At 39.6% G+C, this 121,887-nt stretch overlaps 1 protein-coding gene across 2 annotated transcripts; it reads left to right on the top strand.

Moving 5' to 3' along the window:
* The first annotated feature begins 23,568 nt into the window (after nucleotides 1-23,568).
* CEMIP2 (cell migration inducing hyaluronidase 2) lies at nucleotides 23,569-75,954 on the top strand. Of its 2 annotated transcripts, XM_074931909.1 has the most exons (24): nucleotides 23,569-23,705; nucleotides 35,735-36,071; nucleotides 40,768-40,908; nucleotides 41,438-41,999; nucleotides 47,705-47,874; nucleotides 49,175-49,363; nucleotides 52,282-52,451; nucleotides 54,945-55,154; nucleotides 55,534-55,739; nucleotides 56,333-56,402; nucleotides 58,814-58,942; nucleotides 60,574-60,662; nucleotides 62,603-62,734; nucleotides 63,227-63,262; nucleotides 63,953-64,108; nucleotides 66,201-66,378; nucleotides 66,854-67,069; nucleotides 67,762-67,970; nucleotides 68,501-68,686; nucleotides 69,840-70,059; nucleotides 70,672-70,770; nucleotides 71,932-72,080; nucleotides 72,829-72,935; nucleotides 73,686-75,954. In XM_074931909.1, exons 2-24 carry the CDS (start codon nucleotides 35,747-35,749, stop codon nucleotides 73,880-73,882), a joined length of 4,146 nt encoding a protein of 1,381 aa, XP_074788010.1. In that variant the 5' UTR covers nucleotides 23,569-23,705; nucleotides 35,735-35,746; the 3' UTR covers nucleotides 73,883-75,954. The 2 variants fall into 2 exon arrangements, with proteins under 2 accessions (XP_074788010.1, XP_074788012.1); XM_074931911.1 differs by lacking the exons at nucleotides 23,569-23,705; nucleotides 35,735-36,071 and adding an exon at nucleotides 40,261-40,341.
* Nucleotides 75,955-121,887: the final 45,933 nt, after the last annotated feature.

Here is a 121,887-nt window from a genome sequence, read left to right as displayed (position 1 = left end):
CTTTGCAATTGGAAATATGCTTAAATAGGTGTCTAACTCAGCTTTATTATGTCATACAGTATACACACAGAGTTTGATTTCATTTTCTTACTACCTCTAGCCACTATGTCTGATTTAGATGGAAATAGCTGTCATTGTTTAACTGCTTTTTTGGTGATGAATGAAGTGTGTTTTGAGAGTCCTGTTCAGAAATTCTCAAAAAAAAAAATGTGGAACTGCAAGGATAAGTGATACAGATTGGCTGGTAGTACTGCAAATTGCAAGCAAAGGATCAAGTGTCATCACAAGAACTATCTGATTGTGCTAGGGAATATTATGGCACCCTGTAACTGAAAAGACAAAAAAGGTATCATAGCAGTTTTGCTGCTTTTGTTTCTGTGTTTTGTTGAAGCAGAACAAAAGGCTTGACTAATATTGTTTTGCCTTCACTAGATGCAGCTGTGCTAGATTATACTGGTGAGTAAAGGTTCTGGTCTCTTTGGGACCACTTAATGTGTGGTTGATTATTGCCAGTTTGTTCTGATTTGTGTTTTACACCTAGATTTTTCAGAGAACTTGTTTACTGAAGGAATTTAAAATTGGTTTTAGGTTCAGCCTAGCTTGTATTGAGAACTGTATTATGTCAACAAACTTGTTACTAACATAAAGCAAAAGAGCTATTGCAGCTGGGAGGAAAACATCTGACATGGTGGTTGTCTTGTCCTTAAACCACAGTTTTGGTGAAACTGACAATGGGGTGTTGTTTTATGTTATAAATTCAATTGTATCAGGATAAATAAGCGTTGATTCAGCATTCATTAACAAGACAATGTCTGTATTTTAAGGAAAAAAGAGCACTCTGTGAACCAGTGGTCTCATTCCTATTTTTTTTCTTTGAGACAAATACTTGACAGTAAACTGTCAGTTCTGGAAACCTTGGCAAATCAACATTAAAACCAATTTCATTTATATAAAATGAGATTACTTTCTAAAGGTGAGGTCTTTTGGGACGTATTTTGCTGTCTTGCATTCCCAGCTACACATTGAAAAAATAAAAAAATCTCCCCTCTTTTTACTCTCTGTTTGTGGCAGCAAAGAATTCTAGTGTATGTTCACTTAACTGCTCTTATTGACTGATTTCAAACTTGCTTTCCTTTTCCAGGTTTTTTTAGCGAAAAAAAGTTTACTTTTGGGCTTTTTTTAATTGGACGATATTGTGCAGCAGGGCTAGCTACTTGATACTTATTATGAAACATTCCAGGTCTTACAGGTACAGGGTTTTTTTCTCACTAGATGGAAGGCATTGTTAATATCTTAAAGACAAAAATAAGGAAAACAGTGTTTGAAAACCAGAGGAAAAATCATGCTGTGTAAGTAAGGGGCTGATGCCTTGAAAGCATCTTTTCAGAAAATGAGTCAGGGACCCTGATGGACAACAAGCTGACTGTGAGCCAGCAGTGCACCCTTACAGCAAAGACCACCAGCAGCATCCTGGGCCACATTAGGTGGGGACTTGCCAGCAGGTCAAGGGAGGTGATTCTTCCTGTCCGCTCAGCACTGAGCAGAGACACCTCTGGAGTGCACGGTCCAGTTCTGGGCACTCCTGTATAAGAAAGACACAGATGTTCTGGAGCAAGCCCAGATCAGGGCCACAGCTACGATTGAAGGACTGGAGCATCAGTCATAGGAAGAGAGGCTGAGAGAGATGGGGCTGCACAGCCTGGAGAAGAAAAGATTCAGGAGGACCTTGCATGAGAGAGAGGGGAGGGAGCTAGACTTTCCTTAGTACTGGCCACTGAGAGATCAAGAGGCAATGAGCACACACTGAAAAACAGGAAAACCAATCTGAATACTAGAAAACAACTCTTTTGGAGAAGGTGGTCAAACACTGAAACTGAGTGTGAAGGTCCTGTCTTTCCAGATATTCAGAACTCAAGTGAGCACAGCCCTGGGGAGCCCATTGTAGCTCACCCTGCTCAGAGCACAAGAGGTGGACTAGATGATCTCAAGGGGTCCCTTTCAACCTCAGCCGTTCTCTGGTTTTGTGAAGTATGGCATGCAAATCCTTTAGATGGTTGGCACTTCGCATACTTGTGTGCTGTCATTGTACACCAGCTCAGAAAGTGAAGACTTGAGTTACAAGAATTATCTTCATTTTAGTGCTCCTGACTTTTGATGGTTTATTTTTCAGCAACAGAAAGCAACAAAGACTGCTACAGAAAAAGCCCTTTATCTCTTCATCTTGAGACCATCACTGTTTGATGTGCTGCTGCTGAGACTTAATACCAAAATTTATACCACAGACAGTATCATCAGAGATCACATTATTACACTACTACAAAAGGAAGATTGAAAAGCTAGATGTAAATTATATGCATGGTATCCTGAAAAGGGAAAAAGTGATTGAAAGATGTCTTAAACATTCTCAAAAGTGGGAATATTGCATTGACAACTGCTATTATCCTGTGTGCTTGGCAAGCAGCAGAGGAGACTGAACAGAGGCAGGGTTGGTTTGGGTTGTTTTAGTAAAATTAGTTAATAAAGCTTGTTCTACTTCACTTGAATACTGTTTGAAAACAAAAAGAAAAGTTGTTTATGTTCTGAGGGAAAAAAAAAATTAGTGAGCTACAAACTGTGCAGCAGGCTTGCTCCCCATTACTTAAACATTTCAGATAACATTTGACTCTTTCCGATAGTTAAAAGTTAGTGTGAAAACCCACTGATCTTAAGAACAACCAGATTGAAATTTCATCATTAAATAGCCTTAGGATTCTTAACAAATGGAACTTAACCAATTTGTGTTGAGAGAATGTTAATTGTAAAACAGCCATAGAAAGAAATATTTCCCTGCGAAGAAATTTCATTGTATGATTATAAAAAAACCTACACTATACCACCTTCTTCCTCTTTTTTTAACAATTTTTTTTTTTATGTCAGATAAGACCTCTTGCTTGCTCCTTCTGTGAAAGGAAGTAAAATTCTAGCATATTTTTGTAATATGGCAAGGAAAATGCTTTATTAAAGAAGATAGTGTGAAAGCAATGTTTTTGTAAGCTCATTACTCTGCCAGTGAGGAAAGGGACAACCTTAAAGTATTTCAGCATCAACTTTTCTCTAGAGGTATTAGTAAGGTATCTTATTCTAATAATCTATTTCAAAATAGTTAGAAAACCTGGAAAGGGTTTTGTTGCCTAGAAGAGGTTTTGTGGTTGGTAAATGAGGCACTGTACAATTGGTTGTAATTTTGACATTTTCAAATTTTTTTGCTTACAGAGGGCAAATAGTTTTCTAACCCTCAGCACTGAAGAGAACGTGAGAGATTATTGAAGATGAGTCAATTTACCTTCCTATTATGCTAGAAGATAATGTGCATCTCAAATAGCTGTGTTCTGCCTCTTCCTAGAGCATAGCATATATCCATGTGAATGGAATCAAGCTGTCCTATAGGGACATTGTTTTCTTCGAAAACCACAAAGCCAGAAACGTTTTTGCCCAAAGTTTTCTTCTGGAGTCAGGTAAATAGCAGGTTTACCATATTATTTTAGAACAGAATTATACCAAAGATCCAAATACGTCTTAAGCTAGAACAGCATTTTGTATCTTTTGATCAGTACCTCATTGAGTACCTTGAAGACATATAATGGCAGTGGAAGTCCTTCTCAAGCATTGCAAAGATCCTTGGTTGGGCAAGTCAGCTGCTTTTAAAGATAATACAGTCCATGTACACTTTAAATGTAAAAGGGGTGTAAGCCATTCTAAGGAGAGTGTGGACGCAAAATCACCATCAGCTTTGTCAAAGCATTACTGATTTGGAGTCACATATGATGCATTGTAGTTTTGCCCCAGATCTTGATTAAAGTGAGTTTGCTAGGTCCATTTGGTAGATGCTGAACACTGTTCAGAACAGGAACTGAACTGTGCTGGTCACTGAATTGAAATGGCTTCCCAGGGTGGTGCTAATTGTTATGCTAATGGCGATGTTTTAATTTATTAAAAGTGCCTTCAGAAAAGGTTTGGGTAATAAAACCTAAGTACTGACAAGAGGCTGTGGTTTTCAGACCTTTCTGCTACCTAGGATGAAGTGATGTTGCTAAATACATTGTTTTGCCAATTATCAGGCCTAGCATAAAGGACACAGCCAGCATAAAGATGAGCCAATAACCAAATTGTATTTGATACAAAAGTGTCAGTACATGGGTGAGCGCTGGGGGTACAAATAAGTCAGTCAGATTATACATAATCGACATCAATCCCACTGACCCCAACGACACCGCACAGCCAACAATGTATGGAATAAATGGTGAAATGCAGTCTCTCATAGAAGGGACAGGAGACAACCGAGTCAACAAGCCAAACACATAAGACCAAGGAAGCCACATACTGAATCTCTACACAGGCTGTGTTTATAAAAGCCAGACCTGACTGGAGCCCAGTCTCGGGGAGGTGGGAGGTCCTGCCCCAACAGGAAACTCTGCAAAGTGCATCCACCTCACAGACAAACACTGCCCTTCCTGCAAGGGGTCCCAGCTTTTATCCCCAAGTGGGACACCTGACCCTTGTTTCCTTAATGTGGGACACCTGGGGCTCCTTTACCCTATGGCTCTCCCCACCCTGGAGGGAAGCCGAAAGGCAAACTCAACCCCCTTTGTGAAGGGCTGTGGGAATCACCCACATGTCAACCTTAATTTGGGGCTTGGGGTTGAAACCCCAGCATTTCATACATTTGTTTCTTTATTTAGTATTTGGCCAACTCCTGTAGAATACCATACAGAGAAGGGCAAAGTATTGCATGGTTTACTTACCAGAATTCTGTTTGTGTTGTAGTATCATTTCTAGTTACAAGCTTGAATAAAAGTCACTATCTGTCAGAGGTTTTGTGGCTACTCAAGGGGTGTAACACAGACCATATGCTTGGAGCCAGAATAGGAGGATAGACAACAAATGCAGTCTTTAAAAAGTGTATGAGTTCCTGTTCTGCTGTAGTTGTAGAACACAGCACTCTCTCAGTTTGCCCATCGTAGCAATTATGTAATAGGTAAGTTGTCATTCTGTCATTTATGATTCCTAAACAAAAACATATTGGAGTAATTCTAAAAGGGTGATATGTAGGCTGTATTTTATGCATCTTCCTGTAGTCACAAAGGCTAGAGGCTTCTGCTTTAAGGAAAAATTGAGATTCAGTTGTCAGTAGCTACAGCTCTTCAGAGACATGGGATATCATAAGGCATGAGGGCTGGCAAATCTGAATATGCATTCCTGGAGGTGCCTCCAGAATAATGCAGGTAAGATAAATGTTAAAACTAAACCATGATCATTTCAGACTGCGCTGTTACAGTGCATTATTGTCATGCTAGATTTTCACTTTGTAACTGTAAGGAGATGCATTTTATATAAGGCATTGTTCATGAATAACAAAATCACATTGTATTTGCCCATGACTCTCTTCTCTGTGACATTTGTGATTGCTTTCTACAGAAATTTGCATGAACAGCTTTGTTTACATGACTTTTGGAAATAGTTACTCTAAAAAACAGTCATATATTAACAAGAGTGTTCATGTGTGAACAAACTGTTATGACTGATTTCTGATTATGGCTTCGTAAGTGTTCTACAGCTCTTCTGGGCCAAATTGTCTCCTTTTTCTGTGTATATGAGGGCTCGGCCACCCGTGAGAATATGTGTTTCATAGTAATTTTATTGTTCTTTTATTTAAACTTTATCACTTATTCTGAATTGTAATTAGTACTGTATGACTTTGGTGAATAACTGGATTTTGTAAGTAACCAGGAATTACTAAGGTATAGGTGTGTGTTTAAGTATTTGATGAATATTTTTAAATATACACATTCCCATATATCACTGTCAGTGAATGGAAGACTCTGTTAGATATATAGCTGCTGTATAATTGTATAGTTTTATTGGAGTCAGTCGTGTGATCATATATGATAGCCAAGGATTTGACTGGCTGCAGTGCTTTTTTGGGCTTCCCTTTTATGGTTCATAGGGGTTTTTTTCCTGTTACTTATGTCAAATCAAAGAAGTAATTTGGTCATTGTGATAGGAGCTGATCCATTCTGTTAGGCTTCCATGAAACATACGGACATCTGTTTCCACGTCTAAATTTTATATTATTTCAGCTTTCTGCGCTATGTGGACTGCATTTGGAGCAACAGGATATGGGTGCACAATGATGTTTTTAGTTAAGCAAACGTATAAATTTCTTGTGTCAGGTTTTCTGCAATAACCCTGTGACCTTACGCTTCTTTCCTTTCATTGTATCACACTTACACATGGATTAGAACATGCAAACAGATTAACAACTAATGTACAGTAAATGCTTTCCTTGTAGTAAATACTCTTCAAAAAAGTACCCTAGTGTTTCAGGTAAGTCCCAGTATTATGTCTGCAACTGTGATAGTTGGGAGATGCTATTTAGGAAGAATTTGCAGATCTGGGTACTCTGTTGTCAGATCTTCTCACACTCCACTGGCATCCTAAATTACAGAACTAGAAATGTTAAAGGGTACATCCAAAATTATGCCCTTTAATATCTGTTTATCTTTTATATGCAATATGCCCTTTAATATCTGTTTATCTTTTATATGCAAAGTTGTTTATCTATCCCCTTTTTTAACTTCTTGATACTGTTGTTCCATGGCAACAAATCCAAGAATTTAATTATTCACTCTAAATGCAGTACTTTCTTTTCTCTGTTTTAAATCCATTTCCTAAAAATTTCACTCCTAAATGAGTGTCCTCTATTTCATGTTTGCAGGACTTGGTGAACAGTTCAGCCATCACCTTACTCATTTTACCCCTAGCAGATCTCACTCCACTTTAATTTGTAGATCAAGTTCTCCCTCTCCTTATAGTTGTCCTCTGTTATGTCCTGTTTGAAAAGCAATAATTAGGGTGCAAAAAGAAACTGCGTTACTGAAAATGTATACATACTTTCAAATAACCTGATAAAGATAAAAGACCCAAAGTGTATAAATACAGAATTTATCACTTGTTATACATTATGGATCAATGCTTATATGGATATATTTTTATTAACTTTTGAGACCATTAGTGTAGAAAAGGAGATTACATTTATGGAATATGGGTACTGATATTGTTTCTGCAATAGAATCATTCAGAAAAAAAACGTTTATATGGAAAACATTCTTTCCAAACACTTAGACTTTTTTAACACAGTTAAAGTGGTAAAACTATGTATCGGCATATATTTTAAGGACTAATTTAAATATTCATCTTTAACTTGTTAGTAAAGTTATGTGATCTCTACTATAATTATTTGATCTGAGATTTTGGACCAGAAGTATGCATATACATTGATAATTCCTGGAGTGACCCTTTCTTTTAACCCTAGGAATTTTTCTAAAGAAAATAAATAAAATATTAAGTAGTCTAGTATCTATGTTAATATTTTTTGGCTTACACTTCACTGTAACTAATAATTTCTTATACCATTGTGCATGTTGAAACACCTAGGGTCATGACTTTTTGAAAATGGCAGCAGCAGGTAGAAAAATAAATAAATAATCTCAGATTTAAAAGTCTTTTGACCACTAAATCGCATGCTGCCAGACTGCTTACTGTAATGACTGCTGCTGTAATAATACTCGAATTAAAGTAATGTGCCCTGGCATGTAATTGCCACCTGCAAATACAGGAACTCTTTCCTTGAGTTTAGATTATAGTCTTGCTCTTTAGCTACTACTCTCAGAGAGACTCGTGCCCATTTCTTGCTGCAGGTTCTTACCTGCTCCCTTTTTTTTTTCATCATTGCACTCTGTCTAGCTGTCCCTGTGCTAGTTTCAGTGCTTTCCAAGCCATTTTCCAGCCTGCTGCCAGAAGTGGATGAGGCTCCACTGGCTGCGTGCCGCATTCCACATTTCAGTGGCGTAGAGGACCTCAGACAGGAAGAGGCTTGTTGCAGCAAATGGTCAGCTATTCCTGCTTTTGTAATGGAAGATTTGTTGCCAAGGGAAAGGGTAGCCGGAAGGCTAGAGGAAACAGAACACTACAGAGGCATGCCGCTACTCCCAAGTATTTCTATTTCATCTTGTTGTGGGAAAAGAAAATAACAGGAAAGAGAGGATGTGGAAAATATAAAGTCCCACTGGGAAAAAAGAAAAAAGTTAAGGTTGGGGAGGTGGGTGGGAGGAAAGAGGCAATGGGAAGGCCCAAAGATGGGTTTGCAAATCTGATAAAAGGGACTTGCGGTTAGGTAGAGGAGGGCAAAAAAGTAGAATGAGGCAGAGAAAGAGGAGATGCTGGGAGAATGGAGAGATTATGACAGAACAAGACAAAATGAGAACAAGGAAAACGAAAAAGACAAAAGGAGTTAAGAGCTTTTGGCTTTATAAAATTAAACATTATTGTGAAAGAAAAATGTAACTAATCCAAGTGGGAGTAGAGAAGTTAATAGATGGAGAAGTGCCAAATATAATGAAAAACAGAGGGGAAGAAGGAAAATGGAAAAATAAAAGGAAGTGGAAAGGAGAGGAGGGGAGGAAAACGCCCTACAAATTTACTTCCTTTTTTCCAATTCTTGTGTTTTGTCATATCTCCTTGGAGAAACAGTTTATTCTGATAAGAGAATTTAAGTGTAATGATGGCACATCCTCTATTTTTATTCATTGATACAATTACTGTACTAGGGCTAGACCAGTTGTCTCCAAACGTTTTTGATTATGCACCTCTATCAGAAAAACAATTCTGAGCATGCACCCCTGATAGAGTGTATATTTATTTACGAATTATATGCATGAACTATTGTACTATTATGTACATTATAAAACATACACAAAAATATGAATTTTAAAAAAGGATGCGATAAAGATGAGGCAAACATTATTTTTTAAATGTTTTTATTGATGATAAAAAACATATTCCTGCACCCCAGTGGACTGTCTTGCCTGAAGCCTGGGGTGTACTCACTCCCCTGCCACACAGACACACTGGAGGCATCTGGGCTAGACCTTAATGCAATGTATAAAAGCTTCACGATTAGCTCCCACCAAAGCTATTGCTGACATTTCTGATGGCCTTGATGATATTACAAGGTGCAGAGCTGTCTTGGCTCTTTGCGGCAGTGGAATCAAAGAGTTTCCAGTACTATGCAGGAACAGATCCTGATATAGCTCCTTAGGACACTCAAAATCAAATACATGTCCATTCAGTCAGAACACACACTTGGATTTCCTATGTTCTTGTCTTATTTTTACCAGCTATAAGGAGAACTACAGTTTTCAAAAAATACTGAAGGCAGTGGCCATCACTTTAGAAGTTTTTAGTCCTGCTACAACCAAATTAGACCTAAAAGTGTTTGCTGAAGACACTGAGAATTTTATTCTGTTAAAAGTCTTTTATATTCTAAGATTCTTCTCCAAGTAGGATCAGTAAATTTAAGTGAGTTGTGTAAGATCTTTGAATTAGACCTGAATCTTGCTTTCAGTTGCACAGATACAATTAGACTAACTGCTTCAGGGATAACTTTATTTATATGCGTTGACTCTTTATTTTTAAAATGTATTTAATGTACCACATTAATGTGACATTCAAAATTTCAGTAATAAATCATTCTGAGCTTTCTAGAGAAAGGTAAGTCTGCAAACATCTGCCTTCATTTTGTCATCTTCCCGTGTACTTTCCTGTGGAAATTCGTATAACAAGTTATGGGAAGGTAATAGCTATAAGAATATAAGCATAGATTTCTATTTAAAGAACGTTTCTGTATTTCTGTTTAACAACATTTACATTTAATGTTTATAAAACTCATTATGCCTAGCAGCAGCAATTTCAAGGAGTAACAAAAGGCAAATGTCAGTAGTGAAACAAAAGTATGCTAAAACAATGATTATTTAAAGGTATTTTTAGATTAGATGACAGCTGAAAGCTTTCTACTTTCTTTATGCCCTCTGCTGACATATAGCTGAATTACCAAACGTTAATACATGTAACATGCTACGCTGAAAAATCTTTATTACAAGCAGATTAGGTAATACAGTCTTCAGTTCAATGGAAAGACTGAGTCTGAGTGCTGTGAAATGTAGGAATTTATGCCAGCATGAAAATTGACAAATGATATTACCCTCTTTAGATGAATTTCCACACATCTTTCAAATACGTACTTGCAGTTTAGTGGCTTTTTCAGACTTCCTTGTCATTTTACATGTTTTCTTGAAAGAGTCCATCAATGGTATTGACTGTCCTTGTTAATGACTTAAGAACCAGAGTGGGTGGATCCCAAAAAGATGTGTTTAATCTTCCTGGACTTGACCTTTCTGCTGAGAATACCAAATAAGACAGTAATTGTTACAAAACAGACAGTTTGCATGGAGTTGGATTGAGAAGATTGTTCTTCAGTGTGCTTCCCCACAGTGCCATCAGGCAATTCCTCTGTGCTTTGTTTTTAACTCACTTTATAAACATAAACCCATCAGTTTTTTCATCTACTGGACTACTGGTTGAAGTAGACTCCAAGATAAGATGGTCTGTATCCTGTTAGCTGTCTGTTGCCCTTTAAGTAGTATTTAATGACCGTACTGTTTGTAAGACAATATTAGCAGAACAATAGGAAGACAATACTGCATTGTGAAATAGGAACGATATTATCAATGAGATAACTTAAAAAAAAAATGTTCCTATAGAGCTGTGTGTAGATAGTGTGTCTGGAATTTAGTTCCAAATAGAATGTGTTCTGTGAAGTTTTGTAAGAGATCTGTTTCCCTGAGGATGTTTATGAGTCTTTGCAACAAGGAAGAATTAGTGAACTCAAGCCCAGCCCAATCCAGTATATTAAAAACATATGCCAGACCACAAGTCCTGAGTTTATTCCTTTCCCTCAAGACAAACTAACTCAAGCCTGGTCCTTTTGATTTATCTGCTGCATTTTTACCTTGCAAAGGACACACAAGTTTTATTGACAAGCTCCAGCTTCAAAATGGAAGCCAAAAATCCTTAATTTTTGAAAGAAATCTTAGATTATGATGTAACCGTAGCATTCCAGAGAATAGAGAGTCTAGAGACATTAAGGCAAACATCTAATTAAACTTCAAGGTAATGAAGGAGGTATGGGAGCTGGCAACACCAAATGTGCTTGAGTTTGCATTTTTTCTTATGTGCAGCTACTTGCAGGACCAATTCTGAGATTCTGCATGCTGAGGCTTGAGGGGTCAAGGCCAGGTGCCAGAGGTCATAACTGATGGGTATCTTGGGTTATGTAATGGGTGAGACCACAGCTTTGGCCTCTGTAATTCCACTTCTCTGAGTTTCGGCTGTTTGTAGTCCAGAGGATATTTTAGTGCTTCAACTGAAAGCTTAAATGTTGGTAAGTGTCATCCAGACTTCAAATGTAGTGGTCTCATGCTCTAGATTTGCCTGGTCCATAGTAAGATGCAGCTTTTCTCTTGCTAGCATTATCTGAATGTTTAGAAGAGCCTTAAGCCACAAGGAACTTCATCCTAAGCTTCTGTTCCTTCCAGTTCCTGTGCAAAGTCTGGGAGTTATCATCTTTTTCAGGACTCTCTTATTCCTTGGCAATATTTAAGTCCAAGGGAAACAAAAATGTCTTTCACCAGACATTTCTGTTCAGATCTTAAATCTCTTAAATTTTAGCACAAAAGTAGTCCAAAGAAAGGAACAGGCTTCCTGTGAAGTTTCAGGTGTTGTCAAATGCATATGAAAAAGTCAGCATTGTATTGACACAATAAGGAAGAGGAGGCTTGTAGCTGTCTGCCTTCCTCATTGAGGAAACATTTGAAAATTTAGCTAGTGAGAGAGACACCATGTATACGAGAAGGGAAGGGAAATTAATGTTTTAAAGGGAGGAAGAAACCTCATTCTCCAAGCAAGCAATTCCAGATAGCAAGTATCTGTTCTACTCCAGGTTCGGATTGGAATACATCACTAACCAACAGTGATGGGGAGTTGTCAGCCATACTAACTTACTTTTTTCCAATCAGGAGTATAGTAATTACTAATATTTGCATTTAAAATCTGATTACTGAGCTTCAGGATTAGCACCCATGAGACATACAGAAGCCATCCATTCACATCTCATGCCTTTTGTTGTACCAGTCAGCAATCTCTGTCATTAAGTTGTTTTCAGTCTGTAGTTTGAAACGTAAGTGTAGAGCTGCAGGCTTTCCTAGGCAGATAATAACACTTCCTGAATATATTTGTAAAGTATCTCACAAGAAACTTAGACACTGAATTGTAAATACAGCAAATAAAATAGGATCCCTTTTTGAGGGACCGAGAGAGGTGTGGTAAGCCGAAGCTTAAATTTTGGAGAACAAATAAAGCCATACATTTCAAAACCGGTCATTACTAGTGAATAATCCTTTAGACCTGTATCTAGCAACATGTCACTGAGTATTTGCTATATAGGGCAGATGGATCAGGTAGTACTACTTCAAATTTAACGATACTCTATGAGAAGAGATCTGAAATAACACTATGCAAAGACATTTGCGTCCATGATCTCATTTTAATTATTTCTGTATCAAGTCAATATTTTACATTGAGGAGGGTGTTTTAAAAGTGAAAGTTATTAATGTACTGTCTGGCTTTCAGACAATTTGTGAATTATTGTCACATTTCTTTGATTCTTTGATTCTGCAAAAATGTTTTCTTTCCCTGGTTATTTGTGAGAGACAGTCCTAATTGTGAAGCTGACTAGAGGTAAGCTGTTATCAAAAATCCAAAATAAACAGGGAGAAGCCGTTTTCAATTCCTTCAATTAAACTGACACGAAGATGAAGCTGCTATATAATTGTGGTGGGTTGACCTCGGCTGGCCACCAGGTGTCCACCCAGACACTCTCTCTCTCCCCCTTAACAAGACAGGGGGAGAAAATACAATTTAAGATTTGTGGGGTCGAGAGAAGGACAGGGACATCACTTGGCAATTACCATCATGGGCCAAACAGACAGCTTGGGGAAATTAATTTCATTTATTACCCATCAAATCAGTGTAGGATAATGAGAAATAAAACCAAATCTTAAACAACCTTCCCCTCACCCCTCCATTCTTCCCAGGCTCAACTTCACTCCTGATTTTCTCTACCTACTCCCTGCAAGCAGCACAGAGGGGTGGTGATTGGGGGTTGCAGTCAGTTCATCACACACTGTTTCTTCTGCTCCTTCCTCCTCCTTCCCCTACGCCACAGGGTGCAGTCCGTCAGGAACAGACTGCTCCAGCGTGTGTCCCCCAGGGTCAGAGCCTCCTTTGGGCACATCCACCTGCTCTGGCGCGGGGTCCCCCCCGGCTGCAGGCTGCTCTCTGCTCCGCCGTGGACCTCCAAGGGCTGCAGGGGCACAGCTGCCTCTCCATGGGCTGCACCGCGGGCTGCACGGGAATCTGCTCCAGTGCCTACAGCACCTCCCCGCTCCTTCTCCGCTGACCTTGGTGTCTTCAGGGCTGTTTCTCTCACATATTGGCACTTCTCTCTTCAGCTGCAGTTGTACAGCAGTTTTTTCCTCTTCCTAATAAGTTTTTACAGAGGCACTTCCACTGTCACTGATGGGTTCAGCTTTAGCCAGCAGTGGGTCTGTCTTGGAGCCAGCTGGCACTGGCTCTGTTGGACATGGGGGAATCTTCTGGTATCTTCTCACAGATATTAGACACCCTGTTTCCAAAACCTTGTCATGCAAACCCTGTACAATAATTTACATGTACGATTTGGGTTTTTTTCATGAGTTGAAACAGTAATGCCAAAAGTGTTAGACATTAGATAACTCAATAAAATAACAATTGTCCTGATAATCTCTACAACTGTGTAATAATCCTTTGTTCATAGCAAGAGATTAGACTTAAAAACATCCACAGTTTGGGGAAAAAACAGTATCCCACTCTTTGCCTTCTTTGGTTAGCAGGACTGTGGATGTCTAAAGGTTTGTGTTCCAATTAATGAGCATTTCAAGCAGAGGACACACATTTTCCCAGTCTCAGACAGCTTCTTGTTCTGACCAGTCCTGCTCAAGAACACCTCGTTTTCTGAAATTCTAAGTAGCTCTTATCATATTCATTTAATTATTTGTTTACCAAGTTCGACTCTTGACTCCTTTGTTCTTAATTTAGAATTAGAGCATGAATCTGGTTTATGTACAGGTGGAGGTTTAATCCAAAACCTGCATGAAGCTTATCCTTTTCACAGAGGCCAGTGAGAAGCTGCTGCATTGCTTAGGCCTCACCTGAGTTTTAGTCTGAACCCAGATAAAGGTCTAATCATCGTATTAGCTCAGCACCATTGGTGATTTGTTATGCTTGTAAACAGTGTAAATCTGTGGTAGGAAACACCATGCTCAGTGGAAAACATTGGCCAAATGAGTCTTGTAGACAAGCTGTGTGATACATAAAGCCAGCAGGACCTTTTCTGTTCAACGTCTGTTCCTGTGCAGTCATTGCCTCTGATTCTCTAAAGGCTTGGTTGTAAGGGGTGTTTTGTAGACCCCCCAACTGTAGCATTGTTTTTCCACGGGCTTTGGTATAAATTACAGCTAAATTTTTAATCTAATCTCCATAAAGTCTGTGCTCTGTCCAATTCAGACATGGAGAAAATTGCTTTGACAGATTCTGTGCCATCTGTATGTTCAGCTTGAAGTTTCAGCTGAGAAATCATTGTCTAAGAAATCTTTGCTGTCTGAGTTTTGAATGAATTGTCTACAAACTTGAAATATGTTCCCAGCTGTAGTCTTTTTTTTTTCCATCCTCTTGTTCCACGGAATTTTGTGGACGCATGACTTAACTGTAAAATGTTGGTGTCAGTCCAACATGTACATCTGGCTTTCTTAGAAAATGTGCTTCTATTGCAATAAAATAGCCAATAGGGGAAGGGACTGGAACCAAAAAGTAAGAGAGAAACAATAGGTTGGTAGCAAGAGAACTTGTAGAAAAATTAAGGGCTCAGCAGAAAAGAACTTTCCTGATCTAATGTTGTCTAGCATTAAGTGTATAGAAAATGGCAAACTTGCACTGGGAACACTATCTTGCCTTGAACATGTTATATACTGTATTAGGCATTTTTCCTGGTTTTTCTTGCCTTCATTGTTTATCTACAATTAAATGACAATGTTTGAGGAGACAAAAGGAAAGTGATGTTCTATTGTCTTAAAAGAGCTGGTGCATTGCAAAGGTTATCATTTTTGCATTTTTCCCTTTTTTTTTTTGACTGACAAAGAACCAGAACATGCAATTAGTCTGAAGGGCAGTTTCTCCTTAAAAATTTACTGATCTGATTTTTGTAGCATGTGGTACTTACAAGTTGTTGGGAAATCTTAATTAAAGTTTATGTACACAATTACTGGGTCTCAACAGTTACTGTTCAGAATAGTTCTGAACAGTTACTATTCAGAAATAAAGTCTTGACATTACCATGAATACTACTAAGCAAATATCAGCTCAGTATGCAGTGGTGGCCAACAAAAAAGAAGGCTTTAGAGGTGGTGTAGGGAGAGAAGAGAATATGAGAAAAGAAGGTTTTTTGATCCAAGATGCCCATATTATGGAACCTACTGCAATTCTGATTCTGTCATCTTATGAAGGTGCAGCAAAATTGGCAAAAGAACAATAAGGATGGCAAGATATGAAACAACTTCCATGTAAAGGACAAAGAAATATATTTTGTTAATATGTTTAGATTGGAAAAGAGATGAGAATGGAAGAATGTGATGGAGTGGCATGGAGAAGGTGAATAAGGAATGACTGTTTCTTTCAGCGTAAGAACTATGGGGTATCATATGAAACAAGTGGCATCATATGAAACTGATGAAGCAGCTCATCCTGAGTACCATCACACAACACATGTGGGACAACCAGATGCTCAGGCCCAGTCAGCATGGGTTGATTCAGATATTAAGTTTTACAAGATGCAGGCCACTGCACAGAAATTTAAAGTAAAACTTTAGTCAGAGAGGGACCTGGGGGTGTTGATTGACAGCCGGCTGAACAGGAGCCAGCAGTGTGCCCAGGTGGCCAAGAAGGCCAATGGCATCCTGGCTTGTGTCAGCAATAGCGTGGCCAGCAGGGACAGGGAAGGGATCTTACCCCTGTACTCGGCACTGGGGAGGCCGCCCCTCGATTCCTGTGTTCAGTTTTGGGCCCCTCACTACAAAAAGGACATTGAATGACTCGAGCGTGTCCAGAGAAGGGCAACGAAGCTGGTGCAGGGTCTGGAGCACAGGTCCTACGAGGAGCGGCTGAGGGAACTGGGGGTGTTTAGTCTGGAGAAGAGGAGGCTGAGGGGAGACCTCATCGCCCTCTACAGCTCCCTGAAAGGAGGGTGCAGAGAGCTGGGGATGAGTCTCTTTAACCAAGTAGTAAGTGACAGGACAAGGGGTAATGGCCTTGAGTTGCACCAGGACTGGCAGCTCTCCAGCCACTCCTCCCCAAGCCTGTAGCGCTGCTGGGGGTTGTTGTGGCCCAAGGGCAGCCCCCGGCATTTGCCCTTATTGAAACTCCTCCAGTTGGCCAGGGAAAGTTTAGACTAGATGTCAGAAGGGGTTGTTAGGTGTTGGAATGGGCTGCCCAGGGGGGTGGTGGAGTCCCCATCCCTGAAGGTGTTTAAGCATCAACATAGTGCTGAGGGATATGGTGTAGTTGAGAACTGTCAGTGAGAGGTTAATGGTTGGACGGGATGATTGATCTTCAACCTAGATGATTCTGTGAAGTGGAAGCTCCAAACCCAACAGAAAAAGGTTTGGGGTTTTTTTTTTTTACAAGAAGCATTTAAGCTGCAGAACTCCTTGTTGCAGGATGTCACAGATGCTAGGAATTTATGTGAGTTCAAAAAGCAACAGAGTACTTTAACAGAAGCTGGTAAAAAGAAGTATAGCAATGATGACACAGAGCTGCAAATCACTGGAAGATGGGTAAGTAGTTCACAAAGTGTTAATGCATGTTTACTTAACTTTTTTTTTATGTATACTCTTGTCATCTCTTGTCATACGCTACCATTGGAAACAGGCTACTTTGCTAGATGAACCTCTGCTCTGGTATAGGGAGTCCTATTTTAATATCACTTTATGTTTTTTTTAAAGAAAGAGATCTGCAAAGCCAGTAATGGTCATTGTGCTTTCACTTCAAACTCTTGTTTTAGGAGCTGACTTTGAAAGTGGCATGATTTTTAGGGTTATTGAATATCTCAATCTGAACTTCTTATTTAAGGTTGTACATGTTCTCCAGCACTACAAATGCTGAGAATCAAATGATTCATTTCTAATGGGCAAACAGATACTTCTTTTTACATTTGGCTGTCGTTCATATGAGACACTTCAATTCCTGTTTTTTGTAAAAAAAAAAAAAAAAGGTCAGGATGATATCCTATGCAGGGAACGTAACAGATAACTTTTCCTGTAAAAGTGATTAGCCTTTATATTTGTTCTTTCCCAAAAGGAAGAAGGTGACACACTGTGTTGACAGGAAACTGAAAATTTACTGGAAACAAACCCCTTCAGTTTTACATATGCATATGATTGCTTTGGTACAAAACAAGGTAAGCTACGTAACTGCCTTACTCTACAATGTGTGTCAAATGTGTTTTCACTAATTTTAGAGTAGTTTTTATAAAAGTATAATATTGAGGACTATGATCTGAATGTGTATCAGAGTTAAGAGCTCAAAGCTTTGTACAAAGGTTTGCATAAAAAAAATCATCTTGTGCAAGAAATGTGTCTTGCAGTGTTTTATGGAAATTTCTGTTTTGAACTTGAATTTAATGCCGTGGAAATTAAAGTTACCTTGGAGTCCTAAGGCTGCAATTTATCTGTTACATTTTCAAAGACACAAAAAGTATTCCTACCTGTGTATATTTCTTCTTGGGGGAAGTGAGTTACCAGGAAATAACGATTTTTCAGCACTTTTCACATCTGTTTTTGTCAAAGATCCAAAAGCATTATAGTTTTGTTCTTTTTTCCGAACATATTTATTAATGATTTTTAATTATGTAATATTCCTGAGCATTTCTACTTGTGAAGACATTTTTATTGTCTCTTCAATCAGATGTGTAATAAATAACCATAAAACAAAAGCACTTAAAATGCATTTCTTTACAGTGGAAGTCAGACTCTCCATCTTTCTCCAGGATTAAAACAACACAATTTTGTCATGTATTTGGCTTACTTGTATATATCTGTTAATGTGAATGCAGATCAGATATCTGTGGTTTAAGTTCTGCTCTTCTTGTAAATTTCACAGACTCTTAACCAAAATCAATCTCTGTTAAGGTAAAAATAAAGAATAAAAAAATCAGGACATAAATTTATTGCATAGAACTATTATGTGCATAATTTTAAAGGGATTACACCAAGCACATGAGATGAAACACAAATAATAGATATTCCACCTAGTGTCGACTAAAGTCTGGCAAGAAATTTTGTAGGAAATTATGTATTTAACAATTTTTAGTCTGCCTTATGGATTTTGAAATGTCTCATAATCTGTTGTATATCAACAATTTCTGACAGATATGCAAGGATCTGTAGACTGTGGCTTTTGACTTACGAGCACAGCACTCTAAACTCTAATGGGATTGGCTAGTCTAACAGATTATGTGGTTACATATTGTTGGTTGGTTGGTTGTTTTTTTTTTTTCTTGACAAAACAAGTAAATAGGACCAGTAGTCCTTATGGTTATGTTTCTTGTAACTCATTTAGCAACCAGTTACCGTCAATATTTCCATGAAATGCAAGCCATATTCCCTATTACAGTTTGCTGGCAAAATTGGCATAAATGTCAACCCAATTCACATGAAGATAAATACTAAAGTGACTTGGAAAGTGGAAACCTTTCAAAGGAAGCCTTCCCAAGGAAAAAGTGTTTAAATACAGAAGACAGTCACAATCACATGTTTTTACTAACAGTGAATTAAAATGTAAATACAATGAGAAAATATTATCTGTGTTTCTTTATATGAGTGGAGATAGTTTGGATTGGCTTGGTAAGGAATTGTGATTTTTGTAGAGATTATATTAAAAATTAACGTAATATGAGTTTGTTGCATTTTGTCTTTCATCAAACTGCACTTTAGGAGAAGTGTAAAAGGCAGAATATGGCTCCCTTATGCCCATATTTGCATTGCCAGGTTTTTCTTTTTCCCTTTGTCTCAGTTATGTGCTTCCCTTCATATATTCCATCTATGTGTATCTGGTCCTCACAGTTACCCCATTCTCATTTGCTTTTTATACTTATTTTCAACTATTCTTTTAAAAACCTAATTTATGAATCTTCCTTCAACCTTCAGTGCAGCCTGTATTCTGTTCATTAACAGGAATTTTGAAATTATTTTGTTGATTGTCAGTGTCTGATTACAGAGGAGAACATCTAAAAGGCTCTAAAAATTTGTCAGTTTTTATTGTTGGGTTTCAACAGTTTCTCATCTTTATATGATCCAGAATTTTGAAATTCTGACGTTTCTCCACAGTAAAAACAGCCAAAATGAGGAGGGAGAATGAAAAGTAGGTTTTAGGCAGAAATCAGTAATGGGACATTAGGGGAACCTTCAGAGAAGTTGGTGAAATTCTGGAAGCACCCAGTGCCACAGATACCACAGTCTTGAGGCCACATGTCTCCTGTCAGCATCACTACTCTGAGGGAGAGTCATTATCACTGATTTTAAAAACTTTTTGTGTAAGATAGGTAAGGACTGAACCTAGGCTTCCAAACTCCTGAGTGAATGTTTGCCACATAACACAGGTTTTTGTTGTTTGCTTTTAATGTTACTAATTTCAGTAGTAATAAATGAATTCTCTAATAACTTTCTTCAGATTTTTTTGTAGACATGCAAAAAGCAAATGAGTTGTACATGGGTTTGTTCTGACGAACACAAAGAAAAAGGCATGATCCTTCAATGGGCAATGGAAGATGGTACATCAGAACAGTTTCCTACTAAAATTTGGTTAAAAATTATCTCTACAGTCCCCCAGTATGCATTTTAAATTCTTCTCCTATTAATTGATGCTACATTTTGTTAACTGCTGTTAACTTTGATTGAAGCACAGTATGTCAAAGTAGGAACAAGCTATTACAAAGAGCAAACCTCCCCTCAGACTAGTCAGTCTTTGTATTATTTCAGGAATTTAACTTCTTTTTTATTTAACTTTTTTTTTTTTTTTTGGTCACACAATGTGTTAGACTTTCAGAGAGGTAATTAAAAATCCATGTGTTTAGTATAATTGAAAACACAGCTACTATATGGAAAAGGTATTACCACAGAGTACCTGGGACATATGCCAGAAATGCTTAAATAAGGAAAGAAATATGTATGTTTGCACTCTTATCTCAATAGACAAACAGTTAGTTTTTCTAAATCGCAAGGATCTGGATGGGAATTCAGAGAATAGGACATAATTTTAACTAGTAACTGAATATACTCACCACTGTCCCCCCCATCTAGTACCTCTTTGTTCAGAGGGACAAATGTTGGCTTCCTTCTTGCTTAATTTGAAATCATCAGACCACAGTGACTGCATCAATGACCTTTTTCAGGTCTATCTTTTGCTATTTTTAAGCTTTGGGTCATACACTTCACCAAGATTTTATCTGCTTAAACCCAAAGCAGTATGACAAAAGAAGTCATACCAAATGGCTATATAATGCTTTAGTGTGCCATTTGGATTTTACAGAGATTTAGGATACTCAGGTAATCTTAAAGTCCAATCTTTTTCATATTTATAGGTTTTAAGGATTGCTTTATTCAAATGTATCTATCACTTTAAAAAAATTATAGCATTTTATGAGACCTAGCATTTTTACTTTAACAGGTATTTGTGATTTGCCTAAGACTGACAAGTATGTGTTATGTGTGTTGTCTAAAATATACACACACATGCATACATATATGATGCAATATATGTAATGTCAGACTACTTAACGTATGTAGAAGGGTTTCTACTTTATGTCCCCACAGAGTAGTACTAGCAAACATCTACCCAGATGTCACTGAAATGAGCTTTTTGCAGGCTCATGACTGGCAATGTTGATCAGCAGTCTGTGTGTCTTCATTTGGTATCCAAGTATATAAAAAGTAAATACTTTCTGTTCCCGGACTCCTATCTTTCCTGTGGATAAGCAGTGCTTTGTGTTAATGAAAAACAAAAGCATTTGAAGAATAACACTTTTGAAGAGCTTAGTTCTATTATTTGATGAGAACAGATAACACATCCATCTGGCAAAATCACTTTTACAGATATTTTGTGTGGAAGTGCTTCATTAAGTGAAAATAATTTGTCAAAGGAGAATAAAGGCTTAACCCTAAATAATTTATGGAATACAGGGATTTCCACAAATTAAATTACACATGAACATTTTGTTAAATTTAGCATTCCCAATGAATAATTCAGCATTATTTTTTATACAGGATTGTATGATGAAAGGTAATTGAAAGTTTTTTGATATTGAAAAAACAACTTTCAAAAGGTCAAACACTTGCTAAAAACAATGCACAAAGTAAAAACACACCTAATTTGCTTTAGTTTCACTGTACATGAGCACAATTTGCCCATCCACATAGACAATGGAATTAATAATTGGACACGTGCATTTTATGGACAAACACAATATCACACATGTAAAATGGATGTTCAGTGCCATCTTGATTTTTTTTTTTAATTTAAACTGGGCATTCTTTTTCAGCTGAAATGTTTGAATTTCATGTTATAAACAGAGAGAAACTTATCTTCAATTTCACTTCAGCCAAAGTCATTGCAAATGTAAGTATTCAGTTTGCATATGCATTTGTTGAAATGAGGCAAAGATTTACAATCACATGTGTTAGAAGGATTGTGCTCCTGGGAATTCAAAAGAAAGTTAAGCTAAAGAGGAAAGAATAGAAACAGGGAGATATGATCAAAGTGAAAATGAAACCACCTTATTCATACACCTAAGAGCTTACTTCGCTGTGGTTTAGCGGGAAGGGCAAGTTAGGAACTGTCCCAAACACTTTCGTGTCTATACAGGCAAAGGTGTCTTAAGTATTGTTCTAAATCTCAGTCCTGAAAACTATGGCCTGGAGCTCAGGCTGTGCGCTGGAGCTGTAGCCACAGTCACCGCTTCAGTCAGCGCAGCTGCTCATTCCACCACGGTCCCTGCATACAGCAACTGCTGTTTTGCGGTGCGGTGGTTTGCACTTGTACCACCCTGAGTGCTGCAGTCCTAGTGAAATACTGCAAGCAAAGGATCCTGGTATAATCTCTAAAATTTCAGACTAATTGGAGTTGATTTGCAGTTTATTATTTAGTCACTAGATGTCTCCATATGCTGTAAGCAAACACAGGCTATGCTTACTGGTAAACAAAGGAGAAATCGCCAGAACTAAAGTTACGTGGGGCAGTGTTTATGGGAATATAAATGAGATATCACTTCGTTTCCGGCTGTCTGGAATTTTCCCAAGGAAATAATTACGTTAGAAAACGCTGACTATATTTCCCGAACCATTTCATTTAAATCATCTTGAATCAGATCAGGGCGCCCCCTTTTTTAAAAAAAAAAAAAAAAAAATAAAAAAAATTACTGAGTTTAGCCCAGCCTCGGTGCACTGGAAACGGTGGGAGGTCCCAAACTTAAGAGAAGCCCGTATTCAGATTCACATCAAAGCTGACAGCCTGGGAGGCTGAGGTGCCCTGGAGCTCTGTGTCCCGAGCAAAGGTAAGTCTTGGAGCTTCACAGTCCCTCCGAGTTTCTAGACCAGATTGATGTTCTTTGCTGTGGAACACCTGAAGGCAGTGGTTCCCTGAAATTCAGAACATTTGGAGGCTTAGTTTGATTCTACTCCATATCGGACTTTAAAAAAGAAATAAAAAATTACCGGAAAGCAGAATCAGATTTTCGAGCCAGCTCTTTTCCCAGGTTAGAGACTGCCCTTAGACTCTCCTAAGAAACTTTATTGTCTCTTCCCCTTCAGCCCAGTAAGCCTACATGTAATGATAACCGACTTGCCCTTCCCTGCTTTCCCCTGCTGCTGCCCCCGTCCCGCCCCGCGTGTCCCTGCCTGCCGCGGCAGCACGCGGCCTCTCCCCGCGCCGTTACCTGCTCTCGTACCACGCGGACCCCTTACACCCCCCGGCAGCACCTGCGCCCTTACACCGTGGACTTTTCTGTTTAATCGCACGTGGGCATCTAACGCTGCGTTTGGTATTTCAGCTGTAACTTAGCTTGTTTTCCACGCCGCCCGGAGGAGAGCCGTGGGTCGGGGCAGGGGTGCGAAGTGCCCCGTGCCTGCCCCCACCGCCCTCCCCCGGGGGCGGGGGGAGGCGCGACCCAGCCTCTTCCCCGAGGGTGGGCGGGCTGGCGCTGCTGCGGTCCCGCCGGGCCCCGGGTGGCGGCCGGGCCCCGGGTGGCGGCCGGGCCCCGGGTGGCGGCCGGGCCCCGGGTGGCGGCCGGGCCCCGGGTGGCGGCCGGGCCCCGGGTGGCGGCCGGGCCCCGGGTGGCGGCCGGGCCGGGCGGTCCCGGCACAGAGCGAGGGGCGGTCGGAGCGGCCCTGCTCCTCCCCCGGCGCGGGGGCGGGGGGCACCGGGAGGCGGGGCCGCGGCGGCGGGGCGCAGCCGCCTCCTTTTGGGGCCGAGGATCGTCGCCCCGGGGGGGCTGCGGCCGCTGCCAATTGCGTAAGGGCGGCAGCCGGGGCGGGGAGCGGCGAGTAGCCGGGCGGCCTCCCGCCGTGTCGGGGCAGGGAGCGCCATGCCGCCGCCCTGAGCGCGCCGCCGCCGCGCCGGGCCGGGCCCAGGTGAGTGCGCGCCCGGCCGGGGCCGGGGAACGTCGGGGCCGGGGCTGGCGACGCAGGCGAGCTGCCGGGCGCGGGCCGGCCTGACGCGCTGCCCGGCCGGCCGCTGCGGAACCGGCCTCTTTTGTTCCCGGGGCCGGCGGGAGGGGAAAGAAGAGAAGAGGGGCGGGGAGGGGAGGGAGCGGGGGTGGCGGGGCGGGCAGGGCTGGCGACGGGCGCAGCCGCAGCTCCCCGGAGGATCCGCCTGCTCCGCCCGGGCCGTGCGAGCGCGTCCGGGGCGCCGTGTGCCGTGTGTCCCCCCGCCGTGTGCCGTGTGTCCCCCCGCCGTGTGCCGTGTGTCCCCCCGCCGTGTGCCGTGTGTCCCCCCGCCGTGTGTGTCGGCAGGTGTGGGCTCCGCGCCCGTGCGCGGGGCCTGCTGGCAGGTGCCCCGGTGGGGGATGCGCGCTGGCAGAGGTTTCGTCGCTGCTGTGAGCGCTCCTGGTCAGATGCTCCCGGAACCACGCCGGGAAGCACGGCTAGGCTCGGACCGCGCCCACGGCAGTAACCCCGCAGGGACCTGTGCCGGTAGGCAGCCCCGAGTGCCTGGGTTACTGCGGGTTGCTTTTCCTGCGCCGGCTACTTCACTTGCCCAGAGGCACGGGAAAAAAAAGAAAGTGGGAGTTGTGTATCTCAACCCTTCTAATAAAAAAGGGTGTGTGGTGATGAATGCACTGCATTTGTGCTACATCACAGTTTAGATGAGGGATGTGTGCTGAAGATGCTATACTTGTTTGTATTTTAAATGTGAATTAGTGACACGGATTCTTTAAAAGGAAGAGATTTTATATTCGCGAGTAGTCATAAAAAAGAAACAGTGCCTGGGGCTTCACAAAGACAATGCAATAAAGAAGATAAAGCAGTACTTAACATTTTTGTGTGGCATCAATGCAAGTTTTGCTGAATCACAGAAGATTTGTAACATTTTATCTACATTCTTAATATGAAATGACCCACGCAGCAGTAGGGAGGAGGGGAGGTTCATCTTTGTTCTTGGGAGTCTGTAGCTCTCAGAGGTGCTTTGTCTACACAGATCCTGCGCACTGCTTGCACGAATGTGAAATCTGCCAGATCAAGCTTGTTGGGCCTGCTCCTCTTGATCTCTCCCTACTAACGCATCCAGCAGAGTGTACGCCAGGGATTCAAGCTAGGTGAAGTGTCCAGAAGAATAACATTTTTATGTAAAGCATAAGTAATGCCCCCAGCTACAAAAAGATTCAGGAAGAAAAAGAAGAAACTGGAGGAGGAAAGGACAGGGGGATGAAGATAAGAAGACTGTTGTGGGGTTCCTGCTAAAGTGAGATTGCTGAAGTGTCTTCTGAAATTTAGCATCTGACCTGAACAGTAGCTGTGGAATGTGCTGGTTTGAGAAGTGGATGGATGTTTTTTCAGTGGCAGACTGTATGTTTTTTTCTAATTACGAACATCAGCGCTTTAGCCCCACAATATTTTGTGGGCAAAGCGGTGGTGAGAGTTGGCTGGAAGCTTTTAACCTGTTCAACAGACATTGCTAATTGGTGAAGACACTAAAACAATAGAGAATGGTGATCCCTGTGTGGAAAAAACGTTGTTTTCGTCAGGCCCTGTAAAATCCACTAAAGATTTCCCAGCTGTAACTGGTCCCATGACTGGAAGAGTTACCATTTGGTGACATGGTTCACATTTCTTTCCAGTTGACAAACCAGGGGATGGGGCAGGGGACCAAAAACGCTGGTTTTCCTCTAAGGCGTGAATATAAGAAAAAGCACGGCACAAGGAGATCTACTTCTCCTAGAAGCTTGAAGAAAAAACTGTGGGACTTCCTCAGTTATTTTACAGCTTGGCTTCATTTTTTTTCTTTTTTAAATCTCAGCTGATACATATTTGAATAGTTTGAACTTGAAATGAGGTTAGAAGGTTTTATTTCCTTGAGTAAATGATAGGGTGCAAAGGGACAGGTGCTTTTCAATCTGATTTAAATACTTGAAAATATTCTTATCACCAAAGGTGCAAATAGATGCCTACATACCTTAGACAATCTGGACTAGAAACGTTCTTTAATTACAGGTAATTTATTAATTTGTTTTTAATACCAAGGCCAGTCATTAACTTCCTTTATCAGGTGTCCAGTGTGTTGACAAAACATCTTTAATAGTTTTAGCATACTATTTTTGTGCATTTTTAAATAAGTCAGTTCACTTTCTGGGTGTGGAAGTCTTGTTTGCGGAAAGTGAACAGTGTTCTGCGGGCCATTATTTTTCCTCCAGGTGAGCAAGTAAAGATGGCTATTAGAAATGTCAAGGATGTTATTCAGTGACTGAATTATGTCTATCTTACTTGTCGAGTATGAGGTAACCTTTTGTTTCTTAACTCATGTGAAGCACTGACCACCATCTATGCTGGCAGCAGAGCACCACCTCCTCTTTGTTCTGCCTTGCACAGGGGAGAGGGGGAGCTGGGGAGGAGGGGGAACCTGTTCCCCAGTGTTTGCTGGGGGCTGATGCTACAGCCCCCACAGCTGTAGAATTACACCCCTGCTACTGCTGCCCCACAGCTAAAGGAACTCCTCTGCTGATGGGGCCACATCATGCATCTCTGCAAGGAAGCTTGTCCCACAGTACTTGGCGACAACTCCATTCCTCACCTTCTGTGTGCTTGCACCAATGATTTAAAAACTGCTGACAGAAATCAGTGGGAAAATAATCATCCAGTAAATGTAACTTTTTATATATTAAAAAATTATATGGTAGGAGCATAGTCTGAAGTATATTTTGTAAAGTACCTTCTCTTCATTAGCAAACCAGTTCTATAAAATCACCTAAAGGATACATCAAAACATGATTAAAGTCTGTACTGTAATTTACAGTTTCTTGTTTGAGACTAAATCATAATTAGACTTGATCCATTCTCAGCTTATTTTTACTAAAAGGGATTTCACTACTGATTTAATAGATATGTTTTTGGCAAGACAAATGGGAATGACTTGTTTGTAGATGTGGGTGTAGAAATCCACAGAAATAGTTTCTTGGAATAGTAATACTGAGAAAGGAAATGGAGGAGTGGAAAACTATATACCTTGAAGAAAGATGTGAGGGAGTTAAGTGATGTATTTGCCAATATGGAAAGGAAATACTGAAGACATTAAAGAATGCATACTTCAGAACTTGTAACTGATTTATTCCTATGTTGTGAAGTAGGTTAACAAAAGGGAATATATGAACAGCTCTTCTATCTTTTTGGTGCATGGAATTAAGAAGGAGAAAAAAAAAAAAAAAGAGTACTTCAGTCCTGCAAAATGACTAGCTATACCTGGCAGGATATTGCAGGGCTTGGCTGTTGGGTGCAAAGTTCTTGGAGTTTCCTGGAAAGGAATTTACCACAGTAATCCAAAATATGAATGCAGCCACCAGCTCAGCAGAATACATACTTAATGGTAGATTAGAAGGCTTTGTTTTGCTTTTTGAAGACTTGCTTCTGTTTTAAGGTATCCCAGATATGCTGTTTGTGATTTTTATAAACAGGAAATGATGGGAAATTATTTTCTTGTCTAAAATTATAAAAGAGTTTTGTGTTGTGTAAGTTATATCACTGTATCTTATTCACCAAGCTCTCAACTCACGTAGTTCTTTCTGCGACTCCTGTGATACTGTAGAGCCATAGATGATGTTTACATTCAGACATACAGTCAAGTTATCCTGCATTACCTTAGCTGTAAAAACTCTTTTCACAAGACTGTTACTTTTAAGGCTTTGTGCTCTCGCAGATTTAGCTGGTATGTGCTCTACCATTCTGTGGGAGGCCACCATTCCTACAGCAAAATGAAAACTGTTCCCGTGTTTCAGCTACAGTATGTCAGTGTGGCACCTTAATTTAAGCCATCAGGTAAAGGTGCCTTTTGTGCTGATAATGTCAAGAGACAATTGTAGTGGCTGAGCTGAGGGGGGATTTGACCCTTATAGGAGGAGGTGATTTTGGGAAAGTGGGGGCAGAAGATGACAGTTAAATGTGATCTTAAATCCTAGTAGAAGAATGGCCACATCATATCAGACAAAGTGTCCATCCACACAATTACCCAATGTCTGACAGTGATGAGTAACAGATGTCTGGTAAAAATACAACATAATGATACTACTGCTTCCAGCCTCCAGAAGCTTATGGTTCAAGGACTTCTTAAGCTTGAGGCAGTGTTATTTATGCAACAATTCTCAAATTACTTACCTTTTGTGACCTCATTGCTGTTTGAACCTACATAAATTCCTGAAGTTCATAGCATCCAGTACTGAGTCAGGTTCAGAAACATCTGTTGTTTTTTTTTTTTCTTGGAAGACACATGAATAGTCTTTTACATTCTCATCAGTACTTCTGACTGTATGGACCTGTGTCATATATCCTCTATCTTAGTCATCCTTCTCCAGGACTAAGAATCCTTTGGGGGTTCACATAGCTAAGAGGTGCTGATGTCACAGCTGTTTGCTCAGCGGATGTGATTTGGAGCTCTTAGCTTAATTATCTTTTAATGCAAACTCATTTGACTTGGCTCATACGAGTGCAAGACAACTCTAAAAGAATGTGGGTGTGCAGCTACAGCTATTCAGCTTCTCAAGCAGCATTCTTTTCTTTGTGGCTGTTGCACAGTTTAAAAACTGCAGAGGTAATCCTTCAAGTAAGCAGAATAAGGACTGGCATATAATTTACTAAAATTTGAGTTGGACTGAAAAAAAATTACAAGAACATGAGAGCTTGACCTGAGAAGAAAATGAGGGTAAGTAGGAAGAACCAGGATGAAGAAGAAAGAAATGCATATACTGATATGGAAGAGAGCATGCTATGCTACTGATGCATGTTTGAAATATAATTAAACGTGACAACCCACTGATTATTACATGATTCTCTCTGAATGCTCAGGAGTTTCTTGAAGTATTAATGCTAATGTCTGTTGACCGAAGCTAAATACGGGATCTTCTCCCCGCAGCCGGTTACATTCTGTACTGTCGTATATACTTATAATGTATTTATGAAAGCTTTTCTAATTTAATAAGAAGAAAATAGATACCTAATCTCACCTTCCTTCTCTTGAATGGATTGCAGGCCAGAACTCTCTTTTATCAGTGACTACAGATAGTACCAGAACAGGACTTCACCTCTCTGAAATGTATTGCCATTACATAGAAAATTCTTCTGCAGTGAAGTCCTAAGCTGTAGCTGTTTTGGATGGGATTTGTGTTCTTCTAGAGACTGTAGATAACTGTAGATACCACTTCTTATCATCAATATGAGAAGCAGTTTAAAAACATTTTTTCCCCTGTTTTTATTTTTTTTTCCCTACCATCTTCCTTAGGTTCTCTAAGATAAGTGCTGCAAATCTGTTATTTTCACATGGAAGCTGTGGACTTAAACAGAGCTATTTATTTGCTTAAAAGTAGGCTTGTACTCACATGCATTGCTGAGCTGAAGGAGACCGAAGTATTCTGTAAACTAACCCTCACAATGTCCCTGTGAGTCTAGTGACTGGTTTTTTTCTCATGTTACAGGCTTGAGGCCCAAATAAGCTGTGGCTCACGCAGCAAGCTAATGGCAAATGCGTGATTAAAATGCAAGTTTCCACTCTTGATCTCTTAGGCAAGTTATCGAATCTTTCATTTCTGAAAATTAGAGAAACAGTAAAAATTATTCCATTCACTATTGGCTATTCACTATTGCCTATTTCAGCAGATGTGCTGTATTTTCTAGTGTGTTTTCAGGGATCCTCTGTATTTAAGTCATTGGTAGATTCACTTGTATGCAAAGAAACAAATGGTTTCTGAATTATTTCTTCCAGCAGAACATGCTATAGTTTTTAGAGTGAATGAAAAACAGAGTACCGTTCCCTAATTTGTAAGTGATTTATAAAGAAAAACTGCGGCAAAAAGAAATAAACAGGAAAAAAATTTAAGTCACTGAAGTGTCAGGCATCATTTTAGATACACAGACCACAGTTCAGTGCTGTGGCTTCTGGCTTATATTTCTTTGTTTCAGTGGGCAAGGTCTGAAGATGTTATAAATGTATAAGAGCAGACTGAAAATAGCAGTGTTTTGAGATCAGTTAAGAACACCTTAATGCTTGCAGGATAATATTTGGTGTCCAGGATCTGGAAAAACTCCAACACATTCCATCAGTCTCTGCAGAAGACCTATGAAAATCCCCAAATTTTGTACATGAACTTTTGAAAAGTTTGATAATTCATCTGCTGCATTAAATGTTTTCCTGACAATTATATAAAATGAAACCACGAGACTGCTACAGAGCTCATTCACACAAACTGTGGATGAAGGATAAAAGGCCAGTTTTCATCGGAGAGGGAAGCCGTTTTCCTTCTACAAAACCCCACTTTGCCTCTGATCTTTCATCCTTAATGAAAATCTACCAGATGCCTTCAGAAGAGGCTAGGAACTAGATTCTTCTGTATGCTGTAAGCCATGAACCCGATAGTGGTTTTGCTTGACATGCTGTAATGTCATACTAGTTCCCACAGACAAACTCATATTCCATGGGCTATAAATTACCTGTGCCCTTCCCTTAGGAAGCAGTCTTATCATCATCCTCTCCCCTCCGCCCCAGCATCCTTTCTAATCTGTAGCTAATAATTCAATTGTTTTGCATACCACTTAAACATGTGTAATTAAATTTTCCCTACTTGTATATAGGTTTGAAATTTGCTTCTGACCTGTGGAGATACTTGTGTGGTCAGATTTCTTTAGACCAGTTGATGAACATTACTTGTACAGACCTTCTCTGACACTGTAAATATTATGCATGCTTGCACTTCTGTCTCTTGATCTGTGGTACTTTGGAAAGACTTGTTTTAGGAAATGTGGTCCTCAGCTAAAATAGTTTCTAGTGGTTGTGTATCATACAATTTTGTGCGTTTTCTGTGTACCAAAAAATTCAGTAAAAATTAATAGTTGCTGCACAGAAAATTCAGAAAATCTGGTGCAATATAATTTATGTTGGACAAAGCTTTATAATTCTTACCATGTTTGTAACTGTCACTGACTTGCTGTTTTCTTCTGATCTACTTCTGAAACTGCTGGGGAAGGGAGAAGCCTCAGGTGGCATACAGCAAATGGTGTATGTGATGGAAGATGTCTAGAGTTCTTACACTTTTTTAAGTCAGCTGGAATTTTTCAGGCTGTTATAAATATTGTGATTTCCAAGTTATTTAAATGTGTTTTACTGTGCACATATTCTTTCCAGCTTTTGCACCCGCAGATGGAAAAGTAGATTCCTACAAACATGCTGTCTGTTATCATAGTGAATTGGTGTAATTTCAAAGCAAGGCAGCGGAAGAAAATGTAGAACCAGATAGGAGACCCGGTGGGCACCCCATGTGTCTGCTGGAACCATTAAACTTCTTAATGGTGAGGTTAAAATTTGTGGAACTGGGAACTTCTAAGGTGCTTGAAACATTCTGAAATTGGTATCTTTGTTGTAGTTGACCATCTTGGAGGTTTGTAAATGTGTTCATGTCATACTTTGGGAGTTTGCTTTACACCACTTTCTGTTCAGTAATTGTATCTACTTAAGAGCTTTTTAATACTGACTTCTTGTCCCTTTGCCTTCTCTTGGGTTTCTCACTGCTCTTTGATCTCATACCAGACAAGCACCTGTGCCAGGAAAGCAGCAGTAACCAGTGTGGTGCTGCATGGGGAAATACTTTTCTTGATGAGTGTGGTTTTCCCCCACCCCTCCTCAGTCTTTCCTTAATGGTGATTATACACTCTGAGATTAAACAGTGTGGTAATAGGTAGCAGTACAGCTGGTGGTGTTTGATAGCCCAGAGCAACAGAAATGGGGTTTCTTCTAGTTTCTCTTATGGTTTATTTTTGGGACCTGTGAATTATGCATCCTTAAAATATGCTTTAAGGGAAGCATTAATTTCTTTGCACTGTATGGAAGTAAGCATACTTTGTTTACAAAGTTTTGTGAAGGTGCAAGGGTGTGGAAGTTTTCTAGCATGTTTGACATGCTCTGTTACACTAAGCATTTGACAGTAGAAGAGTGTGAAATGTCTTAGGATGTTTCTCATGTTTTGGGTGGTGTCAGGTGATGTTTTGAATTACCTCCTGAAAGAATCTGATTCCTTTCCAGGAAACCACCCCCAAACCGAGTAACAGATAAGCATGCCACTCATTTCTGAGCACACACTCATGTCTCGGGAGGTTCAGATGTTATCCCTTGGTTGTACAGTGCATATGTTTCTACTTTTTTCCAGCGTGGAACAATGTGGTTTGTATGAGTGTGTAGTAGTGGCACAAGCTAAAAGTGGTGAAGGAATACATGAGGCGGAGACTGGAGATGTTGCAGCCTGTTTAGTGGCTCGTTGCTGTCTGCCTGCTGGGGTTTCCTGTCCACACAGCTCAGATACTGTGTTGGCAGAGCCAGACTTGGGCGTAATCACTGTTTTTACTTAGACACTGTGCAAAGCACACTTTTTTTTTTTCTTTTAAGGTAGTTTAAACTGAATTGGCTGATGTGATGAGTAGAAGTACTTGGTTGCAGAAATCTGGATTGTGTGGAGTAGTACTATTCTTGCAGAAGAGTGAAATGCAGATAGTGTAGCCTTCCAGCAGATGGGTGGTAACAAGTACAGAGTGGGCTGATGCATCTGAGATGCTCTAGCCAAATCCATGCATTGGAAGCTTCCCTGGTGCTGGTGAGCTGGAAGCACACATTTTCATGTGGCCCTGACAAAAAGCTGTGGTGAATAATGGGTTTGAAAATACTGCATAATACCCTGTTGAAGGCTAAAGGGTGAGAAGTTTGGGAATACTGAGGTAGCAACCTGCCTAAATGGCATGGCAAATAACGGATTTGTACAGACTGAATTATGTGTAACTCTGTTACATAAGGTAATCGGTTGTATGTTGTGCAAAAACTTGACTTTTCCTGAAATCACTCTGAAGCAAGCTGCAAAGTAAAATACTGCATCACTCTGTATACTACAGTACAGTTGTAAAAGTGGTGAAGTTCTTGTCTAGGACTGCACTACTGGGAGGAGATGCCCAGACAATGAGCTCCTGTAGGAGACCTTCTACTTCTGTGGGTTTAGGACTAAGAGCCTGATGACCAGAGCCAGTCCTCTCTGGTCTTTTTAATTGCTAATCGTCTCCTGGGGCCTTTTTATTTTATTTTTTTTTTAAAAAAGAAGGAATACATCATAGGCACAGGTCAAAGGGAAATGGCAAACCTTGGGTGGAGAAAGGAAAAAGCATAACATGGAAAAATTCAGGTGCATAGGAACTTCCAAGGAATTGCGGTATTTAAATAGTTCAAATATATTTTTTTTTCTTTTTTCCCCCCTCGCATTTTACTCAAACTGTATTTGTGTAACCACATAACCACAGTCTCTAGGGCATAAGTGGCCATATAGCCAATGACTACACTTGTATTTGGGTGGTGCTATGTAAAGACTTCCACAGGGTGGGAATAAGCAAGTCATTAATTTCAATTATATTATCAATGTGTCTTCATTTTAAAGAAAAAACACTATCTGCTCTACAGAATAGAAAAATCCTTCAGCTAGAGATTTTCAAGTAACACAGGAAGGGGGAAGGAAGTGTTGAAATGGTTACTGCTGTTGTAATGGAAAAACTTTATAGTAAATCATTTGGTTGTGCTATCTCCTTATGGCTTTGTTTAATTATTTTTATTTTGTAATGGGTAAGACAGTGATTCTGCAGCCTTTTTTCCACCTGTCCTTGGGGTGACCTGTGTTTGCACATGAGTAGGATAGTTGGAATACTTTTACAGTTTGTTAAATGAGGCTTGCAAACAAGGTGGAATGCCTTGTACAAAGCAAAATATGCTTGAAATATGACACAAGTGTTTTTGATGTCTGTTGTAATGAATGACCTCTCTTTAAAGGGCTAGCAGTACTTAAAGAGCCTTAGTAGGCAAAATTGTGGTAAAATTATTTTGTGAAAGTAAGTTAAGTTTTGCATAACTTAGTGGCTTTAGTTGATATAGCCAAGCAATTAACAAACTTGTTAATACTTTGTATCATGTTATAATGAACACTCTGTAGTCATTTTGTCAGTGTGAAAGATAAATGCCATATTTGAAAACTTTTAAACCAAGTTTAAGGAGTTGGGGGGCCAAACCATAAAAAAATTCAATGCTGGATCAGTTTTCTTTAAATTTTTAATTAAAAAAATACTTCAGTATTTGTTTCAGCTAGACATGAATACTGCTTTTGATTTAGTTGAAAAGCTCCTCCTCTACTCAGCTTTTAACACCACTTCTAAAACATAGAAATCATTGAGTTTTCACTGCTGAAAGATGATTAGTTGAATATAAAAGCACATGTGGTGAAAGCAAGCTGTTCCACAGTGCTCATAGTGTATTGTGCAGTTAAGTTTGAGAGCAGAGGATTTGGTTTGGGAAACTAAGTTTCTTAAAGAACAGAAGGGAGAACGGTGAAAATTGATTTGCTACAATGAACAGGTGCAAGAAACACTGCTGGAGGACTTGCTGTAATTTTGCACTCTGGTATAGCTACTCCAGTTAATGTTTTCATTAATGTTTCAGTGCCTTTATTGTCATTGTGTGTGCATCTGGAGATACATTGGCTCTCGTGAAAGGGTAATCCAGTCTGTTTAATAACAACTCTTTTGCCTTGAAAGAGTGAAATATCAGACTGTGCAGCATGTGAGACAAAAGATTCCTTTGGTACTTCTCAGAATAAGATTAGTTATCATGTTTCTCCTTCACCAGCGTGCCTGGCACTTCAGAGTATAGCTCAGACTTCCCTTTGTTAATGGAAGAGAAAGAGGATCTTTATGCTCTTCTGATATTGGTAGTTTTTATTTTCATAATTCATTTTGCTATTAATACACATGATTTATGCCTAAATCCCCTTCAGGATTTGGTTTAGAAAGTTAGGTTTCAGTTAACTGAAACATGAGCAGTCTTCTCAAAAAATCCCATCCTTAAGAAATGTTAATTTCAAAAAAACTCCCCAAACATGCCAACTTTGTGGATACTCCATACAATACAACACAGTTGACCAGAAAGCCTGAGAAAACAGTCAGATGCGGTTTTGCGTCTCTTAAAACAAACCAGAAAACTGTGGTTGGTTACAACTGCTGGTGAGGGTGGGCCAGGCAGCGATGGTTTTGGTAGGCTTTCCTCATTGGCTGCTTCAGAAAAAGATGGAAACAACACTAGTAACCTACATAAAAGTAGCATCCGCTTTTGGGTGATAGGTGCAGAGAACTGGAACAGTCATGTTTTGTGTTCAAACCCAGGCATCTCAGCAACAAGAAAAACCATGAGGTTTGCTGAACAAGGTGCAGATGACTTTCCTACAGGATCATTCCTGATGCACCTTTACTAGCAAGTGAATCCTGCTGTGAGAAAATTTGTGGGCTCTATATGCCTCAGCTAATTAAAAGTGTTGACTAAGTTTCATCAGAGTGAATATAAAGAAATTTGTGTTTGATATTTTACAAATTAAATTTAAATTATTTTTGTTACTTACAGTGTGGGAGGAAGGCTTGTCTCTTTCAGCTTCTTTTCCATAAAGGAAAACAGTGAGGAGTTTGTTCAGCTTCTGAGTGCAGAAGAAATATATTTAGACATTCTTTGCATAACTGTGGGGAGGAAGGGGTTGCCTGCTTTCTCATTGTTCAGTTTGTTTCTTAATCACATTATACAAGTTTACTGTGAAAACACTGAAAAAAATACCTAGTGGAACTACAAAGAAATGGTCTGTGCTGTACTGTGTTCCCATAACAAATGCTTTTGAGTTAATTTTGTTGAAGATATATGTACTGTTGTTTCAAGCTGTTACACCATGGCAAATGACAGGTAGCAACTGAGTGACTGATACATTGTAAATAGCCACAGTTTCCGTGATTGTTCTTAAGAAGGCATGTGGCTTAAAACTGCTCTTTGTTTCTTTTTTTTCTTTTATGTATCATACCTGTATTCTGAAAGTCTGTCTCTTATTTTTTCCCTGTGTGTGTGCGTGTTCCAGTGACTTTATAACATGCAAGACACTGATGCGAGGGGGAGTTCCCCTGCTTTCCTCCGGCCTCAGAACGGGAGCAGTCACAGGTCTTCGGGGTACATCCCGGGGAGAATTGCCCCTCTCCGTCCCCCACCACCTTCGCAGAGCCATGCTGCAGCCGAATTTACCTCTGCAAGACAGGAAGCCCGGACAAGACTCCCGTCCTTACCAGTGGATCAGCACCGCCGCCAGGCAGAAGCCAACAGGCATAAAAATACTCTCATTTGCTTTTCCATTTCTAGCCTTTCACTTTTTATTGCACTGGGGATTTTTTTGGGAATAGCTTCAAAATATGCTCCAGATGGTAAGTTCTTTTGCAAACAAAATTATCCTAGAAGTTATGGTCCCTGTGAACATAATTCAATAATTCATCATTGGGAGTAGTGTTAGAAGTGCAAAAATAGGACACTTACTGCAATTTTAACATGGAATAAAGCAGTTTTGGGGGCTAAATTTAGCTTCTTTTTCTGTTATCAGTGTCATTTTTATATATTTTTACTGTGAATAATTTGATTTACTTACATGAAACAAAAAGGCATAGCAGTAAATAAAGACTGCTAGTGAAGGGGAAAGAACCATGAGTGTCGTAGAAGTGTGATTATTTTTGTCTGCAGAAGAAGCTGTCCGATATGTTCACAAATCACAGTCAGAATGAAATCCTGACTGTTTAAGCAGTATCTGCGGGAGGTAGTAAAAGAGTGTTCAAGTGAAAATGTTTAAAAATCCACCAGATTTTATATCAGCAGTATAAACAGTTTGCTTTGATTATAGACAAATTGGGCAGAGATCTTTTTGATCTATTAGCCCTGACTTTTTCCAGATAATCTTAGAAAACTAGGCAACTTTCATGGAATTTGGAAAACTTCCGAACTGTGTTAGAAGGTTATAAAGCATGAAAGGTGATGTGATTAACCACTGATCACTAAGTATACATTCCTCTGGTCAAGTACTTCTAGGAGTTGCTAAAGTTTGGTAGTATAGTTTGGAGCATGGGTTGTTTTGTTGAATTTGTTTTGAGGCAGAAGTCAGGTTTCTAAAAGCTAAACAGGGTTTTGAATTGAAACTGTTGGCTATTGTAAGACTTAGACTCCTCAGTGGCTTTTGGCACAGTAACTCAAAAGTTTCAGTTTCCAAAGTCAATGCAACACAGGCTGAACAAATTAGATAATCAATGAAAGATTTCAGATGAAAGTACAGAATGAGTGCACACATCTAACTGGAGTGTTCTTGGTGGTGGCTTGCCAAGATCTCTTCTTGGGTGAAGTTACTGAGTTATCTTCATAATTATGAAGGAAAACAAAAAAAAAAAACCCGAGGGAGTAGTAAATGGAAGGTTACGGCTATGTTGTGATCCAGATCACTGGTAACAGGGCATATCTGCAGTAAGTAAGTACTTCAGCCAAATTCAAGAGGAAGCTGAAGGGTGACTTAGCCAGTTGACTCTGAGAAGTACTTTAGGGGGGGGAAAAACCTTCCTGCTTTGATACCAAGAATTTAACTTAATTAACTAAAAGTTTTGGATTTTGATGATGGTTTTAGTAGAAGTGGGGTGTTATTGTGTGCTGTGGAATACATAAAATAATAGTCCCTTTATGCTTTGAAAGCTGATACTGTTAAGGAGGTGGCTTTGACTTTTTAAAAAATGTAGGCGGTTTTGGAATGGTTTTGCTTCATCTGCACTAGCTTATTCCAGAGGCATTGAGTTGTGTGGGTTTTTTGCACTTAATACGTGGTCAGCACATGGTTGATGGATCACCAGGAGTACTGAGTATGTTGCAGGAAGAGTTGCTGTGATTTAGTGGATGGGCTTTTTTTTTTTCCTACAGTAATGACTTACATAAGGGCTAAGGATTAAGCCAAGGTTGTGACCACTTTCCTTCAATGTCCCACTGCTTCCTGATGGAAGTTCAGGCCAGTTTTCAGCATTAATTGTTGCATTTTGTCTTTCTGCAGTTTCCCTGCATTATCTTTTAAAAAAACCCAAACACACACCTGTAGAATCCTTTGAGAACACTGGCACAAGAGAAACTCCTAGAGACACCGAGGGAAGGCTGAAATTTTAATCTTGTGGTATAGTTTTTGCAGCAACTCCACAAAAGTTTCCCAACAGGTTGAAATGTTAATATGCCTAGCTCCAACCTAGCACATGTGGTACTGCAGCCAATGACATTAGTTCCAGCTAGGTGTGTTCTTATGGGCTAATTGGAATTCCATATTGTCAGTACTTTTAATGGCTGTTTAAAAGGCAGTGGAGCGAATGTGACACTTAGTAGTAATTGTGTGTAAATCCTAAACCTCCGGCATATCTTCCCCAAAGGGAAAATGATACTTATCTGCATTTCTGTTCCTGCCTGTCAGCTAGTTTCTTTTTTTCATCCTTGCTTTTATCTTCCTGTCATCATCTTTTTTTCCTAAGGACTTCTGAACACTGAAGATCAGGGAGAGAGCACTGGAAATGCAATTTCCTTCCTGGTTTCCAGGGGCTTGTGCTGCAGGGTCAGGATGACAAGCTGGGAAGATTTTCAGGGAAAGGTTCTGCTTGGCCTTTGCAGCTCTTTACTGGAGTTTGCCCAGGGTAAACAGGATCCTCAGAAAATTTAGCTGCCAGACAGTGACAAACTTCTGCTAAGCATAATATAACACTGATAACTTTTTCCCAGAGGCCTTAAAAACTCCAGACTTGGTAGCTAAGCAGGTAGAAAGTAGCTCTTTAACTCCATCTTGAGAACCGTTTTCTGCTTTTTCTCCTGCCAAATTTCATATCCTTGTTCCAGCACATGGAAGGTTCTAAAATACTTTTTTTTTTTCAGGGTATTTTTTGGTTGTGGTTTTTTTTTCTTCACTTCATTTGCAAAAATATTACGTCCATCCTTCCCTGTCCCCAACTCTATTAGAAGCAACTAAACCTTAAGGAAAGCTGACCCATTTTTGCAAAAATTGCTCCGAAGCAGAGGCTTGACTTCAAAAGTTTTCAACATGAGTGGTTAAACTTGGCAAGGTCATACTACCTAACATTTTCTGGTCTATGCTTCTGTTTTCATTTAACCTTAACAGTAGAGGCAATGACTGTGGCCTGTAAAATCTAATCAGTAATTTTTGAGGTAGTATATGGTGAAGTACTAAATATTTCATGTTTCCCTGCAACCCACTGCAATTGCTAAGGGAGAATTTCAGAATACTCTTCGTGAGTACCTCTGATCTGCTTGTCAAAAAGTTGATCCACCATGCTTCAGAAGCATGCTTGCATTACAGGACTGTGTATTTCTGATGCTGATGCTTCCTTGCTGGATTGCAATGTACAATAGAGTTAATTTTTTTTTGTTACCGTGCTATACCTCTTCTTTCTGACTCAACAGAAGAGTTTAGGTTACTAGCTCTTCTCTGTGAATCATGCTAAGCAGAAATCATCAGGTTGCTGACTCATGATTTCCTCACATTGCCCTTTGCTACCAGCCAGGAAATACGTGTTTCTTCACTGTGCTTGTCCGCGGGGTGTGTGGGGGAAGGGGTTTAGTGGTTCTGCCTGAGTCAGGAAACAGACTTGCATTTATCTGATGAGTGCTCAGCAGTCCTGCTGATCGCAGTGCTTCTTGCTTTTTGGCTTTCCCTTATGTGCTGAATTTCATTTTCTAAATGCTGTCATCTTAGGATCCTCCCAAAAGGTGTTTTTTTATCTTTATATTACTACTTGGATGTCTTTTGCCTGTATGCAGTGCTGCTAATTTTTTCCCATTGGTAGTCAAATCTTGGTTTATGTGGGTTTCCTGAGCTGGAAAGGATTGAAATGTGGAGATTAATACCAAAGGAAAAACATTTCTGTCAGCAAAACTAAGGTTGGCTTGTGTTAAACTTGTGTATAGGTTTCACTTTCTTTAGATTTTGCAAGAATGGACTTTTGCCAATAGCTTTTTGCCCCCAAAGTTGCATTGCAGATGTGTGGGTGTGTTTCTCCAGAAGATAAGATGTGAAAAGGCTATTTTGACTTAGTCTCAGTCGGACTGCTAACCTGTTTGTTTTGGCATATTTTGGTTGTCGTTTGCTTAAGAAAAATATTTTCAGTCTGACTTTTCCTTGGGTTTTCTTACCAAAAGAATATCCTTCCCATTTCTGTACATACATTGTATGTCTATGCTGCTGCATTACTCAGCGGCTTAATATGCTAAACATATGTGTGCTGTAAATACTACATAGCTGTAACTTCATCTGAAATCACACAACCCTGTCACTTCTTGCTGCTGCTTCTCTTTTTGTGGCCTCCTAGGATGGTATTACTGCCAGTGTAGTGCCAGACAGACCTTCATCAGGGTTTCAGCAAGGGTTGCATCTGTTGCTTCTCTCTTGTGGTTTGTAGCCTGACATTTAAGCTGACTTCTCAAGGAGTACAAACTGTGAGTTTAGACCTAAATGTCTTGTCTCCCAGGAAACTGCTCTAACCAGTAAGGTATTTATACTAAATATACTAAGGATGTCTTGTCCTTCTTTATTCCTTATTTGCCAACCTACACTGAGTGATTTGGATGATTAAAAGCAAGAAGGGATCACTCGTTCTCACACAGGGAGAGACCTTGAGGGAGGTGAGGTATTTCGATACTTTACAATCATGTTAGCTGGCGTAGGTAACTGGTCTAGGACATCCAGTGCTCAGTGTGACTGCTGTGGATCTGAGTGCTTCCCCCTTACCTCTCCTCATTTACTGCAGGTGATGTAGAAAATCTTTAAAAAAAAATCAGGTGGCATTGTCAGTATATGTTGACAGTTCAGTCTGTGGTCATCAGCAGTTTAATTCAGTATAAGAATGCCTTCCAACCCTTGAGAGTTTAGCCACCTTTCAGGTATCTTTTTGGCTGCTCTAATACAAACAGTAACATCAGTGGCTGCACTATTGTAACCACAGAAGAAGGTGGGAATCCTTTGTGGGTGACTTCCTCGCTCGTGTTCATTTTAATGCTGCCTTGATTGATGTGATGATGCTTGTTTATAAAAGCTGAATTGTATTGCAGAGAATTGTCCCGATCAGAACCCTCGTCTTAAAAACTGGAGCCCTGGAAAAGATCCTGAAAAGAGAGTTTTTATCAAAAAGGGGGATTTGTTTCGTCTGAACTCGGATGCTACAGTACACTCCATAGTTATACAAGATGGAGGTATGAAGTGACAAGATGAACATGCTTCAGTTTACTGCATAGTTTTTAGTTCTGTGATTACATGAAAAACATATTGAAATATTATATTGCAGCTATTGACCAGTTCCCCTACTTCTACTTTTCAGCCTGCTACCAGGCCAGGGATATCATTAAAAAGATGAATGAACACTATGGAGTCTTTTCAGTGGAGCACTGACATGGTTTGCTGTAGGATATAGTAAAACAAGACTCATGTAGTAGCCTTCCTTGTACAAAATCTCTTCTGTTGTTGACTGTGGTATGATAGTAATTGTACCAAAATGATGGAAAAAATTGGGAATTAACTGACCAAATTCTTAGAAAGATAAATCACAATTGGTAGGAGTTACTTTCCCAAATATTCTTAAACATATACAAGAGTGTAAAGCTTAATTCATGGGTGTGGAAAAGAAATCTGTAATTTTTCTGTTGTTCTTAATGCAGAACTTGGTTCTTTGACCCTATCTGAATTTTGCTTTGACCTTACAGATTTTTTTTTTCTTTCTTTTAGGGCTACTTGTTTTTGGTGATGATAAAGAAGGTTCTAAAAACATTACCTTGAGAACTCGATTTATCCTGATAAAGGATGGTGGAATGCTTCATGTTGGAGCAGAGAAATGCCGCTATAAATCCAAAGCAACTATTGTTTTGTATGGGAAGTCAAACGAAGGTGCTGATGTGCCAGAATTTGGCAAAAAATTTATTGGTGTGGGCCCTGAAGGAACGCTGGAGTTGCATGGGCACCAGAAGTTATCATGGACTCTTCTATCAAAGACTGTGTATTTCTCAGGGCTGGCCTATGGTCATTATACATTTAAAAAGAATTTTTCTCGAGGACTAAATGTGAGAGTGATCGATCAGGATACAGCAGAGATTTTGGAAGTGCTGAAGTTTGATACTCATGAATTTTCAGAAGAAAGCTTGAAGCTCCAGAACTTATTGAAAACTGGAAGTCCTGGTCGCATTGTTGCTATTGCTGTAGGAGATTCAGCTGCTAAAAATCTATTGGAGGAAACCAGAGTGACTATTCAAAATCTTCTGGGAAGTAAGTTTGTCAGAGGATTGAGTTACAGGTAAATAAATTTATTTTCCCTTTTATGCTGAATAAAGATTAGATACATATTCTGCCACTTCTGGGGGATTTGTTAAACTTTGAATGTCCTTAAAGTCTTCAAAGGATTCTCTGTGTTGTGCATAGTACTGCAGTAGTAGTATTCAGTATTTTGATAGTGTAGAGACTGAGAGTTATAGGTATCTGTGTGATAGACTATTACTCATAATTGCTCTCTTTCACCGTTCTTTACAGAAATTAAAACTGGGTGCAGCAAGAAATTTTTCTTTGTTCAAACACATAGATAGGAAACAGTTGCTAGCTGAATTTTTAGTGTATGTTTGGAGGAGCAAGGAATGCCACTGTAGAAACAATACAGGGAAGGGGTGCTAATCCTGTATATCAAACAGCGTCTTATTCATACCTGTGCACTGTTGAAATAAAAGAACATTACCTTTCCACTGATTCTGCAAGGGAACTGATCTCTAAAAGTGTTATATCTGCTGGAAATACAACACAGTAGAACGAGACCAGTCCCGGAGATGAGACACCTGGAATGTGTGGGAGACAACTTTCTGACGCAGCTGGTGAGTGAACGGACCAGAGAAGGTGCCCTGCTGGATCTCTTCTTTGTGAACAGAGAAGGGCTGGTGGACGACGTGGAGGTTGGAGGTCGACTAGGGCACAGCAGTCATGAAATAATAGAGTTCTCTATTCCTAGAGAGGTCAGGAGAGAGCTAAGCAGGACTGACATCCTGGACTTCAGAAGGGCTGACTTTGTCTTGTTTAGGCACCTGCTTGAAAGGATCCCCTGGGAGACTCTCCTGAAGGGTATAGGGGCCCAGGAAGGCTGGGCACTCTTTAAGAAGAAAGTGTTAATGGCTCAGGAGCAGGCGGTCCCCAGGTGCTCTAAGAGAAGCGGAAGCCAGAGAAAACCACCCTGGCTGAACAGGGAGCTTTGGCTGCAACTCAGGGAGAAAAGGAGAGTTTACAGCCTTTGGAAGAAGGGGTTAGCCACTCACAGTGATTACAGAGAGGCTGTGAGGCTATGCAGGGTGGAAATCAGAAGGGCTAAAGCCCAACTGGAAATTAATTTGGCCTCTGCAATCAAGGATAACAAGAAGAGTTTCTATAAGTATGTCAGTAGCAAAAGAAAGTCCAGGGAGAGTCTCCATCCCCTGCTAGATGCAGGAGGAAAGATGGTAACAAGTGATGAGGAAAAGGCTGAGGTGCTTAATGCCTTCTTTGCCTCTGTCTTTAATAATAAGACTAGTTGTATTGAGGGAATCCAGCCTCCTCAGCCAGGAGACATAGACATAGACTGGGTGAAGGACTTCCCTGTAATCCAGGAGACATTCAGTGACCTGCTGCGTCACACAGACACGCACAAGTCTATGGGACCGGATGGGATACACCCGAGGGTGCTGAAGGAGCTGGCTGGGGTGCTCGCCAAGCCACTTTCTATCATTTACCAGCAGTCCTGGCTGACCGGGGAGGTCCCAACAGATTGGAAATTGGCCAGTGTGATGCCCATATATAAGAAGGGTTGGAAGAATGATCCAGAAAATTACAGGCCTGTCAGCTTGACTTTGGTGCCCAGGAAGCTGATGGAGCAGCTCATCCTGAGTAACATCACACAACACGTGCAGGACAACCAGATGCTCAGGCCCAGTCAGCATGGGGTTATGAAAGGCAGGTCCTGCCTGACAAACCTGATCTCCTTCTATGACAAGGCGACCTGCTTATGGGATGAGGGAAAGGCTGTGGATGTGGTTTGCCTTGACTTCAGTAAGGCCTTTGACACCGTTTCCCACAGCGTTCTCCTGGCAAAACTGGCTGCTCGAGGCTTGGATGGGCACACACTTTGCTGGGTAAAAAACTGTCTGGATGGCCGGGCCCAAAGAGTTGTGGTGAACGGAGTTAAATCCAGTTGGTAGCTGGTCACAAGTGGTGTCCCCCAGGGCTTGGTTTTGGGGCCACTTGACTGTAACATCGACTGTAATATCTAGACGAGCGGATCGAGTGCACCCTCAGTGAGTTTGCAGATGACACTAAGTTGGGTGGGAGTGTTGATGTGCTCGAGGGTAGGGAGGCTCTGCAGAGAGACCTGGACAGGCTGGAGCCATGGGCTGAGGCCAACTGGAGGAGTTTCCATAAGGCCAAATGCCGGGGGCTGCCCTTGGGCCACAACAACCCCCAGCAGCGCTACAGGCTTGGGCAGGAGTGGCTGGAGAGCTGCCAGTCAAAGAGGGACCTGGGGGTGTTGATTGACAGCCTGCTGAACAGGAGCCAGCAGTGTGCCCAGGGGGCCAAGAAGGCCAATGTCATCCTGGCTTGTGTCAGCAATAGCGTGGCCAGCAGGGACAGGGAAGGGATCTGACCCCTGTACTCGGCACTGGTGAGGCCGCCCCTCGATTCCTGTGTTCAGTTTTGGGCCCCTCACTACGAAAAGGACATTGAATGACTCGAGCATGTCCAGAGAAGGGCAACGAAGCTGGTGCAGGGTCTGGAGCACAGGTCGTACGAGGAGCGGCTGAGGGAACTGGGAGTGTTTAGTCTGGAGAAGAGGAGGCTGAGGGGAGACCTCATCGCCCTCTACAGCTCCCTGAGAGGAGGGTGCAGAGAGCTGGGGATGAGTCTCTTTAACCAAGAAGTAAGCAACAGGACAGGGGGTAATGGCCTCAAGTTGTGCCAGGGAAAGATTAGACTGGATATTAGGAAGCATTTCTTTCCAGAAGGGGTTGTTAGGCATTGGCATGGGCTGCCCAGGGAGGTGGTGGAGTCCCCATCCCTGGAGGTATTTAAGAGTCAGGTTGTGTTTTGCCAATTATCAGGCCTAGCATGAAGGACACAGCCATCATAAAGATGAACCAATAACCAAATTGTATTTGATACAAAAGTGTCAGTACATGGGTGAGCGCTGGGGGTACAAAAAAGTCAGTCAGATTATACATAAACGACATCAATCCCACTGACCCCAACAACAACACCGCATGACCAACAATAGTTGGAATAAATGGTGAAATGCAGTCTCCCATAGAAGGGACAGGAGACAACCGAGTCAACAAGCCAAACACGTAAGACCAAGGAAGCCACATACTGAATCTCTACACAGCCCACGTTTACAAAGGCCAGACCTGACTGGAGCCCAGTTCCAGGGAGGCAGGAGCTCCTTCCCAAACAGGAAACTCTGCAAAGTGCATCCACCTCACAGACAAACACTGCCTCTTCCTGCACGGGGTCCCAGCTTTTATCCCCAAGTGGGACACCTGACCCTTGTTTCCTTAATGTGGGGCACCTGGGGCTCATTTACCCAATGTCTTTCCTCTGCAAGGCTGGCCGCACCGTGGAGGGAGGCCTAAAGGCAAACTCACCCCCCTTTGTGAAGGGCTGTGGGAATCACCCATATGTCAACCTTAATTTGGGGCTTGGGGTTGAAACCCCAGCATTTCAGGTTGACATAGTGCTGAGGGATATGATGTAGTTGGGAACTGTCAGTGCTAGGTTAATGGTTGGACTGGATGACATTCAAGGATCTTTCCAACCTTGTTGATTCTGTGAAGTACACTTGTGAGATGTTTTTGTACCCTTTGACCATTCTTTTCAGTTGGTGAGGGTTTGGATGGTAGGGCAACAGAAGACATGTAATAGGAATTATTAAAGCACAAATCTTAAACTGCTCTGCCATTCATTTAGTTGTTGCAGAAGACTTTTTGCACTGTGTGTTCTGAATGTGGATTTGTGCTGCACAGAGTTAGGAATACAAATAAAAAGGACACCAGGTATCCTAACTTGTCAGTCTGTTCTTCAGTTTCCATTAAGATCGTGTTGTATAACCTGTTTCTATTTTCCAGGAAATCTGTCGCTTAGTTTTTCCGTTCTATTCTTATTCCTCGCTATCCCACAACATCTGGGTTCCAGTTAGTTTCCTCCCTCAGCTTTGGCAGAGGCAGGCTGGGGCGTCAGTCAGGATGGCATGTTCTGACCCCGGTTCCTGTCAGGAGTACATCTGTGTCAGTAGCTGTGTAAGCATGTGGTCATGGAATGGAAAGTGCTTGCAGCTCTGCCTCTGAAGCAGTTTGGTCAGAGGTGCTGATGTAATATGTACCACCTCATGAAAGCAGTGAAGCCTGTGTGGCGGTTGTTCAGGTCGCTGTTCAGTCAGCCGCAACCTGGTGTAGAGGCCCAGGTTTCTGGTGTTTATCCTTGCCTGTGACCTCCATGCTGGTTTGTCTGAAATGAGGAGTTTCTTCAGCCTTCAGTGGGGAAGAAGCAGCCTTTCTTCTCTACTGAACTGTTTCTTTTCTATTTTTGTTAGTTGATAGAGTCTTCATAAACACACAGAATTGTCTTGTTCTGTTGTGGAAGACAGGTGAGAAGCGCTCACCAAGCGCTCAGTGAGGAAAAGCAGGGTTGTTTTTTTTAAACCTGTAAAGCTAGTGAAGACTTCCACATGGAGGTGAACACTTTGTTACATCCCTCTTCCCTTTGGACTCTTCCTGCAAAATAGTATGCATTAGAATATCTTGATACTTTAAATATTGGTATGTGAAACATTCAGCTTGTTCACTGCCACTATTGAAAAGCTGGCCCACTATGTACTATTCTTGTAAACAGGTTAACAGTTTAATTTGTTTTTTTAATCCCAATCAGTAAGAACATCATGTGGGGACTGAAATCAAGGCAACTGAATTGAAAGTGGCTTTAATATCTGCCTTTGAATCAACCATTAGCAACAGATTACATTTCATCTAGCTGACACTGTTTTCATTTGGGGTAAATGATTCAACTTTAATGATGCAAAATTGTTCAGCTTTTTAATAGATGATCTCGACTTCTTCCTCTGCACACATAATTATGACATTACAGAGCAGTAAAGGACAGCAAAATAGACTTGTTTTTTGAACTTGGTGGCAGCATTCTGTGTCATGAGTTGTTTGTTTTTAATTTTCAAAAACATGGGTGCACTCAGCGGAGCTGTAGGAAAGGGAAGTACATCAAGGATAGTTCCCTGCTCCATACCAGTGCTCAGTCCAGTAGATGACCAGCTGTTGGAAGGGACAGTGAGGGGGAAAAAGCAAAAACCTTTGGTCTTGGCCTTCAGAAACATCAGTCATCCTTCATGCAAAGGTTGTGTAACAGCATGTGATTCGTTTTCTGAGCCTGAGCACCCTGAAAGATTGAAAACGTATTGCTCATCCAGTGCAGTGATACCCAGAGGCTGCTGCTGCCTGTGTCCGTCCCTCCCAGCCTGATGCACGCGTGGTCTCCTGGGACTCCTGGGCACCACTCTGGGATGCCACTTGCTGCAGGGCTGTGACGGTAGAGGGCTGTGGCAGGAATGTTGCCACTGGCTCCTAGTCTTCCTGTGGCCCCATAGAGCTGTTTGGGTGTAGAATCCTGTATCGCTTTTGTCGCTCATGTCTTGCGATTTGCTTTTGGAAAATAGTATCTTGGATGTTGTACTAAAAATGTATCCGAAGGGCTTCCCCATTAAGAGTTCTTGTATTTGCCAATTTGTATATAGGACATCCAATTATTTTAAATTGTTTCTTTTCAGTGAGATCTACCCATGTTTCTTCTGCATTTTGAAGTTGCATTTTAACATTAATTTCAAAGAGCAGGCAGAAGGATTATCTGTGACTTCTGTGCTCTTTGTCTTGTACCTGTTTGTGAAGAAATTGTTAAGGACCGTTATACTTAAACATTTACTTTTGTTTTTTACAGGCAAGCCTGGGCTTTCGTTGGTGTCATAGGTGGTGGAAATTCTTCCTGTAATGAATCAGTGAGAAACTATGAAAATCACAGCACTGGTGGGAAGGCTCTTGCTCAAAAAGAGTTTTTCACAGTGGATGGTCAGAAGTTTGTTGTGAGAGCTTACAGTGAATGGAATGATGGTAGGAAAGCATTTTGTTAAATCCTGCAGTTGGGGAAGAAGTAAAAAAAGTCTATTATTTTTCACTGTTGGCTGTACTGTTGGTTGTAATTTAAATTTCTGAGTGCTGCTGTAAGGGGGGGGTGTTGGTTTTTTTTTTTCTTGTTATGGATGAAGTATGAGGACACAGTTCTTCAGTGCAATCTATTTTCTCAACCTATTTGTATACTGTATGTGAACAACGTAACATTAATAGTCTTCATTTTTAATATATTTAGATACAGATAAGGGGTCTTTATAAAAGGCTGAAACATACTTTTTTTTTCCTTTTGGTATTTAGTCATATATATTTAAATCTCAGCTTCTGATTATCATTCTGATTATCATTGTAAAAATAAAACTTGGTAGAAGCAATGAGCAATTAAATTTTTTATTCTTGTTTTATAATTGGTACAATCTTCTGTTGCTGTTTGATGCTGAACTTTAGTCAGCTTTTCTCATAACAAGTTGAATCGGGGGTATGAAAAGCCTGGAAGGCCTACCACTCATTTGCTTTTATCCTTTAGTAATTTTTTTGTTTAAAATATCTTCGATCTGAGTTTCACTTTTCATGGGCAGTCATCTTTTTCTTTTTGTAGAATTGCTAAGCAATATTGTAATTGCCTCAGAAGATTTTTTTTTTATGGTAGTTGGCTATTTATTTGTTAAGTAATTGAGCTATTTGATACTACTCTGTTACTGTTCGTTACAGGCCTATGAAAATATATAGACTTATATTTTTAAAATTAATAAAATCCACAAAAATGTATCTTTTACTTGCCAGTAGATTTAGGGTCAAGAGTAAGCAAGAGTTGCTGAACTTAAGCAAAGCTATCACAATGCAGAGAAATAGCATGTGTGTGTAATTTAGCCTGCCAAACTGTTTTATTAGTTGTGAATAAAAAGGAAAGTCCCTCTACTTTGTTTTGCCAGTCCTTTATTCCATCTGTAGAGTTTTAAATTGCAGAAAAATGTCACTTGAAACAAGTAAAGGTAGCTGGACCTACAAATTGTTGCCATATTATATTAGGTCTTTTTTAAAAAAAATATATAAATTTTTTTCTTGTCACTGTTAGTTCCATCTTCTCCATTTGTTTTATTTGAGATCCACCAAGTAAGCAGGCTGGAATGGTATCTCACACTGGCACATTTCAGAGCAGAATTGTACTTTACAGGGCTTTGGAGCTTGTGAAATCTTACAAATTTATTAGTATCTCTTGGAGATGGTTTCATATAAAGGTGAATATAATCTTATATTTACTTTTTTTTTTTTTTTTAATTAGGTGTCCCAATTTCCGGCTTCCAGGTAGAAGCTGTAGGTGGAGTGATACTGAACCTTCTGGATGATGTTAGTAGTTGGGAGCCTGGAGACCGGATTGTGGTCGCAAGCACAGACTATTCAATGTATCAGACAGAGGAATTCACTCTCCTTCCCTGCCCAGAGTGTACAAAGCATCAGGTCAAAGTCAAAGGTATGAGAGCAGTCACGAGTTGAAGATTCATGTGAAATACATACTCACCGTAGTATGCCCTGGACAGTCCCTTTCAGTGTGAGCGGTTAAGAACAGCCTATTCACCTATGTCTGTATTGCTTTTTTGTCTGTATACAGGAACGTGTACTTCGCCTTGCTGTAAAATTGTTCTGTATAATGCCAGGTCTGCCTCACAGCTTACCATGCTAACTTTTCTTCTCCTTTTTTCACGGGCTTATTGAACGCTTTAGTTTTCTTCCAAGAGGATTACAATTGTTTTCCTTTCTTGGCTCCTTTCTGTCTTTTCACTAGTTCTCTTTATGCTTGAATGGCTGTTGTGGTCATTACCATTCCCTTTGCCTTTAGTGCCCTTCTCATCTTTTGAAGTGTTATCATTATAATTTTTTCTGTTGTTGTTAAAAAAGGAGAAAAGGAAAACAAAAAAAGGGAAGAAAATAGAAAATGTAAATCTTTGAACCACTCTTTTTTTCTTCTTCCTTGTGGTCTCTCTTCTCCCTCTTTCTCTTTCCTCAGTTGCGCCTCCACCTCTTGCCAACAAAACAGTTATGAATAAGTGGCACTTCCAAGCCCCTGCTCATAAAGGATATCCCTGAGTAGTTGCAATCTGTTTTTCCTTTGGATGTGATGTGTGCAAAATAATCACGCATGTTGCTGACAGTTTCCTTTTTTATTATCTGAGTCATTCTGCTTGACTTCATAAAAGCCTCCCATGGGACTGGCTCCCTGACTGTGCTGGTGTTCGTGTTTTCCTCTGCCGCTCTGTGCCAGTGCCCTCCTTCCTGGTGGTCGACCAGCCTCAGGTCTTGAGTGTGCCCTCTTGCTCCCTTTTGGTGGGCTGCAGCATTAGTTTGCAGCACAAACTAACTAGTGTTAGTCTGCAGTGTTAGTCTGCAGCAGCCAATTGGTGCTCTTCAGGATCTGGTTTTGTCCCATTCACCTCTGTACAGTGCAACTTCCTCTTCTTCCAACTGTTCTTCCTCGAAGTTTGATGTGAATGCCCTCAAACTTTTCTGTTCCCCTTATGTCTTAAGGGACTGCCCATTTGTGTGTTCACTTTCCAGTGCAGTTTGCATCCCGTGGCATTCGTTACCGTGGGTAAGACATGCTTTACAGCATTGTGAGGTCCCAGATACGGAAAAAGCATACCTAAGTTCACCTAATTGTATATCAGAGAGTACCAGGGTGCATGAAGCTGCAGAGTTGACGTAGTGCCATAGAGCATGACACTTCCTGGGCTTTGTTCTTAAGTGTCTGTCTTAAGAGAAAACTTGACTTGAATGTTGCAGTATGAAGTTTAAGAAGGTTTTTATCACTACTGAATAGTGTATGTGCAAACTCAATTTCATCTTGGAAATCATGTACTGTGAAAAAATAGCTGCTTTTTTAATTTTTAAAATTTAATTTTTCTTTTACAAGACTTTACGGCATAAAATATAAAATCTTGGTATTTTTTAAAAAATAAATGCTATTTGAACTCTCTCTATATATCTTTAATATATATATATTAAAGATAAATATATCGTTAAAGGAGATGAACTGGTCCATCTTGGGTTTTTTACCCCCAATATCAGATTTCCTTTTTCATGGTAACAGTGCTTAAAAACACCCCCCAAACACCTTATATTTTTTTTTCTTTCACAAAGAATGACTTTTCTGTGGAGTGGTAAACTTCACATGTTGAAGAATTCACCATCTTTTGAAATGATTTCTTGTATTTTTTGCTAAGCTTTTAGCTATTTTGGCCCCTTTGTAGTAGGAAAACTAAAAAGAAAAAACAACCAGTTTTGTAGGAGGCCTAGTTGCTCTTTCTTCACTTGATTTATCTATGCTAGTCAAATGCAGGGATAAACAATAAGCAAGCCTTCAAGGAGGGGAGTGCAGTCCTATCTGCAGACATCTATTCTCTTTATAAATCCTCAACAGTAGGTACAGAGTTAATACCACTCTTGGTTCTGCTTCATATTGTGGTAATGACCAGTTTAGGCTTGTATCCTATTGTAAGCTTTGAAGGGATAATGACAGTCTGTATGCAGAGAATCAATAAATAGGGGGAAAAAACACAAAACAAATCAAGGGGGGGAAATATTTAAAAAAACCAAACACATAAATACATTTTTTAAGCTTTACAGTACCAGCTAATTTTCTCAGTTTGCACAGACAAATAAAAAATTGATTGTTTCTTTCGAAGAACAGTGTACCTGAGTATCTTGTTTTCCCTAATTTTAGTTTATGCATCCTCAGAAAAGCTATCCAGGAAAGAGCAAATTTAGTTAGGAAAGTAAATACATTTTTCTTTCAGAGGGGGATAAATACAGTATTTTTTTAAAGGTGCTTTAGCCTCATTTTCCATTCTTAACTTTTCTTTGGAATAGATTATGCAGCCAGTGTCTTTTTTTCTTTTAAAGCCAGTCTGCATCTGCATTTCATTAAAAGTTTTCTAGATACATTGGATTCATTTAAAAGTTTGGTTTTTACCCATTCTGTTCACAAACTACTGGACTGAAGTTAAGATGCACTTGCAAGTACAATGTTGGAATTTGTTAGGATTTGTTGTCTCACTAAAATGAAAAGTATGTAGATAGCACTTGTAAGGAAACATGAAGTAACATACTTGATTCTGTGATTCATCATCCTGCAAGATGCTTAACTATCACTGAGTCAGCTGCAGTCTGGAGGGGGGGGAAATTTGCTTGGTGTTAGCTGGGTTAATGTTTATCATCTAGCAACTGTGTGCTTTTTGTGTGCCTTAGCATAGAAGAGCCAAGAGAGAACAGCATGTTAAGGTATCAGAATGCATGGATTTTGTTGCTAAAATTAGCTTGCTTCTATAAAAGCAGTTGGTTTTGGCTTTAATCAATGACAACTATTTTTTTTTCTTCAAAACTGTTTTTGGACAGAAAATCCTCAGTTTCCTCATGTAGGAGAAGTTACCGATGGAGTGGACATGAGGGCAGAAGTTGGAGTTCTTACGAGGAACATCTTAATCAAGGGGGAGACAGAAAATACATGCTATCGTGAAAAGGAATGTCAGTTCTTCAGTTTTGATACATTTGGTGGACATATCAAGGTCAGAAAAACATTTTAAAGTAGCTTTCTGTCATGTAAAGGCATATGGAGGACAAAAAGATTAATGCTAAACTTGGAAGGATTTGAAAATTTAAAGAACATCTGCTTTACATAGAAAGGACTAGATCAATTAGATTTTAAGTCATCAAAAGTTAGCCTACAGAATTAGGGGAAGGGATATCAATGTCTAAAATGTTGTAGAAGTATTCAGCATATATTGCAGTGTTGTGTGGTAGGGATCAAACCTTGCAAGTGACATCCATGAATGTGCATCCTGTAATATTGTAGAATAAAGTCTGATCTCCCTTTTTTCTGTCTTCCCTCCTTTCACTGCCTTTCTCCCTCCCCAGGTGATAAGCATTGAATCCTAGAGATCTGCTTTATCTGAAACTGGGCACTAGAGAGGCATGGAGAGAAAAGAAACTGGGTTGGACTGTGGTGGTTTTTTTAATTTAATTTTTTTTAAATTGAAGGTTCTAAGGTTATGTGAAAGAAACTGCTTCTAATTTCTTGTATTACCATAAAGAAAGCTGAGAGAAAGTACTATTAAATAAACTAATATGTAAATTTGTACTCAAGTTTTTAGATTAAAGGGTTGAACAGCAGTGTATCAAGACTTCACTAATGCTGGAGAAGTTTGAGGCCTTGTATTTTAAATGCAAATGTATTTGCACTCATTATGTGTTGGTCACAGTTTAAATCTCCCTTTCTAATGTATTTGGATGCAGATTTTAGTTTTATAGTGGTGAACATAATGGTGGGAAAGAAAATACGCCCTTTTCCTACTGTGTGTCAGCTTTTGTTTGGTGAAGGAGTAGTAGGTGGACTCAAGGCACTCTTTTGTGTTTAAGATAATGTAATGAAAGAAGATAATGACAAGCTGTGAATCTTGCAAAGTATGACCTTGATTGTCACAGCAGTGCAAATACAGCAGACCCCTCAGATGTCTGGAAGATAGATCAGAAAACAAACATTTTGAGTCATCAGAGTTGTTAAACTGTTCCCAGGAGACTGTTCAGAGTAGCTGAGTGTCTGCTGCCAAACTTAAGACTTCAGCACTAAAAGCATTTTCGGTTTATGTTAATCTTGTGTGCTCAAGCAGAGGGAGCCTAGGCACTAGCAAACGTTAATGGCCTCAGGGGTTTTGATCATCCTGCATTTTCTACTGGTCGCTGGAACAGTAGCATAAAGGAGGCTTAGTGGCCGTGAGGAGAGGTGTTGGATTGTAGTTTTTACGATTGCGTTAGTGCTTTTAAATGTTAAGAGTCGGAGATCTCAGGGATGCCTGGTATTGACCATCCCTTTGTATTTTAGACATAGAAAATTTAGGAATGCAACTAGAGGAGGGGAAAAAGAAAGTCCATATTACTAATTTCTCTAGAGGACAAAGTGCATAGGACAATGGTTATTTTTGATTAAAAAGAGTATGTTAATGAAATAACAATTTTTTTTTCAACTTCGCTCCTTGCAGTTTAGCTTCTGCACTTGGTTACTGTTTTCATAGCAAGTTAGGTGGAAGAAAATAGTTTTGCTTTCCTGTCTTACTGGTACAGCCCTATTATGTTTTTACTCTGTCTTGGGTGGTGTTACTGTGAACTTGTTTGATTCTGAAGGCAATTTCATATCTTCCTTAATAAAGAAACTCATTTGGAATGATGTGCCCGGTTTTGGGTTCCCATTGCAAAGAAGATGCATTTGCCCTGGACTGTATCCCATGAGGGTGGGAGTACGTGATGATGATGAGCAGGAGCTGAGAGATCAAGGCTTCTTTGGTGTGGGGAAGGTGGAGAAGAGTGATCTTGCTGCTGTCTTCAGGCACTGTGGAGGGTGCAGACAGGCCAGAGCAATTCTTGGAGGAGCATGGTGATAGGGCAAGAGGCAATAGGACTGAGCTACAACAAGGCAAATTCTGCTTAGATACCAGGAAAGCGGAAGGGAAGAAAGAAACAGTTGATGTCACGTGAGCATCTCTGTGGCTGGAGATATTCCTTGGGCAATGTGCTGAGCAGCTGCCTTTAAGGTGACCCTGTGCTGAGCTGGCGGTTGGACCAGGTATCTCAACAGGTTCCTCTGAATCTGTATTCTGTGATTTTATTCAACTAAGTCTGTCCCAGATGGGCTACACTGCTACAGCTTCAGTATACACAGGCCTTGATGTCGATGACTTCTGTTTATTCGGACAATAAGTGGTTATATGTAAAGAATATTTAGCATGGCAGGTGGTAAAAGACCAAACAGTGAAGTGTGGCAACGTGTCTGGTTAAATTTTCTCTTGTTTTAGCCACATGGAGATTAAGCTTTCATGCTCATTTATGAAGGACAGTGTTTTGTAAGGCAGGATATAAAGCAAGACAGTAACAATTGTTCCAACTTTTATTGTGTTGGTCTGTGGTAACTGTGTACATCTGATATAGATGATGTATTAACTTAAATTTCCATTAGTTAAAAGGTAAATAGTTAATTATTTATTCTGGACATCTCACTACGTTTTTAGATTTTGAAGAATTTTTCATCTGTTCATCTGTCCTATGTGGAATTGAAGCAAATGGGCCAGCAGCAGATTGGAAGCTACCCTGTTCACTTTCACCTTTGTGGGGATGTGGATGAAAGAGGAGGTTACAGTTTTAAGACTTACCTGGAAGGTCTTTCCATACATCACTGTTTTTCCAGATGTGTGACTATTCATGCAACTAATGGCTTGCTGGTGGGTGCAAGGAGAGTAAAACATATTGTGTTGAAAGAAATGTTTTTAAAAGCATTTAGAGTGAAAATAGCTCTCTCCCTTCTTCAAGTTTAATGAGCAGCACTTTTTTTGTATGAATACATGAACAAGTGAAAACAGTAACTTATTTTTAACAGATTTCACCATTCTGCTTTTTCACATTATTCCAGGCAGCTAAGCTGTCCAGACATATTAGTATGTCTGTAAGGGATAAATAAAACTGTGCACTTGGGCCATCTGAACTGCTGATACTGAAGCCTCACTCTGCATCTGTGCCAAGATAGTTTAACTAGATGGTACTTGTCAAATAAATCTCAATAAATACAATTGCTACTGACCTAATGAACTTGTATTTCTGCAGATAAAGGACACCATTGGCTACGACACACTAGGTCACTGTTTCTTCACAGAAGATGGCATTGAGCAGAGGAACACTTTGTTCCACAACCTTGGGCTAGTCACAAAACCAGGCACTCTTCTTCCTACAGATAGAAACAGCAGCATGTGTATTGGTATTAGGGATAAAGTGTATGGAAGTTATGTCCCAGTGCCAGCTACAGACTGCATGTGAGTCTTTCATGGTGAAAAAGTAAAACCAAACCAGCTGCAGCAGTTAAATTGCTGATGATGTCTTGACAATATATGGATGGGAACATTTTTGTGTATAATTTAATGGATGCAGACGCTTTAAATGTAGTTCACACAGTAGTGGTATTTAAAAAAAAAAAAAAAAATTAGCATTTGGTCTTTTCTTAAAGAGAAAGAAAAAGTTGTTTTGTAGGAAGATTGTTGTTTCTTGTGTTACTTGTTCAATGGACTTTTCAGGCCACATGTTTACTTCGGTGTAAAGGCAGGCACATTCTCAAGTTGTCACTGCTAGTTTTTCTGCAAACTACTAATCTCTTGTAGAAGCTTATTAAAACAGTTTATCATTGTACAGAGTATCTGAACAAGTATTAAATAAAATACCATGCACTGGACTAAAAAAAGACACATTTTTGTCTTTTAAATGTGGGGGGCGTTGTGATTTTTATTTCATATGTGAAGTAGTGACTTCACATGTCAGTTTAACTTTTTCTAATGTGCTTGTTATGAAGGGGAGATATTTCTGTAGGGACTAGAGCTTTTCCGTAATAACTTTCTTCTGAATAATATTTCAGGGCAGTTTCAACATTCTGGATTTCTCATCCCAACAATCATCTTATAAATAATGCAGCAGCTGGTTCACAGGTAAGGCGTATGGATTTAATTCAACATAAACTACTTATGCTACTGCTATTTGTAAAACCTGTAACATTTGCACTGCCAAAAGTACATACACTTTTCTTTTTTATGTATGAATATGTTTGACAGCATATTACCATTACAAGTGCAGGGTTTGCTAGGTGTGCATTTAAGAGATGCCAAAGATCTTTGTTCTGGCTGCAACAAAGATGATCTCTTTGTCTTTGGAATTAATAGGCCTGACAATAGTGTCAATGTGTGTATGTAGGAATAAATCCTTTTATTTGAAAAGAACTAGCGCATTTCATATTAAGATTTCTGTATTTTCTGTAGGCTGTCATGAATTTGCTGTGTGACTGCTCCACAAGTTTTGCCTTCAGAGCTGTAGTCATTGGAATGAAAAATGACTGAGGGAAAAAAAAAGTTCATTGTGTAAGAAGCAGCTAAAACACTTTTATTGTCAGTCATTAGTAATTTGTTTCTCACCAATGATGGCTCATACGTTTTTGTGAACCTTATATTAGTGCGAATCTCTTGTCACAGCTGCTTCTGAAGTAAAGCTGAACTACTCAGTACATGTTGTGGAGGAGGGCTCTGGAGTCTGTTCTGTGCTGGATGAGAGGATGAGATATGCATGGTTTTGATTGGATTTTTCTGAAGAGATCAGTGGGAATTGAAAACAAGAAAGACTGCTGTTGTTGCAAAGGCTCCAGTGCTGAAAGTAGAATATGAGTGTGTCTCCATGTATTCTTAGGCATAGAATATGTAATAAACTGTTATTAATAGAACAGGATTCAAAATATTTAGATGAGTTGATATATTTCAAGTATAAAACATTTAGAAAATTTTCTGCTTTTTGTGTAGTCTGGCTTTTTTTTTTTTTTTACAAACTTTTCTAGTTTACTGTCTACCACTTGAAAGGTTCTAGACACACTTACGGAATCAAACCAATTCTTCTCTTCCTAATGCAGTGTCTTTCCAGTTCTTCTGCTTTATGTAATACCCCTTTACCTTGTTTTAGCATTGCAGACTGAGATAAAGGAAATGGCTTCCTTGATATGGTGCTTAAAACATGCAAGGTCTTCTAACTCTGTAGCATATCCCAGTAAATGTAACTTCCCTTTGCTACCAGTATGTGCATGGTCAGAGTGAGCATTTATGTGTGTTACGAAGATTTGCCGCTCTGATATATCTCCCTTGCACTGGATGAAAAAAGGGACTACAACTTACTGTTTCGGAAACAGAATACTTCAACTGTGTTGGTACAAACTCTGCACTGTAGAGCTTTAGCTGGTATAAACTATAACAGTTCACAAGCAAATAAAATAATCCCATTCCCCACCCCACCCCCAAAGCTCCTTCATTACACAATGAAGCCTATTGTAAGGGTGTATCAGCAATAGATGTTTCTTTTGTTTGAGCTCTATATGAGAGAGGGCGAGGAAAAAAATGCTTTTTCATTATTTCTGAATGCTTGCAAGTGCTTAAGGAGATTTTAAGTTCATTAAACGTTTTTTCAAGCATCGGGATATGTTTTGGATAAAAATTACTTGAGTTTGCCAAGCACAGAGCTGTATTCAATTATATGTGAAGTAAGATTTCGGTATTTTTATTAATGGAACATCCACATTTGCTTTGGAACTGTTAATCACCAGAAATGTCAAAGTGTGTCATCATTACGGATGGAAATATGTTACTGAGAAGCAGAATTTCCAGGACTGTTTGGAAGATTAGTATATTCTCAGAGTGAAATGAGTGAACTGTATGACAGTTTTTCATGGGATGGAGCACTCAGTAGACAGTGTTTCTTTAGCTACTGTTTAACCCTTTAATGTGTTTTGTGCAGCGATTTTTTTTTTTTTTTTTTTTTTAAATTTTACTTTATATGAGCACAGAGCATGTGAGCAGGCAAAATTTTTCATATTCATAGGTATCTGCTATGCAGGTGCTGTTGTGTTGACACCTCTTGTGAACCCAGGTGTGTTTGAAAGGAAAACTTTTATGGGTCTCATTTAGCAGATAAATCTAGTTTCTTTAAAAGCAGGATGTTGAAGAAGTGGAGAAAATGAACAGATGCTGAAATTATTACTGCATGTTATTGGCATAGTGCTCTGAACTGGCCAGGCTTCTTGATGTGCTTTTTTCCCTTCTTCTGAAAGCCCTTGTGGGTTTTTTGGCTGTGTCATTAAATTCTGATGTGAGCAGAAATGAACAAATCTTAGTCAGACTGTAACAGTAAGGAGGAGAGGAAAGGTTTTGAGTATTTGGCTGTAAATGGTATTATTTACTAGTAAACAAAGGAAAATCAAGTGTGTGATGAAATATAACTGACATGCAAAAATTACATTAACTCTGACACTTTGCCATAGTAGTATCAGACTCATTTATAAGTAATGGTATTCTCTCCTTACTTGCAGGATGCTGGAATATGGTATTTGTTCCACAAGGTTGCTACAGGAGATTCTCATAGTTTAGCCATTGAAACCAAGTCAGAGCTTACACCCCTTGGAATCTTCTACAACAACAGAGTTCACTCTAATTTTAAGGTAATTTATTATCTCATTTTAAAAAACTGAAGTTCTTTTGTTTATAACTATTCTATATTAAGACTCTATATTAAAACTTACATTTTAAGCTGGTTAGGTGGTGGATTCATGCTGTGTTTGAACTGCATGATTCTATCTAGGTACTGTGGAACAGTGGATAATCAGCATGTGTATAGTTTCTTACCACATTTTGAGTATTCACTGTGTTTAATATCCTCATAAAGCACAAAATACTAAGATGATTTAATACTTCTACGGAAATAATTTTCTCAGAAGTAGCATTTCAGATGCTACTCTCTTACTGATGGTGTTACTCTGAAGAAAGCTGGCCCTTGAAGCATCAAAATTTGTGCAGTTGTTATTAATCTAATAGCTTCCTGTAATAGCTGAGACTGTTTTTCTGAATCTCTAATGTACAGTAGCTCAGGTGTTTTCACACGGTGGCACAGTCTCTGACTAGAGATTAAGCTTCCAGGTTGCCTTCAGGAGCCCAGTCATTGGCAACAGTTTTTTGTTAGAGCGTCCTCAGCCTAGATACAGGCACTCAGTATTGTTTTATTAATGTGACTTTAGTATCTTTTACATATTCAGGTAAGTGAAGTTGAAATCCTTAAATTAATGTTTTCATTTGGAATCTAGCTGCTCTGTGCATGTGTGAACATATCTATATGGATATATAAAAAGACACTTACAAAGCCACCTAACTTGAAATATTTGTGTTAGAAGCTTACCTAATAAAGTTCAGGATCACTGTTGGTTTGTTGTTGTTTTTTTTTTTTTTATCAAGTGAAACTGGTTTTACTTGGCAGTTGGGCAGTCTGGGCTATCAAGAAACGATGCACTGTTTTCTAGAAGTTGTGTTAACAGTCTGTTTGTGACAGACATTTGTTCCGACTGGAATTAAAACATAGTGAGTAAAGAAGTGTTTCAGCTGTATAACTTGTATTATCTTTAAACGAGGGTAGCAGTTTGTGCACTAAAATTCCATGTTAAAAGAGTGAACTCCACTAGCAGGTAGGAGGATCTACTTGTGTAGGAGCACTCAACTGTAATCAAGATTTGGATCAGAGGTGAGAGTAGCTGCAGGTATTTGTGTATGTAATTCAGGTTGAATAACACAAATGCTTCCTTCTGCTTCTGTTTTCTCCAATTATTTCACACTGATTTACTGAGTTTCAAGTTGATGGGGCAAAAATCAGCTTCAGTGGTGAAGGTAGTTTAGTTTTAAAGTGAAATGTAAAGCATTTTTTTACAGCAGAATTTTTTTTTCCCCATTTTTGAGAGTATTTTAAATTTACCACAAGGTTGGCTTCCAGGTTTTCCAGAGCAGCATCTGGAAATAAGTGTAAAACGTCAAATAATTAGATGTTGTAAAAGAAATCTGAAGTGAACTTTAATGATTTTTCCATCACCTTTTTTTTTAATCCCAGGCAATTCTTTTCCTCTGCCCAAATTAGCATAGACAGATGCTGTTTTTCCCTTGTATATTATTTCAGTTAAGGCCAAACTGAAAGATCTGAGAGTTTCTAATACATGTATTAAATGCAATGTAAAGCTTAAATTTTAGATTTTTTTAGAAATGTTTACTCTAGTTTTGTATAATATGAATTTTCTTTCCTTACTTGTTTCAGGCTGGTTTGTTCATTGATAAGGGTGTTAAAACAACTAATGCTAGTGTTGATGATCCCAGAGAATATCTTTGTTTGGACAACAATGCAAGGTAAATGATATTGTCTTTAAAGTGTGTGAAAAATGGCAAAGTTTTGAGATTGGTCTCACATTCATGTGAGGAAAAAGATTTTTAAAACAATGTAATTATTAATAAATAATAAACAACAAGTTTATATATAGATGTATTTCCCTCATTTGTTTATTTGGTTTGGGGACAACAAAGCATGGTGTGCCTTAAAAGAATTGGCTGTTTCTTCTGAGTCCTTGCTCAAGATAGTTTTCAGCCTCTTAGAGGACATCATTTTAAACGTTCTTTACTGTCATGCTTAAAATATTTTCTAGAATTGCTTCTAAAAGTAAAGTCTTACTTTAAAATCTGCTCTCTGATTTATGACTCAGTTTTAAATAATTGGTAGGAAAAGGCTTAATAGGGCCAAGTAATAAATCCTCTTGCCTTTCCTGCTGCTGAATGCTTTCTGCCATACCTTCTAGACTTGGAGATCATAGCTCAGTGGTACAGTTTTACTGAAGGCTATTTGCAGAGATAGTACAATCAACCACAGTTTCTTTAGTTTACTAAGTGAGAAAAAATAATTATGCGTCTAGGAAGGTTTCAGGTTATAGTGTGCCTGGTTAGTCTTGTCCTGAACTTCAAACAAAATAGCCTGGGATAGTGGTCACATGACGATATTGGATAACTGTATCCATCATCATTTTATTGTGACAACTAAGCATTAAGACTGAAAATATAATTCATAAGATTATCTTTATTTCAGATTGACCTGTGTTTAGGATGAGGATAGTTAAGTGATAGTTGCAGATGCAGAGAGGAAAGTTCCTAATTTTTGTAATACTCAGTACTTTGTGATTTGGAAATTAACTCACTAGTTCACAGTTTTCACAGAAAATCTATATAACCCTGGTGGATTACCTCAGTCATAACATGTAGTCAAGAGGAACATATGAGGGCAAAATGCTCTCTGAGAACCTGTAGTGTGTTGATAGGGCATCAACAGAGGATGGGAGAAACTCAGTGCATGAGGTGGGGCTCATGTTTAACATCAGCCAATGAAGTAATGAGACACTCTGTAACTACATGAGACCACTAACCATTGTACATGAAACCAAACTGGGCGGGTTTAAATGTTAATTGAGGAATCTGAGACTGTCAAAACCAAACATTCATCAGTTCTCCCCTTCCTCCCCTGAGGGGGGGGCACTGCATATCCCAATCAGACTACAAGGTGATCAGGATAAGGGGTATAGATACCTTTCCCTGCTCAGAATGTATTTTCATATTTTTTAATGTATTACTTTTTCTCTGGGATCTTGGGGATAATCAAGTGAAAGCTTCCACTAGTCTTTAATTGGGCTCTTTCTTCCTGCTGTATAAGACAGATTTCAGCCATAACTTAATGTGCAAGACCATCTTGGTAGCAATGTGGAGTGTCTAGGTTGGAATAGAAAAATATCTCAGGTGTGCTCAAAGAAAAGGCACTCCTCAACATCAGAAGAGTTTGAAAGATTTGAAGGAGTAGTTAGACAAACCTCTAACATTTTTTTTTTTTTTTGTATAGTGCATGTCATCTCTGTCTGTTCTTCCAAGGAGCTTTAATTCCATTCACCAAACATTGGCACTTAATGCTGCAATACAAGTGGGGAGGGCAAAAAGAAAAAGCAAGGTGATAAAAGGAGGTGACATGCAGATAAAGAAACTCAGGGAGATTGATCAAAACCCTGAAGAGTTACTGGAAAAGAGAGGGTTTATGTTCCTGCTTCATTATACCCTGAAGTCACTTGTCTAGAAATAGGGAGCTATAAGTGCATCTGGTTTTGGCTTCTGTCATTCCAAACATGAAGCAGAGTAGATTTTGCCCATCAGACGAGCATGAGTGTTTATCTTTTAGGCTCTCTCAGCCCAACACACATGACACATGTAAAACGACCAGTATTCTTGTATTGAGTGTTTGGTTTTTTCATCTGTCCCAGGTTTCGACCTCATCAAGATGCAGACCCTGAAAAACCCCGAGTTGCTGCCCTGATTGACAGATTAATATCTTTCAAAAACAATGATCATGGGGCCTGGGTCAGGGGAGGGGATATCCTCATTCAAAACTCTGGGTAAGTATTCAGAAGCAAACAGCTGCATGTTGTTGAGAAGTTTCCCCTGAAGCTTTGTTTATGAAAGCACATTACAACAGGGTTATAGGAGAAGATTGATGCTTAACTCAGGGAACTCCTTAGTATTTTGAACTGCTTTCATACCATCTCAATACTTTAAATGAAAGAAGTTTATATGTGATTAGATGAGAACCTGCATTAAACGGCAAAAAGAAACTTAACGTAATAAAATGAAGTCTAAAAGTTGATAGAGACAGTAAATTTGTACTGAGGTATCTGTGTTTTCCCTGAAGTTCCCATGTTCCTGCTTAAAATACATAGATGAGTTGATTTTTTTTTTTTAATAGCAACATTTTTTAGAAGGGTTATTAAATGTATGGTGGTTCTAAATTCCATTAATAGAAAAATTCAGTGCATAGCAGGATGTGCTCTTACGGTAGCTTATTTAGGATAATCCAGAAAATGTGACTGAAGCTTTGAACTTTCTTTTAGGTTTGCAGACAATGGAATAGGTTTGACGTTTGCTAGGTGAGTGTTTTGTGTTAACTTCTATTTTTTTCTTGCATAGAAGCTTAGAAAATATACATCCATCTATTAAAATTAATAGGTATACTTTCATAAGGCTATAGCTTCATTTTAGGGCCTGGTTCTATTTCCAGTGGTTCAGATGATGTTATAAATGCTTTAAAGACAGAGCTGCCAAACCTTGCACTTTTAATTCAACCTGTGATTGGTTTACATCACAATTTTCTGCCTTTTCACTAGAAGGGTTATGTTTATCCAGCTATTTCAGGTATTGTATAATTCCTTAGGCAGTTTTGATTTTCTCCTGAACAGTTGAAAGTGAGTACAGAAAAGAAAGGGGATGAGCAGTTTGAGGGGGCAGAGGCCCTTTCTAATAAAAAAGAATCAAGTAACTTAGCCAAAATTGCTGCCATTTAGGTTATGACAAACTGGTTCTAGGATCGCAAAAGTGAGCTGAAAGAGTGCTGCACTATAAAGGGAGATAAAAAATTTAATGCTCAGCTCTCTGCTGGTGTTTCAAACAGCCTGTAATACTGTTAATGATTCAGTTTATTGTTCTGTGTATTGTAAATGTAGTCTAGACTGTTCTGCTTCAGTAGGACCGTTACAGAAGTAAAAATAGCATTATGGCTTAGTGTGTTCACCTACTGAAGAGTCTTGGCTAAAACTTTATCTCTGACATTGCTTTGATAGTGATGGGAGCTTTCCAAATGATGAAGGTGCCAGCCAGGAGGTATCTGAATCACTGTTCATAGGTGAGAGCAAGAATTATGGGTTTCCAGGTGGCCAAAATAAATATGCGGGAACTGGAGGAATAGACAGCAAGGCACGCACTCTGCCTAGAAATCGGTAAGTGTGTTATGAGTGAAGGAAGTAGAAATGATAGAAGAAATATTCTCTGTATCAGATGTAAACACCCTCTTGCTGGAGCTGTGAGAGACTAGGACTCTATTGAAGGTGACACTCTTCTACTTTTTAACACTTAGTGTGCAGGTGTGTCACTTCTTGCTGAGTCAGTTTTCTTCTGATGCTGCCATAGGCTGCTTTTCCATAGTGATTTAAGTTACCCTACTTTAATGAAACATTAGTTTTAAAAAAGACTTGATCCTGGAAGAGAGAAAGAAAAAGCTTTCAGGCAAAAGGATTTCAACAGTCAGTTTAGGACTACAGACTACAGTCTGACAATCTGTGACTATGATCCTTTTCTCTTTTCTCTGGCTTGCTGTGATGCTTTTTTAAGATAGTAGCAAGTCCTACCCTTGCTACAGAATAGGAGAGAAGGGTGGGGTAGGTCTAGGCTGCCCTGGTTTTTTGCTGCTTAGCCACTCAGAGGGAGGTTAATGAGACTGATATATGAGGTATTCAGTCTAGTTGAGCAGAATTACATAATAGCTGAAGTTGGAAGGGCTCTCTGGAGGTCGTTAACTCCCCTGCTCAAGAAGGGCCACATGGAGCTGGTTGTCCATGACCATGTTCAGGCAGCTTTAGAATATCTCTGAGGGTGGAGATTCCACAACCTCTGCCAGTGCTGCATCACCTTCACAGTGAAAACGTTCCTCCTTATGTTCAGGAGGAACTTCCTGGTTTTCAACTTGTGCCCATTGCCTCTGATCCTGTCATTGGGCATCACTGGGAAGAGCCTGGCTCCGTCGTTGTCTTTGCACCTTCCCTTCAGAGATTCTTATACATTGATGTGATTCCCACCTGAGCCTTCTCTGCTCAAGGCTGAACAGTTTGAGGTCTCCCAGTGTTTCCCCCTATGGCAAATGCTTCAGTCACTTACTTATCTTTGTGGCCCTTTGTTGGATTCTCTCCAGTAGCAACAAGTCTGTCTTGCACTGGGGACAAGCACTCTAGATGTGGCTTCACCAGTTCTGAATAGATGGGAAGGATCACCTCTTTCAATGTTTGCAACACCTCAGTGCAGCCCAGGATACCATTTGCCTCTTTGTACTAAGGGCATATTGTTGGCTTATGGTCAACTTGGCTTCCACCAAGACTCATCGTTTTCACTGGTACATAGGGTTGTTCTTCCCTAGATGCAGGACTTTACACTTCCCCATATTGAATATCATGAGGTTCCCATCTGCCCATTTATCCAGCCTGCCTATGTGGATGGCGGCACAGCCCTCTGGTGTATCCTTGCAGTTTTGTGCCCTCTGCAAACTTGCTGAGACTATACTCAACCTCATCATCCAGATCATTAATGAAGATGTTGAACAAGATTAGACCCGGTATTGACCCCTGGGGTGCACCACTAGTTACTAGCCTCCAAATAGACTTCATGCCACCACCCTCTGGGCCCAACCATTCAGCTAGGTTTCAGTCCACCTCACTGTCCTCTCATCCAGCCCAAAAGCCTTGAAGTTAAAGTGGACCATGTCCACTGCTTTCCCCTCAGCTACCACACCAGTCATTTCATCACAGTTTATCATGTTGGTCTGCATGACTGCTTCTTGGCAAATCCATACTGTTTATTCCTGATGACTTTCTTGTCCTTCATGTGCCCTGAAATGGTTTCCAGGATTAGCTGCTCCATCACCTTCTTAGGCACCAAGCTGAGGCTTGCCAGCCTGCAGTTCCCTGGGTGTTAGAAGTGACACTTACTTTCCTCCACTCTACAGGTACTTCTCCCAGTTGCCATAATAAATCAAAGAGCAGGTGGTATTATCCTCCTGCTGTTACTTCCTAATATGGGAAAGGGGCACATTTGCAAATGGACAGTGACAGCTCTTCTAACAGGAAAATCCAAAAGTGTGTGGGATTTTTCTCTCACTAGATAAGTGCAGAAACAAGATATCCTTTGCTGAGGTCTAAGGTGCGAATCATTCTTTTAATACTGCTTTGTTGATTCCTCTGCGAGGAAATGCATTTATGACACAGATTCAGGATTACCATGGGATTTGTTACAGGATGCTATAAATATTGCTTGCATTAACAGGACATTTCCAATCAGAGGCTTTCAAATTTATGATGGACCTATTCACCTTACCAAGTGCACATTCAAAAACTTTGTGCCAACTCCAGACAGATTTACCAGTGCAGTTGGATTTTTAATGAAAAATCCATGGCAGATGACACCAAAAAACAACATTTCTCTTGTGAAGTTTGGTCCAAACGTAAGTTTATTACAAGTTTTCTTTTATACTTGCAAATGTCTTTATTTTCTTCTTGCTGTATTTAAAATAAACATCCAAAGGCCCTAGGTCATCTTTTCCATATGGTTTTTCCCTTGGTTGGAAATCACCCAAGGTTTACCCTTTGTCTCCCAAGCAAAACAATACCAAGAGAGATGCAGGATATGTTGCAATAATGAACTTTTTCATGGCTAATGGTGAAGCTGAAAGGAGATCTTTGTAAGGTTTGGTATATTCTTAGTAATGAATTTTCAGTTGCAAATGCTAACACTGTTCAGAAGCAAGAGCTGACCTGACCCTATTACTAAAAATTAAAATGTCTGTTTTGCAAGATTCCACTGTCCTTGCTGTAAGGTATTGAATCAATTTTGTCAGATTCCTGTGTGTCTGGAGTTGTGCAAGTGTTAGCCTGTGCTTTATCTGGGAAAAAAAAAAATAAAATAATTATTTTTGCCAGGTTTCTTTGAAAGCTTTCTTTGGGAAACCTGGTCCCTGGTTTGAAGAAGGAGATCTGGATGGTGACAAGAACTCAGTATTCCATGATCTTGATGGTTCAGTGACTGACTACAAGGATACCTATGTGGGCAGAATGGACAATTACTTGATTCAACACCCCAAATGCATAAATATTACAGATTGGAGTGGAGTGGTTTGCAGTGGGACCTATGCACAGGCTAGTACTCTTGGAGCTTTCTGTTTGGGGCAAATCTACAATATGAACAATTTTTGGGGCCAGAGGGCATGTAAGAACTACAAAGTTACCTATCTTTGGATTTAAAAATTCTTTAACCTTTTAAAAATGCTTCTATGCATATGACACTTTTCATCCAGATGTGTATATTTTGTTCAGCATGTAAACTGGGAGTCCAGTATTAGATGTTGCGTGGTAAAACCAAATGGGTATGCATAACAGGTGTTCTGTGTTGCAGCCCTATCTGCTGAAACATTTTTGTACTGGAGGTGTTTTCTTCCACTGGAGTGCTGTCTGTCTTTTACAGAGTGGGTTTTAAGGGGGCTTTTTTTTTTTTTTTTTTTTTTAAATGTGGATGTTAAATACCACCTTCCGAATACAAATCTCACATAGGTTTGATTCCTGTTCTATATGAGTTTGGCCAAGTACCATAGCTAATTATATATACTTTTTTTTTGCCCCCTTCCTCCCCATTTTTGTCTGTAAACCAGGCAAAATCTACAACAGCTTTTCAAATAGAGCTGCTCCTCAGGAGATATTTGTGTATTGCATAACTCAGAACATGGAATTGCAGTGTTTTGACTAAAAATGTACTGATTATTCTTCACTATTTCAGTTCCTTTTGCACAGTGTCCAGATCCTTCCTCTTTCTTTTCATCCTCCTCTATATGTAGGTTTATGTCCAAACCTGGAATGGGCAGAATCTTTCCATGACTATAGTACGAGATGAGTACCCAGCCAATCCCATGGTTCTTCGAGGTATTAATCAAAGAGCTGTCTTTCAACAATACCAGCCAGTAGTGATGCTCCAAAAGGGCTACACAATACATTGGAATGGAAAAGCTCCAAATGTCACCTATCTTTATCTCATTAACTTCAACAGGTATGTTTACTTCCTTTCATGTCATTGGTCCATAAGTCAATACTGAAGTAAAGTCTTGCAGAATTAGCATGCATGAGAGTTTGCAACCATCAGTAAGACTGGATCTTGGATTGGTTTTTTTTCATAATTACAAATACTAAAGTATAAAAAGCAAGAGATTAAGCAATAGATCTGCACCTGAAGTTAAACTTTTGTCCAGTACAGCATCTTTAAGGACAATCCTTTGGAGAAGAACATGTGCAGATAGTGAAGTTGAGCAGAAATGGGGTTGAATAGTTTAGCATACTTAATTTTGTGGTCAGATAAGCTTATGAAATATCTGAAGTATGAAATCAAATATATCTTGAGAGTATCAAAGTTACTATAATGTTTAATGAAACACCTTGTGTAGAAAGGGAAAGAAAGATCTGCTGGTTGAGGGTTTGGGAGCTTTTCGTGTTCCTGTTACTTGTTTTTTGCTTGATCTGTTTGCTGCCTGTTGTCATCTAAACTGTTCCTATGGTGAATCATACATTTTATTTTGTTTTCAGGAATGACTGGATTCGTGTTGGTCTTTGTTATCAACCAAATACAGATTTTGTTATAGTATTGGAAACCTTTCAAAGGCGATCATCTGCTCTGTCAAGCAAGGTAGAGCGCTACATGCCTGTATCTTCAATGATGGAGCTTGAAAAGAATCGATCAGACAAGAAGTTTTACTTTGACAACAGTACTGGGTAACTCCTTGTAACTTGACCCTATTGGAAGACGATGTTTAACCTTAAAATGTCCAGTGTGATAATGTTAAAAGCAACTGATTGAGATACCTACATAAGAGGAAAGCTGTTGCAAAGGAGCCCAAAGCCTGTTTGAAAGAAGACTTTATGTGACTTTGAATGTCCAAAATGCAGTGGTTGTCACTGAAGTACTTTTCCAAGAGCACCACAGTTGCCACAGATATTTCCTACCCCCATTCCTGGGGAAAGCGTGGTATCTGGTGTGCTGCAGAGCAGTGTCTTTCAGAAATTTCGAGGAAAATTGTGCCTTCTCTGACAAGTCTAGAAACTTCCAATAAGTTTTTTGTTCCCAGAACGTTTTAAGAATGTATTTCTGAAAATCCTGATCAGTTGTCAGCCTTCTTGAAAGTATTTAAAAGTCCTAGTCTCTCTTTCAGAAGCACTTTTGACAGAAGCCACTGAGATCCGTCTGAGAGGTTTAAGATATGGTCAACTTTGAGTAAAATAAGTCCTACATATATCACTTGTGTGTTTTACAAAAGTTGATCTTTAATTGTAATTCGTTCTGTTACTTTTTTTGTTCCCTTATTTGTCTGTCTGTAGTAAATATGTAGATGACTGTAACTTTTGAAAAGACGTTTAAGTTTCTTTTATCTAAGAGCTATAGTGATAACAGTTAAATATACAGTAGAAGAATTACTAGTCTCTGTGTACTGTGAACATTAATGACCACTATCCCCTAAATTGCCTTTCCAGACATTTGCAACTGTACAATTACATTGTCCAGTGCTGGTGGGCGAAGTTGGATATCCAGTTACTGCTGGGTGTCTGCAAAGATCTATGATTAAAGAGAACATCTATGCTCTGCAGTTTGTTTTTTGTTTCCTGCAAGCCGTTGCTTTGAGTGGCTGTTCTTTCAAACAATATGCATTCATAATGATGTCTCCTTTAATTGTTGGGAATTTCAGATAAATCAGTAGACTTCCTAACTCTAGTAAACTGTAAATATTTTGTAAAAGTTTGAACAATGGTGCAGAAGTGAGTACTGTTGTTTCCCTCCTTCTGAAAATCATGAAATATGGCTGTTCAGTTTTACTATAAATGCCCATCTTTCCAGCAATTGATCTAGATTCTTTTTCCCCCTTTTGTGTAGATTACTGTTTTTATTTCTTCAAGCCAAATATAATCGGGATGGTCACAGTTATTGCTCATCTCAGGGATGTGAAAGGGTCAAGATTGTGACCAAAGATTCAGCAAAAGGGATCAGTAATTGCATGGCAAAAGCTTACCCAAAGTACTACCAAGGACCAACCGTCATAAAACAGATGCCTGTAAAAGCTACTGTACCATGTACAAAATGCGGCACAACTCAGGTAAAATAAAACAAGCAAAAACTTCCACAAACTGTATAGTTGGTGTTGCTGTCTACATGGTTTAAGGCAGAATTTCAGTCTTTCAGCACAGAATACAGCACCTACCAGTTAGCAATGGTCACCTCTTGCTAGCGATGGTCTCCTGTATGCTAGAAGGCAGAGAGGCCCTTATATATAGCACAAAGATTTTAGTTTTTGTTCTTTGGAAAATACTCCTTCACCTCTTACTTTGAGTGCGGTGGAGAAAGGACATAGGCAGATCTGATGTCTTGTGCTACAGTACTGCCTGTACTCCATGTAGGATAGCTTTGCTGCAGAGATGTAAATGCTGTTGGACAATCTCTCTCTTTTTTGTACCTTTGCTTATTAACATGAACTTGAAATTGCATTATCCATTTCAGCTATACAAGCTGAGAAGAGTACTGAAAGGAATAAAATGGGTTATACTATACATCATGATATTTATTAGCATTACTAGTACCATAAATAATTCCACTGACAAAGGGATGCATTTGCTTTGGAGAACAGGCGGTCTGTTATAAATTGCCTGTCATGATAAAGTGTTGAAGACACACGCATATCTGTACTTAATGTGTTTTCTTTACTATCCAGATGGTATTCACCAGCGATCCTCACAAAAACTACCTCCTTGTGCAAATTAATTCATCTGGTAAAAAAGAGTTAAGCAGAGGTCAACAAGCATTTATTTCTGTAAGTATTCCTTATGGTTTTGTTCTAACTACATTTCTTTTTAGAAGTTTGGATTGCAGCAGTTGTACAGCTCTACATACTGCTGACCTCACTTTTCACTGGAATGAAGAATGTTGCTTCATATTTTAAAAATCAAACAATCAAAAAGCTGATGTAACCTCAGAAAACTCCATTTTTTATTTGAATCATTTCCTGCTGGAGAGGAAATTGTAAAGGAGAGTTTAGAATCTTCAAATTCATGTTGAAATCTGGACGGATATGTTTACTGATGGCCACTTTTGAAAAAAATAAACCCAACCAAAAATGAAACCACTTGTTAGTTATATCCATGTTGTTGAAATTGGTTTTGTGCTAACAAATAAGTGAGTTAATGGGATGGGTCATTCAAGCCATTAAGCTTTGCTAAACTCCTTCAAAATGGCAATTTACTAAAGAATACAGAGATTTCCTTGTTTTTCTGATTTATTCTGGTGTGGTCCTGATACATCTAGTGGTATGGTACTGTATAAATAGTAGTTTAACTTTTCTATTTGGATGCTGAAGGAGACTTGCATATGATGCTGAAATAGCGTTTGCAGATATCCTCACACCACAAAGCTTAAAGTCTGTATGTGGTTTATATTCTGCAATGTCAGTGTGTTAACTTGGTTGAAATAATAAAACTCTTCAATTACTTAGACAGACAAATGGCACGTGAGCAGCATAACCTTAGCAGCTGCAAACTTCTACAGGAATGTGTGTGCCGTATCCAAAGCAGTAAGAGTGCTCCATGGGAAGAAACTGGGCTGGAACTGATCTGCTGCACAGACAGATTAACTGTGCTATTGCCAAGAAGTCCCAGGTGGTCCAATATCTGAACTTTAGCTTCCTGAAGCAGGCACAACAATTAAGGCAGGTAGTAAGTCACCTGAAATGTATGATCTCTCTGTAGAAGCCAGTGACTGAAGGCTCCAGTTCAATCTCAGAATTCCCACTGAAAGCCTCCCCTCAAGGGGGAAGATTAAGAGATGCTAGGGAGAAACAAGTATTTGTAAGGGAATTAGTACACCACTTTGACTAAACTAGGTGAAGATTTACACCGAGTACAGTAGAATCACTTTTGGATTTATATTAACTTTAAGAAAGAAAGAAGTTATTCTGTCTTTTTCTTCTCCCATTCAGGTCAATGACACTATGTTTTCCTTCAAGGATAATGGTATACTTATTGTTGTAATTAATGCCTGCACTGGCACAGTGTCAGAAAGCAAATTATTTTCTGGAGTAGACATTAAAAGTGTAGATGGATATTTAAAATCTGGAATTCCACAGAGGTATGTGTGCTGACCACTTATTTTCAGTATGTCCTGTAAACTGCTCTGCTCTGCTCTCTAACAAGGGTGTAAATAACAATGTCTATACAGGAGCACAGAAAGGGAGCAAAATATGTATCTATGTTGGGAGGAAAGGAGAAACATAGGAGTATTTTAACAATCAGTTCAGCCTTATTTGAGAAAACAATGCTACTCATATTATGAAGACATACAATTTTCCAGTGTTGCCTTTTACCTCAAGAAGAGTTGGTTGGTTTTTTTTTTTTAGCTAAACATCATGTACTAACACTCCTTTGCTTAAAACAAGAATAATTTTGTGTTCATAAGGTCACTTAAGGACACTGATAAGAACTATGTGACAAGATATTATACTGTACTCTCCCTGTCTAGGGAGAAAACTGCTTATCATTAAAGAAAGAGGAAAAGTTTGTGTCAGAAAAATCAAAATTTTTCTAATTTTGGATCATTGTCTAAACTTGATTTTTTGGATACAAAATATTAAACTATATTTAAATAACGCTTTGCAATGATTTTGAAATTTAAAAGTTTAAAAAAAAATAATTCTAGTTGGGTGCTTTTCTAGGTACTGCTTTCAGAGAGGGTTGACTCTTTCCATGACATGAAATGACATGGCATGAATGCTCTCAAGCAAGTGGACTATGAGGCCAGCTAGCTGCAGAAACGTGTAGCAGAATATTAAGAAAACTTTGTGTTTATAACAGCTGCTGTCTCCATACCGTTTCTGCAGGTCCATAGTTCTACTGAGCACAAGAGGTGATGTAGCAATTCCTAATAATTTATCAGAAGCCTTAATGTCCCTTGGGACAGCCAAACCACCTTATCTTCAGAGCAACGGTTGGTGGAAATTTTGCACATTTCTTTGACACCGCCTTGGTCTGTGTGTTTATATTGGCATTGTGGGTTTCTTATGGGGTGTGTGAAAGGATGCAGCTGGCAGAGGATGGTTGCCAGTTTGCACTGGTGTGGGCTGCTGTGTGTCAGCCCTTGTTGAGCAGCGGGGTGGGCAGCCCTTCAGCAGATGAGGCAGAAGACCCTTCCCATTGCCCTGAAGGGCATTGTATGAAGCTTGTTGCAAGCAAAGAACTGCAGTTCTTTGTGCCCGTGGATTACAGAAAAATAGCCCCTGGCTTTTTTCCCAAAGTCTGTATTTTGTGTCTCACCCAGTGAATCTACTTTTAAACTATTTCCTGTGCCAGACTAGTATTTCCTGTTCTAACAAAATTTGAAAGTAGAGATGAGAAGCTGTTGGTATTTTGAGAGATGATCACTTTATAGGCCACATGGGGTAGCTCTTGTCTGTTCAGGGCCCTGGCACAAGTCCTGTCTAAGAAAGCAGACTTTATAACTGTCCCGATAGCTGTGTTTTCAAATTGAGATTTCAGATTATTTAATACTGAATATTGGAAATGGAAATTGCAAATCAGTATTTCCTTGTGAGGTGCACATGAAGCTGAGAGTGAATTAAAGTCTTGAATAATCTGGGGGGAGAATTTCAGAGGAGTGTACTGTTCCCTTCCCAGGGGGTCCTGTGTGTATTTAGATGGGCTTGGCTGGTTTGGTAACACTGTGCTGTTTTTGTCACAGGAAGCCTGGCCTTTCTGGGCTTCAGAGGAAACTTTAAGCCATCCTGGATTAAGCTGTTTACTGGTCCTGCTGGGCATGGGCTCGTTCAGATAGAAAAGTATATCCCTTTACAACTGGAAGAATATGGCTGTGCCAGAGCAATCAAAAGCCGACGGAAAGACCTTGAGCTTCTGAAGAAGGCTACACAATCTCATTAAAGACTAAGATGTACATAAAAGCTGGGGAAAAAAATGTGAACTAACTTATTTTTTAATTTATGGCATTTTAAACTATATTGTTATCCAAGTAAATCATGTTATTGTCTGACAGATGTTTGCCAGCATTGACTGCTTGAATGCCAATCTGTGCACCTTCTAGTTGTACAAAATATTAAAAAATTATTAGTATTTGTATAAACAGGTTTCAGAGATTTTTCAGATGTTTGTATTTACTGTAAACAAGTTTCTTCTGTTTAATACTCCTTTTGTATATAAAAGGGTGTTCATAAAGCCTTAAATTTTTGATAGCAGGCATTGGAGTGCATCTTGGATTACTTGAAAGGTTAACGTTGAAGTCTCCATAAACAGCTTGAATTGGTTGTTATAACTTATGCATTTTCCCTCAGCTGTTAAGGTGTTTTCCTGAGGGTTTATTTATCAGTCAACTCAGTTACTTCTCAATCTGCTTTCCAAGGTGTTAAAAAACAGTTTCTCATACGTATGCAGCTGACTCAAGGGCTTTTAACTGCAGTAAAAATTTTGCTTTGCTTTATGAAAGATGGAGGGGGGGGATTCAAAGATCCAGCCTGGGGCTGGGTGAGGATTGTGTAACATGCAACGTAGTTTAACAAGGCTATGTGTACCAGCATGGTGTACAGAGCAGAAAATTACTACCATTCTTTGGGGTCACTGTTTACTAGTTACTCCTAAATATACAGGTATATGTAGGAATTATGTAGGAGTTGCTTCAGTAAACAGTCTGGATCTTAGGGCTGCAGTCTTGCATACAGCTTGACTTCAACTTTTTCTTTTAAAGCTTTTAGCCAGAAGGGCAAAGCTGAGATATTGTTATTCTCAATTTGTTATGAAACTAAGCTTCTAATCTTGCATCAATATTTCTTTTGGATTTTGGGGGGTTTTTTTAGGCTATCCCAGGTCTAACTTTAAAGTGAACGGAAAGTGCTCTCAGTTCATTCTTGCATGTTACATCTTTTAACTTCAATTCTTTTACTGTACTTATGTTGCTAATTCCTAATGATTTTATATTAGGTCCATTTGATTTCTTTTGGTTTTGTTGCAATTATTTGACCCTTTCTGCAGATAGTATGAAAAGCATTTAGAAGAACTGAGACACAGCTGCCCTTTTTCAGGATCCGAGTCTTTGAAATTAAATTTCAGAGACTGTTAAGATTCATTTCATAATAGGGAACAATAGGCCATAGAGCTGAAATGTTACCATAGTTCTGAAAAAACTGACATAGTTCTTTCTTCTTGTATATGTTCTCATTCATTCTAGCTGGTACAATGTATCTACCATTCAGAGATGCTTTGTGCTTTGAACTAAAAAAGGAGTGGCTGTTGCAAATGAACTATATGCCTGTCTTCTCCAAATAAGTTGAAAAGCTGTGGGGATTTTTATTTTTGTGCTTTAAAGGAGAAGAGGCACAGTAGCAGACCTATTATTTTGTTCAGTTAAAATATGCTACCTCAGTGCTACAATTAAACTGCCTGGTCTAGTGTAGTTTCCTAAGTGAAAGGGGAGAGGAAAGGAGCACAACACAAGAGATGAAGTTAACAAATAGATGACTGATGTTATTTTTATTGTAAAACCAAGCCAAATGGATGATTGTGCATTTTGCAGTTGTTTTGATGCACAGTGCTCTTACAATGTTAATAAAAAAAAAAATTTTGTTGGGGGAGATGTGGTAAATCTTTAAGACTAGCTATAAAGTTTGGTGTTACTAATGAAGGGCAATGTGATTTAAATGCTCTGAGTGCAGTAGTGATAGTGTTTGGGGATTAAAATGGTTTTAAGACTTCCACTGTTCTGTGGGTCATGCTCAGCAGAGAAATACTGATGAGGTAGTGACCTTCAGATTTGTGAAGCTGGCCATTATTTATGAGATTCTGCTGTTCTAAGCCATCTTGTAAAAATTGTACTTGGAAGTGTTGAGGGTATTCTGATGTAGGGGTTACTGATGGACAATTTGAACTGAAGTAGAAGTGTTGTCTTTTGTGTAAATTTAAACACTTGATAAATAGCATAAATAAATTTTTACATCTGACAAGACAATAAAATTTTGGGTCTCTTCTGTTCTTGTATCAAGTCATTTTTGTAATGTGTGTTGTGTGAGTACTAGAAACTCTTGTTTCAGACACCAACAGACCTATGTAGTTTATGGAGTGTATTCTACTCTTCATTCAGAGACAGTTTGGGAATATTGGGAAAGGAGATTGTAATGGTGACTGTTATGGGCCTGTCTCTGAAGTCTGGCATCTTAAAGTCTGTCTGAGCTGCTGATTGTAAAGTCACTTCTGCATGGTGGGGACCAGGGCAGTACTCTTATCTACTCGGAGCTATCTTATCTGTGTCTAACTACCTGTAGGGGAGTAAAGAAGATGGAGCCAGGCTATTCTTGATGGTGCCCAGCAGCAAAGACAAGAGGCAGAGGGCACATATTGAAATGCAGGCAATTCCACATAAACAGAAGAAAAACACTGAGCCAGTGATCAAGGACTGGAACCGATTGTCAGAGAGGCTGTGGAGTCGTCCTGTGTGGAGGAGCAGCTGTAGCTGACCCTGCTGTGAGACACATAGGATCCTGGGCCATTTCCAGAGGTGGCTGCCAGCCTGGGTGCAGTTAAAATTACAAATGTGCCTAGCCTCTCATTTTCAAGAATACCAGCCGCCACGGCCTACAAAGGCTGAGCCACACACTCAGTGAGGTCTTAAAAATGAGGCATCTCTGCCCCAACCCCAGTCCAAAAGGCATTGTAATTGCCTCTTTGTGGTCAGGCTTTGTATACCAATAGATTGATTTCCCTTCCTTACTCAAATGGTGTCATTCTGCAGTTAAGAAATTAAAAACTCACCAGCCTAGGGAAAGGAGGGCAAGTTTAAAGTTCTAATGTAGTGTGTTAGAGCTTTTTAAGGCACATCTGGGCTCACATTCTTTCTCCATGGGTTGTTTTTGCATTTGTTTTGTAATTTTTATAATGTTTTTAAAACTACAGCAAAGAGACAACAAAAAAGTAAACTACTTGGACCAGGGGTCAGATTAAATGTACTATTAATGTTACCAGTGGTGGCCAAAGACACCACTGAAAATCCACTGTATGAGGGGCTGGAGACCCATCCCTAAAGAGCCAAGATGATGGTGAGGACATGCTTTAGGAAAAAATTGACTTAATTATGCATACAGTTGGACTGCAGTGCCAGCTGAGGCCCCAGATAGCTTCTGACCCAGGACATGAAAGCAAGTTTTTCTATTCGGGGCAAGTCCTGTGATTTCCTCTGTTTACCCTCAACTCCTTTTCATACTCTGTAGGAAGGATGTACATCTGAGGACAGTCAGTCAGCTCTCACTGAAAAGCCCTGTCTACCGGGTTTGATGATAGCTGTATCATATGGTACAGTGGTCAACAAAGTTCAAAGGGTATGTCACAGCTGTATTTGTTTAAAGTGATCCTGGTGTCATGGTAGTGTCCAAATGGCTATGAAGCACGAAGAAAAGCAGTAGCTTCTGAACTTTAAAATTTAATTTATGGGAGCTTTTCCTAGTAATTACTTTTCTACCTCTTCCGGTCATACTTGTTCTAGCACTTATAGCTATGTTCTGTCCTTTCCTAGAGTTCATGAGCACATTTTTCTCATGCCTTCTTTTTTTCCTGTGTCTTGTGCTAGTTAAAATTATAAAACAATACTCAGTATTGAAGTATATAAGGCCACCTTTGGCTTGAGGACTTGAGAGAATTTATGAGATTTTTATGGCCTGGAAGTACTGCAATTTTGCATATTAAATTGTATTAACAATTGTAACTTGCTAAAAAAAAAAATACTTGTCTGGTCACTGACTTGCATGACTGAATTATGGGACTGGCAAGACATAGAAATCCCCCTCTCCTTTTTTATATGATGAAACTGAAAAATAAATAGTTTTTGGATACAATAAGAGCAATTTTGGGAGAGATCAATCTGGGGATCTCCTGAGATCAGCCTAGCCTTTTCTGATACATCACCTTGTGCATGCTCTTGCATCCTTCCCTCAACCCATACTGAGAAAATAGTTGTGCTTTTCTTGAATGGTTTGGGGTTGTCATGTCTGGTGTACTAGTGAGAAATAAGCTTGGTCAGATCACAGATTAATTTCAAAGTAAACAGTCTGTATAAACTTTGTCTTTAAAGGCCAACATTTTACTTTTCTGATTTCTATTGTATTTAAAAGTACAAAGCAGACTTAATTGCCATGCCTGTGAGGCAAATTCTTTGTTTCGTCTTTGTCCAAGTTGAATGGGGTGACAGCTGAATATCCTGATTTATAATTTTTTTCTGAGGAAATGTTCTTAGGGCATGTGATGGCCTGTCTTTATATATGATTTATTCTAAACAGAACACAAAGTGATATTTCAGGACTATTTTTTTGTGTCTTTATAAGTAATAATGCTGTACTACAACTGCTATAAACAGTTATACTGCTAGAAACAGTTAAACTGCTCTAAACTATCTCCTGTGCAGCATTTCCAGTGACATTTTCAACAGATACACTAGGGTCAGTTCAGGGTGTGTTTTGTGTAATTGGTAGCTTTTAGGGATGGATCTCAGATGATGACATGTTGTCTTTTTAATATCTGTGAGGTTCTTCAGCAGAAGATGGTTTTCTCCATCTGTAGGGTGTGAACTATGATCTAATAGTTTTCTTCCATCTCTGGTGCAAATGACTGGTGCATGTTCTCAGTTAATAGCACACCACACCACAGATATCTGCAGTCTCATATTTTCTATTTCTGAGAAATGATTCTGTGATGAGCATCACTCAGTAGTATATATTGGATATTTCTGCTTTTTAATATTTTTTTTAATAGTGTAATATCTGTAGTGTAATAGTGTAATGTCCATATCACAGCATGTTCTGGGTTACATTTTTCTTTTTAATATTCCTATATTGATACCATATTTTTCTGTTCTTTACAACAGTGAAATGCAAAGTATTAGAAGATACGAGTATGTATACTCACATGAATCATAGCAGCATGCACAGTTGCCATTGAGTTCCTTCTCCTAGCTAGCAGACAAATGTCAAATACAAGCTCATGTCAGGCTTTAATAGTTGGATATGGAAGAAAACAAATGAAGGTTTAAGAAAAATTTGTTTGCAGTCTCTTTTCCCTATAAGCCATACACAGTTTTCTTCTTTTGCTTTGTAGGGTTGGGTTTCTGCTCATCACTTCCTTCTCAGTCCATAAGGGCTGGGATGCTGTTCTGGGTAAGTATTTTGTTCCCATAGAATTTTCTGTTTCTGATATCCCCAGTGTTTTGCTGCTTGTTGATTTTTCTGAGTAATTGTCCATCCTTCTTCTCCATTATTTCCAAAGCATCTTGAGAAGTGGGTTGAATCTCTCCTGTTTTGCCACCCTTTTAGTCTACTCAGCCTGACTTGAGTTTCAAAATATAATCTGTCAGTTTTAACAGTTCCGTTCCCCAAAATATACTTTTTTCCATTAAATTATCTTGTCCCCGTGATTCATACTGTAGCAACACGTTCAAGATTAGATAGATGCATGAAAATACCTTTTGCAAATAAGCATCAGGTGTAGGGACACTGCCTGTATCAAACTGAAGGAATTAACAGCACAGAACTTGTGTAAAAATGTTGATCTCCATTGCCTATTTTTGTGTGCAGTGTTGCTTGCTAGGGATCAAACAGGCCCTCTATAATCTGGGAGCCAGGGTGGGTTTGAATTCTTCCATAGCTATCCTGTTAAATGAACTAGACCAAACACTTTACACTCCAGAGGATAGAATTAGAATGAGTACCAATATGAAGCTTAGCAATGTTGATACCCAGTCTTTATAGGAATAATTGGCTGGTTTTTTTTCTTATGATACTTCAGTTTCATTACTTTCACACTTAAATCATTGTGCGTTATTCTCTCTCTCCGCTCCCCACTCCAGGTAGTCCTCTACACAAACTCCATGACATTATTGTTAATAGTGACATACAAGCCAGTTTCTAAAATGAAGTTAATAAACTAAGTTCACACTAACAAACATGCCTCACAGTTACTGATTATACAAGTACTAAACCAGGGTCTTAAGTGAACTGCAGTTTAGAGATTTATATGTGTTTAATACGTAGATGTGTAAATAACTGTATCAATTTATTTCTTAAAGTAGATCCTAAAATTACAAAAATATTTTTGTGTGCAAACAGTTCCCCTATTTGCATCTGAAAGCCTGGTGTTCAGGATCTATGAAAGGGTAAATGACATTGCAAATTGCCTGGAATCTACACTGAAGTGTTAAGGAAGGTTGTTGCTGGAGGGCCCCAGGACACCTCATGGAGATTAATAAGGAAGCAGATGCTCTGTTAGGAGCACAGTGTGATGTAAATTTTAGTCAAAATCATGTTTTCTCTCTCACATACATACACTAAAACCAGTATGTGAACCAACATCTATAGTTAACCAAATTCTGATCAAGCACAAAAGAGTCAAACACTCTGTGTCTTGATTGTAAGCATTAAGAATTTTCAGAAATTATGCAAAAGTGATGAAGTTGAACAGAGTTTGTCTGTTTCAGACTAGCTGTAGCCATTTGCTAGAATACACCTGCGATCTGAAAGCAGAGAATACGTTTCTCATTCAGCAGGGACACAACAATACATAGGTGTAGGCAAATCTCTTGATCTCCAAAGGCAGTCAAAGCCCTTGACATCTTTGTAATTTTTGTTGTCATCCCATAAGTGCTTAACCCGTGAATAATCAACTCCATGAGCTTAAGGTCATAGGAACAAGTGTTTGAATGTTAAGTATGGTTTTTTTGATCATGATTGCAGAAGTGTTTAGCAATTTGTACCTAAAGGGAGTGTTGCATTCTGCTTTTCTTGCTTTAGCTTCTACTTCTGGCAAACCAAGTTCTTACACTGGATCTGTGAAGCTCCTTCTTACACAATTAACAAAACCAACTACATGTAGAAGAGCCATCAGTGAGACATTTGAGACAGAAAAAAACCAACAAAACTCTTTCCCAAAGAGGGAGAGTGGTTAGGGAGAAGTGTGAGTTTTGTGAGTGTTCACTGACTCTTTTGCAGATTGTTAGCATCTTCCCTAATGTTGATAAATTTGTAGTAATATGGCTTATTTTTCATGTGAGACAGATACATCTTTTTTGAAAGATGGGAAGCCAACTATAATGGTACGAAAAAAATGCAGTCCACATGTACATACATAATTCATTAGTAGTGGGGTACCCAGATCTTCAGGACTGGTTTTGCAATCCAAGGCACTAATTTTATTTTTATATCTATATCTATATCTAGATATAGATATAGATATGTATATATATAGTTTAATTTCCAGGCGAGTGGTCAAGGCTCATCCATTCTTTCACTGTGTGTGTAGAGCCTGTCCCAGAGAAAATGTGGAGGAATCACAGAATACCCAGAAAGAGAGCTGATTCATCACAGAAGTGGATGAGTTTAGAAAAGAAATGTCTGGTATGATTATTTTGTTTCAGATAAAGTATGTCACAAACAGGAATGGATTTCTGTGCAGGAAACAGCTCTTCTGTAAAAGAGGCCAGGGAACAGAGTGTATTAGTCCAAGGCAGTGGCAGAGCAAAAAAAACAAAGTACAGCAGCTACTGATTTCCTTCCTCTGTCATGCCACAGCATAACTTATTGCAGAGCTGCGGAGAAGTAATTATGCCAGCTTTCAAGACAGTTGTCACCTCTGATCCAGATAGAGTGTAATGATTGCTCTCATCCTTACAGATACTTAGATCAAAAGGTAACAGCTATGGAAAAACAAATGCAGGCAGCTGAATAAATTTGCTATCAAAATACATTTTTCTGAGATATTTCCAGAAAAAAGGGAAGTTCTCTTATGAAGGAAATTGTTCAAGAAAAGATTAGTATGAGGCAATAGAGTGGTTTGACTGAAGGAAGTTACATTTTTGTATCTCCAGTTTGTTAATGCTCCTAAAGCAAGAAGCACTATGATGTGCAAAACCAAAACTTACCCCTACCGATCTTACAAGTGCTGCCAACAGATGCAGAAGAATCCCTCCCATGCATATTGTAGTCTTGCACTCAAGGGAAACAAACACAAGATCCCACAAGAGAAGCAGAGTTTTCTGGCCAGAGCCAGCAGCCAGTGAGAGAAAGGATGTAGCTGAGTGGCACAGAAGTAAAAGAGAACCTGTAGCCAAGTATTTCTGAAGTGAAACACTTTGGAGTGAGACTTCTTGAAAAACAACTTTTCTTGAGCCTTTTTAGGAGCATTAACAACTACAGGATATGTCAGAGCCTGGGAGACTTGTGCTTATTTTTGCAAAAGGTGTTTTTGGGGTGTCTTAGCTACAGTCTGTAACAGTGAGCTGATAAGAGCCAGTCTGGGAGGAGCAGTCACTCAATGGGATGTTTGCAGCTCCACGATGCTTGCACCCAGAAGAGGCAGTGCCAAATAGCAGGAATCTTGTATTGCTTTACTACTTGGCGCCTGTCCAGCAGATATTGCATCCTCTTAACCAGATGGCCCTGCCAGGCAAAGCAACAAATAAAGGCTTGCCATCACATTAACTGATTAAAGTGAAGCTGCTATAATAAAAAGGGGGTCACTTTAATTAATGGGTTAATGTGGGACTCTAAATTGAAATCTCGATGGAGGGAATTAGAATAACCTCTGGGTGAACTAGGTTGGAGCTATCTGTCAAGCATCGCATAAAGAAAGGTAAAACTTGTGTTGTTGTGAGCACAGATGAAAGAGTATCTTGGGTGGGACCGCTGGGGAAATGAAGGAAGGATTAAAAGAGACAACACAAATTACTGAACAACAGATTTTTCCAGCCTCTTAGCTCCCACTCCATCTTGAGCATTAAATTCCAGATGTTTCTCACTGAAAATCTCCAACAGATGCCCATCTTCAAACAAAACCCCATGAGTAGGCTGTTGAGTAAAATCTGAGGCTGTCTCTCAGCATGACTGAGGGTTGTGATTTCATCAAGAAGCAAAGATGTTCTCAGAGAGCTCTGCCATAGCTCTCTCTCATTTTACATTGTAATTAAAAACACAACAAAATCTCAGAAACTGTTGCCTCTTGAATAAAAATACAGCAACAGTACATTGTAGACTAGGAGAAATTGTACTTGGTTGGGAGGTAGGAGTCTAGTTCTCTTCGCTAGGTAATTTTTTTTCTTTTTAAGCTATGCTTCTGTCAAAGTAATAGCTATTTGTCTGTGGACTCTAAAGAGCAAATCTGCATGCGATAAAGATAGCTTCAGTCTTTCAGTATCTAATGGAAAGGTTCAGATAGAGGCAGAGGACAGCAACTGCATTGGGATGTTTGGTGCCAGCTGATAATTGCAATAGCAGCCTGCTCCAAAAATGCTGTAGCAGACCCCACAGAGTTATTCCCAATCCAGCGCCTACATATTTCCTTTAAATACTGTGCAGGGGCTCAGGCCCCATGCATTTCCTGGCACAGCATATCAGAATGCTCATTTCCTTCTCTGTCATCTGAGTCCTTTCTTCCTTGCCTGTTCCAGAGTTCTTCCTCCTGGATCAGTTTTTCTCCAGATGTCAAATGTCTAAAGCTCATCAGCTGACATTAGTTCGGCCTTAAATATCCATTAGATGTTCTTCTCTCTCATGTTCTTAGACACTGTGGTCTTCCACACCCATTAAGAAAAAAGGTAGTCAGCAAAGTTACACTTATTATTAACCCCTCCTCTTCCAATGGAAGGGTGAGGTTAAACACTAACTCTGTGTAGATATAATCTAAAGAACATTGATATAAATCAAGTTTTCAGACTTTCTACTGCCTATTTTGAAAGACTGCCACCAGTGTACCATTTCTTTCCTCTATCTATGTAGGGGAAAGACATTTCCACTAGCATTTATGTCTGCACCAGTAAAGACAGCAACACTTTTTCAGTTTTTTATTGTGAGCCATGCAGTTTATCGTGAGATAGCAGTTTGAAGTTGAATCAAAATGGTTCCCAGGTACATTACTGTGAAGGGAAAGCCTAAGGTCCCAAATAACATTTCAAAACGATTTTTATCATTTATATGTTGAATAGGAATTATGTTATTTTTATGTCAGTTTGAGGGTTTTTTTAACATTCTTTATTTTTTCATGTAGGGCTTTATATTTCAGTAGAGGGCACTGTGACCTTACTTAGAACTCAGTCTGTTAATTAGGCCACTTGAGCAAGGAAAAAAATTACACCTTGTTTCCTTAGCATCAATCCTTAAATCACACGGTTATATATGCAGGATTTACTTATTCTCCATTTTAATCACTGCTTCATCATCATGGCTAAAAGACTGGAAGGAAGTGAGAAAAAACACTTTGCAGAATTAATATTTTTTTTAAAAATCTCCTTACATTTCTGCAGGGAAAAAATAGCTAGATAAAGGCTTGGACTTTTTTACTCTAGGAAAAACCCTATACCCCTTGTGTAGACACTTTAACAAAGACTTTGCAGCAGCTGCTATACCAGAGGACAACAAAAAACCCCTTTCAGAACTTCCAGAACTCACTGATGTGTGCAAGTCACTGAAGCACATCCTTCTGTCCTCTGCATTATTACCCACAACATACAGAAGCAACAAAGCCATCTCTTTTGCAGTTAAATCTGGGGGAGGCCAGTACAGACCATGAGATTGGCATCCCTGCTTTCCCGCAGGAGCCAATCCTATGCTGCAAGCCTCAGCCAGCCTCTGCCTTCCTATGGGCTCCCATCTTGCGTTTCAGCACCAGCGCATTGGCTTCTGAGGCTTGTTTTGAGTCTCGACTACTGACCAAGCAGGTAGGTGTTAGGAAGCTGCTGAAATAAGGAAGAAGTAAGGAAAAAAAAAGATGAAGAGGGTCTCTGCCACCTGTCTCTCTACCAGACTGGGACATCAGCATTATGCCAGCTTGTTCTGCTGTGGAGCATTTAATTCTGAGTGTCTTGCAGCTACAACGGGGAGGTGCAGTTACGAGCAGCAGATGTAGCATGAGATGGTGCCCTGTGGTGCAGTGAGGCCACTAGCATCACCCACTGCAAGCCAGCAGTGTGCTCTTGCTCTAACCAAAGTATACCAACCACTGCGTCGCTGGCATTCCAGATCTGGCTGCGAGGCAGTCCCCGCTTTCTCAGATGGTGTGAGCTGAACAACTCCTGTGTGAATAGGAAGCAACAGTGTTGCTGCTGGCTGCACTTTTAGTGATTCAATTTATTCAGCTGCTACATAGAAAATGCTGGTAAAAGGGTAATAATAGATAGAGGTCTTTTATGTGAGGCAGTTTAGATAGCTGATAATATTCCTTGAAAGATAAATCAGTCATTCTTTCAGGTGTGTATGTATTTGTGTGTATTTGTAGCTATTAACAATGAAAAGATGATAAAGAGACTAATGTAAGACAGTAACCCCATCCTTTAAATTTTCTGCATTGAGTGGATTATATCCAAAACTTTCAGCTGCTTGCTATTTTATCCAAAGGTGGTATCTGCATTTGTCACAGATCATACGTAACTTGGCAGGAGGTACAACAGTTGCTTTGAGCTCCCCAGCTAGGAAAGTTCATTTAAGATATCTCCATTTGGTTTTGATGGTAGCATTTGTATGAGGAAAAACAATTTGTTTTCTAAGAATGACCCTCTTCTTTCCTTTCCTCTCTGGGATTAAGCATGCTGTTTTTGCAAAGCAGAAATATGAGCCCCAGTAATTTGTGCTTCAGACTGCAGGATTATAATCCTGGGTACTAAGTAGTGCTGTGATGCTAGACACCTATTATTTTCTGTGACCCATGACCTGCTCCATGTAGTTGACCAGGTGGTGTTGGTTGACCCATTTATACACTGCTTGTACCAAAAGACCTCTGGGAATGTGAAGGTCCTTACAAGCACCTAATGCCAATGATGGAAACAAGTAATACAAAAGGGGGACTTTCCTGAGGGCAACATAGTACAGTCCTGCTGTACTGGAGTCAAATATCCTTCGACTTATTTCTTGACCCATGGACATGCAACATACCTGTATTTTTTGCAGCCAAAATTTTGTGGCAAAATTGCTCACCACCTTGTTGACAGGCTGTCTTACTAGAAACTGTCAGCAGTATACTTCTGAGACACTATTTATTCACAACGTATTAAATAACAGATCTACCTGCACGCAAAAGCCATATGTCACACAACAATGACATCTAGCTAATTATTGTCCCTATTCCACCCACTGCACCCACAGGAAGAGTTGCAGCAGTTCATTTTCTCTGATCTTTTCTATGTCTTTGACTTTGGGGTAAACATGACAGCTGAAGCTAACAGGGATGATCTGTGACAATGTGAGAACAATGTCTTGGTTTTTACTTCTGTGTTTCATTTGATGTGTTACCCTTTCTGCTTTCAGAAGATTGACAGGTTTCGCTGTCTGCTTCCATTTGCCTGGTATAGTCCCCCAGTACCCCCAGATCACACTACCCTAACACTGGTTCATAATTCAAGTTCAAAAGCCTCTCAGTTGTGTCATCTTGTGAGTCTGTAGGTAATGCTGATTCCGAAGAAAGCAGTCTCACCTCTGTACACTACGCACTTACAATATAGCTGCCACTTAATCTTTTCATTGTTTTTTGTCTTGTGAAATATACAAAGAAATCCTACCTACTTAACCACCTTTTACTTGCCACCTTCACAACTGTATAAAATGGGAGGCATGGAAAATAAGGTTAGATATTGAACTTTTAAAGAAAATTTTATCGTAAGGAGAAGGAGGAAAAGAGACATACTCTGAACCTGTACTGTCTTGAAAAGGAACAGATGATGACCACGGTGATGACCACAGTTTTGAGAACAAACCATGACTTGCATAAACGCTCCCCTTCATGTGTAGATGAAATTTATGTAGCCAAGTTGACATATATATCTATGGATTTCTCTCAAAAACAAAGAAAAATTCAACTGAGTTCTAATAATTTGTAGCAAATCCATTGCAACAGAAATGAGTTAAAACTTGAGTCTGCCAGTGTGAAAAGCATTTTGGTCATGTAAGATCATCACCTTGCATTTCTTGTGGATTAAACTGCAAATTGTACCCATGAAAGCACAGACTTGTACTGTCAGGCTTCAGCAGACAGCAGAAAAAACTGACTTTGGTGCAATGACATTTCACAGAGGTGTGTCTGAGAGGAAGCAGTGGTCTGAGAGGCAGTGAAGATGAGCAGATGTGGTGCAGACGGAGTGCTGGAAACACAGGACACACTTGTGTGAGGTTGGGTGGCCCCAACAACTGCAGGAGTCATCAGGTAGCTGCAAGCAGGAGCTGGGGGAAATGCAGCGTTGCTCACAGGGGCCATGGGTGATCGGGGCTGGTGGTGGGATTGAGTGTCCCAGGGCCAGAGTAGAGTGGCCAGCTGCCCCCCATGGGAGCAGGAACACCCCATGTCCAAGCAGATACCTGTGAGACCTCCCCTCAGTTGCACACCTGTGGCACATTTCAGTGGTTGGTAGATGAAGGAGCAGCATACTCCATTCAGCAGAGTGAGGGCAAGACTACAGTGGGTATGTCAGGGAAGAGAAAGATGATCCAGTTCATCATTTCTTCCCCATCAGCTCCTTACCTCTGCCCCATCTCTTCATTTACTTACACACCCCTCCTGCAGAGGCAGCATCTCTCCCAGTGTCCATATCAATTACACTAATTATGATGATACTCTGAATATGCTAATTTATTTACACCGTCAATCCTATTAGATTTTTTGCTTGCAAATGGTTTACATGACTCCCTCAGGGCTTAACGTTCTTCCCTTTACAAATATTGCAGACTCTCTGATCCTGGCTAGGTTTTGATTTAAAACTGGTACAAGGTTGTAATTAAATTGTCATTATTTATTTTGTAATCACTTTTGCCTAATTTAGATCTGATAGCTGTGAAAGTAATTCCCCCTCATGCTTAATATGGGCTGTAGTTTCTCATGATAATTTGTGCACAAATCCATCAGTTCTTGCTGACTTATTTCTGGTCTTCCCCTTCTCCTTCTCTCAATCTTTAACACAGTTCTGCAGATTTTTGGTTAGCCGACTCAGCAGTATTTTTCATAACGGATTCTTGTAACGTCTGCTGCTGTGTACACAAACCAGGTCTAGCTATTAGAAACTCTCTGGATGTCAACACATACATTTCATTGTGTAATATAAAGGGAGGTAGCTGAAAATTGCATACCTGTTTTCTGAATGCTGACATTCTAGCAAATGTTTGCAGGCTTTGGATGTTGTGATTTATTGTGACTTAATTCACCAATAGAAGATCTGATTCTCTTAGTCTAAGTGGGGTACAAGCCAAACAAGGCTTTATGAAAATTTGTTGAATATGGCCACTGGCTAAAGAGAAGAGACTTCTCTGTGCTAAGACTTGGAAACTTTGACCTGAAAAGAGTGACATGGCAAGGAGAGTAAAATCTTGAGTCAGCCCAACAGTGGCTGCTTACAGAAGTATGTCCTTCAAACCCACTAGTTTACAATCTAAGCACGTGTTTAACCCAGCAGGCAATACTGTATCATAAATGCTCTCAAACAGAGTTTAGAGCCAAGAGCAGCAGACTATGTTTACCTCAAGACATAGCTTTGTTACCCTGCAATGCTGATGGCATGAAGATCTCCGGGCATAGTCACATAGAACGTCTCAAGTTGGAAGGGATCCATAAGGATCACCAAGTTCAACTCCCTGCTTCTTACAGGATCGTCTAAAACTAAACCATATGACTATGAGCGTCATCCAGACGCTCCTTGAATTGACAGGCTTGGTGCTGTGACCACTTCCCTGTGGAGCCAGTTCTGGTGACCCTGTTTAGTACTGCTGGGATCTGATGAAGTGATAGCATTTAGAAAAAGTCTTTCTGTGGGAAAGGCATCCCATTTGGCACGTGCTGCTTTGTAACAACAATATTTCTCAATTAGGTGTTCTTGCTTTGCAATTGCTGGTTTTATATTGTGGCAAGAGTTTTGATAGTCGCTTTTACCAGGAGAGAACTGTTAGCTAGGTAGTTATTACAATACAAATATTTTTAAAGATGTTATTTTCTGCATGCAAGAGGTACTGTTCAGAAACTGAGCTACTATCCATAAGACAGAGTAAAAATGGATGCAAATGGATAGATCTTTACTCATAAAAGATCCTGGCAGAGTCCTGGTGGTAACTTTGGCTCTCTGTGCTCTCATGCAGCATGCCCTTCAGCTACTCCTTTGAGCCTTCATTTGCTCAAGCTGAAGTATCGGCAGATTCATGAAATTATGTCCCTTACATGGGAGATAGTTATGTGAAAGCTATTGTATCCAAACTCTGATTTCATCCCCTTGTTGTTGCAGAAGGCTTTTCTCTATTTAGCTCAATCCTCATTTATCACATATCATATTGATGAGGAAACTTCTTTCCCTGAAAATAAACTTTTCTGTCACATAGTTCTGCATCAAGTAAATAAATCTCAAATGGAGATTTTGGAGGAAAAAATGTTTTGAAGCAAGATTTATTTTTTTATCAAATAGCTTCAAGCTATTCAAGTTAACCATGCATGTCACTATTCAACTTCCCCTGTTTATGTTGGACTTCATAAGTAATTGAATTTTTGTTATCATGATTTAATTCTGGGTAACTTATGGAACAAACAGTCTTTTCCTTTTTCTTCCTTTGTTTTGATTTTTGTCTCTGTAGTATTCATCCTTTATTTTTGTTGCTGCTTCTTTCTCCTTATTTTGCAAAAGTGATCTAGACACAAAAGACTTGTACAGAAGAGTGCATTCTATGCCTAAAAGCTGACCTACAGAGAAAAGTTTTGGACTGCAGATTGTGCAGGTATTTGCAATAGGTAAGTATTTCAAAAGAACGGTATCAGTAGCCTGAGTGTGGTACCATTCTACTAATCAGCTAATCTAATTTAATCAGCTGCAGAACTGATGGAAACCACTGCTCTGATATTTGAGTAAGAAAAGCGAAATTATGAGGCTCGAGCCAGAAGGGGTTTAAGTACCCTTTGTTACTCACTGATTTCCATGGATGCCAGAGGCAGACAGCCCCATGGGTTTTAATGGCAGTGATCCCATAACCATCCCCTTTTTCCTTCCAACACTGGTGCTGCTTTGCTGCTCAGCAACCTGGGTGTTCTTACCTGAGACCTCACAGCTGCTTTCTGCTCACAGTTCTATACCCTTTCACCCAGGCTGCAGGGACTGTGCTTCCCAGTCTCTGGTGCAGTATTTTTCCCATATTGTTCCCACACTGCTGTTGATATTCTCTTGACCTTACACATGCTCACCACTGTTCTGTTGTTATGGCAGGATCTTATGGGAAGTGGTATGAGATTCATTCCCCCCTTTCCCTATCCTGCAGCTGCAGCTCTGGTTTTTATTTGGAGACCCAGAAATGTGCCTGCACAAAGCTCAGCAGCCAGACAGACATACAGCACCTGTCCACACTAGAGCATCTTCCTGCCAGCAGTAACAGCAGCATAAGCATGAAGAGCCAGCAGGGACTTCAAGCAGGTCCTGATGAAAACCTGCCATAATAAGGGAAAGTGTTTTGAGGTATATCATTTGACGCATGAGAGAGGACACCTACACCTGGGAGGATGTTCCTCTGAGGACAGCTCAGCACTTACTTTCCTTTCCCTTTTCCCATTTCCCTCCTTTTTTGCCTAATTTTTCTCTGTAACTTTGACCATTAAAGTTGATAAATGTCACCAGCTAGAGACCATGCCAACATATCTTTGTGCATGGGAATCTGTCTCTACACATTTTATACAGCAACTTTCTCACACTGCTGTGAATTGTTGTGAAGAGCATTTTTTGCGAGAGGCCTTACTTAAACTTTGTAAGAATTTATATGTTATATTTGTACAGCATGCTTAGCAGTCCTAAGCCTGGAAAAGAAATGTATGTTTCTGAGGTAAAATAAGCCACATCCATCAGAAAGCTGTCACATTCAAACTCGTTATCTAATTAAATGACATGCTTGGCTGCTACTACCAATGGCTAGATTTAGCAGGTTAGCCTTGTAGTAACACTTCTGCTCTCTGTCCTACCAGGGACCACAGGTACCGCACCGCAACCTTATCCACTCCTTCATGGCCTGACTGAAAAAAGAGATTTTCCTTTACACCTTCCACTAAAGATTCCAATATATTTTTCTCTGATCATATTGTGTTCTTTCCTCTCATCACTGACTACATTCAAGAAAAAACCCGTGCTCCCTGTAAGTCTTTTGCTCCAGTCTGAAGCCTGTTTTGGCGTAATTGTTTTCCTGTAAGTTGGCATATCACACATTCATAAATCAGCCTTAAAAAAATAAATACTAATGAACTTCAAGATGTTCTGTAATGGTACATGCCACACTCTTGTAAGAAAAACATTTGATGTCACATGCAAAAATACTGGTGGAGATATGGTTCTTTCATGACTCTTTCAGTTTACAAAAGTAAAATGTTTTGACTGATAAAGGTCATGCTCACATGGGTCCACTGAAAAAAATGGCACATGCAGTTGTGATGCAGCACTTACCACATTTGCCAACTGATACAAAACTTTAACTGTTTTCACAGTAGAAGTTTATGACTGAAGTTAGGGCTTTTTTGCTCACTCCAAGGTTATGTAGACATGTTAGAGACATACACGTTTAGGGTAAGAGGGACCTCCAGTCCTTCTATGTGCTATTAAGCCCCACTGAAGTCTTCTTGGCTTTGAGAAGGGTAAAGAAACATCTTAGTGGTGTCTACAACCACTTAATTGCCCAGTTGGAGAAATTCCCTTTAGATATCAGAAAAAATCTTCTTTCCACAGAGGTGGCCTGGGGTCAAGTTGTGTGGACAGTTCATAGTATCGCTGCCCTTGAAGCTGTGGCAGATGTGACAAGCCCTGAGCAAGTTTCTCAAGCCAGCCCTGACTGAGCAGGATGTTAGACTCGAGACCTCCCGGGGCCCCTCCAGCCTCCTAACTTGTGTCCCGTAACTGTATTATGTCTCCATTTCCTCTTCTCTTCCCCAGGCTGAACCAATGCTTCTCCCTCAGCCCCTCTTTGTATACCAGATGCTCCTGCCCAGTCACCATGTCAGTGACCTTCCCTGCTTGCCTATGGACATTTCTCTGGTTCAGGGAGCCCCAGGCTCCCTTTCCTCGGCCTGATGCTTGTGCTCCTGCTAATGCTGTTCAAGTATGTTCTTGGCCTGTACTGGAGTAATAATCTCAATACCACATATCTTCCAGGATGCAAAATATACAGTGTTTTTATTTGTATTAGTGAAACCCTTTGCTATTCAATAGTAAAAAGAGCAATTCTCATTTGAATTTTAGAAGGCTCATCTTAATTTTTCTTGGTTGGAGTATAAGAACCTGGTTTTATATAAATGAGAAGATACACACAGAGACAACCATACACAGACACACACACATATGTAAGTCTGACTATTCAGTCTTTATCCCTCAAGTACAAACATACGCCTTAAAAATATTGCAGCTTTGAAAACTTGGCACCTTGTGCTGAAATTATTGCACTATCATTCTAGAAAATCTGAACATGTTTATATTGCAAAATACCTAAACTATACAGCTCAGCACAGTCTTCTCGCTCACTCATACCTATTTTAGAAGCTCATAATATGATTTGAGATCTTCTGTGAAGAGAGCAGTGTAGCATATGCATGACAGTCTCCATTTGGCCTAATTTTAAACTGGACTTAAAACTACCTCAGCAAAAACAGTAGGAGCACATATTCATGGATGGGAGTAGAAATCAAAATTTTGCAAATTATTTGTTCTAATAGTTCTTAAATTGCAAGAATTCTTACCTTGTACCTGATTTTTAGAGTGTTTTACTGAATGAAAGTTATCAAATGGGATTTGTAGGTATCATTAACTTTTACATGGGCCCAAGAGGTTGAGTATATGGTATAAGGTCGAAGCATAAATATTAAATCAATTATAATAGCAGTCCAATACCTCTATGAATAATCTTTTTTTTTTTTTTTGGCTTATTTTTCTCTCACTTTGAAAGAAATACAATGCCATCTGGAAAGCTGCATGCAATGTCTTACAATTAGCATTCACTGTCTTGTAATTTTACTGTAATACATGGATATGTCTTGTATTTTACTGTAATACATGGATAATCACAGCTCCATCTTATGCACAAAAAAGTTTTGGTTTCCTGATGATATCAACTATAAGAAAGTAAATAGTAGAAATGGTGCAGCCATGGTAGTCTAGGAATTCAAGTGAGGCAAAGCTTGTGGAGACAGGTGTATATTTTGGGGGAGGGAGAACATAAACTTCTAGGAGCAGTCCCCCTCATCACTCATCCCAGTCTGTGTCTCATTCCTGTTGAGCTGGACCCTGTTCCTGCGCCTGCCTTTGGCCATGACCCCAGGCCCTCCATGGCTACTGCATGTCTCCTCGGGGGGAGGGTGTGTAGGAGGTCCTATGGTGCAGTCTGTACACCTTCTCACGGCACCGCTTCCCTCGCATCACTCTGCTCGCACCCTGTGGTGACAGTTTGCTTTCTGTATGGCTCCAGAAGTTTGGTCTGGCTTCCTAGTCTGGCCTTTTCACCTGGCATGCTTGGTGAGTTTTCTTATTTCGATTTTTTAGCTCTGCTTTGATGTTACATGAGCCATCTTAAGGCATTTTATGGATGGCAGGAGAAAGGATCTGTGGTTGAAGTGTCAGTTTGGAAATAAATTGAGTGTAAAATAGAAACATCCTAAGAGGATATATTTCTGATATATTTCTCTATGCATTAAAATATTTCCAGACTTACAGTATTTTGTATATAGTATATACACAGAATACTCTGTGGTGGATTCTTATTGTGCATCCAATTGTTTGTCCCCTTCTGTCAGCTGATTTTTGATGCAAAAGCCCTATATTTTCACCAGCACCATCTAGTTTTCTCTTCTGTGGTTTTATTCTTCATTAGCTACAGTGCCAGCAACATCCTTTAACAGCTGAATTATTTCCAAACTGTAATTAGACCTCGCTCCTCTTTACTCATTTAATCAGAAGAACACATAAATGTAGAAGAAATTATGTAAATATTTACATCCATAACATGGCCATGACAGAGCTGATCTCTTAGCATACTATTTTATTCTCAGTTTTTTACTACCAGAGGGTACAATCATGAGAGAAATACTGCATGGAGCTCACAGAGGCCACAAATTCTGACACTCTGTTAAATAAATTAAAGTGACTTTCATAAATTTTATTAAAGTGAACTTCATAACTCTTATTAGCATGTATGCTAATTTACACAAGGTGAATTGGATATGTTCTACTCAGTCACAAACTGTCTTTTCCAAGTCCTCCATAGCCATAAAATATTTTTACAGTGAGAGGGAAAGTTCTTAAAAATATACAAAATTGATTGACTCTGTAAAGAAACAGGTAAGTACCTGTAATTAGTGTACAAAATTGTTTGAGATGTTATTAAATAGTTATAAAGGACTCACTTTCCTCTTGTTAAATGCTTGCTTAGACAGACTGAGTAGCAGTTTAATTTGTTAATGAATCCTTTATCAACTAGGTTGTTCCATCTATCTCCAAATATTAATTTGAAGCTTAAATGAAAAGAACTCCATTAATATTTTGGCTGTAAGTGTCCTCTCTCTTCTGAGATTGAGAAACATTACCCTGAGAACAGATGAGCAATAAGACATCTGCAATCTGGGCTTTCTTGAGGGATGCCTACCCTTATGCAAGTCCCTCTGGAAGCTTTCATCATCCTGCACGGTGGTTAGGACAGCTGCTCTGTTTGTCTCAACCATGAACAGTATCCTTCTGCTGCTGAACAGCAACCTGTAGAGTTTGAAAATGCTGTGATAGATTTCTGGAGGTCTGGATGTAAAAATCTGCACATGAGTGCCATTAAAAAATGACATGCCACTTAGCTGGCTCCTTAAATCTTGGTCCAGACTCCTCTCTGCTTGAAGGATAAATTTCAAATGTGTTATCAAAACAAGAATAGAAACTCTTTGGAGATGAATTTCTGATTTTAAATGAATGGAAAAAAAAGTGAAAGGTCATGAGTGAGTCATGTTGCCTATTCAAGGGATTTTATTTCCTACCAGTTATGTAGTTGGGAAATTGAAGTATGTGGGCCATACAAGGTTTGTCTCTGTTCAGAAGTGACAATAGAAGTTAACTTGCCAGGGTCAAAGGACAGAGCACCCCAGATAAGTTTTCTTGGCCAATACTATCTATTTTGGTTTTAATCTTCTAATATACATATTTTGTTTAAAGAATTTAAAATTACTTTTAAAGAAACACAACTTCCATGCTAGTGTTGGGAAAAAAAAATCATTCCTGTAGCCAGGGAAAAAAAAATCATTCCTGTAGCCATAAAATACATTAGCAGTAGAGTTCTTAATGTAGTTAGGTCTCATGCAGCTCTTCTCCAGCTGAAATGAGAATTTAAGGAAGTCCTGCCTTTAGGAAACAGAGTAAGTGAAATTCAGAACTACCTCAAGAAATTCTGTAGTTTAAAAAAATTATTTAAAAAAAAATTATTCCCTAGTTTCCTTTAGACAAGATAAAAGTCCCAGTACAAATGGAAGCAACCAGTTTTTCTCACTAGTCAAGCAGCTCGAGACATCAAACATTTTCAATCTCTTTTTGAAAGTGTTTTATGTTATGGATCATCCACAAGACTACCATGCTGATCTTTTTTATTACCTAATTTATTACTTCAATTATTTTGTTTACTTAGTCTGGTAATATCAAAATCAACTATTGTTCACAGAACCCTTGGTGCCAGGGAAAGGGAGTTTACGTGTGATGTTGGGATACAGAGTTCAAACAATGGCTATTCATGTTATATAAATAATTGGGTTAGCTCACTCATTTCTATGGGGAACAAATTGTGCAATAAGTGTCTTTTAATACTTACGTACAAGAGATGTAGTTGAAGTGCACTGAGTGGTTTAGTTTCTCCAATATGGGTACTCTGTTCTGCATGTTTACAAAAATGCCAGACATAATCTTTAGGACATATAAATTATATATATTATTTACAATTCAATACCCAAATAACTAATTCTTAATCCAGCTTTTCTAAATGTGTAATTATTATTCCCTTTCACTTAATGGATGGGGAACTGAAAAAGTGTAATGACTTTCTCTGTAAAATGCAAACTCTAAGTTTGTCACAAACTGAGAAGGGACTTCTGAATCTCAAACCCTGGGGTCCCCTTTAGCAGCACACACTGTCCCGTGTCTCCAGACAAGATCTTCTGCAATAATAGAAACTCATAGACAAAAATAATGTTCTGAGAACAGGACTAGCAGTTTCTGAAATGTCTACCATATACTCTGTAGGTCATGCAAAGTGCACGGATGGCATTCCCTTCCCATATGGCAGTACGAATGTATCATTGGAGCAGTTCAGCTGATGTTAGCTAAGGAAGAAGCTAGACACTCTGGCTGTGGAGAGTGGTTGGTGCCTTGCAGCAGTGAACCCCAGCTCTTCTCTGATCTTTCACACTCACCCGTGGCTCTGCACGCAACCAGCCTTGGGCAAAGCTCCTAGGAAAACAGAGGGAACTCGTGTCGGCTGGTCTACACATGGATTTGGGGATATGTTTATGTTGATTTAGAATGGTTTGTAGCTTTTTGTCTTGCATCAGTGAATTTATATTATCATCATGTGGCTTTCTAACACGATGGGTGATTGTTAAGCTTCTCTGTTGGAAAATAAAATATGGAACATTGGCTAGCAAAAGAATTCCTTCTGCCTGCTGTTCGTCTGTTTGCCTAAGATTGCTGCAACTTTTTATGAAAAAGGACACACCTTTAAAGTAAATCTCAGCTAGAATATTTTCACTAACCTTAAAGAAAGGAAGGTACAGGGTGGCAGCCTGGAGTTTTTACTGAAATTAATGCAGGTGCAAGCACGTATTGAGGCAAAGACAGTTTAAGGCCATGTATGGAAGAAGCACTCAGCATTTAAGCAATCTATCAGTTTCTCCCATGGAGGTCAGAAAAAAAGACTGAGAAATGCATATCTCTTTGCCATACTTTCGGTTTGTTTGTGGGTTTTGGTTTTTTTTTTTTTTTAATAAAAAGAACTTGATGGCTATAACAAATGTAAAGGTTTTCTTGTTTAGATAGCTAAGAAAACTGTCAAAGCTTAATGATCCAAAGTTATCAGCATTCCCCAGCTGTCAGCCAGCAGGGCAGGTAAAGCAACTCAGTGTCAAGAATGCAATGCTGGTTTTTAAAAACATAATAAAGCCTTTCAGGACATCTGTTATGCATTTTCTCTGTGTCATCTCAAAGTATTCAGAGTAGGATAGAGATCTATCTCTGTCCTGGTGAAAAGTGAATGCTAGGCAGAGGTTGTGAGATGGCATGCTGAAGTGGCTTGACAACCTCAAGCTAAAGCTACAGGAAAGGCATATATGAATGTTGATATGATTTTCTTTGAACTTGAGAAATTAAACTGTTGATCTGGGATGCAATCTATGTGTAAAAAGCCCTCAAAAATCCTTCTCAATTTTCTGACAACAACATCACCAACACCTTTGTAACACCCAGGAATAGCGGTAGATTATACCTTTTATAAAATTGTGTTACTGTTTAAAAAAAAAAACAAAAAACAAACCCGACAAAATAGTTGCTTGTATTCATTCGAGATTAAACATGAGGATATCTCCCCTTTAATTTTGAACCTCTCTGAAACTTAGTTGCAATTCTAGGTCTCAGCTCTCTGCTCAGCCTTTTCTCCATAAAATCCTGTCCAGCTGATACTTCCCTTTCTTTTAAACTAGGGAAGACTGATCTTCAGTGTTCAACTATACTACCTCATCTGAACACTCAGCTCCTTTTCTCGCTCTGTAATTACCTTGGGCAGACAGCTGGAAATAATGTAACATTTTTAACTTTGAAAATAAAATTGATATCATCTTGATTGTTTTATAGTTACCTTTTTGATCAAGTTTTAGATGTCAAAAGATAGTATCTTTTGGCTCAGAGCCTGGTCAGTCTTTGTTTTCAATACTCATCTGCTTTTAGAACAGCAAAGATAAAAGAAGAGAGGAGGATGTTCATCACAACAAGATTAATTTCTGCTTTGCTGATGGGAAATTTAAATGTTGTGCTCTCCTGTGACAGGGAGTTTGCTTTTTGTTTTCCATTATAGATATGCCATTTTAGCTGGGTGTGTCTGTTAGAAACAGATTTGATATGAAGGTAGATGTTTCTGGACAGAAACTGTTTGTGTTTCAGCTTTCTGGCTCCTTAGAAGAGCCTGCATCACATCTTAAAACTGTCTTAAATAAATGAAAGGCATTTATTATTCTTAACCTATAACATGAAAACTTTTCTTCCTTATTTTCAATAATAGTTGAAATTGCGAACCATCCCTGCAACATTTAACTCATAAAAAACATCTTTCTATGTGCAACCATACTTTTTACAGCTTCAAATGAGTTTTACCTGCATTAATGTCATGTTTCTTGTGTCTTTTTTAACATTTATGAGTGTTCCTAGAACAGTCTCTGTCATGTGGAAAGCACTGCTGAATTTTAGGCTTGCTGAACAAAGTAGTTTTGACCTAATTCAATCATAACAGGGTTGCAGTGTATGACTTTCTGTCATGTACTATGTCTGATGAACTTCAGAACCCAGCTGTATGGGGAAGTGAAATTTATATATTAAAACTTTCCAAGAGTAACAGGTAAAGCCAAAAGTCCTTGTCTTTTGTCTCTGGAGACCTAAAGGAAAAACTGGCTTTCCTGAATCATCAAGACAATTCACCACGTGGGCAGGAAACTCTGATGTAAACAAACAGGATACAACAGTTTTCACTTGCCTCTCTTTACCCACACAGTGTCCTCCAGCAAATAGTAAGAGTCCTGCAGAAATTATCCCTGTGTTATATAACTGTTCCCAGCTCCGGCTCTACTATAGCCCAGCAGCCTGCAAAGACTGAAGGGTCTGCAGATACTTTGTTCTTTTCATATAGGAGCCATTTTCCCCCCTGTTACTAACATTTCTTAGCTGGAAAAGATACTCGCCTTAGTTAATTTCTGTTTTGTTTTCAAATGTATTTAGAATTGATGATCTTGGTTATAATTTATAAATTACTCAGAGCTACAAATCACAGCTATGGGTTGGAAGTGTTAAATACAGCTTTGTGTAAATATCAGAGACTCCTTATGGGGAGCTGAATTTTGATGTCTGACTCAGCAGAAGCGGTCAAAAGAGATTCCGAAGTGCAAGCAGTTTACTGAAGGAAGCACAGCATGTTAAATGTTAAACAAGTAAGTTAGGCAGAAAATACATAATCAAAGGGGAGCTGTTAATAAGAATAGACAAACTGCAGACAATAGACAGTGTTATGGCAGAGTCAAATCTGAGGGGACAGGTGGGTTTGTGCTAATCCCAGAGGGTGTGCTTGCATTTCATCTGTGCACTGCAGTGGGGCTGTCTGGTAATTATCATCAATTTGGTGTGATACCGATGAATATTGTAACCCGAAACACACCCAACGTGTCAGTGGTACATCAAGGGTTGCTGGCTCCCTTTCCAAGCTTGCTATGCTATGCTGTGTTTGATCTTTTGGGCAGAGAAGATAGCTACAAAAACTCTCTTTTTAGAATCCAAGAGTGTGAAATCTTCAGCAGCTACAGGGGAAAACTTGTTACTCTCAAGTCATTCCTGCAGCTAATGGATATGCACAGAGAAGGGGGGAAAAAAAAAAAAAAAAAAAAAAAGACAGAAAGAGGCAGACCTGACAAGTGTATTTGAAACAAATAAGAAAATCTCCACCTGTCACCATGAGCTGAAAAAAAGTGAAAAACTATGGGTAGAAATCACCCAAAAAGGATTGTGGTTGCTTATTTCAGAAATCAGTCAGAACAAAATGGGTTTACACTGTTACCTACATGTCCTGCTCAGTGTCAGTTAAAATAATAGATGTCATTTTCAGTGCAAAAGTATTTTTTTTCAAAATATACTCTGACTTTTCCTGTTCTGTTGACCTTGTTTCCCACAAAAACTGTCCTGAATGCTCCCTTCCTACATCTCTTTATGTTCCTGCTAGACTTTGAGGGAGAAAGTGTAACTTTCAGATGAAAGTGGCTTCTTGATTTTTCTACCATGCATATATCCAGAAGGTAACACATTTTCCCCCTGGGAAGGAAAAAAGTATACAAAGAAATATGAAGACTGATATTAGCATAATCTTTTTAGATTAGCTCAGACAAAACCTGCTGGTACAATCACTTTACAAGGCTGTAATATATCCAGTGAGTTCTTCCCTTTGAAAATGCTCACTGTGGGCTCTGGGCTTGGCAGAACTTAATCCAAAGGCACAAATCCTTCTTTGAATGACCCTCCCCCAAAACAGTATACAATTTCACTAATTTAGACACCTCCAACTGTGAAACTGTATATTTGCCACAATCTAAAAAGGCCTTAGCACCTTCAGATAGCATCCTTCTGTGCTGCTGCTTCATGTCTTTAACATGTGTTTAGCACCTCTGCTTCTTCAAGGGTGTGTTTTCTGACCCCTTTGGTTATTCCTGTCCACACCTGTCCTTGCTCCCTCTGGCTGGGTGATGTTTGTGCCCTGAAGCCTTTTATTCTGCCTCTACCCCTGTGACTCCCGCTAGTTTGCACCTGCATTGGCCTTCACTTCCCTTTGGATGTGCCCAGTCTTGGTCTGGCTCTGGTTACAAATCCGGTAACAAGTGTTCTTGTAAGTTGTTCATCTGCACAGTCATCCCAGTGCTGAGTAAGAAACAGGGGTGTCAGTTTCTATTGCAGCAATAAATTCATTGAGCTATTTCCTTGGGAACTAGGGGTCAGGAAGTAAGGAAAGCGGATGAGGTAGTGGTAGCAAGTTAAGCTTGCAGGGGGCAATTCACAGATTTGCATTTTTATCTCTGAGGCTCCAGTGATTCCTTCTTCATATGAACAATCAGATAGGATTAAAAAGAGATAGGATAAATAATGCATAGTGTTATTGGCTGAAAAAATATTGCTAGCGTTCACTTCAAACAGCATACTCTATTATACTGTTAGATTTCCAGAGCCCTTCCATTAGTACACATTTAAACATGTAATATTTTCCAATTAAATGTGTTGGTAGGAATTATTCATTTTAATAATTAAAGCATTTCCAGAGCTCCCTGAAGAGCGTTACCATGGAGGGTCGGACCCTCTGCTGGGAACACTCACAGCATGTTAGTGTACAGTGTAGGCCAGCTGCTTAATGTCAGTTGTGCAGAAGCATGAAATCCAATCCTGAGGCACATTAGCACTGACTGAATATTTCTGTCCTTTCTGTGGTCATGACAAAGTTAGGTTTTTGAGATAGCTTTTGAATTCCGGGGTTTATTGCTGTTTGAGCACCCTCAGATCAGCTGTAAAGCTGCCTATCTCCCACTGCACATTGTGGTGATGGCTTCCTCATATCTTTGGTCCTCTTAGTTTGTTCATCAAGGACAAAAGTGAAGGCTTTTATGCTCCAATTATATGCCTTGTCTCTCTTTTGGAAGACTGCTAGTCCCGGCTACTGGTGAGCTGGCATTGTCCCTCCTTCCATTAACCCATGTTCTTGGCATGCTTCTCTTCTTTAATAAACAGAAATCAAAGACATCTGTTCCTTGTGGATATTGACAATCCCATGGCATATTCTGGAGAGGAAGTTTTGATGTGGCATCCTTGGGCAATATTCCCTTTTCCCACTACTGTGTAGCTCATTGGCTGGCTACCAGTTGGCTTGTGTGGCTGTCACCCTCCTACTAGAGATGGCTGATGTTCTGTGTTTGTGTGTGGGCACATAGAAAGAGACAGACAGACTGCAAAGTGCTTTAGAAACAAGAGGTATAAGACAAAATTAAGCTTCACTACTATCAGAAGATTTCCAGTCCGTATTCAAAGATGCAAAACCCAGATTCATCTGAACAAAAGAAAACCCAGCAAACGAGTGAAGATAGGGGTTACAGAGGTCAGGTATCCTTCTAACATCACAAAACTGTTTATGTTTTTATTTTGTGTAAATAAGGAAGGAAAAGCAGCAGGGAACTCGTTAAGATGCTATGTTCTTTCAGGCAAGCAGAGAAACCTGAGGGAAGATTAATTTTGTTTTGTTTTGTTTTAGCTAAGCCCAATAATTAAACCAATAAAATAATTTGCAAGCAGCAAAGTGGCACAGAAACATCTGTCAACAAAATAATTCTATTATTATTATTATTACAGATCTCCTTGCACTACCTACTTCCTTATCTACAGATAGAGAAATCAGATTGGTTAGCAGTACTGATACCCCTTAAAAATGTGACAACAACCCTACATTGTCCTAGTTAATCAATAATGCTGTGAAATATTCAGAGGTTTTCTTGATCTGATTTTCAATGTTTATTTCATACCCTTATATCCTTGGAATGCTTACAAATAAAATTCACAGTTTGTGTTCTTCAGGCTGTGATTTGGTGATGTATGAAAATTTATCAACAGTTTGTGGGGAAATATCAGTGGTCAAGGCTAAAATATTTCAGAGTAAGTTGGCTTAAAGAAATTCCTTGGCATTGAAAGAATCCTTAGAAAAAGAGTTCTGAAACTAGCGCAATCTCACTGGCAAGAATTGAGACAACTTTTCATCTTGAAAATGTAAACTAATTATATAAAAGCTGAATGCTAGACAAAATATTCAGGGCAAAGGTTTAGCCATTCCATTAACAACCAGAAACCAAAGTCTTGCCTGAATTTGGGACAGACTCTTTTGAAAGGCTTGAAAGTTCACAACAGACAGGAAGATCATTTCTTCCCTCCATACAGTTTTAGTAGCATACATTTTTATTCACTTGAAGATAGAAAAAATGTCTTTTTTCAGAGTCAAAATACAGAATTAGATGAACTGGTGGGATATGGAATGATAAACTAGCCTCTGTATTATAACTGATCACTAAAGTGCACACACTATGTGAGGGGAAGTGTGATTATATATGTTTGTATCTAACCAGAATCATTCGGATATACGGGTTATTTTAGAGCCAGTACTGGCTTCAGATCTCACCACAATTGTGCCTAGGAGTTGGCTGACAGTAGTCAGCAGTGCACCGTGGCAGCAACCAAGACAAGTCAACCCCTGGGCTTCATCCACAGGGACATCAGTAGCAGATATAGAGACATGATCATCCCACTATGTTCAGTGCTCATCCAGTTCTGGGCCCCATAGTTCAAGAAAGATGCAGACAGACTGGAGAAGATCAAAGGAGAGCTATGATGATCAAAGGGCTGGAGAACCTGCCTGGAGTTCTCTCTTCTGCCTGGAGAAGAGAAAGCTTGGGGGACCACATCAGAGTATTCCAGTATTTAAGGAGTGGATACAAAGAGGATGGAGGTTCTCTTTTCACAGGGACCTGTAAGGAGAAGGCAAGCGGAAATGGGTATAAGTTGCACTGAGAAAAGTTTCATCCTGACATCAGAAAGAAATTTTTCACAGTGAGAACAATTAATCACTGGAAAAAACCCCTAGGGATGTGGTGGATTCTCCATCACTGGAGGTTTGCAAGGTGCAAGTGGACAGGGTGCTAGATAGTCTCCTCTAAGCTCCCCTTCCCACAAAAAGTTGGACCAGATGATCTCTTGAGGTCACTTCCAACCTGGACTGTTCTCTGATTCCATGATTCCACGGTACCAGACAAACCTTAAACAGTAAAAAAAAATTGTTCAGATAAATCCACTCATGTTTTGTTTATTTTGTACGTATCAAGCTCACAAATTCCCCTAGAATGTTATCTTTTCTTTAAATCATACTAAAGTTACTTGAGTGTGCAGAACTAAAAAATAGTTTTATAATTGGCCTGGTGTCTGCGAGACACCGAGCACAGCTAGACTTATTTACCCAGTATCTTCACTAAGGGTAGCCTGGATCTAGCACTGGATCTGCTCCTCTGTAGCGTGAATAAGGGCAGACTGTATCTGATACTCTCTTGAATGCTTCTTTGTCAAAGACTGTTCATAATTTTGCGTAAAAAGGTGTGTTTACCTGCATTACATTATCACTTGGTAACCCTTATGAAACTGGCTCTGGGAAATATTGTCAATTAATCCTTTATGTTCTTTGTGTTCCTTATTGTTAGACATTATCTAATGAAAACAGATTGAGTTTAGGTAGTACTGAACTAAGAAACAGACAGTAAAACCGGCTTAAAATAATTCTCATTTACAATAATTTTTATTGTTAAAATAATGTTGCACTCACAGAGTGCAAGCAGCAAATGTCACTTATACATTACAGCTTTAGTCTTGGACACAGATTTGCACAATTGATTTTCATCTTCTCAGCGACTTGTCTATCTGTGCAGTGTGTACCAGGAAGCTCATTCAAGACACATTTGTTAAACTTTGATCTAACTGCAACAGGTGAGTCAAACTAGGGGTAAAAAGAAGCAATTGTTTTAGAAAGTTTTACAGAAGATAATCTACAAAGCTGGTTTACCTGTTTGATCTTCTCTGCTTTTACACTCTGAATACTACAGCCTGCTCTAGAGCTTCCTCTTATGACAGTTCACACTGGTGCCTAAAAACTGTTGAAGCAAGGTCACAGATACCTGGTCTTGTCAGCCTTTTTTCTAACGGGTGAGCATGAAAGTGGCTCCATGACAGAAGAGTCCAGACTAATCACTTAGGCAGCCAAATGTTGCTAAAAAGTGTTGTACAGAAGAAGAAAAGAGAGAGGGAAATGGCCCTTGTCAGTGGGCAGCTGAGCGCTCAGAGCTGACTAGTTGTGCAAAACAAAGCATCAATCTGCCAGCCATGGCTGGAAACCAGAGCTGGATAACCAAACATCACCCTCTTCACAGTCTGAGGGTTAACTTCTGGTACACCTCAGAGACCAAGATGGTTAACTCTAAAATCAAATCTTGTCCATTCATTTTAACCAGGAGCTCTTGCTGTAATTGCCTCAGCTGTCAGCACACGGTCTTCTGGCAGCACATCCTCCCTCTGTGCCTGTCATGGCCACAGTCGACCTCTCCCAGTTCAACATGCCATTGCTGCAGCTGGGATCAGAGGGATTTCATGGCCTCTTGGTTCAGACATCAGCATGTTAAACTGCAAAGGCTGACAAGGTTAATAGCCCTCCAACCTCCACCTGGGAAGACCTAACTGTTTGAGAAGTTGCTCCTGATCCTCTGAAGTTCGCAGCACAGTGTGTAAAGGCAAACCAGGACTAGTACCACTGCTTCTGCCTTAATCCATTGTAGCATAAACTACAGCCAGTGAGGAATGAATTCCCCAAGAGTTAAGTCTCCAACCATGGGGCCAGTTCTGATCCCATGGGAACTCCCTATATCTAGCACTCCTTTGGTAAGCCCAAATCTTGCACATGCTATTTGTTTATGGTTAATTCTTCAGGCACACGCAGATGCATAGACTGTGACTAGACTGAAACATAAACACACTTAGTGGTTGATAAAAAATTCAAATATCTGGCAAAACCACATCTGTCCCTGCAAACGTTTTGCTTCTCTGCATTTCTCCACCACTCTTGGACACCAATCAGAGTTTCCTATGGAGTCCAGGATCCCGCATCCTCAAGGGGTTTCTCTGCCAAGGTACAGAGTCTCAGTTTCTCTCTGCCCCCTCCACTTTTCAATGATTTTCCATTTGCAATCCATCACACAATTAGACAAGAGCTCTGTACTAGGAAAGCAGATTTCTTCCTCACTTCATTATAACTTCCTAGCTTATAAGACTGATACTAATATCTCATGCTTTGTCCAATTTAAAAAAAAAAAAAAAAAATCATTAATTTGGAACCAGGTTTTTCTGAAGCTCTGTTCTGTTTTCCCAAGCTTCACCTCAGTGGGAGCCATTCAAAAGCATGCGTCTGCATAGTCACAGCTTGCATAAATGCCATTGCGTGGGAGAAGTTAAAGATGAGAAGACCAAAACAAACTTAAAGACCTACTGCATCAAACAGAAGTTTTTAGCAGTCCAGTAAGAGATCCTTAATGCTACTGAACAATTTATTCTCTTTCTTACACAATCAGAAAGATGACAGTGGCATCATTTATTGCCAGTAAGGGCAATGAATACCTCTGAAAGTATTAATATTTTCAAAGTAGGGGAAATGGAGAGAAGGGAAAAAACCAGTCACACTAACCAAGAAAACCTGGCCTGCTTGCCAGCTTCTAGTCTCAGGAAAAAACCTCTGAAGTTAGTGAAGTTTGTGAAGGCTTTGGACTGGGCTGTGAGGTGTCTGCCAGAGCTGGTTTGAGGAGGTGAGAGAAGCAAATGAAAGGTGTTGGTCCAATTAGAGACCTGAAATGCATTTCTATAATGCCCTTCTCAGTATATTCCTTGTTAGCTGACGAGATAATTAGAATATATATAGCCGTTATTTACACCTTCCCCCAATTTTGTGGTGCCTATCTGACCTGTTTCTTCTCCACTCACCTCCCCCTCCACCCCCCTCCAACTGGCTACCAATCTGTGACATTTTTTGCTCATTTGTTACAGTTGTGCAGGCCGGCCCTGCTGTGCATGGAAAAACAAACCAGCTCATTTCCTCTTTGTATTTCCACCCCATATGCACAACATCAACATGGGGCGCTCTCAAATTATATTACTATAGCAACTGGTCTCAGATGTCTCTCAGATCTATTGTTTCAGTGAAAGCATTCAATTCTATATAAAAGGTTTTTGGTTGGACATACTATTCTTTTCCGTTTGACCTTATTCCCGGTTTCGCTTCTGGAAAAAAAAAAGTTCAAAATTAGAGAATGAATAAAGTCATTGGGTACCTGGTAACAAATAGCAAGATAAATATATAAATAAACAATTATTAAAGAACTAGTGTCTTTTACTTTCGAACTCTTACTTCAGGTGAGATGTTCCACTTAAATTTTCAATGTTCAAAAATTAAATTCTATCAAACCATTTCAAAGCTACTTTCATTGGCAATAATTGTACAAGTTGTGACAAGACTCAGGTTTATGAATTCAGGTTTTTTTTTTTTCCAAGTCACCTACTCAGCCTACTCTCACAGACATTTATTTATATGATAACAATGAATGATTCTTTGAGCACGTGAGGATTAAGCAAAACCATGTATTTGTAGGTCCAAGTCTAATATATGGTTTTGGAAAAATTTTTTCTTATGTGCTTATTGTAAATCGAATGCTTCAGATGATAGCTGGGTATCTAATAAGACTATGTCAAGGCTTTGCACTCATTTTAGTAGTGGTTCCAAGGCTTTTTAGCTGGCCAAGTTCTCAAAAGAAAATGTTGTATTAGACTTGAATGTGTGTGTGCACATTTATATACCAAGCAGAGCTTTAAGAGAACAATATTATACAATACAAAACCAGTATGGGTTGTAAAGATAGTAGTGTAAAGAAGTTTGTAGCTCCCTCCTATACACCCAAGCTGTTAACGATCATCTTGGCAAGCTTGAGAATAGCAGCAAAATCCATAGAGAAATACTGTGCATGTCTATGGCTGCTTGAAAAGGGTCGTGAATGTTAGTGTAATTAAAAAAAAAATGGAGGGAGATATGTTACATGCCATCTCCTTGTCATATGTTACCTCTGTTTTGTTATGCTGCCACTGCATATCACTCTTAAGACAGCAACAGAGCAAGATTTTAGCAAAGCTTATGAAGTTCTGGTGGGGTTACCCTGCTGCTTGTAAGGAAAGAGCTATCCTCATTGAAAGCCAAAATAATTTTGACTTCTACACAAGAGTAACTATGCATTGCATTATGTTGTTATAAATTAATCCAGAGAACAGCTAATGGCAGTCTGTGTTTTGTTTCTGGAGTTTACCACGTAGCTTTCTTTCACATTAAATTTTAGTGGCTGCACTACAGTTTGGCCATTCTCATTACTTTGTGCCTTATACTTCAACACAAACAACTTAAAAGTCAGCCAACAAAAAAATTGAAATGCAAAACCAACCTTTTAAAAACCCTAAAATGTTTTAAAATTTTTTCATTGCACTACGTACATATATATGAGTGAAAATTATTTCTTAAATAGTAACACATCTTTAAAACCCAGACACTAATATGTAACTGAAAGAGAAGAACATCATAAATAACACAATTTGTTTTCTTCCATTGACACAGTGTAGAAGATTTTAAGTTGTAAAGTGCGCATTTTGAGAGGACAATTAAATTCTTAGCATTCATTGATTTTAGACATATTTAAGGTGGTCAGGGTAATCTATGTTTTTACATCGTAAGTTTTTAAGCTTGTACTGTAGCTTTACATTTTAATGAAAAATCTTCATTATTTAGTTTTTCTTACCAATCCTCCCGTCTTTTGTTTTAAAATAAACTAGATTGTAGTTGTTTTTCTCTCCAGGATGAAATCTGGAGAAAGGTCTGACTCATCCACATGTTATCTTAGCTGTCAAAACCTTCATTGAAAGCAAATAATATGAGTGAGATGAAGAGGATAAAGACCCTTGTATCTCTCCAAGATAATGTCTTTATTTCCTTTATTTCTTCTTCAATAATAATATGATTTAGAAATTTTTACTTTTACTGTAAGAAAGCAAAAGTCACTGCAAATAGACAAAAAATTAAGGAGCTGACTTTCTCAAACATTTGATTAAAAAACCCCACAAAACAAAACCAACAAACTAAGAAGTAGTTGAAATGCAGAAAAGGTCTGAATGTTTGGTACCTGGAGCAAATTATTTTTTGTACCTGGAACAAAATTTGTCATGAAAACTCTCTATATATGGTACACTTCAGACCTCAATTCAAAGCCCTCTACACACTGAACAGCAAACTACCCCAAAACAGCACTGTCTAACGCTAGTCAGTAAGAAAATTCCAATATGAACAGGGGCTTTCATTAGAGCTTCCAAACGTTACACATGCTTCAGGATAAATTCTTGAATGGTCTTGGTCCTGGTACCCAGTTTTTCAAGGCAAAAATATATGACTGACTTATAGATGCAGAAAGTAGTGTTTGGATCTCATTGTATGTCACAGCGTCTAGAACTTCCTTAAAAACAGAGAGCACTGGTTCAGCTCTTTTCTTTGCTGTGAAGATTCACATGTGGAAGTTCATGTGTGTATGAACAGATGTGGGTGCTGCAAGGTGCAGACACTGACAGGTGTCTGTGGGAACCCATGGGCAGCCAAGAGGAACCAGGAGCCTTACATTCCACTAGGAACAGCCTCAAGAAATGTTCAAGGTTTGCTGGACCAGGGGAGAGTTCCTAAGAACAAGCGTTATGCTGGGAGCAGGCAACAAGGCTGTCTCCTGCAAGGAGGCAATTCTGCTCCTCATTTCTGGGATTCCTAACATTTTTGATCGTTAAGTAGCCATTGGACAACAAATGCATGTTACAGCATATAAAACAAGACTTCATGTGGGGATCAGAACCTCTACCCTCACCAGGAAACCTCAGCTCTCTGCTGCATTGGGGTACCACCCTTTGTTCCTCTCGGTCCCAAAAGAATCTTGACTCATGAATTGCAGTGGAACAGTTAGCGTGAGTGCTGTGAGATGGGAGAGAAGTTTCAGATCCTCTGGAGCAGAGAAAGGCGCTGAATTTGACTTTGTCACATAACAAGTGAACCTACTAACTGATGGAGCTCTTTTCCTCCTCACCAGCCCTCGGTGATGATTTTAAATGAGAGCAGCATTTGCCAGTGTGCTCTTAACAGACAAAAGTCCTGTTAAAAGGTATTTATAAAGAGTCTGAGGTATAAATTGCCTAACAGAGGGCATTGTTAAGGAAGCTGAGGCAGGAATGCTGCTGGATGAATGTCACAATCAGACCTATGTATGAAACCTGTACCTGAGCTTGTTGTAGCTTCCTATTATCTAGATGGCTTTAAGGCTAAAATAAAAACGGAGGCATTTAAGGAACTTTGACAAGTTTAGACAGTGGCAGAGGAAAGAACCACAGGTCTGGCTTTTCTGAGTCACTGTACTCTTTCATATTTGATAAACTAAAATTAAATAAAGTCACATATAATTTATGGTAAAAAAAATCTTATTACTGTTTCTGCTCAGAGTATTATTTTTACTTCACAAGTAAGTTGTTCAATATTTTGAGACTTGTTCAAAGTCATGTTGAGGCAAGCATTAGTAATATTATGTGATTCTATTCTTCTTCTGCTAATAGTGACTCGGAATATCTTAAAGCTTCTTCACCTACTTAGAAAGAGGTTAAATGATATGATGATCATGTTGCTTTTGAGGACAACGAGCAGTGCTTGAAAGCAGAACTCAGGCTGTAGGGGTGCTTTTGTCTGGTAGCCCATGACCCTCAAGATATTAGGAAACAGCATCTTCTGAGTCCCCATGTGACACTGGCAAAGCTGATTCACTACAGACTTTATTTATTCAGCCATAGATAAATAAAGTGAATTGTTAAGTAACCACCAACTGTTTTATTGTAGCTTGATATTAGTGTGAAAGTTTTGCCAATTTATGCATCTAGCAAGTAATGACACCTACTAGGAAAAGAAGCAGCTCTTCTCACAAGGGAAAACTCCTATCCCTTTCTGAATTCAACATGACTTCATAAACAGAGGAAAATTAATCTATAAATAGACCAGATGAACTCATGTGCACAATGCCTTTCACACCGGTTTTAATAATCACGATCAGTGTCATTTATAGATTGGTTTAAGAACCAGCTGAGATAATTATCACTCATCTTTGAATCCAGCATTAGTACTAGAATTAGCAAATTGATCATTTTATCTCAAGTGACAGGTGACAAAACTTCTTTCCTCCCCAGGTATCGATTGTCTCTGCAGTTGATAAAACACCAGGACTTACTGTAGGAGACAGCTTGAGGTGTACAGTGATTAGTCTTCCTTTGCACTCCCCAGCTCAACAGGCAGCAATGTCAGAGGAGAGGAGATCAGCTCAAGCTGGTCACAGGAACCTGCGGCAATAACAACATGCAAGAACTCTTAAACTGCTGTGAGGGCTGACTCTTCTCCCTCCACCCCTGCTTTTTCCGCCTCCCTGCTGTAGAAATGCACCAGTGTTGCACTCTGCTGATAGACTTGAGCCTGTCGCATCTCCTGCATCTCCCAGAATGAGGGAAAGGCAGCTGGATTCATAGCCGTTCATCTCTGGAGAGCTGGCTGCCCAAATGAAGAATAAACAGGTGAATTTGGTGAGTTGCCCGTTCTATTTAAATGTACTGAATTGAATTAAGAGTTTTGGTGGTGGTGACTTTTCTTAAAAGTTAGTTTCAGATATAGTGATTGCTCTTTCCTAAGTCTCTAGAGACTATAATGGCTGGGAAACTCTGGAAAGGAAATTTACTTTAATAGTTCCCTCTGAGACCAGGTGCACTGTGGAGTAGAATGACTGCAAAGCCACAAATGCCTGAAAATATCAATCTTCCTGGCTAATGCAGCATCAGGGTACTGGAGATGTTTTATCTATCATACAGCGATACACTGTTTCTAGATTTGTTGTTACAGGAAAGGCAAACAAAATAATGACTAAAAAAAGGTTTCAAATCTCTTAAATAAATTGACACTATCCATGGAAGCAAAAAGATGAATTTAAAAACTATTACAGTTTAATGTAATATAACTTTGTTAAGTAATTCATAATTCTTCAATAATAAATACAAATGAAACAAAAGTTAAATTTTTTAAGCTATGAAAGAATACTAGTGTCTTGCCTTCTCTATTCTGACTGTTGAATGTTTAATTCATGTACACAGAATGCATACACAGTGCATGCCATTTTGGTCTTTGTTACTTGTAGAATTTTTCTACGTTTTCAGTAACATTTGCATGGGATAGGAAGCATCCAGTAGACAAAATCACTACTTTCTTCAGCACCCTGTTCTGTAAGTGATATGCAAATGCCTTGCAAGGGCTGATGCTTAAATGAGTTAAGAACTTCGAACAGGGGATATTGGTTTTGGATATGAGTGCGATGTTTTCATTTGGGGTTTTGCTTTATTATTGCTTTGGACCTCACAGTTTAATACTCTAAAAAAGATTAATTTGGTTTATGTGCAATTATTATTTTCATGTAATTTAGGTGATAAAATCTCAGGAATTTTATTGCTCTGTGAAGTGTATTTTAAATGGAACATATTAATGTATGACTAAAGCTAGACAAATTAAAGGAATTTTCCCACAGAAGACTAATTTGGAAAGGGTTTCCAACTATGGTAAGTGATCTTACTATTTCTTAAAATATAAACTGCAATGTGATTTGTGTTGCTGCCTGTGCTTTCCATACTGTGACTTTGTCAGAACTCTTGGTTCAGAGGCACTGCTAAGTGAGGTAAGTGCTGAGAGCTGTTGCCCGACATTGGCGTTATGGGTTGGGACAGAAGGAGCCACCTTTGGACAGAGTAGAGGCCAGACAAGAAAAAGAAACATTATATGGAACTGCTGTCACAGCCCTTTGGCATAGGAGAGCAGGGACCTGCATTTTAGTTTTGTGGATTGCTGTGAACATTCAAATTGTTTTATTGATGTCCTGAAGACCTGTCTATAGATGGCTGGAAATGATAACATTCTCATTATTAGGAGAAGGGACAGAAGAAATATAAAGTGAATTCTCTGGGTCTTTTCCACTTCTATCTCAGGTTTTAGAGCACAAATATTTTGAGCTGCAAGTGGAGGGAGTACCAGGTCTGTTTTGCTTGTGTGCAGCATCAGAGGCAGAGATGTAGAGGTTCTTGCATTGTAAAGCTTACCAAGGGAAATGAGACATCCAGGAGTATCTCCCCAGCAAGTGAAAAGCGTAAAAGCTTAATTATGCTTCTGAAGGATTCTTAGAAATACGTGATGTTTATGTTGTTAGTTATGTTATGTTGTTACTCTTTGAAAAGTAAATGGGGAGAGGGCTTGGGGGGAACTCAGGACTGGATGTCAAAGTGGTTTGTAGTCTCTGGATCCCAAACATACTTTCATAGAAGCCTAAAATGATATATAAAATTTATCTTAAGGATCTTATTTTTTATAGTTCAATGATAGGAGGGAACTATTTTTCTAATCCCACTCCCTCCATGCAATTATAAATATACACATACCCTTTGGAAGTTCCTGGCTTTTCATAAAGTTGTCTTGTGGAGATCTCTGATATGCTTTTTGTATATTTTTGTACTTCTCAATTTTAATGCAAAGGATTGCACAAACTCAAGGTAACTGGTGATTTTTAATGTCCCATTCCTGCTGATCTCAGTGTCATATTGTTCTCCACAGCAATACTAATTATTATGTTACAAATGGTGAAGGGGGTAATAATCAGCAGGCGAGCATCACTAAAACAATAAACATAAGTTCACATGAGAACAAAATAATATTAAAAAAGGAGGAGAAAACTAAAAACTACTCTTGTCCAAAAGCAGAAATTCTTCTGAAGGGTGAGGTTCCTTTCAGAAAGGCATCAATACATTTTAAAATGGCTAGGAATGTAATTTAGAAGATTTCTTTTATAATAAAGATTAAAGGATTAATTCTTTGCATGTTTTGCTCTTAGACATTGAAAATGATAGTTCAACTGTGCAATGGCATGCTCCCCATGTTAAGTTTCTTTATTTCAGAAAGAGCAGATGTAATTGCTAACTGTAGTGCTGTATTTTTGAAGATCAGTAGCACAGTACAATATTGTTCTGAATAGTAGCAACCCAATCTTCATGCATACACACTACAACATATTGAAAACTGTTATTGTTGTTTAAAGGGTATGGCTTGGAAAAAGTCCTCCTGGCGGTATTGTAACAATATTGGCTGAGAATACAGCTTAAAGACTCCTGTTGTTGCATAATACCTCTTCTCCAAGAAGCTGAACTGTCAAGGTTGGCCAAAGAGGACCAAGTTTCCTAGGGTGGCTTAAAGCCTTCTTGTGACTAGCACAAAAGAACAAAGAAGCATGGCATTTTCAGCATCATATATCTCTGAAGTAGCTTTCCACTGAGTGAATGAGAGCTTTTGCCTCCTGGAGTCTGGTTCTGTTGGTGTTCCTCCAGCTCCATCCCTGTCTCAGGCTCACCAGCTCACACCAGTGAGTGGAAGGCCTGCTTCAGGAAAGCATCCAGCAAGGTACCTCAGGAAGCATGTTTTCCGTACAGTCAGGCCAAACAGCATGTGTGAATTAGACATCATAACAACATTTCCATTCACAGATTTTAAACGGATGGGTGCCTTCCTGAATCAGTACCAGATGGATAATCTTCTAGACTGTGGGCATAGCAGCCCACTTGCTTGCAGTGATTAACACTGCCATTTTCTAACCATCTGGGTATCAATCTGCTCCACTTTCTGACATTGAGCTCTGCTGGTTGAAGGATTGCTCCCTGCTTTTGGAGTGCTCCAGAGATCAGTGCTGTTGGTGATGAGGTGTGCTGCATGGATCTTCACTGCATACCAAACCATATCTCACTGGAACATAAATGATCTACCAACAGGCTGACTCACTGCCTGTTGGCTGGAGAGGTAATATGTCAGAGTCTGGGTCAGCAGTTTATTACAACTGAAAAACAGCTGTGGTGGTGGGCATGTGTGTGTGGTGCAGGGCTTGTTTTTTTTCTTGAGAAGCAGGTGTGAAGCCTTCATGGCATGTAACAGCCTCTCACTTTTGCCATGAATGGCTGATTGCTGATGGCATTGCTGCTTGAGAAAAATTGCTCACAGAATTAGTTCTAGAGTTACACTGATAGGGCTGATCATCAATTTGCTTTTCTATGATCATTAATTATCTTCAGTATGAATAGCACACAGAGTCATAGGGGAGAACATAAACACTTTGAAAGACACTGATCTGAAAGAGAGAAGGGAAGCAGACTTTATGGAGGGACAGGTGTTTTATCTGAAGTTTCAGCAGGTGAATTTTGGCTTGTCTTAAATGAGATCTCTTAAAATATCATGTGCATGAATGGTTTGGAATATATTCTGAGTACTGGAGACTTTCTATGGGAGAAATACAGAAACTTCAAATAAAAAGCATCCTCTACCTATCATTTTAAATAGGATGGGTTCTCTTATGGCAGCTGGTTACTCTACTGTGATTTTACATGTGCTACATGAACACGTGATTGTGTGATGGTGTCCTGCTGAACTGGAGACTGCATTCAAGTTTGAAGGCCACTCAAAGTCAGACCAAATAATTCTAGAGACAAAGCTTTTCCCTCACTAAATAAATGAGATTTCTGCAGTGCAGTATCTTTTAATGAGTTAAAAATTAGGAACTGAAATGTCTAACATACAAATTGTTCCTTTCATTTCTCTCATGTTGTTCTCCTTAATTTCTTACAGAAAAATGTTTAAGATTCCCACAAGCACTGAAAGAGGTCATCAGGTTAATGAGGCTGTTGTCTAATTACATTGCCAGGCCTTTGATTCCTGATCCCAAAGTTACTGAGGCTTTCCTGAAGACAGGGGGTTTTTGGCTGGTGCTTGAAAATAGTCACAGTTGTGACATGCACTGTGTGAACTGTGAGTATCCAGGGAGCTGTCAGGCATGTCCTGAACCCCCACCCGCACTCAGGGCTGCAGGGCAGAGCCATAACATCTCAGATGTTCATGATCTGGCTTTGCCCTCTGGTGGTCCTCTCTCGAAAAATTCCCTGGTTTCGAGACAGGAAAAATGCTTCAGAGGCTGAAAAGATCTGAGGAAAATGCAAGCTTGTGTGATTAACGTAATAGTAAAGATTAAAAGAAGGGAAGGCCTTGCAGAGTTAAGACCTCAGAGGCCAAGGAGGATGCTGAGGAAGAATTTGACAGAAATGTTCAGTGCTCCTCCGTCAAGATAAGCCTAATAAGAGGTTTTGTTAACATGTGGTTCCTCACTGCTCTGAGCAATGACAAACCAAACAAATACTGTTTTGTTAAAGCTCAGTTCCTTACCTGGTTATGAGGACATACCCCGAGGAGACTCTCCTGTATCTCAGTAATGGAGAGAACTTTTGGGAGTTGTGAACTTTAATCAGAGGCATCCTCTCACTGGCCTTCAGAAAGCTCCAGTAACTCTAAGGGGCTTTCATGAAGTATGACTGTTCATTTAACAAGCAGAGGCATTTTGAGGGGAGGCAATTGTTTGATTTTTACCACCTGGGCAGTTTATATGCTGGCAGTCTTACTTGTGTAGGAATAAAACTTATGCTTCTCCTCTTGAAAAAGGAACTGCAGCTATTTATAGCCTGTAAGGGAGAGAGATGCTCATCTGAGAATATGGTTGAGATGGAAATCAGGTGCAAGTAATAATTAGAATACAAAATGGTGTGTTGCAGATTGAAAAGGAGAATGACTGTTATAGGTAATAAAAAAAAATGTGCCCAATTTAAATGTCTAGATGTAGCTTTATTTAATGTTTTTACTACTTTTCATGGTACTTTAAACAAGGGAGCAAAGAGATTAATGCTTTTCAGAGAAAGGTGGTTGTTTTTTTTTCCTTAATAAAAGATTTTTAGTTTGAAGGAAAAAGGTTCAGAATAGTCATTGTTATATCTAGTCATATTAAAAGGTAAACCTCTCTTTTTACTTGTTTTAGCATTCACAGGCAGTAAAGCTGCCAATTACATGAAAATCAATGTACTTAGAGTGGATATGCAAATGTAGGGTTAATCTGTATGATAATTCACCGTGAAAAGATCACACATGGAAATAGCTACTGGTAAATGACTAAATAAACTCTGGGGCATGACACAAGAGCACAGATTTGACTGGGTATATTGGTAGGACAATTTTAGATCACCTTCTGAAATAGCCTGAGTATAGAAGACAGACCATGGGTCTTAGTATTTTCATGCTTGGACATTGCAGTTATTGCATCCTGTAGCACGTCTAACGGATCTCTTAGTTTGGGTAGTTGTTACATATATCTTTCACAGAAAAGAGCAATAAAATAATCCTTCCTACTAGCCATATGACCACATGATACATAAACTTCTCTTCTTGCAAGCATTTTTATTCTCTCATTTTCTAGATCCTGACTTCAATTATTTAAGCCTTGCAAAGCACTGTGCTCTGTGGAAATGGACAGTACAGTACAGTTTCGTTAGGAGATCTGCATCACATCATCTGAAACTGCGCCACGCATCCCTACACTCAGAAAATGCTGTCATGAAAAAGATGTCAAAGCACTAAAAGAAATCTAAAAACCAAAATGCTCTGGAAAACATTCTCCTCACACAGATCAGCTGCATGTTGTTTTTACATCAGAGATAACAAGCACTCAGAACGATGCTGTCCATTCCACTGTAGCAGGATCCTAGAGATATTTTGTACCCATGGTAGAAGAAAGTATAAATTAAAAACTGAAATATACATATTTGTGCATATTTTTAAGCCAAATAAGATAATCCTTATTCTCAGTTTCAACTTTGGTGGTTTCCTCTTCAGAAACAAAAGAAAAATTACTTCTCTTCTATCCTCATGTAAAGGATCCATATTATTATTCGTTCTAATTCCAACATTCAAATTTCTGTCATTCCATTTTAGTAAACAGGGTTTTTTCTTAACATAGCCATGCCTGTAATGCCCCCTAAAATAAATCATTACCAGAGAAATAACCCATATCATCAGAGCTGCTATATCAGTTATCATCTATATTTCTGGAAAAATTCATTTGCACACTTCAAAATGTTAAAATTTTCATATTTATTAAATTAAAATGCTGGAAAAAAGGGTGAATGACTTCTTTAAATAGACCATTCAGAATATAGCCTTTATTTTTTTTCAGTCAGTTAAATTCTAAATACTACTCCCTTTCAAAACATGCTTTTCACAGTTGTTGAAGATGAATAAGCAATGCACTTCTCACTCTTTTTCCTTTTCTCTTCTTTAAAATTTTAAGTTTAATATGGGTATTTTTCTCCTTCAGAGGATAAAGAAATATGAAGATGATCAATAACTGCATGAATTTAGGCTTGTAAAATAGACACTAACTCTGGATTTCCAAAGTTAGGTGGTAAGAATATCATATTCTGTACTACATGGAGTGCTAGCTTTGTTAGCTAGTGTTTATGTAATTCACTTTAAAATAAAAAAATAAGCTGTTTCTAATTACTGTTTTATATCACTTCAGTTTTCTCAGTAGGTTTCTTTAAAAGCAGTACTAACAGTGGAGAGCTTTGTGGATACTGAACAAGAAAGATTTTCCATGTCTAGTGTACAGCACTAAACCATGTAGAAATACTTGTGGAAAAAAATGACAAAGGGGTAAATGAGACAAAAGAGAGTAAGTAGAAAATACGGAAAGATTGAATAAAGACTTGAACTTGAAGTTTGTAATAAGATGTTCACATATCGATGCTTGAGCTGTTGGAGCAGTTCAAGAATTAAAATACCTTTAGAATTGTAAGGAAAAATGGTTTTGACAGGCACTTGAGTAGGTGTGGGCAAGAAGGTGTGGAGGAGAGAAAATCAAGATTGACAGTAAGACCTGCAAGACCCAGGCGAAGAGACAACGCAGCCTTCTGCACTGTTTGGGTACCAACAGCTTCTGTAAACACTTAGGTAATTGTGATTTGGGTTGGAAGGCCAAGTTCATTCTCTCCCTTCTGCTCAAAATGCCTGCACCTTCTGTCTGGCTGTAAAATCCCTTGCTTTTTCTTTAGTCCTCTACTTCTTCCCAATTCTGCTGGTTGCTGTACAAAATAGGACAGGAATAATAAATTCTGTAGTAGAGTCAATTAAGCTCAGTGACCATTTCCATATTGAAGTTTAAATCAACACCAAGAATATTTTACCAAAGTTTCCAAATTAAGAAGAAATATTGTCACAGTTCCTTGCTGTTGAAACACAATGACTGAAGATTTAAGAAGCATTTTATGGCTCAGCTGTTTAATCACAAACAATTGTAATTAGATTATGGGTTGGGATTTATGCAGTGCGTAACGTCAAATTGATCACTAAATCCTTCTTGGACAGTCTGATTTAAAGTGTTGTCAGACTTCTTAAATATCCTAGTACGTGTAAATACTTTTGTCCTGATACGACTTTTATTTTGTGCAGCTTACAGTTTATACCCTACCTCTAACGTAGGGTTTTAAAAAAATCTAGCCTATGAAGTATTACCAGTGTTTTGTACAACTCTGAACTTTTGATTTCAGGATACTGCTATTAATCAAAGATTTTACTAATTCAAAATAGTCACAAGAGCAACCTGGAAAAGACTTTGGCCTGATATAAGCATGATGATGTCAATAGTTTAGCCATGTTTCAGTTTGAGATGGCTTCAGTCCTAAATGAAGCTACACAGATGATAATTCTGAGAAGATTATTTACAGTTCCTGGATTAAATGTCTTTCTTCTTTCCTCCTAAACAGGAAAGGCTGACACAGAACTCAGTCACACTAACCTACTTAAGTACAGTAACTCTTCATATTTGTACTTCAGAAATTGTTCTTTTGAAGTCAGTATCATGCTCTTAAAAACAATTTTTTCAGTTTGAAAACAGAGTGGTAGAACAGCTTAAATTTTTAGTTTTGGTGACTTTGGAGTAGGGACAAAATTGTAACTGAGGAATACTCCAATAAGGAGTGGATAACCAGCTCTAGAAGTATCGGAATGTGCATATCTGACTGTTTCAGCCACATTGCCACATTGCTCCTGGATCTGTGCAGACCTGGCTTTCCCCAAGCCCAGTTTCTTGCCAGAACTGGTCAAGAGTTGTATCTATGACCAGAGAGGTCTCATTCAGTTAGCTCACAGAATCACAGAATCATCTAGGAAAAGACTTTGAAGACCATCCAGTCCAACCATTAACCTAACACTGACAGTTCCCAACTACACCAGATCCCTCAGCGCTATGTCAACCCGACTCTTAAACACCTCCAGGGATGGGGACTCCACCACCTCCCTGGGCAGCCCATTCCAACGCCTAACAACCCCTTCTGGAAAGAAATGCTTCCTAATATCCAGTCTAAACCTTCCCTGGCGCAACTTGAGGCCATTCCCTCTTGTCCCATTGCTTGTTACTTGGTTCAAGAGGCTCATCCCCAGCTCTCTGCACCCTCCTTTCAGGCAGCTGTAGAGGGCAATGAGGTCTCCCCTCAGCCTCCTCTTCTCCAGACTAAACACCCCCAGTTCCCTCAGCCGCTCCCCGTACGACCTGTGCTCCAGACCCTGCACCAGCTTCGTTGCCCTTCTCTGGACACGCTTGAGTCATTCAATGTCCTTTTTGTAGTGAGGGGCCCAAAACTGAACACAGGAATCGAGGGGCGGCCTCACCAGTGCCGAGTACAGGGGTCAGATCCCTTCACTGTCCCTGCTGGCCACGCTATTGCTGACACAAGCCAGGATGACATTGGCCTTCTTGGCCCCCTGGGCACACTGCTGGCTCCTGTTCAGCCGGCTGTCAATCAACACCCCCAGGTCCCTCTCTGACTGGCAGCTCTCCAGCCACTCCTCCCCAAGCCTGTAGCCCTGCTGGGGTTGTTGTGGCCCAAGGGCAGCCCCCGGCATTTGGCCTTATGGAAACTCCTCCAGTTGGCCTCAGCGCATGGCTCCAGCCTGTCCAGGTCTCTCTGCAGAGCCTCCCTACCCTCGAGCACATCAACACTCCCACCCAACTTGGGGTCATCTGCAAACTCACTGAGGGTGCACTCGATCCCCTCGTCTAGATCATCAATAAAGATGTTAAACAGGAATGGCCCCAAAACCGAGCCCTGGGGGACACCACTCGTGACCGGCCACCAGCTGGATTTAACTCCGTTCACCACAACTCTCTGGGCCCGGCCATCCAGACAGTTTTTTACCCAGCAAAGCGTGTGCCCATCCAAGCCACGAGCAGTCAGTTTTGCCAAGAGAATGCTGTGGGAAACGGTGTCAAAAGCCTTACTGAAGTCAAGGTAAACAACATCCACAGCCTTTCCCCCATCCAATAAGCAGGTCGCCCTGTCATAGAAAGAGATCAGGTTTGTCGGGCAGGAGCTGCCTTTCATAACCCCATGCTGACTGGGCCTGATCCCCTGGTTGTCCATTATATGACTTGTAATGGCACTCGAGATGACCTGCTCCATGACCTTCCCTGGCACCAAGGTCAGACTGACAGGTCTGTAGCTCCCTGGATCCTCCTTTCTGCCTCTCTTGTAGATGGGTGTCACATTTGCCACCCTCCAGTCCAGTGGGACCTCCCCAGTCGGCCATGACTTCAGGTAAATCATGGACAGCGGCTTGGCGAGCACATCTGCCAAATCTTTCAGCGCCCTTGGGTGTCACCCATTTGGTCCCACAGACTTGTGTGCATCCAAGTGGTGCAGCAGGTCTCTGACCACCTCCTCTTCAACTGTGCTGACCTCAGTCTGCTTCCCCTCCCCATCTCCCAGCTCATGAGGCTGGGTGTGCAGGGAACAGCCAGTTCCACTGCCAAAGACTGAGGCAAAGTAGGCGTTGTGCACCTCAGCCTTTTCCTCATCCTTAGTTACCATGTTTCCCTCTGCATCCAGTAAAGGAGGGAGATTTTCCTTAATCCTCCTTTTGCTGTTAGTGAATTTATAGAAAATTTTTTTTATTATCCTTAACAGCTGTAGCCAAGTTGAGCTCTAGCTGTGCTTTGGCTCTCCTGATGTTCTCCCTGCATAACTTCACTACATCTTTACAATCTTCATGAGAGACCTTCCCCCTCTTCCAAAGGCAATAGATTCTCCTTTTGTTCTTGAGATCCAGCCAAAGGTCCCTGTTTAGCCAGGCCGTCTCCTTCCCCACCTGCTTGTTCTCCGGCACACGGGCACAGCCTGCTCCTGTGCCTTTAAGACTTCTCTCCTGAAGTATGTCCAGCCTTCCTGGGCTCCCATATCCTTCAGGGCAGCCTCACAAGGGATTTTGTCAATCGGTCTTTTGAACAGGTCAAAGTTAGCCCTCTGGAAGTCTAAGGTGGCAGTTTTACTAACCCCTCTCCTTGTTTCTCCAAGGATGGAAAACTCAACCATCTCACGGTCACTGCACCCTAGACGGCCTCCAACCTTTACCTCCCCCACCAGCTCTTCCCTGTTCACAAGCAGCAGGTCCAGGAGGCACCTTCCCTGCTCGGCTCACTCACCAGCTGTGTGAGGAAGTTATCCTCCACACACTCCA

The sequence above is a fragment of the Athene noctua genome, chromosome Z, assembly GCF_965140245.1.
Source record: "Athene noctua chromosome Z, bAthNoc1.hap1.1, whole genome shotgun sequence".
NCBI lineage: Eukaryota > Metazoa > Chordata > Aves > Strigiformes > Strigidae > Athene > Athene noctua.
This window is presented reverse-complemented; position numbering and strand designations above follow the sequence as displayed.

Excerpts from the sequence above, each read along its gene's own strand:
- CEMIP2 (XM_074931909.1), top strand. The coding sequence starts at position 35,747 with ATGCAAGACACTGATGCGAGGGGGAGTTCCCCTGCTTTCCTCCGGCCT. Across the intron at positions 52,452-54,944 it reads CATTTGGTGGACATATCAAG|ATTTTGAAGAATTTTTCATC; the intron begins GTCAGAAAAACA and ends CTACGTTTTTAG. Across the intron at positions 60,663-62,602 it reads TGTTTGGACAACAATGCAAG|GTTTCGACCTCATCAAGATG; the intron begins GTAAATGATATT and ends CATCTGTCCCAG.